Below are 139,116 nucleotides of genomic sequence, written 5' to 3'. Positions count from 1 at the left end.
GCTGAGGGAACTGGGGCTGTTCAGCCTGGAGAAAAGGAGCCTGAGGGGAGACCTTATCACTGTCTGTAACTGCCTGAAAGGAGGTTGTAGCATGGAGGGTGTTGGTCTCTTCTCCCAAGTAGAAGTGATAAGACAAGAGGAAATGGCCTCAAGTTGTGCCAGGGGAGATTTAGATTGGATATTAGGAAAATAATTATTCACAGAAAGGGTTGTCAGGCATTGGAACAGGCTGCCCAAGGAAGTGGTGGAGTCACCATCCCTGAAGGTGCTTAAAAGTTTCTTAGGGACATGGTTTAGTCCTAGAGTTGTGTTATGGTTGGACTCAATGATCTTGATGGTCTCTTTCGACCAAAATGATTCTGTGACCCTCCTGCCCCATCCACGATGATGTGCAGACTACAAACTCCATCATACATAGCTCTTCTCTCTCTTGTGTACATGATCTTGCCAGAAGCCTTCAGGGAGACCCTTATCACCCACACCTCCATCAAGGACCTCCCACCCACTGGTAAACCACCAGCTGGACTCAGGGCAGGCTCAGGTGATGCCTCAATGTGGCCTTCAGCAGCACCTACCATATCCCCAGGCGGGCAAAAAGCCCAAAACTTCCTGTACACACCCAGTCTGTCCTTTCCTGCCCAGGAAGGGCAGAGTGGGGCAGCCAGAAGAGCTCCTGATGCCCTCCTTACCCAGGCACTCCACAATGGACCGAATGCGGATCCAGTCATCTCTGATGTTCCTTCCAAGCCAAACATCTCTGTATACAGGTTTCCCACGACTGATGGACTGGGCTTCCCTTGCACATTTGACATGGGTGAAAGTTGGCTGGAAACCCTCAGGACAGCTCAGCATCACTTCTTCATTCTTCTTGTAATTCTCCTGGTCTGGTGACAGCCGGAGACCTGAGCTCCACCGGGGCCTTTGGCATGTTTCTGGCAGGGGTGAAAGTGGATGTTACTTGCAGTGGGAGGTGAGAAGACAGGGCAGAGAGAGGTGGTAGGAAAGATATCCCCAGCAATCTATCAAGCCCCTGAAGGGAGAGGAAAGGTGACATGTTCATCTGCCAGGATGTGACCTGTATGCAAGGTTCTCCTCGTGTAACCAAATTGTGAATGATCACTCATCCATAGACCTTTCCTACCTACACTTGTATCCAGGGTCACTCTGTTCCCTCCTCCACAGCAGGCAGCTTCCCAAGGCAATCACCCCTGCAGCAGGAGAGTCCCTCCTGCTGTTGTCATCACTTAAAAGAATGAATCCTATCTGCAATTGCTAACCTAAAGATATATAAATCCTTTCAGTTTTGGGTCAAAGATAAGAGTGACTTGCAGAACACCCAATTATGAACTATGGACACCACCGACCTTGCAGTTTTAGACCTTTTGAAGTCCACATGATTAGCTGAGTCTTTATGTAATGCAGTATATGAATGTGTAACCAATTGGTTCTTTAGGGTGTGAACATAGTGATAAGATTTTTTTATATAATGGCTGTTACTTTTCTTGCTGGCATGCTGGCTTTATTCCAGCAACCAGACTTGTGCAACTCTGTAATAAAACAGTATCTGGTCTCTGTGTGATAGATTTGGCTCATGTGTATACACGCCAGGTAAAGAACCCTGGTTTGGGGACAACACAGCCACTTGTTCCCTCATGTCACCGACCCCAGCTCAGGCTGCCCTTGAAGGGCCATGGCACCATGAACCCTGCTGGGCTGTGTGTCTCTCCAGCCATGGCTCAGCCCTCCCAGAGGGGTCAGAGATGGCCCTGTTACAATTATGAGGTCCTTGCTCTGGCTCAGTCAGTCCCTTGGCTACTGTCCTCTTGCACCATGCCACCGTGCAGTGGGACACTGGGATGAGTAATGCCTTCTCCATTCACATTCCCTGCTTTACCACAGACCCTGTCCCATTTTTCTGCTCCCTTCTCCAGATCCCATCCTCACCACATTTACCATCCTCTGGGCTGAGCAGGCACAGCCTGTCCCAGCATTTTGCTGAATGCTGTGGGCTGAGGCTTTGTGGCAATGATTCCTACAGGCAAGGATGCTGGCACATGGGAAGGAGCACTTCCCTGTTCCAGCCTCTGCAAGGGTCTATGGGAAGCCTCAAAGTGCTTAAAATACAACCTTCCTTCTCCCAAAGGGGCAGAAATTAATCTCACAAGGTTCAGACCATCTTCTAAACAGACATTAATATATACAGACATGCTGGTGAACAAGCCACTTGTGGTCAGGCTTTACTCCTCAGCAACCCTGATTGCAGAAGTCAAGAGATGCTCAGCTGAGCACTGCAACCAGCAGTTCTGTCCCACAGACACGCAGCTGTGACCCACCTCACATACAGATACCCTGTGCCCCAACACACACAGGCCCCTCCAGCTGGCAAAGCCACAGCAAATTCCCTTTTTGCTCTGCTCTCAGACCGTACAATGTTCCTTGAGCACACCTGGGGACAGGATGTATACAGAAAGTAGTAGCTCTGCCTCTGAAGACACTGATTCATGATGCATAAATTTATGAAACTTGATTCACAAGACCTGCAGCCTCCAGTGAACCACTGGCAAACTGGCTTGGTGCAGGGCATGGCCCATCCCCGACCATCCAACCCAATCCAGGCCTTTCCGCAGCACACCTGGTGCACCCACTCCACACCGTATCTCCTGTCTCTGGGGTGTCCCAGAGACTGCAGGCACCCCAGCTGGCACAGCCCTCAGGCGCCTGCCGGGGTTTCAGCCCAGGCCTGCAGGCAGTAAAGACGGGTATCAAACTTGCAGCAGGAGGAGCCCATAATCTCTCCAGGGAAGAAGAGGAACACTTCTTACCTGTTTCCTGGGGTAATCCTTGGACCTTGGGATCAGGTGCTTCCTGGCCCTGTGCTGCCAGCAGAGATACAAGCACTGGGAGAAACCTCAGAGACAACAACTGCAGGGCCATGCCAGCATCAAATCCCCAGGCAGAATTGAAATCTCAGCCCCACTTGCTGCATCTGAGCTCAGGCATTTGTAAACGACTGCAAGACTTGCAACCACAGGAAGGAAACAGAAGCATGGGGAAATCTCTTGAGATACAAGAGGCTTCCTCTTTGGGGAGGGAACCTCCCATCAGTGCTGTTGCCTTTTGCTGCCTTTTTTCCTCAGGGGCATCCAGACTCTGGTACTAAAGAACTCTGTCACCAAGATCTCAGAGTTTCCCCCAAAAACCCTTATAGTTGCCAGGGTGCATTCAATAAGCACTACTCCTCTTTCTGGGGCAACATCCATGTGCTTCCCAAGACTACTGCATGGGTTTTAGAGTTGCCATGAGTCACTGCACTTCCCCTCAATGATCACAGGAGATGGAGGACCTCTGAGAAAGCATATAAAGAACAGACAAGATAGGAGATAAGGATGTGAATCCCAAGGAGTACCTCAAGGTCTGAAACAGTCCTTGGCACTTCTGAAGGACACACTCAACCCACATTCTCTCTCGTCCTTCCCTGCTCCTCCGCCCACAGCTATCCCCTCCTGCTCCCCCTCACCCTGGCAACACTCTGTCCCCAAGTGTGCAGAACACCCTGCTCTTCAGTGCCAGCTGACTGCCTGAGGAAATCCTCAGAGCCACTAAACCAGCCCCTTTGGTCCTCAGCAGCTTCTGCTTTTCTCTTCCTCCAGGACCTCCCACAGGCCACCAGGCATGCCTCGGATCCCAGAGAACTGGGTGGTCAGACACAGGAGCCGCAGAGGAGTAGAAGACCATGCTTGTCCACACCACATGCTTAGCCCATGTCACATGCACAGGACACACTCCTCTCCAAGAAAAATGGCAGGGAGCACCACCACTCACCGGTTCTCAATGCACATTCCATCCAAATGCATGTCGGAGCTGCCCAACACAGTCCTGAAGGCCTGGGGAGGCTGTCCTGCTCATGGCCTCCTCTCAGCAAGGTGAACTCAGCTCAGCACCCCACAGGGGCAATGAGGGGAGCAAGAAGGAGCTCAGCGCGGGTGCAGGCAGCCCTCTCCAAACCAGTAGCCATCATTGGTTGTCCAGACAGAGCAGGCAGAGTCATGAGGCTGACACCCCAGGATCTGACTGTGTATGCAGATACAGAGTGGGTATCAGGAGAGCCCAGGCAGTGGCAAAAGCACAAATGAAACATCTGTTCCCCATATCTCAGCCCTGTGCATTCCCCTTTCTCAATCAGCAGCAGCCCCACAGCGTTCAGCTCCTTCCTCCCCTCTCTGCTCAGTACCTATCAAGAACAGCTCCATCAGGTGTGCAGATCACACAAATGAATGTCCATGGGAAGGAGATACTTTAGTGACATGGACCACTCACACCACTATGATGGTCAGACAACTCATATGAATGACTGTCAAAACTTGTCCTTACTGGCACATGCAGTTCATCCTAGAACTGGATAAGAGTGGTCGATTGTCCCATGTTCCAGCAGTGTGCTGCTCACCAAGGACAGCCCTCAGGCTGTCCCTCAGCATCCAGGCTGCATCAGGCACCGCATCCCTCAGTGCGGGAGAGGCAGTGGCTGCTGGAGCCTGAACCAGAGCAGCAGCAGCCAAGACCGAGCAGATCCTAAAGGCTGCAGGATGGACATTTCCCAACAGAGCCAGGGACAACTGCATCTCACAAAATGGGACACAAGCACCAAAATCCATGCGGGAGGCCACAGACTGACACAGAGGTCCAGCTAGGCCTGGTTGAGACCATGCTACCTGCAGGATGGGGAGGCGGCAAATTAGGAACCCAAGGTGTTGTGCTGGGAGCACATGGCTTCTCAGATGTGTTTCCTCAGGGCTGCTGGCGGCTGGAAAAGTCTAGTTCAAGCCCCTCTTTCATGGGAGGATGTCCTTCATTCACAGGGACAGGGCTTTCACACAAAATAAGGAAGAACCATGACCAGGTGGGAGCTGTAATGGGGCAGGCAGCCCCTGCAAGCAAGAACAATTTATGGGTTGTTTGGATACAGGAGAACAGCTGCAAGGGCAGCATGAGTGGGTCGACTTCGAGCAGGGGCCAGAGTCTTGATGGAGATGGGGATACGGAGTAGGGAGATAAGGTTTGGTACCCAATGACCTGCTTCAGTATCAGGGGACAGTTTCAGGCACCAGGATGCAGGCGAGATGGCTTTGCCAGACCACTGGAGGACATGTCCATGCATGGCAGAGAGGCAGGGCTCTTACCTGACTCCCCCAGGCATGGATTTGTACAGCATGTGGTAGCCCTGATTCCTGAAAGCTCTTGACCTGATTCATGAAACTTCATGATTCATGAGACCTGCATCCTCCAGGGAACTATTGGCAAAAAACCTCAGCGCAGGGCATGGCCCATCCTTCCAGCCCAATCCCATCCTTCCTACAGTACCCCCAGTGTACCCACACTACACTGCAACTCCTGTCCCTGGGGTCTCCCAGAAACAGCAGGCACCCCAGCTGGTATAGCCCTCAGAGGTCTGCCTGAACTCCAGCCCATGGCTCCCCAGGTCTTTGCTGAGCACCAGCACTCCCCTGCTCAGCAATGGGGACATGTCCTTGATGACTCCAGGAAGACCATGTGCTCAGGCTTTGTCTGAACACTGAGCAGCCAGGCAGACATCTCCTTCTCCCAGAGACACTTGACTGCTCCAGGGGGAAACGGTGCAGCCCCCAAGCTCACGGAACCTCTCCAAGCACATGGAGGCTTGCTGTCCTCCATCCCTCAAAAAAGTTCACCCCACCGCAAGCCTGGTACACACATCAGCTCCAATCCCTTGAGACAGCCACTGCACATGGTAAAAATTTGCATCAAACTTGACAGGAGGAGGAGCAGCAAAATTTCCTCATGAGGTGGAATCACTTCTTACCTGTTTCCCAGGAGACTTTTTGGAGTCTAAAATGAAGTTCTTCCTGTCCCGGTGCTGCAGGCAGAGGCACAAGCAGCAGGAGAAAGCTCAGAGCTGAGCACTGCAGGGCCATTCTAGCATGAAGTCCCCAGGCAGGATGGGCTTTTCTCAACACAGAGAAACACCAGGGCAGCAGTAAGACCCACCAGGCAGTTCTGGCAGGAGGCACTGAAGAGGACTGGGCGTTGACAGAGCAGTGATTTAAGGGTGGTGAAACAGAAACCAGCCCTCAGTCACTGAAGGAAGCTGCTCCAGCAGCAGCATGACCCGCAGTGGAGCAGCAGATCTGTGTGCGCAGGGAATTTCCCGAGGTAGGGAAGTGCCAGGGACACCCAACAGGAGCCAGTAGCTCTCTGAGGGGACAGTGATGAGGCCTTGGTGTTGACAGAGCAATGGTGGCCACCTTTCTATCCATGCCCTGTGAGGACACTGGGAAGAGCCAGTGACCAGGACCGGCAAACAGAGTGCAGAGCTTTGCACATTAGGGCACCTCTGCAAAGGAAGCTTTCTGCTGGCTGAGAGGGACACTCGGAGTACACATGACACATCAGCTGGGCACTATTCTGTGACCATCTGCACAGGTCAAGGGCATTCATCCTACCTGAGCCCCAAGGCAGAATGATGGCCACTCTTCTGAGAGCTCCAGCTGGGAGGTCTGCACCGTCTACCACAGTGGTGGCCGATGCCTCCATGCAGATGGAGCTGAAGGGAGAGGCTGCAGGGCAGAGCTCAGGCTTCAGGAAGCACCTGGATCTTTCTCCTGGGGCAGGGACAGGAGACAGATCTGCCTGCAAAAGGTGTGCCCAGATGGAAGATCTTCTGCAGCAGGTAGCTGAGCTCCAGGAGGTGGTGAGAAGGCTGCGAAGTATCACAGAGACTGAGAAGAATTAAGATAGCTGGTTTCAGTCACAGTCTACAGTGATTCCACAGCCCATGGCCAAACAGCCAAAGACTCCCTGACCAGTACACACAGAAGGGATGGGGGGCAATAAGGCAGAAGAGTGAAAGCTGTCAATGGCAAGGACCAGCAGGAGGAAGAGACATCCCCCAAAGCCTCAGGTGCCCTTGCAGAACCACTTCAGTGTTCTGCAGACTGAGGAGGAAAGACCTGTCATATCAGGAGTGTTGTGGGAGTTGAGTAAGGCAGCCTGAACTGCTCCCTGTATAACAACCAGAGCAACTAAGAAAAAGTGATGGGTGATAGTAGTTCACCAATGCATGCAGCATGGGTAACCAACAGGATGAGCTAGAAGCAATTGTGAAACAGAAAAACTATGATATAGTTACCATCATGGAAACACAGTGGGATGACTTGCACATCTGGAATTCTGCAATGCATGGCTATAAACTCTTCAGAAGGGAAAGATAAGGAAGAAGAGATGGTGGGGTAACCCTGTATGTTAGAAAGTGTTTTGACTGTCCAGAGTGTTTATGGGTAAGAACCAACAAGGTAGATATCCTGATGGGAGTCTGTTACAGACCACTCACTAGTTGAGCCAGCTGGGGAAGGCACCTTACTGGACCTGTTGTTTGTGAACAGAGAAGGACTCGTGGGTGATGTGATGTTTGGAGGCCATCTTGGACACAGTGATCATGAAATGATCGAGTTTTCAATTCTCGGAGAAGACTGGAGGGGAGTCAGCAGAACTGCTACATTGGACTTCCACAGGGCAGACTTTGGCCTGTTTAAGAGCCTGTTTGACAGAGTCCTCTGAGACACAGTCCTGAAGATGAAGAAGTCTAGGAAGTCTGGACATCTTCAAGAAGGAAATCTTAGAGGTGCAGAAGCAGGCACCTGGCTGAATATAGACTTTGGCTGCAACTCAGGAATGAAAGGAGAGTTTTTGGAAGAAGGGGCAGGCAACTCAGGAGGGCTACAAGGATATTGTGAGGTTATACAAGGAGAAAAATAGAAGAGCCAATGTCCAGCTGGAGCTTAATCTGACTGCTGCTGTAAAAGGCAACAAAAATGTTTTTATAAAGACATTCACAACAAAGAGAGGGCTAAAGAGAATCTTCATCCCTTAGTGGATACAGAGGAACGATGGTGACAGAAGACGAGGCAGAGGCTAAGGTACGTAATCAGTCTTTGTATCAGTCTTTAATAGTAAGACCGGTTGTGCTCTGGGTACCTAGCCTGCTGAGCTGTAAGGCAGGGATACAGAGCAGAATGAAGCCATAATCCATCGGGAAATGGTCAGTCACCTGCTGCACCACTTAGACATGAACAAGTCTATGGGGCTGGATGAAATCCATCCAAGGATTCTGAGTGAGCTGGCAGAGATGCCACATCTCCAAGTGACGGAGGAACCAATCAGGTGTCTCTGAGCCCAGGCATCCATAACTGACTACAAGTAAGCCACAGTAAACAGCCGCATGGGGAAATCACGTGAGATACGGGAGGCTTCCTCTCTGGGGAAGGAACTTTCCATCGGTGTCAGAGCTGCTGCCTTCTGTTTCACATGTCCAAGAGCACCCCAAGGAACAGGCCATGACCAGAAGAACCTGTGACCAAGATCCCAAAACTTCTCCTCAAATGCTCTTAGTTGCCAGAGTTCATTCAAGAAACACTGCTCCCATTTTTGAGACTATATCTACATGGTTTCTTGCAGTCAATACCTCTGGAGGTGTCATAAGATGTCGCCGTACTTCTTCTCAGTGATCACAGCAGTTTGAGGACTTCCAAGAACGTATGAAAAGAGCTGACAAGAGCCAGTGATATGAAAAAGAACTGCCGAGAATCTTTCCAGGTATAACACAGAAAACAGGCACTGAGGGGTCTTTATGCTGCACAGTCAATAACACAAGCAAATGCTGTGTGTCATCAGGATACTGAGAAAAAGATATCATTTTTCCAGAATGTGAAGACATGATGTACCTACACATGAGTGCTGTGTGCCATTCTGGTACTTGCAGCTCCAGGAGGACAGGCAGAAAAGGGCAAGCATCATAGGACTGAAGGAGTGGAGAAACTGATTTCCAACTGTGATATTCAAAAGTTGATACACCTGCCCAGCTTGGGAGAGGAAGGTGTGGTGGAGGGTTACAACATCCTGAAGGCTGGGTTCAGGATGGATGTGTAAGCACCGTTCCCCTAAACATCCTGGATTAGAACTAGGAGACTATCGCCCAAAATAGTGGGAGACCAACTTAAGACTGTAAAAGGAAAGTCAATCTTTATGCAGCAGAAAGCAAGCTGAAGCTGCAGGAGCTGACAGTATCAGCTAGGTGAAAGAGAGGTTTGACAAAGTCATGGACAATGGGTCCAACAAGGGATCACACAACGACTGGGCAGGATGTCACTCCAACATCCCAGTTCCTGCCACTCGGGGCACTGGGAGCTAGCTCATGGAAGGTGGGCACGTACTTTCTAGAGTGTATCTCCTCTTGTCACTGGTGGACACCAGACAGTGGGGTACTGGGACCACCACGCCTCCCAAAGTAACAGCTCTTACCCTATTCGGACCAACGAGCTGATCTCTGGTGTGGGACTAGAGGGCACAAGAAGGACAGTTCTCACCTGTGCAAGCAACTGGTTCTAAGATAAAAAAAAGCCATGGGAGAAAATGGTCTGTGTTTCTGAGGTCATGAGCAGATCTCATGGTAAGAGGAAGTGAATAGTTGTGCCTGTAAATGATGCAAACCCTGCCTGGTCTTAAAAACAAAAGCCAGCTGTGAAGAAATGTGATAGGACCTCATCAGACTGAACAAATGACAAACAGAACTACAGATAAAACTCTGCATTGAGAAACATGGAACAGTTGTTTCTCCACACCAGGAATGTTCTCCTCAGAGGCACAAGAGCACAAAATCTCAATTAGTACTGGTGGTCTGTCAAAGGCAGCTGAGGATACCCACTGCCCAATACAACATGCAGACACTAGGAAGAACAAGAAAAATGTAATAAAAGATAAATCCACAGGTCACCCATCTGCAGAACACTTGCATCCTGAACACAACATGGAATCCTGCACCTCCATTTCCAAAATGCTTTGAGAAATATGGGGGATCTTCAAAGAAAGGTGGTTTGGCAGAGGCCATGGATGGCTCCCATACAAGCAACAACAAATAAGCCACAAGTCTTTCTGCAGGAAAAAGGGAAATGGAGGCAGGATATGGAAGTTCTATAAAACGAGTGACTTGGTAGAGAAGGGAAAGAGAACATTGGCTTTTTGAATTTTCTCTATGGTACAATGTGAGAAGGAAGGGATGGGGCCAACATGAGGATGTCGAGGGTTTAGATTGTGGGGTGACAATAAAACCCTGGCAGATGTATTGTTAACCTCCTCTCCCCACCACTTCCCCCTTTTGCCCCTCTCTCTCCCCCCTTCCCACTCAGGACAGGCGATCGGGAGGGAAAGAAGGACAGAGAGAAGAGAGTTGGAAAAATTAACAATGTTTTACTAATGCTACTAATAAGAATAGAGAAAATAATACAAAATATACAAAACCAATCTTGAAAGTCTCAGCAGTTGCAGAGCCGGCACCTGGAGTCCTGGATTAGACTCTGCAGCCAACCGGAGCTGGATTCAGTCTCTCACTAGGCTTCAGTTCACAGGGACGACTAGCAAGGTCCTCTCCTAATGTCGGCCATAAGCAGAAGGGAAAAAGGGAAAAGGAAAAGGAAAAAGGGACAAGATCCTCGTGATCTCCCACTTTTATATGAAGTTTTCACGTGAATGGAATGTTATACACAGTTGGTCAGTTTCTTGGTCACTTGTTTCTCGTTGCCCCTCTCGTGACATGTGCATCCATGCTTATCAATAAGTTTGCATTCCATTGCTAGGTTTACCAAAACATCTGTCTGGTTCTCCAGGAAAATGTAGGTAATATGAAATCTTTAGCTGACAGGCAAATTCACTAGAAGATAAACTTGTTTTTAACAAAGCCAGGACAGAGGAGCATTTAAAAGGCAGTAGGTTAGTATCACAGAGGCACCCCAGAAGTCAATTTAGGTGGACAACTGAAGAGAAGCTGCTAGGTTAATGTATACTGTGATTAAATTATAAAAGACATACCCATCATTAACCATTTGACATGATAAATGTTTTCTAACCACCTGCAAAATGAGGGGATATTTTTCAAGTTTTAGATCTTTCTGCATGACAAGAGGGAGACAGAAGATTAAGTGATACATTTTTTAAAGCAGGGTGTTTAGCTTCTATTTAACGAATAATTAATAGATATATAGTAAGTAAGAAACTAAACAATGATAGCGAACATAATAGATTGTTTCTTTGTATAGATGTATTGTATGTCAAAATTTCAAAAAATTGTAACGATCATGCAATAATTGTGTGAATATAAGCAAGGCAAAAGCCTCCAGTCTTTGGAGCACTTATGAAGGACGATCTGCAGAGCTCCCCAGCACTGTCAATAAAGGATGCTGCTTAACAGTATAATTGACTCTGCTGTTAAGTTTATTTCTCAGTTTCTCAACAAGTTCCAAAACAGACTTTATTCTAGCTGTGAAAGTGTAGCAAATAAACTGGCTAGTAACAGGTTTTATACAATTATCAAGCACTGCAACAACATAAAATACAGGTTCAGATATCAGTTGAGGAGATTATTTGGGTGTGACAACATAAAAATAATTAGGATCCAGAACGTACACACGCACACACACAAGAAACAAAACCAGAGGCCTCGCACTCCAGGGTACCCACGAGAAATAATCACTTGCCTAGGTTAGGCAAGGACTCTCACTTGCCTGGGTTAGACAAGGACTCATTCAAGGATATATCCAGTAAAGAAAAATACACACTCACCCCAGCAGGAGGTGAGTTGTTCTCAATCTTGGGAAGCCTCCTTAGATGGTGTCCCAGTCTAAGGGAAGGGCTCCAGTTTACAGACCTGCTGCTCCAAGGAGACCACTCCAAGGGGGTCTTCAGCAAGGATCCTTCTCAGCTACTGTGGGGACATCCTTTGTTAAGGACCCTGTCAATTGACCAAGGGTCCCACCCCTCCTGTCCCCCCAGCTGGTGGAGGTGAAGTCAGCCTGCCCTGGGTAGGGGAGGATGTGACTGTCAGCACCTTGGTACCACCCTAGGTGTGTGTGTGGGGACAGGCACAGTGGGGCACAAAGGTGCTAAGGAGCCATCAACTGCCCTATAGAAGGCTCCAGGTCTCAGGTGGATGTGCAACTGCCACAGTTAGAAACAAAGCAACAAAAGTAGAACTTTATGCAATGTCAGGTTAAACCAGGGAACTCCTTGCCACTGCAGAGTGAGCATCCTAAGTTTGTTGTATTTTCCAAAAGCAATTAGACAAACTTGTTGAAGAAGAACCCATCAGGAGCCATTAAATGCAAATATAACACCTTTAATTGTGCAAATGCTTAAGCAGCAATAGCTAGACGTTGGGAATGTGTCACTGCAGGCTCAACTTTTTCTTAAACTTGTCCCTTGGTTTCCTATGACCTGTCCCTGCAGGGGGCCAGGGCCAGAGCCATGTGCCCAGGGAGCAGTATGCCACCCCATGTCCAGGGTCCTTGGGCTATCTTTTTTGCCAATTCTGTAAAATGCGTCAAGTTGCAAGCAGTAAGTTGGTCTCCTGTGCAAAACTGTTAAGCAAGGATGATGTGATGAGATCTCTGCAGCTCCCTGATTGGAGTGCCTAAGTTACCCCACTGCCTTCCAGACCTGCATTTCACTATTGCTCAAAGTCCTCTCTTTCAAATGTCAGCATTCCCCAGCTTTGGTACAAGAAAGACGGCATTCTCCACCCAACACTCCTATCTCTGTTCTACGCTGTATGCTCAAAGACACTTCTGCAACTAGAGAACAAGCCATAACAAAAGCCCAGAAGAGTCATCTGCTCCTGTGTATCAGAGTTACTGTGACAATGTGATGGCCTGTCTGAAATTGACTTAATTTTCCTTATGCAGTTAGAAACTTCTCTTTTTCATAGCTAGCACAGTCTTTTGTCTTGGATTTACTTTAAGAACAATGAGATAACATTGCTGTTCTCTGGGACAGAGATAATGTTCTTCTTTCAGAGTCTAGCTATGTTTTTCAATTAGTATGAAGATAATTTAAGAACCTACTAATATATTAGTGGTTGTCAGGGAAACCAAGAATGATTTTGGCCATCCAGCTCCAGGTGCACATTGGCAGGAGGGGGCCACAGGGATGACAATGCTTAGACTGACAATCAAAATTGATAATGAAATATTCCCTACCATTAACAACATGCTCAGTATATAACTGGAGTAGGCTTTTCTGGCTTGTTAGTTCTGTTCCATTCCATTTTCCAGCTTGCTAGTTCTGTTTGGGAGTTCCATTCCATTGGGAGTTCTGTGTTAGTTCAGCCTTTTGCCGTTCTGTCATTTCACAGTTGGCCTTTGAGCCTTTCTACCTTTTGCTTCTTTTCTCTCCCACTGCAATCAGCTGTTCGGGATCAGAGTCCTCTCCAAGACTAACTGTTTCATTGCAACTAGATTTCATGAGGGATTGAACTGAGTATAATTTATTTTATTTTAGTATTATTAGTAGTATATTCTTATTGTTGTCTTATTAAACTGTTTTTATCTCAACCCATGAGTTTCTCCCTTCCCTTTCGATTCTCTCCCCTGCTCGCAGTGTGAGAGGGACGGAGCAAGTGGCTATCACGGTTCTTAGTTGCCAGCTGGGTTAAACCATTATAGTCCTTTTTGCTGCCCAATGTGGAGCAAGAAGGGTTTGAGCAAATAACATATTAATTTGAGTGCATTAAGTGATTTATATCTGTTGGCATTTGTGGGTCACGATATTGATTCATCTGTTCTCAATATTAGTTTATTTGAACTGCACCATGCTCTTGTTTTTGCAGTATATACTAAAGATTGGTGTCAGCTTTTGCAGCTTGCTGTGTTCTGCAAGGATTAGTAATGTTTTGCCTGGGAAATTCGTGATGAAAACACTCACCTTGAGCTTTCAGTGGTCTTTGACCTTCATACTGAAGCCATTACTGTACTTCGGGCACCACCTCGTGGAAACAGTTAGTAATTCTCCTTCTACCTCTCACAAGCTTTTTATGGAGGAAATACAGAATAGCACCTTGGCTACCTTCTTCTGTGATGTCTCCTCCTTCACTGCAATAATTTGTCAGTACCTTGAACATCTTTGAGTAGTTTAAATGTTGCTATTGGTATCTTTTTGAAATATTGTTTCAGTTTTGCCTAAGGTTAGCAAGCAACTTAAGAATACCATCCAGACATCTGTCCAAAGCCTGGGTGGTTATGAGTGGCAGGGTATCTGGAATAGTATAAGCAAGTTCCTAAGACAGTGGGCACCTCCAGCGTTTTGGAGCTTCACCAAGTGCAGAATCCTGTAAAACTAGTAGAGTGTTTGGAAGAAGTGTGTTGTCACCCAGGTAAATCCAGGGTGACACAAATGACCGCAATGTGCCTATTGAGCCCTGCTTAACATTCTTTAGTATCCTGAAAGGGAAGAGAGGTTCTCTGGATCTGATGACAATGCAACAAGCACTGCAGCTACTCCAGTCCCCACAATGAGCACTGCAGTTACTCAAACCACAGCAATATGCACTGCGGCTACTCAGACTCCAAAAACAGACACTGCAGCTACTCAGACCATTGTGACAGGGACTGCAGATGGACCAGAGGACCGACTCATCCAGGTGTAGTGATAACGGAACAAGAACTGGCTTCAGCAATTAATGCTCAGCAAATTCCTCAAGATTGACACCTTCAACCTGCAGACCATGGGCATGGACTGCACAAGATACACCAGCTACCTGCTCCAGATGCAGCAGTGACCTGAGCTGCTTTGGTGCCGAGTAACTCCACACTATCTTTGCTGTCCTGAGTGAACAACATTAGAGATGGAGCCCAAAGTCATGGACATGAACTCAAAGGGCATTTTGTAGACATTTGTGGACATTTTACAGACATTTCATGGGGCTGGGGACCAAGGGAGTGAGATCTGTGTATTATATCAAAGGATGGGAAGGGTGGTAGTGGCTAATGAGAACGTATTGGGTAGTGTGAGACCTGAGCTTGACAGAAATTGTATAGAATAAAGGGTGGATACGGTCCTGGTTTTGGCTGAGACAGAGGTGTGGGCTTTTTTGTTTGTTTGTTTTGGGTTTTGTTGTTGTTGTTTTGGTTTTTTTGTTTTCTCCTAGTAGCTGTATTTTGGATATAATGTGAGAAGAATGCTGATAATAACATGGATGGTTTGGTTGTTTCAGGTAGTCAAGGACTTTACAGCTTTCCATGCTCTACCAAGCGCAGAAGAATCTTGCAGGGAGCAAAGCCAAGACAGCTGACTCAGGCTGCCCAAAGGGGTATTCCTTGTGCTGGGACGCGGTGCTCAGCATATAAGCTAGAAATGACTGGGAGGCAAATGCTGCTGCTTTGGAACAAGCAGGCTATTTGTGTCACAAGTGGTGAATAGTTATTAATTTCATTTCCTTTTATGTCCTATTAAACTGTTTTTATCATAGCCCATGACTTTTTTTTTTCACTTTCTGATTCTTCCCCTCCATCCCACTTGGGAGTTGGGGAATGAGCAAGTGGCTGCGTGGTCCTACTTACTGGCTGGGATTAAACCACAACAGTTCTAATAAAGGTACAGCACAAGCACCTGTCACTCAGCTCTTAATTTCAGGTGTCAGGAAGGGGACTTGTCTCCAGAACTCAGAAGACATGCAGGATATGCAGCCTTTTGGGATGGCAAATGTAAAAGCCACCACTTGCAGACTTTGGAGGTCTCTCATCAACCCAGGATGTTTCTGGCATTCCCAAGAAGAAAAGACAACAAGACAAAACCAGGTACCAAGGGAGCTGGCAGCTCTCCAGCTGCCACTTTCAATCCCTGGACACTCAGCAGATGTGCAAAGACCAGGACAATGCCTTGACCCTGCAATCGCAAAACTGTGTCGCATTGACTGCCAAGGCAGAATCAAGGTCTCACCCCACTGCATCTCAGCACACGTCTGTGTGAGTGCCTCCAAGAGGTGTAATCACAGAAACCAAACAGCCATGGCATCCAGCTCAAGAGGCTTCCTCGTTGGAGAAGGAACATCCATCAGTGTCAGAGATGCTGCTTCTCTGTTCTCAGTGCACAGAGATCTTGTGTTCAAGGTCCAAGGCTTCCTGGAATCCCCCAGGTGGAATAGCCCAGCCTGGTCCCTGTTGTCATAACCCTTCAAAGAAACATCCCCAGACTTCCCCTGGGGGAAGATTCCCCTGCTCCAAGATTTGCTAACTTTTTTCTCCTGCCCCACCGAGAGGCACTCCAGCAGGCTGTCCTTTCTTCTTCAGGCAGAAGAGCCTCACATGTGCAGTGATGCTGCATCTAAGAATCCCAAAACTGTGATTCCCAAAGGGACTCAAAGGTGCAGTGCCCCAGTAGCTGTGCCCTATGCTTCATACAGGACAGGGGTGAAAAGGCACTGAGGTCCTGGAGGATACTCAGGATCAGCACAAATATTAAGATTGATAGGAATCAACTATGAAAGACAGCAGCAGAAGAGTGAAAGGAGTTGCACACCATCACAGCTACAGAGCTTGAGTGGCTTCAGGCAAATGACCAGTTAGTAGGAAGAAAAAGAACAACTTGCAGCTCTTAGAAGGTGAAATACAGCACTGGAGTCTCAAAATTCGCAAGCCAAGAGAACAAATGTCATAAAATTTCACGCAATTAGCCAGAGTTTTGGTAGGCGAGACAGATGACACTGAAGCAAGAGATGACAATGAATCTGAGTTCAGGTTTATAAAAAGCACATCCCATAAGCAGCATGTCATATCCAAGCCCATGGAACTCAGGAATCTGAGTGCCCAAGGGCAACACAAGGAAATGAAATGTCTCAGGAGACACACAGAACCAGAGAAGAGAGTGGTCGATTGCCCCATGTAACAGCAGTGTGCTGCTCACCAAGGACAGCGTCTGGGCTGTCCCTCAGCATCCAGGCTGCATCAGGCACCACATCCCTCAGTGCGGGAGAGGCAGTGGCTGCTGGAGGCTGCACTGGGGCAGATCCCAAAGTCTGCAGAATGGACATTTCCCAACAGGGCCAGGGACAACTGCATCTCACAAAGTGGGACACAAGCACCAAAATCCATGCGGAAGGTCACAGACTGACACAGAGGTCCAGCTAGGCCTAGTTGAGACCATGCTACCTGCAGGATGGGGAGGAGGCAAAGTAGGAACCCAAGGTGTTGTGCTGGGAGCACATGGCTTCTCAGATGTGTTTCCTCAGGGCTGCTGGGGGCTGGAAAAGCCTAGTTCAGGCTCCTCTTTCAAGGGAGGATGTCCTTCATTCAGAGGGATAGGGCTTTCACACACAAAATAGGGAAGAACCAGGTGGGAGCTGTCATGGGGCAGGCAGCCCCTGCAAGCAAGAACAATTTATTGGTTGTCTGGATACGACAGAACAGCTGCAAGGGCAGCGCTGTTGGGCCAACTTCAACCAGAGGTCATCTACATCTACATGGAGATGGGAAAAGAAGAGCTTAGAACAAGAGAGCTGCTTCAGTCTCATGGGACAGTTTCAGACACCAGGATGCAGGTGAGATGGCTTTGCCACAGCACTGGAGGACTACCAGAATAAGGCCTTGCACTGCTCCTGCTCTGTATCAGAGGATGCTGAAGCATGATGAGGGAGAAAAGTTGAGGGAACCACAATAATACAGCACAAGCTATATCAGGTCTTGCTTCCAATGGTGGGGGACCAAGGCCTGAGAAGGGGCTATGGAAGTGTCATCAGCACTGAGCCTTGAACATCCGCTCCATCTTCTCCTTCCTCTGACTGTCCCGTGAGGACTCCAGGACAGGCAGGGGCTGGGGCAAAGGCTTTCCAGCCAGGCCACCTTTACCTGCAGAAACCAAGAACACCCTGGGCAGAGGCTGCTGCGTGCCCTCAGCAGCATGGGAAGCTCATGCCATCACCACTGCCCCTCTCCACCCTCGCCAGGCCATACATGGGAACTGGCTGTGCACTCCATTTCCTACCTGTATCTTCCTCTCCCAGCAGAGTTTCCTTGATCACACAGTAATTATCGAGGTTCTCGTAGGGCTGGAGCTCTGCAGGGACATGACAGAAAGAGCTTGAAGGACCCAGGGGCTGTAGGAGAAGTATCAGGGCAGACCCAGGCAGGCAGCAGCGCTGGGGGCTGCAGGACACCCTGGGACACATACCAGCAGGACAACAGGGCTGGGCAGAGCTGCTGGGTTCCCTGGGCACGGCAAGAATGAGGGGCAGCTCCCAGCCCTCTCTGGTACCAGGAGGTGACCCCAGGCAGGAGCCACTGAAAGGGGCAATTGGAGGGTGCTCTCAGCCGGAGACAGCACATGTGGGACACACTGCTCTGGTAGGTCAGCCAAGGCCAGCTGGGCTGCCTGCAGACACCACAGTTCAGCAAAAGGCCCTGCAGATATTCCTTCTGAGGGACAGGCCCTCCCAGTACAGACCTGCTCTCAACACAGCTCCAGCCCCAGCCCTACAGCTGTCTCTGTGATGGAGACACTACCTGTATAATGGTCTTCCTCAGCTTTCTTGGGCAAGGTCTTCTTTTTCCTAGGAAGGCAAAGGGCAGTCCTGAGTTAGGGGAGAGGCTGACACAGGCCAGCAGCTTACTGAACTCAGAGGCAGAGGCATGGAGGGCTCTGAATACCCTCCCCCGAGTGTCTCATGGGTACCCCAGAGAGACAGCAGCAGTGGCAGCAACAGAAAAACAGGGATGGGGTCTCTCAGCACACACAGTCTCTGCCCCCCCACCCCCCAAGGAATATGCTCATGAGCCCCAGTCAGACAATACAAAGTGAGACCAGCCAGGTGCATCCTTGGCACCCAGAGATAAGTGATCTTCTCCATCCCCATCCACCCCACAGCACAGAATGGCCTGAGGCAGAGCAGCTACTCCAAGTCTCCTGCCACTCACCTGGACAGCACAGCCCACAGGATCCCTGCAGACAGGAGGACCAACACCAACAGCACCACCACCACCGTGACCGCCATCCCTGGCCATAGACCCAGAGGCTCCCCTGTAACTAACGCACAGCGAGGAGTGAGTGCCACAGCCTGGACTGTGTGCCAGAAATGGCCCTGACCTTGACATTGGGTGTGTGCATGTGAGCAGACACATGTGTCCAGGCTCCGTTGTCCTGTTCGCTGCAGGAACAGGCAGTGAGGCACAGCCTTCCCTTGCCCTCACATGGGCTGTCTAGAGGAGGGCAGGGCAGAGAGAGGCTCTGGAGCACAGGGACTTGTCCCAGCTCCCATACACAACCGAAGGGCTGGGAAGCCCGCTCAACCACGCTGTGCACAGCAAGAGGACACACAGACCCAGGCTCAGCAGCCCTCCTGCTGTCGAACTATGAGACCCTGTGCACCCGAGAGCAGAGATGGGGATCATCTTCTTCTGTGAAAGAGCAGAGGCGCCCATTCTGCTCTTGCAGACACAGAGAGGGGCTGAAGTGAGACAGCGGCTCTGGGGACCAGGCCATGTACCCCCCCACAGCAGGACTCACCCAGCCCCACGGCCCCATTGCTGAGTTGGGCTGTCAGGCTGCCCACGCTCCCTGTCTCTCTCTTGAAGGGGACGGGGTGGGTGTACACACAGCTCTGGAAGCAGCTCCAGGCTCAGTGCTTGATCCCAAGGAGGCCACCACAGCCAGATCCATGGCAGAACAACCTTTACCTGAGAAGAAGCTTTGAAATTCCAGGACTGACACAGCCCCAGCACCAGCTGCTGTGAGGCCCTGCACTGTCACCAGGTATTTGCTTCCAGGTGCCTGATGAGGCGGTGCGTACTGAGTGACAGACTGGTTCACCAGCACCTGCGTGAACTCAAGGAAGCTGCCATCATGTGCTCTCCAGGATGTGATGTTCAGCTAGAGGAAGGACAGGGAGCTGTTGGGGAGCAGCACCAACCTCCCACTCCAGCACTGGGCAGCTCTGCAGAGAGGGGCTGCTACTGCTGGCTGGGGACAGGAGGGGACATGACCCCATCAGAAACACCAGCAGTGCAGAGCTGACGAGCCCTGCATGAGGAGGGCTCACCCCTCTCCCTCGGCTGCCTGCACAGAGCTCAGGCAGGGAGGTGCCTGGCAAGGTGAGGGGAACTGCAGGGAATCCGTGTTCCCCTGGTACCTGGTATCCAATGATCTCCCCTTTGCAGGAGGGCAGCGGCTTCCACCTGAGGAACCCTGTGCTGGGATCCAGCCACAGCTTCTCCAGTTTGTCTGGCACTGGAAGCAGAGCAGGATGAGATCGTGCATGGGGCCAGCAAGAAGGGGCTGATCATAGAGCAGGGTGCAGGCAGCTCCTAGCCCAGGGGACACACTGCAAAAGGCCTCCCGAGGCAGGGTTTGTCCCTCACAAAGGGTGCATGAGCCACAGCAGCAACAGGAGCAGCAACAGTATGGTGAGAAGGGGGAGAGAAGAGACATTTAACAGAGCACACTCCAAGGCCCTGCACAGCTCCTTTCCCTGAGCCCCGCACGTTCTGAGCAGCCTCAATCCCGGATCATCACTAGAGGTAGTGGATGATCAGGCTGAGCTGCCAGCTGAAGCACACCTTTACATTTCATGTAAGTGGACACATACCTGTTTCCTTTGTCGTGAAGTGTCGCGTGTACAGGATTGTGCGGGGAGGCAGTAAGATGGTGACAATGTAGACAGTGAAGGGCTGCAGAGGTGGACAGGTGAATGTTCCCTCCTGGCCCTGTAGTATCTCCTCTCCCTTCACCTCTTCAGCCTCACAGGGAGGGGAGGGAGGCACTGCCAAACTGCACATAGCCCTCATGTTCTGGCAGGCATCACGGAGCCTGCAAGTCCAGTTCAGTTTGATGCTGGTACTGGAAATCTCCGAGGTCCCAGGGACAACCTGGACGACCTCTGGGAACAAAGCATTGCAAGAGGATCAGTCCCTTCCCTCCCTCTCTGAGCTTTGCTCCAGTCTTTGCCATCCCCACTGTTCCCTCACTAGCCTGTCCCCAACACAGCACAGACGAGGCCAACCTGCCTTCTCCCAGACTACACTCAGCCACTGTCTGCACCTTCCTCTGGACCTGGAGCGTTCCCAGGGTACTCTGGGTGCTGCAGTGACTGTGGGAGGGTAAGAGCTAGCACTTGTGGCCTCTCTGCAGCTGCCACCCTGGAGCCAGCAACTGATCTGGTGACTGGTCCCTTTCACACCACCCATGACCTTGCCAACAATCAGGCAGCCAGAGTTGGTCCCTGCTCTCCTGCTCCTGAGCTATCATCCTTTCATCCAGGGAGACACACCTGGCTGTCCCAGGCACGCTGCCTGGGACCCCAGAACAGTGGAAAGGACTTGTCCCCCTTGGCACTGTGCAGGGTGCGCCAGCTGCCAACAGTGCAGACACAAACCTGGGATGTGTGAGCAGTAGGTGTCTCTGGAGTGAAAGCTCACGCAATGCCTGGACCACCCCAAGCACAGAGCACTAACGCTGTAGAACACATGCAGCACTGCCCCCTCTGCCTGCGGAGCACAGACTGAGAGCACTGGGAGAGTGGCTGGTTCGCTCACCCACACAGGTCATGTTCCCCTCTACAGGGTGCCAGCGGCCTGTGACATTCTTCACCAACCAGATGCTGCGAGAAGTCGTGGAGCCTTGTTTTGGGTTCAGCTTCACACATTTTATCTCTGTAGTAGAAGACCAGTATCCTTCGGGGCACTTCATCGTCACCTCTTCATTGACATCATAGAACACCTGGTCTTGCTCAAAGATAAACCTGGGGTCCCACTGGGGCTTATGGCATTTCTCTGCAACAACAAGATGGGAAGGTGTCAGCAGGGCAGAAGGTGGTCTTGCCAGGCATGCCAGGGCATGGAGCAGGGGATCTCCTTCCCTGGCACATCAGGGTGAGGGATGGAGCTGTGGGACACCACAAGGAGCCGCCCTCCTGTACCATGTCCCTGGCAAGAGAATGAGGGCGAAAAGGACCCCATGCTCATTCCCTCCAGGAGAGGCCAGGAGGGGCTGGAGCTTCAGACACCAGAGACACCATGCAGTGCTCCAAGCTGCACAGGGATGGAGAGCTCAACATTCAGCCTTGGGGACTCACAGGCCGCTCAGTTGAGCCTGGACACCTGCAACATTAAGGGCTGGCAACAGACTACGAGGAGACTGTACAGGACATCCTGAGAGCTCAGGCCATGCATGGGGCTGCCTCCAAGGGCCCTGCGCAAGGATCCACAGGAGAAGCGTCCTTTTCCCCTGCCACTCACATCCCCGCACTCTCCATGCTCACAGCTGTCTGCAGGAAATCAGCCCCGAGACATCTCATTATGGTCTGGCCTGAGGGGTCACGAACCATGTGGCAAGCCAGGCAGTGCCAGAGGACAGCTAATTCCTGACTTTAAGCATGTTTTACAGGGCTTTCCACACCAACACAAGTTCTCCCTGTCCTCCCTCTTAGAGGATCACAACACCCTAGGGCCTTCTGAGAAGACAATAAAGCCTGGACCCAAAAGCCATCTCCTCTAGTGGTAGAATGCAGCAGAGACCAGGAGGGGAGATGAGCACATGGAAATCAGAGCCCTGCAATCTGCAGTCCTCCTGCCAAAATCATGATGCCATGCAGACCACAAGTGCCACTACACATAGTTGTGCATTGCCCAGCACTTAAAATTCTCTCCCTTGTTCACATGCTGTTGCCAGATGCCCTCAGGGAGCCCCACGGCACCACACACCTCCATCATCAACCTTCTACCCACCTGTGAATCAGACAGGAGCCCTGCACACCCAGTGCTCTGCCCTGGCCTGGCATGGGCAGCTCTGGCCACTGTCCCAATCCTGATCCCACAGACCCTTCCTCGTGGGACCCTCAGGGACTGAACCTGACACCAGACACATCCCCACCAAGGCTCTGCTGGAGCCCTGGGACAAGCACAGGGCAGGGTCAGGGGATGCCTCAACATGGCCTTCAGCAGCACCTGCCATTTCCCCAGGCAGGCAGAGCACCCAAAACCCCCTGTGCACACACAGCCTGCTCTCCCCTGCTCAGGAAGGGCAGAGTGGGGCAGGCGGGAGAGCTCCTGATGCCCTTCTTACCGAGGCACTCCACGTCGGATTGAATGGAGATCCAGATACCTCTGCTGTCCTTCCCCAGCCATGGGCCTCTGTATACAGGTTGCCCGCGACTGACAGACTGGACTTTCTCCCCACATTTGACAAGGGTGAAGGGTGGCTGGAATCCCTCAGGGCAGCTCAGCGTGACTTCTTCATTCTTCTTGTAATTCTCCTTATCTGGTGCCAGCCAGAGCCTTGAGTCCCAGTGAGGTTTTTGGCAAATTTCTAGCAGAAGTGAAAGGGGATGTTAATTGGGATGGGAGGTGACAAAGCAGGGCAGGGGTGGGTGGTTCTGTATGAGAAATCATTCGGTTTGTGGTAGAGTGGGACAGTCAGGAGAGTTCCTGATGCTTCCCTTACCAAGGCACTCCACACTGGTCTGAATGTTGATCCAGCTACCTCTGCTGTCCCTTTCCTGCCATAGCTCTCTGTATACAGGATTCCAGTTGCTGATGGACTGGTCTTGTCCCAAACACCTGACATGGGTGAAGGATGGCTGGAAACCCTCAGGACAGCTTAGTACCACTTCTTCATTCTTCTTGTAATTCTCCTGGTCTGGTGACAGCTGGAGTCTTAGGTCCCACAAGGGCCTTTGACATGTTTCTGTCAGAGGTGAAAGTGGATGTTAGTTGGGCTGGGAGGTGGTGAGTTTGGGCAGGGACAGGTGGTGGGCTACCTGCAATCTGCAGCAACCCCTCTAGTCACTGAAGGGAGGGGGAAGGTGACACACTCATCTTCTGGGACATGACCCCTCAGCAAGGTTGTTGGGAGGGAACTATACTTGTGCACCCAAAGTAAAAACCATTACTGATCCATGAGCTTCCTCCATCCACCCCTGTGTCCAGGGAAATCCTTAGCTTTTCACTACACCCTGCAGCAGGGAGTTACCTGGGACAACCCCCTCTGCACCAGGAGACACCCTCCAGCCACTCATTAAGACCCACCAACATCCCTGTCTCAGGTTGCCCTTCACCTTGCTGTGGAATCAGAGAAACACTTGGGTGATAGGTCTCCAGAGGAGGCACCTCATAGAGTCATGGTCTCCACAATGCTGACACAGGGGAACGCCGTCCTGCATGAGGAGATACCTTCTTTCCTTCCTTTGGACTTGCCAACTTCCCTGCCACAGGTTTTGCAAAAGACCCTGAAACACTGCCTCAGATCTCTCCAGCCTCTAGGATCACAGAATCACAGAATGTCAGGGATTGGAAGAGACCTTGAAAGCTCATCCAGTCCAATCCCCCTGCCGGAGCAGGAACACCTAGATGAGGTTACACAGGAAGGCATCCAGGGGGGTTTGAATGTCTCCAGAGAAGGAGATTCCACAACCCGCCTGGGCAGCCTGTTCCACTGTTCTGTCACCCTCACTGAGATGTTCTGTCATCCTCACTGAGATATTCCCTCTTCAACCTCATCCATGCTAAAGAACTCTGGTGTCTTTCTCATTCCTTGAACAGAGGCTTATTCCATCATGGTGCATCCTTCCCAACTACCCTGTCAGAGCTGAGATGCAGGCAGCAGGCCAGCATGCATTTTTGCATGCTCAGACCAAGAGGGCACAGGCATCAAGCAGGGAAGTTCTCTCTCCGTGTCTGCCTCCCCTGAGCACTGGGCTGCAGACACGTCTGTAAGAATTGTAGAATCACAGAATGTCCTGAGTTGGAAGGGACCCACAAGGATCATCGAGTCCTACTCCTGTCCCTGCATTTGACAACCTCACAGTTCACACTATGTGTCTGAGGGTGTTGTCTAGTCTCTCCTTGAACACTGTCAGGCTTGGGGCCGTGAAATCTCCCTGGGGAGCCTGTTCCAGTGTCCAGCACCCTCTGGATGAAGAACTTTTTCCTGATGTCCCACCTGAACCTCCCCTGGCACATCTTCTTGCCATTCCCTCAGGTTCTGTCGTTGGTTACTAAAGAGACGAGTTCGGTGACTGTACTTCCTCCTCCCCTTTTGAGGAAGCTGTAGACTGTGATGAGGTCTCCTCTCAGTCTCCTCTTCTCCAGGCTGAACAAGCCAAGCCACTCCTTATATGGCTTTGTTCACCAACTTCGTAGCCTCTTCTGGACACTCTCCAGTAGCTTTATATCTTTTTTACCCTGTGTTGCCCAGACCTGCACACAGTGCTCCAGGTGAGGCCGCACCAGTGCAGAGCAGAGCCGGACAATCACCTCCCTGCCCAGCTGGCAATGCTGTGCTGGATGCACCCAGGACACAGCTGGCCCTCTTGGCTGCCTGGGCCACTGTTAGCTCATGTTCAACTTGTCATCAACCAGAACTCCCAGATCCTTCTCCATGGAGCTGCTTTCCAGCATCTCCTCCCCCAGTCTGGATGTATAGCCATGTTGCCGTGTCCCAGGTGCAAAATCTGGCACTTGCTCTTGTTGAACTTCATGTGGTTGGTGATTGCGCCGCTCTCCAAATTGCTCAGATCCCTCTGCAGGCCCTTTCTGCCCTCCAGAGTGTCAACAGCTACTCTCAATTCTATGTCGTCAGCAAACTTGCTAAGTAATCCCTCAAGTCCTGAGAGACATTGAAGAGTGCTGGCCCTAAGATGGTTCCCTGTGGAACCCACTAGTGACTCGTCACCAGCCCAACACAACCCCATTTACGAGAACCCTCTGAGCCTGGCCTGTCAGCCAGTTGTTCACCCACTGCACTGTGTGTTTATCCAGCTGGTGCTGGACATCTTGTCCAGGAAGACACTGTGAGAGACGGTATCAAAGGCTTTACTGAAATCCAAAAAGATCACGTCGATAGGCTTCCCTTGATCAGCTAAGTGGGTCACCTTATCATAGAATGAAATTAAGATTGTCAGGCAAGTCTTTCCCCTCATGAACCCGTGCTGGCTGGGACCAATGACTGCATTGTTGTTCAGATGTTTTTCAGTAACTCTCAGAACAATGTTCTCCATGATTTTGCCAGGAACAGAAATGAGACTGACCAGCCTGTAGTTGCCAGGGTCATACCTGTTGCCCTTCTTGTAGACTGGGACAATGTCTGCAAGCTTCCAGTGAACTGGGGCTTCTCCATATTCCCAAGAGCATTGAAAAATCATGCAGAGAGGTATCGCTGTGAGGTCAGCCAGCTCTTTAAGCACCCTTGGATGAATCCCATCAGGCCCCAGTGACTTGCAGAGATCCAGATGGAGTAGCAGACCCCGTACAAGTTCCAGATTGATTGGGAGTTTATTGTTCTTACAGTCACGGTTTTCCACCCCAAGGTTATGGTGGTCCCCAACATCGGTGTTGAAGACTGAGGTGAAGAAAGCATTAAACATCTCAGTTTTGTCTATGTCCCTGTTAATAAGATGACCATGCTCAACAACTAACGGGCCGATGTTACTTCTAGTATGCCTTTTGCCATTAATATATTTTAAAAAGCCTTTTTATTGTTCTTCACAGTATTGGCCAGCTTCAATGCTAGTTGAACTTTGGCAGCATTTATTTCCTCCCTACAATGGTGAACAGCATCTCTGTAGTCCTCCCATGATGCCTGACCTTGCTTCGACTGATCATGTAATTTCTTTTTTTGCCATATTTCAAGAAGAACCCTGCTCAACCAAGATGGTTTTTTTACCTCACCTGCTAGATTTTTGGCATTTTGGAATGGCTTGGTCCTGTGCTCTTAGTAGGTGACACTTAAAAAGCGACCAACACTGATGGACCCCAAAAGCTTCAAAAGCTTCTTCCCAGGGAATCCTACTAAGTATTCATCTGAGCAGCCTGAATTCTGCTCTCCTCATATTTACTGTTAAGGTCTTGCTGGCAATTTTCCTCAAATTAGCAAAGATTTTAAGACTGACTTCTTCATGGTCACTGTGGTCAAGGAAGCCACTGGTTATGACGTGTAAGCACAAGACCCTCTGTGTTAGTGAGAATCAAATCTAGAAAGGCACCTTTCCTAGTTGGATTGCTTAGTACCTGCAACAAGTTATTGTCCAGATGTTTCAAGAATCTTCTGGACCTGTTGGTGCCAGCTGTGTGATATTCTTAGTTGACATCTGGCATGTTGAAGTCCCCTGTAAGGACAAGGGCAGATGATTTGGAGATTTCACTTAGTTCGCTAAAGAATACCAATCCGTGTCATCATCCTGGCTGGCTGGCCTGTAGTAGACACCCACAATGACATCCACTTCGTTTTTCTGTTTCTTAATCCTCAGTCAGAGGCTCTCAGCTTTGCCATCACCAACTGCCAGCTCCACAAATTCCAGACCCTCCACTAGATACAGTGCCAGTCTCCACCTGCCCTGCCTGTCCCTTCTGAATAGCCTCTAGCCGTCCATCATGGCACACCAGTCACAGGATTCATTCTGACAGGTTTTGCTAATGCCAATTATATCATATCACTTGCATCAGGCCAAGGCTTCTAGCTCATCTTGCTTGTTCCTCATGCTGGGTACATTAGTGTAGAAGGAATTCAAGTGTGGTTGATTGCGCTCTTCACCTCGTGGCGCAGTCTGAGGAAACTCGTTGCCAAGCACCTCCTCAAGCTTTGGTGTAGAATTCCACTGCTCATTGCTGACCTGTCTGCTACCGCCCCCCTCCCCCTTCCAATGTAGTTTAAAGCCCTATCAGTTTTGCTAGCGCCTGAGCAAACACCTTTTTTCCCTTCTGTGAGAGGTGCATTCCATCAGATGTTAGGAGACCTGGAGAAGGAACGACTTTCCCATGAAGTTCCCTGAAGTTCCATTCATGATACCAGTTGCTTAGCCATGTGTTGATTTGCTGGCCTGCCTGTTCCATTCTATATTCCTGCCCCGCAACTGAAAAAGTGGAGGAAAAAATCACTTGAGCACCTGAGCCATTGAAGAGCCTCCTCAAAGCTCTGAAATCCTTTATGATTTGCTTCACACTACTTTCACCTACCTCTTTCCTGCCAACATTAAAAACCAATAGCGGGTAATAATCAGAGGGCCTTAACAGCCTGGGGAGTTGTAGAGCCACATCTCTTACTCTGGCCCCAGGGAGGCAGCAGACTTCCCTGTGGGTTGGGTCAGGTTGGGATATCGGGCCTTCTGTTGCCTTAAGAAGGGAATTGCCTATGACAATTACCTGTCTTTTTCTCTTTATATGTGGGGTTTTAATGGGTTTGCTGGGTTTCACGTGGGGTGTGGGTTGTCTAGAGGACCCCTCCTTCCCTAAAAGGTCTTCATCAGCAGCATCAGCTGCTTGCCCATCCAATTCCAGGGCCTTGTAACTGTTGTATACAGGCATCTGGGGAGGTGGGGCAGGCTGAGAGTGTGTTTGCCTGCTGCCCCGAGCAGTAACACATTTCCATTCTACCCCATCTTCTGGCTCACCCCTCACAGCCTGGTGGCAAGAGAGTAGCGGGTTCTTTGACTATGGTGCCATGGCTGGTTTCTGCTCCTGCATCAGGGATGGTAGACTGCAAGTCCACCAGTCAATCTCCTTTTCTGACTCATGCTACTCAGCCTGGACACCACCTCTCAAAGCTCTGTCAGCAGGCTGAGCAGCTCCTTTACTTGGGCACATCACCCACAGGTGAGTTCACTGCTGCCATCAGTCCCCAAGCAGAAACTCGGTCACACTCTGCAGCCTGGGACCTGGACAGCTACATCTTCTGTCCCAAGCTCAGTTTGGGTGGCTGCATCAGTTCTTGCAGTCAGAGGCACCATGAGGGACGCTGAAGGTACTGCTCTTCTCCGGGTGGATACCATGCCTCCTGCTGTACTCAGCTCCTTGCTAGTGGGTTGTAGCATATGTTTGAAGTGGCAGGGTCCTCCCCGCTCTCCCTTGCTGCTCACCCTTCTGTTCAAAGTGCTGCCATAACTGCCTCACCCGTTTGTTGGCCCTGTTCACTGCGTCTGTTTGCCTGCACTCCTGGTCACCTGCGCTCTTTAGGGACTGTTTAAATATCCTGGCAACGCCCCCACCGCATCAGCCTGTCCTGCATGATCAGTCGGTTTCTGGGTGGTCCCTCTGCCTGTCCACGGATTTGCCTGGTGCCAGGTCTGCCCCTCTTCTCTCCTTGATCTGTGCTCCGCAGCAGAACTTACTGCAACTGCCACTGTGCTCCTCGCCCACTTCTTGCTGACTGAGTGTTGCTCTCGGTTGTGCCAAGAATGAGTGTCCACACTCTGCTGCCCTGGCTGCTGCAGGGACAGGCAGTGAGACAAGGTGCTGAGATAAAAGGTGGCCCAGCACTGCCAGGACAGGGGGAAAGCTGAGGCATCCAGGCCCCCTGTTCCTGGACTGTCATCCAGGAGGTGCTGAGGAATGACAATGTCATGGAGGGTCTGATGTCAGCTCAGGACCCTGGGCCCAGGGTGACACGGGGCTGTGCTTACCCTTGCAGGTGGCTGTCTCGTTCCACAAGGTCTGCGTCCCACTGGAAATGCATCTGATCTGGGGGACTGATGGCACATACTCCCCAGCACAGCTCAGCTGCACCAAATCGTTCACGGCGTAGCTGCTCTGGTTTGGGGTAAACTGCAGCTTGGGGTCCCACTTGGAGGGAGCTTTACATCCACCTGTGTGCAAAGGCCATGAGGGAAAGCCTTGAGGATCGCTGGACTCTTGCAGCATCCTCAGGGGTGAGGAGGCCTCATCCAGAGGGGTCCTGGTCCTCCTCACTCAGAGGGGTGGCAGAGATGAGCACCTCCCAGGATGAGCCCCCAGGCCCCGGGTGCATTAACCCTCCTTGCAGCCTCAGGTGCGGTGCAGGAGGGTTTCCTGCAGTAACCCACATGGGTGGGGAGATCCCAGCCAGCAGGATCCAGCTGTCTGGAGGATGCTGCTCTTTCCTGCACTCTCTTCCATAAAGATAGGGGCTGTGGGAGTGCACCAGCCCCACAGAGTCCCATTGCACACCCTCCTGACTTGGTCCCATGAGGCACCTGGCAGTACCAACATCCTGGCCTCAAAGCTCACACCCTACTCTATGCACCCAGACTTTTCTGTGCACTTCACCCAAAATGAGCCTGCCTTCCCCTGGCCTGGTAGACATGTCACCCAGAATTGCTCATTCAGTGCAAACCAAGTCATGAGAAGACATCGGGGTAGGAGATGGCGTCTCCTCGATCAGGATGGAACACCTCTCTTCAGCTACATGCATCTCTACAACTGCCCACTTGATACTACCAGTGCTTCTGCGGTTGCACTCCCTTACACAGGAAAATGGGTATCATCACCACACTTCCCTTATCTGGTAGACGGTTTTCAAGCCATCTTCTCTACCCTGCACCCTGGCTTTCCACCACAAAGAACAGTGGCCACCACCCCCATTCTTTGAGACCACCTATGTTGTCCAGATAGGAGAAAACTTCTCCCAGAGGTGGATCCCTCTCAGTACCCTTAGACCATGCACCTCATGCGACAGCCTAAAGCCTTGACAAAACTGAAACCCTTGACTCAGTCTGTGCCTATTTAAGCATCCCCACCACACATCTTCCACCATCCCATTGTTAAATGCCCCTGAAGGAGCTCACACACCCTCATAGTCCTGCCCCAGGATGATATCCAGGATCCTTTCCTACCCAGATGTGTTGGGGCTACGCGCTCAGCACCAAGCATTTGACCAGGGACACCAGCCAGCAGGGGAAAAATGCCTCTGATGACAGAAAATGAACCACACTGCAAAGAATAGATTTCCACCTGTGGAATGGAACTTTTTTTCCTGCTGACATTTGTGAGGAAACAGATCCTAAAGGCTGGCTGTCCCTGAGATGCTCTACAGCCTCAAAGGACAGGCAGGAACCCCTTTACACAGAATGAGGACAGAGGATGCAGTAAGAGCACAGCCTAGCTCAGTCAGGAGGCTGACGATGACCTACAATGCAAGAGGACACAGTGACAGGCAGGCTGCACTCCTAAGGGAGTAGAAATCAACAAGAGCCCATGAGGAAACATCTGGCAAGGCCACAACACAAGAGGGGATGTAGCAAGTGTCAGCATGAAGCCGCCTCGTGCAGACCTCAGTGGGGAGCAGAAGGTGAGCGGAACTGGGCCACAGGCAGTGTCAGCAAGTAACAAGAGTCTTTGTTGTCTAGGTCTGGTCTAGAAAATGCATGTGGGTCATTCAGACTTTGATGGCGATCCTTGAATGGCAAGGACACAGGACATAAAGACAAAGTGAAAAAGGCACACGTCTACAGCAGAAACGATTCCTTGATGACATTTGAAGGGCACTGATTGCAGCTAAAGCCCTCTTTGCAGGGATTTGTCTTGTCATCAGGCATTGCTTCTTGCTGCAGGTGGAGGGAAGCTCTGCCCCTGCTTGTAGCTCTGCTGGGCTATCCATAATCCAGACCCCAAATTCTTCCTTCAGTGCTGCAGACACCAGCAGCACAGTCAAAGATACTGGTCAGCACTTCAATTCGGTGCCACACAGCTCTTCCTCAGACACAGACGCAAGAAATCTCCTGCAACTGCTCAAAGCTAACACCTCTACCATGCCCATGACAGCCTCCTCCAGCCGGGACTCCTCAGGCCAAGAAAGGGAGAGCTGTGAATAGAGGAAGGGGCAGGAGCTGCTGCTGAGTGAGGGAAACAGGGTCTATCCTGCCCTGGATAGCGGAAGGCTGCCCATTGCTGGAAGGGTAGCATCCCTCCAGTCACAAGAGATGGTTAGCATGACTCATGACCCATCCAAAGACTTGGGAACCCACTTCTGCTCCCGTTTCCCTGCAGAGGCAATGACTCACATCTCAGGCCCCCTAGCCCATGGTGCAAAGAGCAGCCGCTCCTGCTGTGCCCCATTGGGACCTCGACAGGCACTGTCAACGCCAGGGCACAGCACACAGTCTCTATAGGAAAACCCACATTCTCCATAGGAAGAGCCCAGCAGAGATCCAGGAGGTGCCCCCTCATCTGGCATGGAGAAAGAACAGTGTTGTTAAAGAATCCCACCAAACTACAGCTCCTCCAACCCCAGAGACTACAGGAGATAGCAGGAGCCCCAGCTGACACAGGGATCTTATAGCTCCTCATGTCTTTGCCGAACACCATTACCACCTTCCTCTGCAATAGGGACGCTGCCCAGATCACCCTAGGAACGCCACATACCCCAACTTCATTTGCTCACCATGGAACAAGAAAAGGCTACCTCCTGCACCCCGGAGGGACATTTCAGCTCCTGTGCTCATGGGAGTTTCCCCAGCACATCGAGGCTAGTTGCCCTTCATCCCCAAACAAACCTTCACCCCAACACAACCCAATGGATGCCCACATGTCTTGGGACTAATGCAGACTCCAGGCTCAGCCCTTCCCAACACAGCCACTGTATGCTGAATGGGCTAAAGGTGCACAGCAAATGTACAGGGAGAGAACAGCAAAACCTTTTCTGTAAGAGAGAGGTGCATCCCGCTCTTACCTGCTTCCATGGGTCCACCAGAGTCCTTGGGACCAAGGTCATTCTGTCCCCGTGCAAGCAGCAGAGGGGCAAGGACCAGGAGAAAGGCCAGAGCCAGCCCTCGCAGGACCATGCTGGCACGAAGTCTCCAGGTGGGACTCAGTCTGAGCCGGCTGGGAAAGGTCTCTGTGCAGCCCAGCTCAGGAGAGGTGCAGACAGAGAAATGAAACAGCCAGTAACAAAATCATACGTGGTGCAAGAAACTTCCTCTTTGGAAAGAAAGCATCCCACCAGCCACAGGGCTGCTCCTGGCCTATCTGCCTACAGGCAGCACGTCCAGGCTTGATGGGGTCTTCTGGGTGCCTTGGTCCAGCCTTTTCGCTGTCTGCCTCAGGCTCTTGTAGCCCTGCTCTCACAATCACCTCCAAAACCTTCTCAGTTGTGCCTCACTCCTCTCTCCCCCCAGATCAAGTGGTAGATCTTAAGCCCAGCAGTGGGCTACAAAGATGATGTGGGCTTTGAAGCACCTTTCTTATGAGGAGAGACTGAGAGAGCTGGGTCTTTTCAGCCTGGAGAAGAGAAGGCTGAGAGGGGATCTTATTAATACTGATAAATATCTCAAGGCTGGGTATCAAGAGGATGGGACCATACTCTTTTCAGTGGTGCCCAGTGATAGGATGAGAGGTGATAGGCACAAACTGAAGCGTAGGAGGGTCCATCTGAATACGAGGAGAAACTTCTTCACCTTGGGTGCCAGAGCCATGGAACAGGCTGTCCAGAGAGGTTGTGGAGTCTCTTTCTCTGGAGATATTAAAAATCTGCCTGGACACTTTACTGTGCAATCTGCTCTGGTGAACCTGCTTTAGCAGGTGAGTTGGATTAGATGATCTCCGGATGTCCCTTCCAACCCCAAACATTCTGTGATTTTGTGAAAATATCCCTGTTTCACCTGCCCAGGCCCATGCCAGAGTGCTCCCATCACACCCACAGATGAGCCACCCACAAAGCACATTGGACCTTGAGGTGGTGAAATGAGAAATCACTGCTCATTATTCAGCATGGGGAGTGAAGGCTGAGCTCAAAACACATCAGCTGCTCACGTCTTGGCATTGCCAGGGCAAGGCTGCCCTGCTGGTTGCGCTGGCCCTACACCAGTGTCTCATCAACACCTGCCTGCACCTACTCTCTCCCCAGGGATGTGGGGGGACACCCAAGGGGCAGTAGCAGGTCCTGATCAGCATCAGTGCCCATTGGTGCCCATCCCTCCTCAGGGTTCTCAGCAGGGTCTCTGTGAAGAGAGGCTGGGGCTGTCCCTGGCTGGTTATGCAGTAGCCCTCCCAACAGGGTACAGCCCGTCCTGTCAGCAACACTGTGGGTGCCTCTGGGGAAATGGGACCTGGCAGCAAGAAATTAAGAAAAAATTGTGAGAAAAGGCCCAGCAAGCACCCAGACAAGGGCAGGAGGAGGTCAGTACTGGGGCCAGTATTATTCAATATATTCATTAACGATTTAGACGAGGGAATAGAGTGTACTATCAGCAAGTTTGCTGATGACACTAAGCTGGGAGGAGTGGCTTACACGCCAGAAGGCTGTGCTGCCATCCAGCGGGATCTGGACAGGCTGGAGAGTTGGGCGGGGAATAACCTAATGAAATTTAACAAGGAAAAGTGTAGAGTCCTGCATCTGGGCAGGAACAACCCCAGATTCCAGTATCGGTTGGGAAATTACATATTAGAGAGCAGTGTAGGGGAAAGGGACCTGAGGATCCTGGTGGACAGCAGGATGACCATGAGCCACCACTGGGCCCTTGTGGCCAGGAAGGCCAATGGCATCCTGGGATGTATTAGAAGGGGGGTGGTTAGTAGATCAAGAGAGGTCCTCCTTCCCCTCTACTCTGCCCTGGTGAGACCACATCTGGAATATTGTGTCCAGTTCTGGGCCCCTCAGTTCAAGAAGGACAGGGAACTGCTGGAGAGGGTCCAGCGTAGGGCAACCAAGATGATTAAGGGAGTGGAGCACCTCCCTTATGAGGAAAGGCTGAGGGAGCTGGGTCTCTTTAGTTTGGAGAAGAGGAGACTGAGGGGTGACCTTATTAATGTTTATAAATATATAAAGGGTGAGTGCCATGAGGATGGAGCCAGGCTCTTCTCGTTGGCAAACAATGATAGGACAAGGGGCAATGGGATCAAGCTGGAACACAAGAGGTTCCACTTAAATTTGAGAAAAAACTTCTTCTCAGTGAGGGTGACAGACACTGGAACAGGCTGCCCAGGGGGATTGTGGAGTCTCCTTCTCTGGAGACATTCAAGACCCACCTGGACATGTTCCTGTGCAACTCACCTAGGTGTTCCTGCTCCAGCAGGGGGATTGGACTAGATGATCTTTTGAGGTCCCTTCCAATCCCAAACATACTGTGATACTGTGATACTGTGATACTGATGTCATCTATATGGACTTCTGTAAGGCCTTTGACAAAATATTCTCTCTAAATTGGAAAGAGATGTATTTGATATGTGGACTGTTTGGTGGATGAGGAATTGGATGGCTGGTCACATCTGGAGGGTAGCAGTCAATGGCACAATGTGGAAACCAGTAATGAGTGGTGTCTGTTAGGAGTCTGTACTGGGACCAATCCTATTTAATGTCGTTATCAACAACACGGATAGCAGGATCGAGTGCACCCTCAGCAAATTTGCAGATGACACCAAGCTGAGTGGTGTGGTTGATATGCCTGAGGGACGGGATGCCATCCAGAGGCATCTGAACAAGCTTGAAAAGTGGGCACCTCTGAACTTCACAAGGTTCAATAAGGCCAAGTCCAAGGTTCTGCACCTAGGTTGGGGCAACCCCTGGTATCAGTTCAGGCTGGGGGTTGAAGAGATGGTGAGCAGCCCTGCCAAGAAGGACTTGGGGGTACTGGTGGATGAAAGATTGGACATGAGCCGGCAATATGCACTTGCAGCCCAGAAGGCCAACCGTACCTTGGGTTGCATCAAAAGGACCATGACCAGCAGGTTGAGGGAGGTGATTCTGTCCCTCTGCTCCGCTCTGGTGAGACCCCACCTGGAGTCCTGCATCCAACTCTGGAGCCCTCAGCACAGGACAGACATGGACCTGTTGGAGAGAGTCCAGAGGAGGCCACTAAGGCGGTCAACCTCTCCTATGATGACAGGATGAGAGAGTTAGGGTTGTTCAGCCTGCAGAAGAGAAGGCTCTGGGGACACCTTTCAGTACTTAAAGGGGGCTAATAAAAAAGATGGGGACAGGCTTTTTACAATGAGGGTGGTGGCACACTGGCACAAGTTGCCCGGAGAGGTGGTCAATGCCCCATCCCTGGAAACTGTCAAGGTCAATTTAGGTGGGGCTCTGAGCACCTAGTTGAAGATTTCTTCAGTCATCGTAGGGACTTGGATTAGATGACCTATAAAGGTCCCTTCCAAACTATTCTATGATTCTGTGAGGAGGAAGGAGCAGCTGAGAAGAACCGTTATGGACTGACTGCAGCTGCCATCCCCTGTACTGCCTGGAGGGAGGAGGATGGGAGTCACGGGGTGAAGCTGAGCCAGGGAAAGGAAGGGAGGGAACTGTGTTAGCTTATCTTTTTTTTTTTTTTTCTTTTTTGTTCTCCAAATCTGTATAAATTGGAAATAAATTAAATTCCTTTTCCCCAGGTGAAGTCTGTTCTGCCCAGGACAGTGGCTGATCAGTGCTCTTCCTGTCTTTGTCTTGACCCATGAGCTTTTCCACCATTTTCCTCCCCCTGAGGAGGTGAATCAGAGACCGTCTGTCAGCGGGTCTGGCTGCAGTGCCAGGTCAGCTCACCACACCTGTGTTCAACCAGGACTTTACTGCTTTTTGTCAAAGCAATCAAAGAGTAAAAATGTGCTCTGTTCTTTTTTCTTAGCTACCCAGCTGGCCTCCAACTCTGTATCACTTTTGCCTTGAAATCTCTCTACTTATTACCTCATACTGGCCTAGATGCAACAATGCTGCTGTTGATCCCCAACAGTAGACCATCTAGATCTGACAAGCTCCTGAACTAGCCAGACGTCAGTGTTTTGCCTTCTCCTCCAAACTTTCCTGCTACCCTGCTCTGAGTTCTACTCTCTCAATGCCATCTAGGATGTGAAGCGCGTTCATATGGACAGTGCACCGAGCACTGAGGGTAAGAGGGTCTTGCTGGAGTTGGATGGAACAAACTTATCCCTGTCCCTGGCTAGGTCAGGAGGGGTCTTTAGGTATGGGAGGGAATTCCTTTGGCGCTCCTTGTTTTGGGTCGTAACCCTAAGACTGGATCGCTCACGCTCCCCCAGTCTCCTGTCCCTGAAGATGCCACCACCAAGCTCTTCTCTGAACCCATTTCTAGCTCACACACTGCTGCATGGCCTCGCGTTTCCGCGAGTCCTGGCTACCCATGCTGTTGCAGCTTTCCTGGGCTGCCCCTTTCACTCTATGGTTTACATGGCCGCTCTCTCTCTGTGTCCCTGGATAGAGAAGCATGTTCTGGATACATGTGCTGTCACCCAGGGTGCTCTTCACCGCCTGGCTGGGACCAGTTGGCCCAGAGTTCCATGGCAGATCCTTTCCCGGGAACCACAATCCTCAGCACCACAAGACAGTGCTTGGTGTGTCTTTCTGCATTGCCCTAGGAGAGCAGCAAGACTGAGGGATTTCTGGAAGCTAAAATCTGTTCAGGGCCATCAGCACATCAAGCCCAGCTGTCTCGCATACAGCTGAGATTAAGGGGGTAAAGTCTTGCAGCAAGAGGAGCAGCAGCACTAAGTCATGTCCTCCCTGTGTCCTTGGTTCCTTGGGCTTTGGGAACTAGGCATTTTTTTTTTGTCCCTATTCAGCCAACAAAGGTGCAAGCATTCAGGAGAATGGCCACAGCCAGCACTATCTGGGTAATGTCCTCACAAAATCCCAGCATTAGATGCAGACATTCTCACAGCCTCTCTTTGCTGCATGAAAGAAGCAAAAGGAGTGAAAAGAAATGCTATATGAAAGAAGCAAAACCAGCCAAGCTTTAAAAATGCACATGTGGTGCAAGACGCTTCCTATTGCAGCTGATGTGAGTATTTCTTTTCTTTTCTCCTTTCCTGAAATGTGCTGTGGTCTAGCAATCTGTTTGGCCTCTTCATCCTTAGAAATTTATAATTTTTTTGAGATCTATTGTCTTGGTGCATAGCATGCACTAGCAAAATGCTGACGAAATACTGAAAGCTAGCATGCTGTGTCATATACCTAGCTCTCACACAATTAACATTAGAGCTGCTAGTTCAGTTGATGATGCCTTGCTTCACAGGGAACCAGACAGCAGAGCTCAAATGAGAGAAGGTTTCCAAGGGACCGTCAATTCTGCCAGCAAGTCATGAATCCAAACTCAGCATGGCAGGATCAGCAGCAGGTAGTGAGCCCCAGCCTGATGAGACCACTCACTGCGCTTCCAAGAGCACATCACATGTGGACTGCGCATACTCTGCCTACACCACTCTAGCCCTTGCAGCACGACTAAGTCTCACAAAGCCATCTCACACATCTCAGATTCTTTCTAATACAAATTTCTTGCTATAGCATACAGCAGATGTATACATTATTGCACCTAATGAATACAGCCAGCCATTTACCATCCTCTCAATGGGTCTGAGGCCCCAAGGCAGTTGATTTCTTCATTGTAAACACAATCAATGAGCTGTTTCCTGAATGTCCAGTTTGATCATCAATGAACTAACAGAACACAGAACTTCAGAATGAAGAAAGAAATACCCAAACTACCTGCAGTTTACAATCAGTTTTACTTCTGATAGGGAAGAAGACTCAAAACTGAGAGTTCAAAACCATACACAAAACCACAAGGAAAGGAGAAGTAACTGTGGCTTTTGAGGATCAGGCTTTGTGGGAAGCACTGCTAACATATCCACGATGTTCCTCTGCAGTAAAGTCTATTCCTTTGTCAGAACTCACAAATAACAGAAATACATTTGTGGCCTTCCCCCATCCCTAACCCATACCTGTCCTCAAGGGACCCCAGTGTGAGGCATACCCATAGATTATCAGATATGGCCATGGTGATGAGGGTGTGCTGAGGCCAGGTTGGGATGTCATCCCACAGGTGATGGGTGAGGATCAGGCCTGGGGAGGGTAACCCAGTCAGATCCAGCCCCAGGATGGCCAGTGTCACGGAAGCACCCCGAGGTTAATTTAAGGGACAACAGGGTCCAAAACAACTTTCATTAAACCGGTGAGAAACAGGGTTTTAGCACTCCAAAAGTGACTTAAATAAAGGTTCGGGTATCAGTTGAGGAAAACTATTTAAGGGGCAGCAACTGATACAGCAGGCGGTCCACAGAGTGCATGCACGTGGCTTCACTCAAAACAATGCTGGAGTCGCCCCTGAGTCCCGTAGAAGTACACACTTGCCTAAACACGGTGCGGGATTATTTTAAAGAGATACACGTACTCGTAGTGAGTACGGGAAGTGTACACTCACGATTCTGCGAGGGTAAATTCACCTACATGTGCAACTGTGCACGGAATACCACACATGCTTATGGAAGCACGGGAGGAAAATACACTTGCGATTGTGCGAGGAAAATAATTTAAAGTACACGTGCAAATGTGCACGGACTAGTTACACGTGCAAATGTGCACAGAAAGTATAAATATACTCGCAATCCTGCGAGAAGTTTTACTCACATCCGTGGCGGCGAGGCAAGCGGAGACTCCATCCTGGGGAGCGGGGGGGGGGTCTGTGGCTCCTGGCGGCAGTGGCTAAGCTTGTGCTCTGAGAGACCCGCGACAAAATGGGCGGAGTCTCGACGAGAGTCCCGTTTTTGTTATGTGATCAGACCTGACTGTAGGCATTGTAGAAGCACCTCTGCACCCCCCACACTGGCTGTGGGTGCCTCCGAAGCCTCCTAAAAACATCCCCCACCCTGGGCGTAGGCGCCCAGCAGCTCACTGCTGCTTCGGCACTCCCTTCTAATGGCCCTGGCCAGGGTGCTCTGGGGCCAAACAAAAGAAGCTGTTAGCCTCAAGTAGCCGGGAGAGAGGGAGATGTGCCCACTCCTCCATATTGAAGTAGGAAGGGGGAGAGAGGGGGCGGAGAGGGGGAGAGAGGGGGGTTGCATTCTGCCACAGCCAGGTCTGCTTCTAGCACAGCACCAGCATCTGACCCTGTGCGATCTGGGGGCTTCCGCTCCAGGACACAGCATCTGCATCAGTCAGGGCTGCAGCCTTCACTGCCAGAGCACAGAGCCTCTTCTGGCAGGAAGAGCTGGAACATGTCCACAGGACCCCAGCTAGGCCCTGCTATGGGTCTCCCTCACCTCTCTACCCGCCTTGAACCTTCTTCCATGCAGGGATTTTGCCATGCCATCAGGGGGACAAAGGCCAGCGCACTGTGCCATGCAAAACTTAGGAGCCTTCCACTCCTTTCCCCAAAGTGACAATAAAACCCTGACATCCCGGTCCCCTACAGCACATCTCCCGCAGTGCTGAGGGAAGAACCCCGGACCTATGGAGAGAAGCAGGGTAAGGGGAGAGCTTCAGTTGTGCCAAGGTGCAAAGAGATTTCTCCAAGGTGACAGTCTGGTCGTGATGGGTTATCACAGTCTGCTTTGGGCCCAGCAAAATCTTTGGGAGGTCTGCAGAGAGCTGTGCTGGCCTAGCAGAGGGGTGGCATTGGGGCATCTTTGCTGTCACACAGTTGGCAGCAGCAGCAGGGGCAGAGACTCCCTCTTGTGGCACTTGCCATCCAAGGCTGTCATCTCTTCTCCCAAGGTGGATTGTGGAACAAACAGGTCTGCTTGTGGCGGGGCTGAGAGAAGGGGTTCGATGAGGGACAACCTGGCAGGGTGCAGGGCTCCTAGGAGGGCACTCCTGTGTGCTGGGCAGAGCTGTGGCAGGTCGCTGGGGCTGGACAACCATTCCTCCTTCCCCTCTGCTCTGAGCTAGAGCAAACTCTTTCCAGGGAAGCAAGCAGGACCTGCTGCCTGCTCTTCACAGCAATAATCTCCCCAACTTTCAGAGACCATCTGTGCATGCCCTCCTGCCATGCCCCCCTGCCATGACCCTCTCTCCAGAAGCATGGACCCAAGCCAAGGAAGACTCTCTTCCCTGTCATTGCTACCTTGATGCATGTCCTTCTGCAGTGACAGCCAGTCCACGACCCCCCACCCAGTCTGCCCAGGCACATCTGGCCTCTTGCTGTCACCTACACCTACCCCAAATACACTCACACACCCCTTCACTCTCAGGCTGCAACTCCCTCCCATCTGGCTGCTCACTTGCTGACCACCCAGAAAAGTATTTTTAGCACAGAAAATTGGACATAAGCAGTTTGCAGCTGGGAGCAGGGTGGAGTAAGGCTGGAAGGGTGTGGGATGCTGCATTTTGGTTTGAGGAAGATGTGCTCGGAAATGGGGTTTCCAGCTCTGACTCGGAGCAGCTCCACATCTGGTCCATCCATTCCTGCTCCTGTCCCTAGAGCCATCTTCAGCACATCCCACCCTGGTTCTTGGACAGAGAACCTGTCTAAACCCAGAAGGTGGGAATTGTAAGATTTAGAGCAGCATCTCAGGACAGACTAGCTTCTGCCAAACCCCTGCCTGCTGCCTGAGGGTGCCACTTTCAGAGCAGGTTCTCTGCACCAAGATCAATACTTCCAACCTGCTTTTTCTGCCCTATATTTCATACCCACATCCCCTCATCTGGCCGCTGGTAGGGGAAGCACATTGTGCCTGTGGTCTCTCTCTCTCTGTCTGCGTGGAGCAGCTCTCTGTCTCCTAGACAAACCCTTCACCCTGCACCTCCTTCATTGCACAAGCCTCTCTACATTGCTCCCATTCAAATGCTCCACCCAGCTCCATGTGCTAGCCCCACACGTCACAGCTCCCTTTCATAGGCAGCTGATGGTGTGCATGTGTTTGGTGGAGTCATGAGTGTCTCCTTTCATACACAGGTCTTAAATAAAGGGCTTGTCATTTCCCCTTTTCAGTTCTCAGCCTGTACAGTTTCCAGAGGAAAGCAAATCCTGAGGAACCGCCTGTGCCACCCGGGGTAGCTGGGAACAGAGAAGTCCCCAAAATATCCTGAGCCCGGAAGGAACCAGATGAATAGGGAACAAAAAGCCAACTAGCTGTTTCCCCAGTGAACTGGAACCAGTGGCCTGGTGGAGGGGGGAAGGTGGCACAGCTGATGGTGTTAGCTGATGTTCTGAGGGCTGCGCAGCCCCATTGTCATATTGGGCCTTGCACCAATGATGCCTTGGGAAAGCATCGCTACTGCTGGGGGGGACCCTGAGCTGGCACAGCTCCTGCCTGACCCACCCCAGGATGTCTGTCCATGTCCTTTCTGTGTGGTTCCCATCAGCAGAGCACTGTGCCTCTCCACAGCAGCTCACCTGACACATGGGGCACCAGAAAGCCAAAGTCTGGGATGGGCCCCTGCTCCCCACTTTCCTCAGTGTGTGGTCCTGCAGAGCCCCTTGAGAGCCTGCTGGCTTCTCCCAGCCTTCAGCCTCTGACCAAGGCTTGTCATGGCACGACACTGTTTCCCATAAAGGCTGGGCAAGTAGAGGAGAAGGAGGAAGGAGGGCACTGCACCCTGGTAAGTCCATGCGAGTGATGGATGTGGCACAATGCCCAGAGCCCAGGGAGCAGCTGCCCTTTGTTGTATAAATAGGTGCATAAAGTCATGTGCATTTCGAGGCCAGGATCAAACCAAGGGGAAGATCCTAAGCAGATCTACAGCAGTGTTACCGCTGACCTGGATGCAAAGGGAAGGTCTCATTTCATGCAACAGCCTCCCAAGGGGAGCCCAGACTTAGTGTGGCCTATTCCCCCTTGGCCAGCAGAAATCCTGTGGAGCTCAGGGCCATGGGGCAAGCAGGCTGGGGAGCCAGGTTTCCAGGTGAGAGTCAGTGAGGAGGGAGGGTGGATGCTGCTTCACCCCTGCCACAGAGGAAGTCAAGTGTCTGGCTGGCACTGGGAGGAGGATATCAGCCTCCCTCAGAGGAGCTCGGCAAGGTGATGCCTGTGATGGTCCTTCTCGTGAAAGCCCAGGCTACATGGCAACCACACAGATGCTCCTGAAAGTCCCGTAAGGAAGGATTCGCCATGAATCATGGCGTGACTTACATGCCAAGTGCTAGACTGGTGGTGACACACTTGGCTCACCTACAGCCTGCAGCACCGGGTCTCTCCTGGCTGTAATTACCCCAGGAGACCAGTTTGTCCAGTGCTGGCGCAATCAGCCACAGCAGAACAAGGGCTCAGTAGGGTGGGGTGACCAGCCACCCATGACACAGGTGGACAGAAATTAGGCCATAGTAATCAAAGGTATTAATGTGTTGTGGAGGCATGTAGGTGCTGCCTGGGAACAGGGCTCTAGCTTGCAGGGCACAGCAGGATCACAGCTCTGCCCGATTCATCTCAGCTCTACCTTTCGCTGAAGCCTGCAGAGACCCCAGGTTAAGGCAGCACTACCAAAACTTGTCCTGACTCAAGTATAATTTGCTTTTACTGTTACTAGCCTGGGACCATCAGCCACTAACACAGCTGAGTAGCACTAACTGTTCTTCCTCATTTTTTACCGTCCATGGGGTACAAGGCTGCTATGTGTGGACAGCCCTGCTCCCTCATCCTGTCGTGGTGTAGAGACATCCCCACATAGAACAACATGCACCTCATCAAATCATAGAGTACTTTAGGGTGGAAGGGACCTTTAAAGGTCATCTAGTCCAACCTCTCTTCAATGAGCAAGGAAATCTTCAACCAGATCAGGTTGCTCAGAGCCCCATCCAACTTGACCTTGAGTATTTCCAGGCGTGGGCATTGACCACTTCTCTGGGTAAACTGTTCCAGTGTGTCACCACCCACATTGCAAAAGCCTGTCCCCATCCTTCTTATAGACCCCTTTTAAGTATTGAAAGGCCACAATAAGGTCTCTCCAAAGCCTTCTCTTCTCCAGGCTGAACAACCCCAACTCTCTCAGCCTATCCTCATAGGAGAGGTGTTCCAGCCCTCTGATCATTTTTGTAGCCCTTCTCCTTGCCCTTGTGTTCATAGCAGACCCTGGCACACCTTGTCTGTGCCTGACCCATCCATGTACACCAAGGTGTGGGAAGATTTTTGGCCCAGGCCCCATGGAGGGTGGTAGTGCACCCTCTTGGAGGTCAGGGTGTCTTGAGTCACAAGAGAGGGCAGAAGATGAGAAAGGCTGGCAGCACTGCTCACAAAGCTTGCTAAGCCTAAGGAGATTTTCAATGACTGGGAGAAGCAATAAAGAGCTGTAGTTGAATCAGCTGCAAGAAGCAGCACAATGGTCACTTCCACGCTGAACACAGCACAGCTGCCTTCCCTCCCCATGCAGGCTGCCTCAGCGTGTCCTCCCTGGCCAGGGCCTGGGCAGGGAACAGGGACAAGGGAAGGGGTTATGAAGTGCCCCCAGTCACGGCGAGCTCATGGTCTTGTTTGTGCATGGAAAGCTAATGCTCAGCTTTTCAGCCCCTCTAACACCTGGACAGAGCATCACTGTCCACATATGGATGTGGCATTGGTCACCTCCAGGTGGGAGGCTCTGATGGACATTCAGAGCCCAGCACCTCCACCCTGCACCTCTGTTCCTCAGCACAGAGAGGGGAAGATGAAGGGAAAAGCAGCAGCCACAGGAGGCTGAACACATGGCTCCGCTCTCCTCTCTGTCTGGAGGTGGCCATGTCCATGTTTCCTCCTGGGAATGGCCCTGACCCATGACCTCCATTGACCCTATCCTATTTGGAACAAGCCAAAACCATGTCAGGGAACCAGCCTGGCAGCATGGACAATTATAGGGCCATGCTCAAACCGAGGACTTACTCAGAGACGTATAGCCTGAGTGACTTCTGGCTTGAGGGTGGGGAGCCCCTTGCAGCACCTACCTCTTTTTCAGACATCTAGGAGAATAAGCAGGGCTCCACAGTCTATACTTGGGGGAAGGAGTGCACAAGTATCTGGGGACATCTCTCCCACCCAAGCTGCTGTTGCCAGGGTGGGATAGGCCATTCCTGAATAGAAGGTCAGAGCTGGCAGGATAAGGGTTGTCCAGCCTGATGCATTGCTTCCTTCCAGAAGGTTTTCCTTTTGTCAGCTCTGGGATGGGTAAGGAATCCAGGGCAGGGCTAGTAATGTTGGTTTGCTACGTAGGGTCTCTGAGGTGGACTGTGCATGTGGGTTTGTCATGTGGGGTTTCTGGCAGGCACTGTGCTGAGTTATGCATGCCCTCACTGGCCTTTCCCTCCACATTGCTGTGCTGTTTCTGAGTTCCTCCCTGCAGCAATGGCAAGTTGTGCAGATCAAAGAGCAGCAATGAACCACAGGTGAAGGCTCTTCCCCAAAGCCATAGGCCAAGGCTCACTGAGCACTCTCAGCCCTGCTCCCTGCCCTGCTCTCCTGCAGCTGGTCACAGGGCTGCTCCCACCAGCTCAGCCGAGGCCAGTCCTGGACCTGCTCTGACGTGGTCCCACTCAGCCCACCAGTGCAGTCAGATCAGGTTCTTAGTGTCCTGTTCCTGGCTTACGTCTGGCAGAATCACAAGCACTTCAGGAACACTGCAGTGGCTGGGGAGTATTACTAATAGCCCAGCAAGGGGCAGGACATGGAACAGAGCTGGCACAGCCTCCTGGGATGAGTGTGGAGCTGCTGAGATGCCCATTGTCCAGGCCTAGGTCAAGAGGGCAAGAAGCAGCTCTGTTACCTGCTTGGCAGACTTGGAGGATGGTAGCATGGCACATATTGTCAGATAAGCTGTTCAGGCTGGTTCAGGAGCAGGGTGGGATATACTGGAGGTGACAGCATTACCCCTACCTGTTTGGCACAAGATGACCAGTTTCTGGTGAACAGTGAAGCTCCCTGCAGTGCTGGTTCCCTGCAAGAATATAGTTGTGCTCACATGACTGCATGTCATGTCACCATGGGTCACAGCTGGTGCAAGCACGGCCAGGGCTGTCCGAGCCTCCTTTTCATAGATGGTAGTTGGTTTTGGTTTGTTTTGTTTTGGTTTGGTTTTACCAGTGTTCTCAGTGTTTTCAAATTCACAGTCCACATGGCTTCCAGCAGGAAGGCACTCAGCTGCATTTAGGCATGAGCTGCTCAGTCCCCTGTCACCTTGTCATGCACCCTGGCAGGGGCATGGGGGCTTGTCTGAGGAAAAGCAGAGCAGGGTGCTGAAATCGTTGCCTGCTGCTAAGAGACAGAGATGGGATGTGGATGCTGCCTCCACAGATGTCACGGTACCAGCACCCAGGCATGAGAAACATCGACAGGAGATAACAGGAGGCAGTGAGCCAATGCTGCCAGGTGCTGTGCTGAGTCTGCTTGTGGAAAATTAATGACACAACAAATATTTGCAGCCCTTCCACTGCATGCAGCCCCATGTTAGTCTTGCAGCGGTAGTGCCGGGGAGGGAATGGGGTGGGAGGCAGCAATGTGCCTGCACAGCAGGGACCTTACCAGTCCCTGATGGCAGCTGGACATGGGCTGTGCAGATTGCAGCCATGGTGCTGGGTGTGGAGCAGGAATGGCCCTGTGCTCCCCAAGCTCAGCAGCATACAGCGTGCTGGGAAATGTAGTCCTGCTGCACCACCTGCACTGCATGCTGTTGGGCTTAATCAGGCTGCCCATGAACCACTGGGTCTGGTACCTTCTCCCACGTAGTCTAGGGTCTTTGCACTGACCAGGCCTCCTAGCAGGTTGCAACAGACCCTGATGTGCCCCCCTCTCCTGTTTCCTGTGGGGCAGAAGGGGGAGACGTTTGTCAGGAACCAGCCCTCTCATAAGCAGGAAGCTGGGGAACATGCAGGACAGTGGCAGGTGGGGAGGTCTTCTGGGTGATGTGTGGTAATATGGGAAAATACCAGAGGTTGTCAGGGGACAAGAGATGACACCTGGGACCGAGAGGCTACACCCACATTCTGGGAGAAAGTACCGAAGAGAGTTATTTGAGTCAGTCGATGCTCCTTGTACCTGCCTACCTCTGGGTCGCACAGTCCCTCCAGGCTGGAAAACTATCCTGCAACAAAGCATTGTGCCTGCTCTGTCACAGCTTCACTTACTCCCCACTGCCATCCCTGGACTCCTCACAGCAGCAGCCATTGATTTTCCTGAGTATTTGCAGAAAGGAAGCCTCAAGTCTGGATGGGCTCTCACACGTGGGTGCAGAGGAGGGACCTGCTCCAGTTCAGGTTCTGGGACTCTGAACCCAGCAAGCCTTTCATCAGGGTGGGTTACTGTTAGCTGATCCCAACCAGAGCTCTGATGAAGTGATCTGGTGCTGCAGGTTCTGATGTGGAATAACACCAGGCTTTCTGCGTGGAGCCCCCCACTGCATCCCTCACTGCCCTGCATGCAGCCTGGCCACCCCACAGCCATGGTGTGCCCTGATCCTCACAGAACAGCCCCTGACCCTGCACCTCTCCAGCACCAGCTTCCCTGGGCTGTTTGAAGGCTCTCATCCCTGCTCTGCAAGGGTGATGCACCATCCCCAGCAGGCAGGGAGGAGATGTTTGTTAATCCCTGCGCCTTCTCTATGTGAGAGGGATGTGGGTGAAAAGCCCAGACGGAGAAGGGTGAAAAGGGCAAATCTTGCCTTCTCTCTCCCGGCAGCTCCACAGGAGAAGAGCACAGCCAGGGAGACATCCTTCCTAGTCTTCCTCAACAGGGCTTGAGGAGCTTAATTCAGAGTTTACTGCAGGCTCAGACCAGCCTGGCTTTGCACCCAGCTGCCCAGAGTGTAGCTGCCTGCACCACAGGAGGGATTTGGGGCACTGGGGACCTTTAGCCATGTCTCAGCTTAGCGCTGCTGTGCCAGGCAGGAACAGAGCGTGGTGGAAATAGCACAGTAAAGTTACCAGCGCTGATGAGAGAAGGGACTGTAAATCCTGCAGCAGCAATTTCCACAGTCAGGGCTGTCTCTAGGGCTTTAATTTATCCGTTACAACTTAATTGGATGTAAACCCAGTCACTTGTAAGCAGCAGGAGCCCTGAACAGGCAATGGTCCTGAGCTTTTCTCTGCAAGATTCCTCACCAGGACTCCCGTATCTGCTGTGATGCCTTGACCATCAGGGGGCTACTGCTCAGGTGCACTCAAGGGAAAGGGAGACATGACGTTACCTCTCTTTCTGGCCCCAGCTGAGATGGCTTTGCTCCTCTGAGCAGCTCCCTACACCACCGAGGAGCTGGTCACTGGGTGCAGCAGGGTGCTCAGATTTTGGGTACCAGGGCTGAGCCTGGGCAGGCTGGAAAGGCACACGTTGCCATCTGAGCAGCTGCAGCTGGCCATGGTAGTGGAAAGGCAGAGCCTGCAGTCTCCCATCCCATGACGCGCAGATGCTGGTCTCTCATCTCCATGGCCAACACAGGTGGCCCGTGAAGCTGCTCCTGTCATTCAGGCTGTTGTCAGTGGAACAGACATGCGAGGCCTGGGAAGCTTGAGAATGTGGCGTGTTGCACAGCACGGTTCCCCATGGCTGTAGCAGCCTCCCTGGTACAAGCCATCAATCACCCTGGCAGGCAAAGACACCAGGCTGGAGCAGTACTGGTGAAGACAGGGATGGCTCAGACCCTGTGAGATAGATGGGGGCTGGCAGAGCCCTGTCCCCAGGCTGTGCCTTCCCACAGGCAGGAAACCTGCCCTGCACAGACCCAGTCCTTTACGTGAACCTGGAAGAGTGGAAATACCAGGCATTTCCAGGGGGCACAGGGAACTGCTCCCACTATAAAAAGGTCAGAGGCTCCGTTCAGCTGCTGTAGCATGCAGGCTTTTTCTACCTTCTGGCATAAGGAAGAGAATCCAAAGCTTCTGATCCATGGTGTCTACATTGTGTTTGGTGGCACATGGAGCCGAGCCCTGGCCAAAATACACCACACCAGGAGACACATCATGTGCCTGCTTTTCCCAGCAGGGAAGGCAGCTAGTGAGGTGCAGGGCACGGGGAGCAAGCCATACTGCACAGGGAAACAGCTGGACCAAAGCAGTCATGGGGTGGCTGCAGCAGCAGGGCAGCACCAGGGGGTTGTGGCAGCACTGGGAGAGGTGGCTGGGCCAGGGCTGGGCCAGCACAGGCAGGTGGATGCCAAAGGAGAGCAGCAGTGGAATGTGTGAGATGGAACAAGGGCAGATACAGTTGCAGGGAGTCCTTGCCTGGGAAGAACAGGACAGACAAGCCTCTGGGAAAAAGCCTTGGGGTGGGAGAGCAGCAAGCAGGAGGTAACTGGGTAGAAGTGGCAGAGCTCATGAAAGGAAGAAAAGCAAAAGGGTAAAACAAGCACTGACATTCCAAGCCTGCAATTCCATGTTCCTCCAGACAACAAACCCCCACAGGCCACAGGACACCATCCAGGCAGGGGTGGGTGCTCAAGAAGCAGAACCCCATATCTACAGTGTCCATCCAGCCTGGTGATGGCTGTGAGGAGACATCCAAGCCTGTACTGATGTTGCCCATCCTGACAACAGCTGCTTGTGTGGGAGAATTGGACCCATGACACTAACGGGGTTGGGGATGGATATATGGAAACCTCAGATCCCCATGCTGTTGGCTTATCCGCTCGGGGAGTGGGGGCTATGAAGAAAAAGAGAGTTTTGCATTTACAATGGGCATCCAGATGGGACCCAGGGGAGAGTGAGTCCCACGTCTACAAAGAACATCCAGGCAGGGCCCGGGGTAGGGGAGGACCAGGGCACTGTGTCCATGAGGTCTGCCCAAGCCGTGTAGCACGACCTCAGCTCCCCATAGCCCATGCAGGAGCGCAGAAAGGCGCCAGCTCGGCACGGGCGCTGGTGCTGGTTCACGCAGACACCAGGGCGTGCGGGATCCCCGCCCGCGCGGGTAGGGGGAGGGCTCCGTCCGGCAGGTCTCGGCGGTGGCGGCGGGTCCCAAGGAGTTAAGGGCTGTCCCCGCCCCTGCTCCGCCCCGCCGGTGCCCAGCGCTCGGGGCGGCGGAGGCGCAGCGCCGGGCCGCGGCGGGGTCGGGGCAGCGCCGCTCCGCTTGCGGGCCATGAGCGCCGTGCGCCCCGCCGCGCCGCCCGCCCCGCGCCGCCGCCGCCGCTGCCGCTGACATCGCCCCGGGCACCGGGACCCGAGGGGGCTGGGGAGGCGGCGGCGCCCCGGCCGCGGGGCTGCCCGGCCTCACCGCGCCCGGGCGGGGATGTGAATGGCGCTGGGGGTGCTCGGCGGGACCGACATGGAGTGGGAGAAGCTGCCGCGGCGGCCCGGTGAGGGCGAAGGGGAGGCGGCGGGGCCCTGGCCGGGCTGCGGGCGGCTGCGGCCCTCCTCGTACCGGGCGCTGCGCAGCGCCGTCTCCACCCTGGCGCGCATCGACGACTTCTACTGCGAGAAGATCGGGGCCGGCTTCTTCTCCGAGGTCTTCAAGGTGTGCAGGGCGGGAGCGGGGGTGGCGGTGTTCGGCGCATCCCCCCGTGTTTGGCCATCCCCCCGGGGAGCGCGGCTCCCACTCGGCACAGAGGTGCGGGGGGGCAGAGGGATCTGGCCCCCAACCCCGACAGCTGGGCGAGGTTGAGGGGTTTGTGCCGTGCGGCGGGGACCTGGGGTGCCGGGGAGCCCCATCCCCCCCGGAGTGTTGTTCCTCCGTCCCTGCGTGCAGTGGGAGGGGAGGGCGGCTCTGTTTACAACCCGAGAAGGCTGAGTTCTCCGAATCGCTGCGTGGTTCGCAGCGAGGCCGTGTCGGGGGGTCGGGGCACTGCTGGGGTGCTGAGCAGCCCAGCTCTGGGGACCGCTATCAGAAGCCTGGAGCCCGCACAGCTCCGGGCCCGGGGTGTGCCTGTGGCAGGGGATGCAGGCAGTGTTTGCAGACCAACCGTGGTGGTTTCTAGCGTTGCTGGGCCTGCTCCAGCCTGCACTGGGCAGGTAGATGTGTGGGGTGGGGTGCCCCACTGGAACCTCCCGAAGGTGCCCGAGTCTGGGAGAGGGGTGTGATGCTGCAGAGGCGCGCGGGGGAAAGTTCCCTGCTGGGAGCCCGGAGCTGCCTTTGTCCTTCGTCCTCTCTGGGCTTGCCAGCGTGGAGACACTCGTGTGTGGCCCACACCCTGGTTAGGGGTGTGTGGATGCTGGTGTGGAGCTCCAGGTCCCAAGAGTGTGGCAGAAGTGCCCGGTGATGGTACTTGGCCAGCCCACGCAGTGCTGCCAGAGCCGAGGGGCTGTGCCCTGCCCTGCTGCCACGGCCGCCTCTCCCCATCCGAACGGAGGAGTGTTCACGTGTTGTTTTCGTTCTTGGCATCACGCAAGGCGCCACGAGCTGTTGGGCAAGGACTGCCTATAAGAACAGCTTTGGTCTAGGCAAGACACCCACCACCTCCCACCGCTGAGGTCCCTGGCAGCCCTGTGCTGTGTCCCCTGCATGGAACCACACTCCAACATGCAGCGCACCTGGGTGGCCATGACCCAGCAGGATGCTGAGGTCCCCTCTCCAGCCCTGCTGCTCTTCCCTACTCATTGGGGAGACCCCAAGACCTGACTTCTTTGCAGCCACAAAAGAGGTACCCTTCAAGGGGTGCCTCTCCTCTGTGCTCCCTCTTGCCCTGTGGAGCTGTGGCCTCTCAGCTGGCCAGGTTCCTGCTATTGATCTCTGGCTTGGAGAGCACGGCAGCACCTTGGAGCAGAGGGAGGCATTTAATAATGTCCGGTGTGGATATGGCTCTTTAATAATGGATGCTCCTGTGTCTCAGCCAGGCCACGGTCTCTCCTTGCCTCACTGTTTCTATTTCCCCGGGCCCGGCAGGAGCCACAAAATGCCCCTTCTCCCACCCATTGGTCATGGTCTTGCAGGGCCACTTCTATGTAGGATTTGGGGGAACAGTGGAGGCTGGAAGATGAGAGCGGGATCAGGCTGCAGAAGCCAATGTATGTGTATGCTGTAGAGGAGGCAGGGGCAGGAGGGGGCCAGATGGGGCTTTGTGCTTTTGTGGTGGGTTGCATCCAAGATCTCAGCAGGACGTTGGGGCAGGCCCGGGATCTGAGCTGGGGCTTGGCTGCTTGAGCTTGCGAGAAGGATGGAGCTTGGCAGGGCAGCACAGGACCTGTTTTCCTCCCACCTCCCTTGTTCCTGCTGTTGATTTCCCTGGCTGTGGGCACTCGCTGCTCAGTCTCCCTCCTCCATGTTGCTGCTGGTTCCTGCTTCATTCCAGCCTCGGTGGGCGTGGGGGATGAGGAGGGGACCTGGACATCTCTGTTCCTATGCAGGTATCTCAGCCCTCTATGTAGCCAAGCCAGGACCAGACAGGGTGCTGGGGTACGGGCACAGGCGTCTGATGGTGTTCTCAGCATTAAAGCTAAAGTGCTCAGCACGTCTGAGCACTGGTGTCCCAAGCTCGCCCTGTGTTGAGCCTTATCCCGCTCCACCCACTTCTGTTGGAAAGGGCATCCAGAGTGGATGTGAGACACTGGCGATGGAAAGCTGCCCTTTTCCCTGGGGGTTGTTCCCTGCCGATCCCTTGCTGTGCTGCAGAGCTGGGCCATTTCTCTGTGGAACAGCTGGTTCCTATTGCCTTTCCCTGTGCGATTTCAGAGGCACCCGGCCCTATCGTTCTCTTCAGTACATGGACACTGCAGCGAGACATCTCTCCATCTCCAGTAGACTGAGCAGATTGAGCTGGGTGTGTTTGTGCCAGACGTTTTCTCCAGCCCTTAAACCACTGTTATATCTCATCCCCAAATCCCTCTCTTACTCTTCTGTGATCAGCCTGCAGCAGGAGCAGGGGCTTTGCTTTCCTGGGGCTGTATCCAGAGGTTTTCGGTCATCCTACTCTGCACGACATGCCATGCTGTCGTGCGTCCTCCACGAGACCCAGCTTTCCAGGCCATAGCCCTTCGGTGTGCTCGGCCTGGTGCCCTATTTCCACAGGGGGATTAGCATCTCTCAGTGTGGACAGAGCTCAGGATGGGGGCTTTGGTGCTGGAGCCACCTGCCCTTGTCTGCTCACTTCCCCGCCAACCTTCGAGATTTTGTATTTACTCCCAATTTACCACCATGACTAATGACACAGCTCCCTCTCTCTTATCTTCTGCCCTTCATCAGTGGACCTTGCCTTGTTTTACAAAGGAGGGTGGAGCAGTGTGACACAGATGGGGAAATTAAGGCAGGCGGGGAGGAAGTGAATTTGCCGAGGTCAGCCAGCCACGGCGACGCCGGGAGCAGCACTGACCCCGCTGTCGCCGCTTGGGAGCTCTGGGCACTGGAAACACATTTTGCTGACCAGCCAGGGAGCTGCCAGCACCTCTCCTGTGCTGTCAAGGGGTGTGATCCACGTTGCTGGTGAGGGCTGGTGATGCCCCGCCGCTGCGGTGCAACACCGGCGCTGCCCCAGCACCTGATGTGCCCATGGTGCTGTACCTGAGAACGTGGGACGTGAGGGCTGCGGGTGCTCAAGCATTCGTCGGAAGCAGGTGCTGCATGCCCTGCTTCTTCTGCTTCCCCACAGGAAGCCTGTCTTGACTGACTCTACGTTTTCCACATGATGAGCAAGTTTTCCAGTCCCCCCCAGTAAAAGACCTGTTGTACTACTGGAATTCCCACGAGTTCAGATGCAGCTGTCGCAGGTGGCTGTGGGATTACTGGCAGAATTGCTAGCTCCCGTACCTGCCCACCTGTCTCTCTCGGCTGGGTTCCCCGAGGCAAGGGATACGGGATGATGTCCCTGTGTGACTGTGCTTTGCCTGCGCCAGGCTGAGGCAAGGTCGTGGGCACTGAGCGGGATGATGTGCGAACCTGTCCCCAGTGTGGGGTGCAGGGGGGCTGGCTGCTGAGACCCCAGCATGGGGAGACTAGTGGGGAGGCTTCACCTCATGTCTAGACGGGAGTGCCAGCTGTAGGGAGGGAGCAGGCCGGCTGCTCGCTCTGATTAGCATGCTCTTTAAATAAGACTCTAATTTCCGCTGTTAAAAGAGCTCAGATCCCTTGTGCCCAGGCTGGGGCCGCAGCCAGCCCCATCCCATCCCCCAGGCCTGCACACTGGCAACAGATGGGATGGGGACCGATACAGAGCAGCACCTCGGCTTGGCCACAGTACCCCCATGAAGCACCCAGCAGAGGGGCCATGTAGGGTGCTGGGGGACATCGGTGAGGGCTTGCCTGGTTCCTGGGTGGGGGCCGGCAGCTTGTCCTCCCCCTCAAACCCCAGCACGGCTGCCCGGCTGAGCTCAGCTCTGGGGAATGCGCTGGGATTCCTGGGCGCCATGCCAGAGCACGGAGAGGCGAGGGGGGACGCCATCCTACCCAGGGAGGCTCAGCTGCCCGCTGCCTTCCCCAGACAGCAGTGGAAAAGCCCCTAGCAAGGGGCTGGAGCCCACCCGAGATCGTGGCTTGCTCCCTCCTCTGCTATGCCTGTTGCCAGGGCACTGGGCTGCTGCTAGCACCTGGCTGGACGGGGTAAACTGGGCAACGTGTGCGAGGCCATGGGAAGCACAAGGGATATAACCCTATCCCAGCCAGCCTGGGCAGCGACTGGCCCTGAGCTGCAGAGTGTGTAGTGGGGACAGCAAGACAGGGACTTACAAGCAAGCTCAGGATGGTGGATGCCCTCGAGGAGGTCACGTCCAGTGTGTGTGGGGCTGTTGCTGTCCTGGGAGGCCCTGGAGCCCTGCCTGCCCCTGGGGATGGAGTCCTGGAGCAGCGCTGTGCCGGCCGAGGCCTCCTGGGGTCCCTGGGAGAAAACCCAGGGAAGGGGCTTTCACTGGACCTTCCCTCCCCCAGGCTGCCTCTCCTCTTGGATTAAAGCATTAGATGCCATATGGCTGCACTCAGGCCTTACCCAGCCAATTGCAATGGCAGGAGGCTTATTAACAGGGAATTAAGCCATGGGCACGTCCCAGCTATGTGAGGCTGAGCCGGTGCCTGCCGGGGGCTGCACACTGATGCAGGAATGCTGCTGCTGACAGGGACCCGGCCAGCCCCACGGCGCGTGGTCACCGAGTGCCAGTGCTGTGCGTGCTGCCCGGCGTTCCCATCGTGGGCGCGTGGCACCGGAGCCTCGCCACCCGCAGCCGTCCCGGCGGGACCGCGCCTGCCTCCGCCGTCGAGCCAGGTCCTGGCGCCTGGCAGCTGCCGGTGCCAGCCAAACCGACTGAGCCAGTCCTGCCAGCCCCACACAGCGTGGGAAGGGAAGGCAGCACTGCCGCCGGGTGAGCTGGGTTAGGAGCACTGGGCTTTGCTGGGCAGCACCCAGTGCCGGAGACTTGGTGGAGCTGGGGGGTCCCACTGGCCTTGTCCCAGGCTCTGGTTCCCTTGGCCCCTGGTTCTTCAAGGAGCTTGAGGGGTGAAGGGACAGCCTGCCCACCCTGCTTTGGCCTGGCAGATCCCATCCTTAAAGCCCACACAGCTACCAAAGCTGGGCTAGGAGCCCCATTTCTGTGTCTGGCACTGCCTCCAGCTGCCTCGTGCATGGAGATAGGATGGGGGGAAGGCAGCGGTGGGGTTGGGGTGATGGTGCCTCTTGCTCTGCCTGCTGGTGCAAGTGTGGGCAGGGAGCCCCTGGGCATCAGGGTGGGACTGGCAGCAGTACCAGGTGCTGCAGGTGATGGGATGGGGTAGGCAGGATGGTGTCCACAGGGAGGATCTGGGGTGCCATTAGACGGGGAGCCCTGAGGGAGCACAGGGCTGGAGGAGCTGTGCTCCCCACAGCAGAGACTGCGCTGTCACCCTGGGATGGTCATTTTGTCTGCCGCTCAGCAAGGAGGAGGCATGGACGGCACCCATCCGCCCTTCTCCCCACAGCGTGGTAAGGGGCCAGGATGCAGAACTGCGGTGGCAGTTGTCTGGGTTGTCCCCTCCTCACTCACTCCAGGGTCCATCCTGATCTCTGCTGCCACATGGCCCCTGCCTGCGGGCCAGGGGTCCTGGCTGGCCGGAGCTGGCTAGAGGTCAGGCAGGTGTAACCAGAGCGGGGTGCCCATGGGCAGGCGGCTCCTGAATTATTCAGAGCTTCTCCATGTGAATACAATGAGCTAGTGGTGGCACAGCAGGGTCGGCTGTTGCCTCTCACTTCCACTCTGCTTGGGGCCGGTTTGGCCTTGGTGCACCCAGACATGCATTATAAAGCAATAATTTACACCCCAAACCCTTTGCTGCACATCCCCTGCATATTGGGTGCTGGATGAGTCCCCACCTCAGCGTGCACTCCAGGACAACTGCTCCCCAAAGCAATGCCAGCCATGGGGTGGGAACAGAGCCTCAGAGAGCTCAGCACACCAGCCTCCCCGCACTGTGATGAGGCTGGGGACTGAGCCGTGAGCAGGATGAGGGGCACTGGGGACCCTGCCTCCAGCCAGCCCCCCTCCATGTTTTGCCTGGGGAGGTAATCCCTGGGGCGAGGGGGATGTGGGACAGACCAGGGGCTGGCACCGACACAGCAGTCTCAACCAGCATTGACTAAAAAGGAGAAGAGCAGGGAGCTGACAGCAGCACTGAGGAATGCCAGCGCCTCTGTGCACAGCTCGGCGTGTGCCGGTGGACAACTGGGACCTGCTGGGGTGTCCCCACACTGCTGCTACTCCAAGGGGATCACATCACACCCCAGCACCCACTCAGGAGGGGACCCCAGCCCTGGTTTGGCTCCCCTAGTGTGGTGCTGAAGCAGAGAATCCCATGCTTGTCCCTCACCCTACACAGGTCAGGGGGGCTGCAGAAGGACGGGGGTGTCTGTGCTTGGCCACGCTCCCAGCTGCTGTTCCTGGCAGGGATCCAGGTCCCCAGCTCGCATGACAGCATTGGGCTGGGGACAGCTAAATATACAGCCTCATCCAAACGCCGTGCCCCACAGGGCTGGGATCGTGCACCGGGGCAGTGTCAGCCACCACCAGGGCTGGTCTGGGGCAACTTGCCCCTTCTGTCCTCCACCTCGTGCTGGTGGGGTCTGGCTGGGTGGTACTGATCCAAAAAAGCTCTCCATGGTGCACCCCAATTCTGCACCCACCTGTCCATGCAGCAGAGTTGGGGTCACAGCTTGCAGGAGCTGCACTTACCTCCTTGGAAGGCCTGGGCAGCGTAGCGTGGGACGGGGGCACGACAAGCCGGGTGCCCTAGTGAGAATGGGGTCATGCGTCATTGACACTGAGGGTAACTGGGGTGCTGCTGTGCCGGGAGAGGCCACCCCAAACCCTAATGGTCAGCAGGGTGCCCCATACGTCGAATGTGTGGGATGCTCAGCTCCTACATCTAGGGCTATGGTGGGCGCTGGGTGCAGGCTGACGTCTGGGGGGCTGTGGAGACACGTGGTGCTCAGCCTCCCTGCACCCCCCTGCAGGTGCGGCACCGCCAGTCAGGGCAGATCATGGTGCTGAAGATGAACAAGCTGACCAGCAACCGGGGCAACATGCTGCGGGAGGTGCAGCTGATGAACCGCCTCTCGCACCCCAACATCCTCAGGTAGGACCTGCTGCTCTGCTGCCGTTTGCGCTCAGAGCTGTTACTGGGGCTGGGCAAGCTCCTGGGGCTGGTCCCTGCCGCGGCCACCCTCATGTCCCCTCTATCTCACAGGTTCATGGGGGTGTGTGTGCACCAGGGACAGCTGCACGCGCTGACAGAGGTGAGAACGGGGCGACGGCTGGGAGTCTCGGGGTTCCTGCGGGACTGGGGAGGGGACAGCCATGGCTTGTGCGAGTGCAAGGACCTGCTCCTGGGTTTGGACATCCCCCAGCAGCAATGTAGGCTGGGGGATGAAGGGATTGAGAGCAGCCGCATGGAGAAGGACTTGCCTGCAATGTGCACTTGCAGCCCAGAAGGCAAATTGTATCCTGAGCTGCATCACAAGGAGCATGGGGAGCAGTTCAAGGGAGGCGATTCTGCCCCTCTGCTCCGCTCTGGTGAGACCCACCTGGAGTCCTGTGTCCAGCTCTGGAGCCCTCAGTACAGGACAGACATGGACATGTTGGAGAGGGGCCAGAGGACACGCTGAGAGAGTTGGGATTGTTCAGCATGGAGAAGGCTCCAGGTAGACCATATTGAGGCCTTTCAGTGCTTAAAAGAAAGATGAGGACAGACTTTTTAGCAGGGCCTGTTGTGATAGGACAAGGGGTGATGGTTTTAAACCAAAGGAGGGGAGATTCAGACTAAACACGAGGAAGAATTTTTTACAGTGAGGATGGTGAAACACTGGCCCAGGTTGCCCAGAGAGGTGGTGTATGTCCCATCCCTGTAGACATCCCAGGCCAGGCTGGATGGGGCTCTGAGCAACCTGATCTAGTTGAAGATGTCCCTGCTTATGGCAGCATGGTGGGACTAGATGACCTTTGAAGGTTCCTTCCAATTCAAACTATTCTATGATTCTGTGGGGACTCTTTCTCAGGCCATGGCACATGCGCAGGGCGTGGTCTGCTGGGTGGCTGTGCCGTGGGGGGGTTGGAGGATGCATTGGGATGAGAGGTGGGGTGAGCTTTATGGGGGGGAAGGGGAGCACAGCAACACAATGGCCTGGCTCTTCCCATCAGTACATCAATGGCGGGAACCTGGAGCAGCTGCTGGACAGCCCTGTGCCTCTCTCCTGGTCCATGCGCGTCAAGCTGGCCCTCGACATTGCCCGTGGCCTGCGCTACTTGCACTCCAAGGGCATCTTCCACCGTGACCTCACCTCCAAGGTACAGGATGCTCCAAAGCATCCCATTGCCCTAGTTCTATCCCACATTGCTGCCTGGGCACAGCCAGGCATGGAGCAGGAGGCTGCATTGTGCCAGGACATCCCGGGAGCAGTGTCTGACCAGGCAGGGCTGGTGAGGTTGCTGTGACGGGGTCCTCCTGTATCCCTAGAACTGCCTGGTGCGCTGCGAGGCCAACGGCTACACGGCTGTAGTGGGTGACTTTGGCTTGGCGGAGAAGATCCCCACCTACAGGTGTGTGGGCAGCATCCATCCCCATCCTTGGAGTGAGGGGTGTCCAGCCCACTCAGGGAGGGATGGACATTTGGGATGCAGCTAGAAGGGCAGAGATGGGAAAGCATGGGGGTGGTCCCCAGGGATGGGAATTCATGGGACACATGGACACATTTGGGGCTAGCTAGGAGGTGACAGAGAAGGGGATGGTGTGGATGGGGAGAGATGAGTTTGTGGGCTGCGTGGAGGAGGGTTAGCCCAGAAAGGGAGATGGAGATGGTGATTTGGGCTGCCCCGGAGGGAGAGTGGGAGGTCAGACAGGGACAGAGGACTGTGGGCAGCTCCTGATGTCCCTCCATGTCTCCCAGTGAGGGCAGCGAGAAGGAGCCGCTGGCTGTGGTGGGCTCCCCATACTGGATGGCACCTGAGGTGCTGCGAGGGGAAATCTACAATGAGAAGGTAAGTCTCTGTGGCTGCTGTGTGTGGGGCTTAATCCAGGCTTGTGCCACCAGCAGTTTGCAGAATTTGCAGCCCTGGCGGCATTTGGGCACACACAGGGAAGAATATGGGCATCCCTCAGGTGGCAAAGTGGCAGTGCCCGTAGTGTGGCTCTGCATGGAGGTGGGGGGATGAGGGTTCACAGAATGGTGGGCATGTCATCTTGGGGCTGCAGGGCCCCCCGTGACTCCCTGCTCTCTGCAGGCTGATGTGTTCGCGTACGGCATCATCCTGTGCGAGACCATCGCTCGCATCCCCGCCGACCCTGACTACCTGCCGCGCACCGAGGTGACTCCCTGGAACGGGGATGGAAGGGAGGGTGGTGGGCAGCAATACCAGGGCTGGGACTGCTTCACCAAATGAGGGGCACCATCCTTCTCTGCTAGCAGAGAATGCAAGAGCTGCCCAGCATCTTGGGGCAGGGGTGCCAAGTCCCAGCTGTTGCCTGGGAAGGGATGGTCTCTGCCAATAACCTGTCCTCAAAGACCGTAGTCAGCCCGGGTGTGAGCAGGGTCCCCAGCCTTGCCCCAACTTGGAATGACTGCAAGGGCCCCCCTTGCTCTGCCCCAGCTTGGGAGCTGTCAGGTCCACAGCCCTCGGCAGCATGCAGTCAGTGCAGGGAAGGAGAACCGAGCCATTCCTCGTCCTCCAGGCCCTGTGGTGCCCCAGGGCATCCGACCTCACTCTTTCTCCTCTCCCTGGCACAGGATTTTGGTCTGGACGTCACCACTTTCCAAACCATGGTGGGAATCGACTGCCCAGCAGCCTTCCTCCAGCTGGCTTTCCACTGCTGCAGTGTGAGCCCTTCATCTCTGCTGCCCTTCCCTGCGGGGGCAGCCAGGCAGGACAGACAGCCTTGCCTACAAAGAGGGAGAGGCAGGGAGCTGCCTTTGCTGGGCTGGGGTGCTTGGGGGGCCATAGACCTGATGGGGAACCCCTCCCGCCTGCAGATGCAGCCAACCTCCCGCCCCTCCTTCCTGGAAATCACGCAGTGCCTGGAGGGCATCCTGCAGCACCAGATGGATGCTGAGGGCTCCAGGACCACCCTCTTCAGTGTTGGGGAGAATGTGCCCACATCTGGGACAGCGGCCACACTCAACGGTATGTGAGCACTCCGGGAACATGCTATGGGGGGTGCAAAGAGGGGGGATGTGGGGTGTCCCATCCTACCCTAGCAGCTGGAGGGGAAGGAGTCGGGGGTTCTGTGAGGTCTGCAGGATGAAGCCGGTTGTTGTTTCCCCCTTGGGATGCGCCCCTGGGTTTTTGGGTGCCTAGCAGTCCACGGCACCTCACTCTTGGCAGCTAGTGACCCACTCCTGTGCCCATGCCCAGGGGTAGCCGGGAGGGCGGCCGGCCGCACCGAACAGTCACCCCTGCACGAGCTGGGGACACAGCACCTGCAGCCAGACCAGCACCTGTCCCGCAGCCAGTCCGACATGTTCCCCCCCAAGTCGCCCCCCCTGCTGCTGCCGCCGGAGCCTTACGGTGGGGCCAGGACCAAGGAGACGCCCCCCCGCGTCAACCCCTTCTCCCAGCGAGAGGACCTGAAGGGAGGGAAGATCAAGCTCTTTGACACACCGAGCAAGTCCGTCATCTCGCTCACCTTTGATCTGCCCCCGCCAGCCCCACTCCAGCTCAGCACCCCCGTGACACCTGAGCCCACCGTGGAGGTGCAGTGTGACTTCTCGGCCCCCACCGCCACCCCCCGCAAGTGCCGCTCACTGCCCTCCTCCCCCGAGTTGCCTCGCCGAGAGGGCCTGGCACTGGCTGCGGGGTCCCCCCATCACGCCGATGATGCCCAGCCCCCTGCCCTCCCTCCACCCCCAGATTGGGGAAAAGCCACTCCCCCCAGCCCTGGGGTGGAGGAGCAGATGGACTGCGGCTCTGACAGCCCGGAGCTGCCGCAGCCCCCACCACCACCCTCCAACAGCAACTTCATCCGCACAGCATCCTCAGATGCACAACCCTGGCAGCCAGAGCCGTCGGCCCACAACGGGCTCCTCTTCAACAACAACCATGTGGTGGTCAGCAAGCCCCTGGCTTGGGGCAGCGGGCTGGAGCACGGCTTCTCTGAGCTCAGCATCACCTGCACGGCGGCGCTGGAGCAGACAGAGTGCGTGGCCATGCTGCCCGAGAATGGCTCTGGCGGCGTGCTGGAGGAGGATGAGGTGCTGCCCTGCCCTGGCTGCTGCCTGGGTCCCTTCAGCTTCAGTTTCGCCTCTGTCTGCCACCGGCCAGCACCAAGCCCACCTCACTACCAGAACCTCAACTGTGAGGCCAAAAGCCTCCTCTACCACAACCAGGGTCACCACCAGAAATCCACGGGGCCGGTGCTGGCACAGCCCAGCCGGAAGCTGCCAGAGGCACAGTCCTAGTGCTGGGGATCCCCGGGGAGCAGGGCAGTGTCCCCTCGCCCCTCAGACCACCCCACAGCCGCAGTGCTGAGCAGACGCAGGGGTCCGCTGCGTTCCCATGGTCCATCCTCACTCGCTCAGTGTTTTGTGGCTGCTGGTGGCCACGGTGCCCCATGCCTTGGCCACCACAGTGCTGCCCCAGCACTTGGGTGCCTGTAGAGCCACGATCAGTCACAGGTGGCTGTGGGGAACCCTGGGGGCGAGCTGGGTCCCTGCCAGGGACTGAAGTGCAATAACACCCCTGCTCCGGGCACGCTCCAGCGCTGCCCTGGGCAGCAGGGCTGGTCCCCCACGGGGCCCCTGGGGATCAAACCCTGGGTGTGGGACCCTCTTTCCCCAAGGGCTCACCCCTCTGTGGGGTCTCGCAGAGGGGTATGCAGTGAGCCCACTCCCCCAGGAGAACTGGGAGCCTCCCACAGCCCCCAGGGTGAGGGATGAGCGGAGCTGGGCTGAGGGCAGAGGGGTCAGTGTGTGTATGTGTGTTTTTTTGGGGATATTTTGGGGCTGGTGGATATTGCCATGCTTCCCCACAGCATGGGCAACACAGCCAGTCCCTGACACGGGGAGAAGGTGTGTAGGGGGCCATAGGGCAGTGCACAGGGAGGATTGCCAGTGCTGGGCTTGCCCCTGGCCACCCAACACTGAGGGCTGGGTGCTGAGCCGGCACGTCACCCTATGTGCCCCCCGGCACACGAGGTGGGGAGCGGGGTGCTGGCAGAGGGGCTGGGGTTCCATCCTGGCACTGGGGGGAAGGGGCTGCCCGACCCCTGGCAAGGGTAGGAGCCGGCCTTCCTCCCTCCCGCACAATGCACTGGTGAATGCAGAACTCTCGTGTTTTTTTTATTATTAATAATAATAATTGCTAGTAATATATACCCAGCTTATTTAAAGTGTTCAATAAAAACTGAATGTCCCAGCAACTCAGGCTGCTGCTTCTGTCTCTTGGGTGCACATCAGACACAGAGGGGAGATCAGCCCCCAAAATTTGCATGGGCTTGCCTGGTGCTTCTGGGGAGCCCTTTGGGAGCCACAAGCCAGCCTGGCTCAGCCTAAGATCTCAGTGCCCTCAAAGAGGCCATCTCAGTTGAAATGGCTTCAGTCAAATTCCAGTTTATTATCGAGGTTCTTTGGGTTCATGCCCTTCAGTCCGTGTTTGTGGTGGTGCACAAGAAAGCAAAAAGCAGACAAGCTTTGTCTCTTTATTGCTACGAAGTGGGTTCAGCCAGCAGACAAGACAGAGAAGTGACACATGCCACCTCCAAAAAGCCTTCCTCTAGCACCCTTTTTCTCTTCAAGCAAGCTAATTCCCATAGCAATTAACCAACTATATATCATCTAAACATGGCCCACACAACCCCATCATAAAATAACAGTATCTTCGCCTGGTTGATCATGACTTCCTCTGCTCTTGCCTGGCTGCAATGTGACATCAGGGCTATTTTGCTTAATCTTTGCATGTGCGTGTGTTTAGTAACTATATTTAAAGTCCTGGTGACTTATCTCACAAAGCGTCAGTCTGCTGCAAGTGATAGAGTTGCTTTTGCTTTTGAGAGGCACCATCACATTGCACAATGCTAAAGGTCAATGCCCTGATTCCTAATTAGCAAAAATAACCCCAGCAGCCAGCACGGGTGCTGGTTGGTTCAGGTGCAGCTTCCCTCCTTGGGCACACTTGATGGGTTGCCTGAAAGCTGTGGCCAAGCTGCTCCTGGGATGGGGCCAAGCAAAAAGTCCCTGCCGTGGCTGACTGGGTGTGGGGCTGTGCCGTCCCCTGTTCCTGCATCCGTGCCAGCCAGCACCACGGCTGTCTCCGTGCTGGGGATGTCACATGGCTGCGGCACTGAGCATCGGGGCCGGCTCTGCTCTGTGGCTGGGTCTGGGCTCCCCATCGCGCACCAGCCCCCGTGCTCAGGAAGATTCAGCGTACCCACTGCAGGTGTGGGACTGGGCTGTGGGGCCTGTACTGCTCTGCTGAAGCACATCAGATGGGGGGAAACGGACACCACCACTGCCTCCCCCAGCCTGCATGACACCCGAGCATCACTGGGCATTGCTGGGCAGCCGATCTGTGAGAGGGAGGTGGGTTGTTCACAGGGATGGGACATCCTGGGCAGGGGTGTAGCCGGGCTGAAGCAGAGGTGATGCAGGGTGCAGGTGCTGCAAGGGAAGACAGAGGGTGAGATGCTGCCCACCACACACAGTGGGGCTGGAGAGGCACTTTGCAAAGGAGTTTCCCCCTTCTTGCCCCTTTGCTGCACCACAGCTTCAGGGGGGTCTCTTGAGCTGCCACAGACCAGGGGCTCCCATGGCAGCAAAGGGATGGAGGCAATCTCCATCCAGCACAGAGAGGGGCCTGCATCCCTCTCCATTTCCAAGGGAGGGGATCAACATGCCCCACGCAGAGGCCCAGGCTCCCCACTTCTCTTCATGTGTCCCAGAGCTCGGCAGAGCCTGGCATGGGCACACTCACCATGGCAAAGCTGGGCACAGCAGTTGTCATCCCATGAATGGGGAGCTTGGCCCTGCCGCCTTCTCGCAGATCCAGAAGTGCAGGTCATTGGAACCAGCACACTGGGCAGGTTTGATGTTCCCACGGCTTATTATAGCGCAGGACCCATTTGACTTGGACTGCCACAGCCTGGGTGGAGAAACAGCAAACACATTGGTGGGCTGCCACTCCCCTGCCCACCACCCCTGCTGAGGCAGCCAGGGCTGCTGATGGCTGTCTCTTGCACACTCGCATGGGAGGAGTTGAATGCTGAAAAGGGGTGATACTGCAGTTCTCCCCTACTGATTTCACAAGCTGAAGCCTCATTCCTTCTTTGGGCGGGCTGAGAATGACAGAATCACAGAACCACAGAATGGCTGGGGTTGGAAGGGACCTCTAGAGGTCATCAAGTCCAACACACCTGCTAAAGCAGGTTCACCACAGCAGATCACACAGAAATGTGTCTAGGTGGGTTTGAATGTCTCCAGAGAAGGAGACTCCACAGCCTCTCTGGGCAGCCTGTTCCAGTGCTCTGTCACCCCCAAAGTAAAGGATTCTCTCCTCATATTCAGAGGGAACCTCCTATGCTTCAATCTGTGCCCGTTGTCCCTCATCCTATCAATGGGCACCACTGAAAAGAGTCTGTTCCCATCCTCTTGACACCCAGCCTTGAGATGTTTGTCAGCATTTATAAGATGCCATCTCAGCCTTCTCTTCTGCAGGCTGAACAGACCCAGCTCTCTTAGTCTTTTCTCATAAAAAAAGAAGATAAATTCCTCTGCAAAAGGTTTGCATCACTTGCAACTCCCCTTAGCCTCCCCGCTGCCTGACTCTCAGCCTTGTTGCTGGGGGATATTTGGTCCCTGCAGTGCTGGGCAGTGGGGAGAGCCTGGTCCTCCCTGATGGCATGTGGATGGCCGGAAGATCTGCCCTGGGCTGTGGGGCACTGATGCGGTGCAGCCCCCTGTGGTGGGGCTGAGGATGGAGGAGCAGGCAGTGGACAAGGGCTGGGTACCCAGCACCCAGCCAGATGGGTCTGTTCCTCCCCACTGCTCTCAGACGCTGCAAGAGGAAGCGGTGACAAGCTGGGGATGGGGTGCACATGTCAGGGAGGAGCCCAGAACGCTCTGAAAGTGGGAAGGCTTGATTTCCCCTCGAGGAGGAACCAGAGAAGCACGTGTGTGACAGAGGCGATGCTTGAATGCTTTGTCTAGACCTCAAATAAAACTTGCAGTTTCTTTTGTCCCTTCTCACCGCTTCCTGTCTGCACAAGACTTGCACATGCCCCCTCCTCCAAGCGTTGGCTTTCCATTTGTATGACCTCTAAGCATCTCACCACAACACTGCACACACCTCTCCTCAGCCTCAGATGCCCCAATATTCTTTATTGCCCAGTGCTTATGCCTGGGACTGGGCACCGATGTGATTTAAAATGCTTCCTAAATTCATGCTGGAGGATTGAGGGCTTTCACAAGAGCCTGTGCTGCCCAGTACCTTTCATAACGAGAGCCGTCCACCCAAAACCAGGCATCTGAGAATCCCTCGCCATCTGGGTCCCCTTCCTCCAGCCAGCCATAGTCATACCAGGGGTAGCTGCTCTTCTGCAGCCCAATCCAGTATGGGATGTCTGCATTCTTCAAGAAGGCCTGTGGAAGGAGAAAAAGATAATTTTAGTTACTTTTCCATGGTACCGAACAAGATGAGGTGTTTGCAGGGGATGGTCATCTTCCCAAGGAGACCTTGGGGCTGGAGCTCTTTGGGGCAGGACACCTGAGCAGCTCTAGCGTATACAGCATCCAGGGGTGCCAGAGCCTCTCTGCCCCATGTCCAGCACCAGCCATGAGCTTCAGAGATCAGCCTTTCGCCCTCCAACCTTTGGCAGGGTAGGGGCCCCCAGACAAATGCTGGCCCACCTGGGGACCCCAGAGCTGGATGCACCAGCTCCTGCCCTCAGCTACCCCGCTGTCCTACCGGCACAGTCCAGCGACTCCAGGATTTGGTGACCAGGAGTTGAGAATATTTCTTCTCGCACTCGTCTTTGCTATCTTCCCATGTCTTCTTTTCCGATGAAACAAAGAGACACTTGCCCCTGTACAGCAGCCAGCCTGCAGGGCAGCAATCTGGGGGCAGGGATACAGTTCGATCAGACACAAATGGCAGCAGGGGGACTGCAAACAGCCCTCCATCTTCCCATAGCTTCAGCCTTAGGACCACACTGTCCCCATCACATGGCCAAAAAATCCAGTGGTCATGCCTCAGCACTGCACCTTATGAGGGTGCCAGTCCCCTGGGTCACCCCATCCCTGCTCCACCAACACCTTACCTATAGCCGTGCAGGAGCGTAGGATGGCCACCGTGCTCTCACTGTTGTTGAGCTTCACCTGCACCTCTTTCATCTCCCTCTCCATCTTCCCCATGGCACCCTTGATGCTCCACAGCTCAGCGTTCAGGCTCTCCAGCTCCAGCTGGCTGATGTTGCCCTCCCGCCACGCCTGCTGCAGCTCCTCTCTGGCCCACGCCAGCTCCAGCCGCGTCTGCTCCAGGCTCTGCTCCCGCGCACTCACCTCCTGCGAGAGGTGGCTCTGCTCGGCCGTGTGCTCCCGGGAGGTGTCCTGCAGCCTGCGGGTCACCTGCCAGTCTGGGGACAGGCTGGGTGAGCTGGGGCACAGGGATGGGACAGCCCAGGCAGGGGGACACGGGACTGACCCTGTTTAGGGGGTGCGATGTGCAGGGAAGGGCAGGGAGGTGTCCATGCTGGATGGGAGAGGATGGGAAAGACATGGCAGGAAAATGTATGGGCACGGGAGAGCAGGGTAAGGCAGGACAGGGTGCAGGGGCCGACACAACAGAGCAGGGACAGGGATAATGCAGCAATACAAGGCTGGCGGAAGGGAAGGGAAGGGAAGGGAAGGGAAGGGAAGGGAAGGGAAGGGAAGGGAAGGGAAGGGAAGGGAAGGGAAGGGAAGGGAAGGGAAGGGAAGGGAAGGGAAGGGAAGGGAAGGGAAGGGAAGGGAAGGGAAGGGAAGGGAAGGGAAGGGAAGGGAAGGGAAGGGAAGGGAAGGGAAGGAGGTGGGGAAGATGGGTGGTGGAAGACAAGGGAGGCACCCATGACATGCAAGGGATACAGGGCAGCTTGTGACAGACAGGGCAGAGGGACCCAGCCATGATCAGTGTGAGATACCACGCCTCTGTTCACCCTCCTCGTTCAGCCATGGCACCCACCCCAGCCCAGCTGTCTCCCTCTCCCTGTGCTGCCCAGCCACCGCCAGCCCCAGAACTTCCCACCCACCACAACTCACAGCAAGCCCCCAGGGCCACAGTGGCCACCAGCAGCACCAGGAAGGTTGCCAGCAGCCCCACACGGACACAGCACCACCGGGACCAGCCCTCTGCAAGACACAACCAGCCACAGGCATCCCCTGGTGAGACGGGGAACCCCTGGCAGCCCCCCCACCTCCTGCCCACTGGCAGCAGAGTGTCAACATGGTGGCACAGGCAGCATGGTGTGGGCACTTCCTCTTCAAGGATGGGAGTGGGAGCACCCCAAAACACCACTCAGTACCTGCACCGGGACCTCCCCAGCTCCCCTGGGCTCCAGCTGGTCCCTCACCTGGGCTGGGCTGGGCCCCACTCCCATCCTGCCCCGCTGGCACCGACTGCATATTCTCGTAGGGGCTCTCAGTGTCATCCATGCCAAGGGCTGTTGGAGAAAGGCAGGGGAGAACAGCTGAGTCCACAGGGCTGAGCATGGCAGGGACAGCGTGGAGTGTCCCACGGGTTCTTACCTGCCTCCAGCGCCTGGTTGGCCATGCTCCGGCCCCCCACCACCTTGGCAAACCTCAGGTCAGCATAAACCACGCTCTGGGCCATGTGGGCAAACACTGGGCAAGCCCTGTCTCCCACCCTGCTCTTGGGATGCCTTGCTGGGATGCCCTTGCTCGCCGGTGTTTGCGTCGTCTCTCGCGGGTGCAAAGGAGAAGAGTGGCCAGTGTCTGCAGAAACAGAAGTTGGCTCAGAGCTATAGCAGATGGGGTCAGTGAGGCATGGCTGCAGAGACCAGCACCTTCTCATTGGTCCCAGCATAACCAGCCTGTCCCCTCCCACACCCCGAAAGTGCTCACAGTCCCCCCAGGCACGTGGCAGGGCCAGGGCAGTGCAGCCGGAGGTCAGGGCAGTGGCAGAGAAAGGGTGGGAGTGGTAAAATACTGCCAGTTTCCCCAGAGAGGTGGTAGATGCCCCATCCCTGGAAACATTCAAGGCCAGGCTGGACGGGGCTCTGACCAACCCGATCTGGGTGAAGATGTTCCTGCTCATGGCAGGGGCGTTGGACTAGATGAGCTTTGAAGTTCCTTTCCAACCCAAACCTCTCTATGATGGACCCAAATGCCTGGGCCAGGGTAGAGCTTGGGAAGTCCAGGGCCAGCCTGGACACCGGAGCACATTGACCTGGGGACAGGCTTGTGGAGGGCCGGAGGTTCTCACAGATGCAGATTTCCCCTCCTGGCCCCTGGGGATGGGAGTTTCCCCATGATGCAGCTTGTGCTGCTGCCTCTCGTCCTTTCCCTGGTGCCCTCCGAGAAGACCCTGCCTTCAGTATCACTCCACACCCCCTCAGAGAGTTTCATAGACCAAAGACGCCTGCTTCACCTTCCCTTGTCCAGACCACAACACTATCACTTGCAGTATCTTCTCCTTGGTCCTAAACTTCAAGCCTCCCTGAATTTCAGAGGTCTTTACTGAACCACACTTGAGTGAAAGGCATGTTTTGGAGAGGGACACTGAGGTGGGACCAGCTGGGCATAGCTGGACACAACCATTTCCTGAGACAGGACTGGAGATGTGCAGGAGTGCTGGTGGAGCACAGTATTGCAAGGCCACTCTTCATCATCTCTGCAAGAGCATAAGTCCTTCCTCACCGTAGAAAAGTAAAAATCACAGCCAGCTCCAAATGGCACAGGAAGGAGGCTTGGAAAACTACAGGTTGAGCAACTTCCACGCAAACCACAGAAAGTAGACGGAGCACATCCTCCTGGACATGTGATGGTCCAGGCCTAGGGAGGACACGCTGGTGGATGGGGAAAGCCAGGCAGGATTTACCAAGGGCAAGTGATGCCTGTCTAACCCACCTGTCTGCTGTTGTGGGGGAACTGGGCTGCGGACAAGGGAAGAGCGATGGGTGCCGTTTATCATGAACCTTTGAGGTCTGGGACACAGTTTCCCATGGTCTCCTTGCTAGCAGAATGGGGAGATGTGCCCAGGAGGATGGGAGAAGAACATGAGCTCACTCTATAATGTGGTAACACGTTTTAGGCATCAGGGCAAACATTTCTGCACAGCAGCAATTCTCAAATCCCAGACCAGAGCACACATAGGGCCATGGATGGGGCCAGCTCCAGAGCCACATGTTCCCATGTGGAAGCCACCCCCACTCTCCCTTGCACGATGGATATGGGTAGACTCTCAATAGGATGAGACCTTCAGCTCTGCCCAGCACCCCAGCCCTGAGCTGCACCACCCCACCGTCATCTCAAGGGACCATGAGCAGTTTCGGGGCGTGGAAGGGGACAGGTTTTTGGCACTAGGGCCAATGGTGAGACACCAGTGAGCTTTCTTTCTCCTCATCTCACATCGAACTTCTGCTTCTGCAAAAACCACCTGCACTTCTCCTCTGCAGCCCCAAGAGAGGAGGCGACAGTGACGGAGCAGGGGTCATCATACTCATCAGAGAAGCCCAAGGTATGGCCGAAAGCGTGGTCTATGCTGACTTGAAGTTTGCAGTGGCCCTGCCTCCCACTGCCCCCACCTGCCCCAGAGCCCCTGATGAGGACGACAGCCCCTACGAGAACATGCCTCTGGGGACAGTGGCCCCAGCACCCAGCCCAGGTGAGAGTCTCGCCACAGCGACGGGCCCAGGGCTGCCCTGCCAGGGAGGGATGGTGGTGGGTGGCTGTGGGACCATGAGGGGACACCCAGGGACTCTCATCTCTTGCAGGGCACTGGCCCCGGTGTTGGCGTGTCCCTGCAGGGCTGCTGGCAGCCATCCTACTGCTGCTGCTGGTGGCCACCGTTGCCCTGGGGATTTGCTGTGAGTGTGGGCAAGGGCTGGGGGCCAGGGAGGGGGGGCACTGGAAGCAGTTTGGGGTTGGGTGAGGGCCGGGCTGCTGGGGGGGGTGTTGAGGCCAAGGTGTGCCGGGGGCTGGTGGTTCTTGCTTAGCTGCCCTGAGCTGCCTCCATCTGCCTACATCTGCTTGCACTGCCTGCACTGCTCACCACTGCCTTCCCCTGCCTCCCAGTGCCTCCCAATGCCGTCCCACTGCATTCCAGTGCCTCCCAATGCCATCCCACTGCATCCCACTGCCTCCCAGTGCCTCACAATGCCTTACCACTGCCTTACCCTGCCTCCCAGTGCCTCCCAATGCCATCCCACTGCCTTCCATTGTCTCACAGTGCCTTCCGTTACCTCTCACTGCCTGTCCACTGCTTCCCCATCATGTCCCACTGCCTTCCCCTTCCTTCCCATTGCCCTCCTGTTACCTCCCACATGCCTTCCCTCCCCTTGCCACCATGGGGCTTCCTTTCCCTGAGCTGCCTCCATCTGCCTACCTCTGCTTGCACTGCCTGCACTGCCCACCACTGCCTTCCACTGCCTCTCAGTGCCTCCCACTGTCTTTCCACTGTTTCCCCATTGCTTCTATTGCCTCCCAGTGCCTTCCATCATCTTCCCACTGCCTCCCACTCCCTCCATCTGCTGGCATCTGCCTCCCATTGCCACCCCACTGCCTTCTAGTGCCTCCCAATGCCTCCTATTGTCTTTCCTCTGCTTCTACATTGCTTCTATTACCTCCCACTGCCTTCCATCGTCTTTCCACTGACTCCCACTGCCTGCATCTGCCTCCCATTGCCTTTCCATTGTGTCCCACTGGCTTCCCAACGTATTCCAGTACCTCCCACTTCCTTACTGTTGCCTTCTCACTGTTTCTAACTGTCATCCCATTGCTTCTCATTGCCCTCCCTCTCTTGCCAGCCTCAGAGTTTCCATTCCCTTCCCACTGGCACCTCCAGAACAGTCCCTGCCCACAAACAGACATTCTTATCTCACTCTCCCTTGCAAGGGCCATGCCCTAAACAGGGTCAGTCCCATGTCCCCCTGCCTGGGCTGTCCCATCCCTGTGCCCCAGCTCACCCAGCCTGTCCCCAGACTGGCAGGTGACCCGCAGGCTGCAGGACACCTCCCGGGAGCACACGGCCGAGCAGAGCCGCCTCTCGCAGGAGGTGAGTGCGCGGGAGCAGAGCCTGGAGCAGACGCGGCTGGAGCTGGCGTGGGCCAGAGAGGAGCTGCAGGAAATGTGGCAGCAGCGCAACATCAGCCAGCTGGAGCTGGAGAGCCTGAATGCTGAGCTGGGGCACACCAGGCAGGAGCTGGAGGTGCTGCAGAAGGAGGTGCAGGAGGTGCAGGTGAAGCTCAACAACAGCGAGAGCACTGTGAGCAGCCTGCGTGCCTGTGTGAATACAGGTAGGGCTGTGGTGGGGAGGGGCAATGATGCTGCTGGGGAGATGTGGGGGCTGAGCATGGCCCCTTGAGCATCTCTAGGTGGGCCTAAGCCCTGTCCTTTCCCCCAGATTGCTGCCCCTTGGGCTGGGTGCTCTACAGGAGCAAGTGTCTCTTCATCTCAGTGGAGAAGAAGACGTGGCAGGACAGCAAGGCGGACTGCAGAAGCAAATTGGCTCAGCTGCTGGTCCCAGACAACTGGTCACCATGGACGGTGCCGGTACCGAGCAGGGGGGCTGCAGCATTCCCAGAGGGTGGGGGTGATGGCGAGGCTGGGCAGACCCCTGTGGGTTCAGCAGCAGAACATCTGCAGAAGTGCTGGGGTGACACTGTGAACCTCAGGTTCCCATGCCGGCAGGCTGCAGTGGGGAACACAGACAGCCCCGAGGCTCCTGGGCAGCAGCTGTGTGCTGGGTAGGGGGCACGTGGCTGACATCTTCTCTCCCCACAGCATTTTGTGAAGGCGAGTGGTGCCAGTTACTGGATTGGAGACTATCAACATTGCAGTTGTGAACTTGAGGGACCCTATGGGAATTCATATGGAAAGTAAGTTGTTCCATCCCGGCTACCTACACTGCTCCCACCTTCACCAGTCACAGGTAGAGGTGCTGGGCACTGCCTGGGTGTCTGTCCCAGCCATGGGACCGATGCTTGGGCATGGACAGTGCTGTGGCCTTCCTGCCCAGATTAAGGGGCTCTGGGGCTGCAGCTGCCTAGGGGCCAGCACTGGGCTGGCAGTGAGCTGGGGGCATGGTGGTAGCACCTCTCATATGCTCTTTCCCTTGTAGGAAATGTTCGACCTTGTACTGTTTAATAACTTCCTCTGGGAGTACAGACACTTACTACTCCTTATGGAAATTACCATGGATCTGTGAGAAGCCCCCAAATCTGAGCAGCCCATCCAAGACCCGCTTTCTTCTCCCGGCCAAGGGATGAACTCTGAGACCCTCTCTCTATCACAGGACTGAGGGACAGGAGCTGGGGGTGCACAGCAAAGACACCCTGTCCCTCCTGTACAGCTACACCCCTGCACACCATCACCTCAACCGCATTGCAAAGCTCAGGGGATATAGGTTGGGAAACAAGGTGTTTGCATTTTTAAAACAAGACTTATTATGGAGAGTGTACTTCTGTGTTCCAGACTCATGCCCACACCTCCATCCCCAGCCCCTGCCCTACAGCCCCGGCTCCTATGACCCCGGATGGGGACACTGGTGCTGAGCCCTGCTCGCCTTTGCTGCCTTCCACTGAGGCTGGTTTGGGATGTGCTTCTTGCACCCTGTGAGGCTTCCTTGGGGAGTCCTTTGGTTTGCCTGGCTGCCCCTCTCCTCTGCCACTGGCTCCTGTCCTGTCCTTTCTCTTTCCTCCATCACCTGCCTTCAGACACAGCCTGTCCCGGACCCGAGCTTTCTTCTCCCAGTTGAAAATGAGCTTTGATGCCAGTAAAAAATTGGAGCATGTCCTCCTGGGCATGTGATGGTCCAGGCCTAAGGAGGACATACTGTTGGATGGGGAAAGCCAGGCAGGATTTACCAAGGGCAAGTGATGCCTGTCTGATCTTCCTTCTTGCTGCTGTGAGGACACTGCACTCTGTACAAGGGAAGAGGAATAGGGGACATTTATAATGAACCTTTGAGGTCTGGGGCCTGATTTCCCATGGTCTCCTCACTGGCAGAGTGGTGAGATGTGACCAGGAGAAGAAGAGAAGAAGATGGGTGGAAATGTGAGGATGTGGAGCAAGGGCCCCCTACAACGTCACACAGAAAGAGGCAGTTGACTCCACACCTCAAGACTGTCTCTGATAAGAAAGAAAGAACGGTAATTGTAACAGGCAATTCCCTTCTGAGAGTGACAGAGGGCACTATATGCAGAGTTGACCCTCATCATAGGAAGTTTGTAGTCTACCTGGAGTCCAGATCAGGGACATCACAAGGGTGCCCCCCAGCCTGGTGCACCCAACAGACTACTGTAGTAGTCTGTAGTAACCCACTGCTGATCTTCCAGACAGATGGGGAGGAAGCTGCATCCCACAGTCTGAGGGGAATGAAGAAAGATTTCAAGGCCTTGGGATGGTTGTTGAAAGACCCTGGGGCACAAGTGATTTTCTCTTTCCTCCTTCCATTTTCGGGTGATGACATGGGGTGGAATAGAAAAATTCAGTCCATAAATGATTGGTTACAAGGCTTGTGCTACAGGCAGAGCTTTGGATTGTTTAATAACAGCTGGTTTTACGAGACACCAGTCTGGACAGTGATACATGGGAAAGGTTTATGTCACAGGGGCAAAAGGATGCTGGGACAGGAATTAGCAGGGCCCATTTGGAGAGCCTTAAACTTGACTTGAAGCGGGATGGGGTTGTGGCTGGGGCACCAGTGGGGCAGCACTCTAGAATTGATGAAGACTGGGAGGCCTCCCATCCCGCCAGGGTGAAATCGGTGTGCTCAGCTCGCTCTCTGAAATGCCTGCACACCAATGCACTCAGCATGGGGAACAAGCAGGAAGAGTTAGAAACCTGTGTTTGGTTGGGTGATTATGATCTGGTGGCAGTTACAGAGACATGGTGGGACAGCTCACATGACTGGAATGTGGTCATGGATGGCTATGTCCTTCTCAGGAAAGACAGGACAGCCAGGCGAGGTGGTGGAGTTGTTCTTTACGTGAGAGAGCACCTACAATGTATTGAGTACTGTCCAGGCATGGATGAGGGGTGAGATGAGAGTCTGTGGGTGAGAATCAAGGGGCAGGCTGGCAGGGGTGATACTGTTGTGGGTGTCTGTTACAGGCCACCAGATCAGAGTGGGGAAGTTGACGAGGCCTTCTACAGACAGCTGAGAGTGGCCTCACAGTCATAGGCCCTGGTTGTCGTGGGGGATTTTCGCTGATGTTTGCTGGAAGGACTGCTCAGCCAGCCACAGTCCAGGAGGCTTCTCCGGTGTATTGATAACTTTCTGATGCAGATGGTGGAGGAGCCGACTAGGAGAGGTGCACTGCTGGATCTCATCCTCACTAACAAGGAGGGTCTGGTTGAAGCAGTAAAGGTTGAGGGCTGCCTGGGTTGCAGTGACCATGAGATGGTGGAGTTCAGGACCTCATGTGGCAGGAAGAGAATACCAAGCAGAATTTCAACCCTGGACTTCAGCAGGGCGAACTTTGGCCTTTTCAAACAATTGCTAGGGGAAATCCCATGATCAAGGATACTTGAAGGAAAAGGGGCCCAAGATAGTTGTTTAGCATTCAGGGACTGCTTCTACCAAGCTCAGGATCAGAGCATCCCAACACATAGGAAGTCAAGGAAGGGAGCTAGGGGACCTGCGTGGTTAAACAGGGATCTGCTGGGTAAGCTCAAGTGGAAGAGGAGAGTTTACAGATCATGGAAGGAGGGGCTGGCCCCTTGGGAAGAATATAAGGCTGTTGTCAGAGGATGTAGGGAGGCAACTAGGAAAGCTAAGGCTTCCTTAGAATTAAACCTTGCGAGAGGGGTCAAGGACAACGGAAAGAGCTTCTTCAGATACATGGCAGATAAAACCAACACCAGAGGCAGTGTAGATCCCCTGATGAAAGAGGCGGGTGCCCTGGTGACAGGAGATACAGCAAAGGCAGAGTTACTGAATGCCTTCTTTGTCTCTTTCTACTCTGCCGGAGGCTGTCCTGAGGAGCCCTGTACCCCTGACATCCCAGAGGAAGTCAGGACAATGGAGGAGTTTGCCTTGGTTGCTGAGGACTGGCTTAGGGAGCAATTAAGCAATCTGGATATCCATAAATCCATGGGTCCAGATGGGATGCACCCACGGGTGCTGAGGGAGCTGGCTGAAGTCATTGCTGGACCGCTCTCCATCATCTTTGCCAAGTCTTGGGAAACGGGAGAGGTGCCTGAGGACTGGAGGAAAGTAAATGTCACTCCAGTCTTCAAAAAGGGCAAGAAGGAGGACCCAAGTAACTATAGACCAATCAGCCTCACCTCCATCCCTGGGAAAGTGATGGAACAACTTATCTTTTGTATCATCTCAAGGCATATCAAGGATAAGAGGATCATTAAGGGCAGTCAGCATGGCTTCACCAAGGGGAAGTCGTGCTTAACCAACCTCATAGCCTTTTATGGAGACACAATGAGGTGGATAGATATGGCAAAGCAGTGGATGTGATCTGTCTTGACTTCGGTAAAGCATTTGACAGTCTCCCATAGCATCCTCACAGCTAAACCGAGGGAGTGCAGTCTAGACAATCGGGTAGTGAGGTGGACTGTGAACTGGCTGAAGGAAAGAAGCCAGAGAGTTGTGGTCAATGGGGTGGAGTCTAGTTGGGGGTCTATATCTAGTGGTGTGCCTCAAGGGTCAGTACTGGGGCAGGTATTATTTAATATATCCATCAATGACTTGAGTGAGGGAATAGAGTGCACTGTCAGCAAGTTTGCTGATGACACCAAGCTGGGAGGAGTGGCTGACACACCAGAGGCTGTGCTGCCATCCAGAGACCTGGACAGGATGGAGAGTTGGGTGGGGAAAAATTTAATTAAATATAACAAGGGCAAGTGTAGAGTCTTGCATCTGGGCAGGAACAATGCCAGGTTCCAGTACAAGTTGGGGAATGACCAGAGAGCAGTGTAGGGGAAAGGGACCTGGGGGTGTGGCGCAGAATGACCTTACAACCCTTGAAGTTATAAGGAAGGTATGCATTTATTTATGACGCCAGACACACGGGGAATCATTTCACCTAATGCATGTGTAAAATTACAGTAGCTCTGAGTTTGGTTAAATGCAGTAAAGTGTTACATATTTATGAAAGTTTTAGGAACGCCTATACATATTCATAACCTGTCCCCAAGAAGGCAGTTCATATTACAATGAGTTCCGGGAGAACATTTCCATAGTCTCCACCTCTGGCTTCTCCTGGTTGCAGATGCGCAGTGATCGTGAACCCGGGTCCTCTTTCTCTGTACACGGTCACCTTTGGTCCATTGTGATGAGCTGGTTAGGTCTCAGACTGCTGAGTTGGTTAAAACTGGCATATCTCCTGTCCTGTGCCCAAGTTTCTGTAATCCAGTTCACCCAAGGATGCACCAAGGATTATTATTTTTGCAAGGCGTCAGTGAAGTCCTGGGTTTTGTACAATAAAGTTACATAGAGCTAAGCAAGTCTAGGCAATAGTGATGTGGGTTAAAGGGTTAGCTCTCTAAGTGTCTTTAGTGATGTGGGGTAGGGTTAGTTCTTTGTTAGTTATTAAGTGTTAATAAATTAGTTGTCAATTCCCTGTATCAGGAGTCCTGGTGGACAGCAGGATGATCATGAGCCAGCACTGGGCCCTTGTGGCCAGGAGGCCAATGGCATCCTGGGGTGTATTAGAAGAGGGGTGGTTAGTAGATTGAGAAAGGTTCTCCTTCCCCTCTACTCTGCCCTGGTGAGACCACATCTGGAATATTGTGTCCAGTTCTGGGCCCCTCAATTCAGGAAGGACAGGGAACTGCTGGAGAGAGTCCGGCACAGGGCAACAGAGATGATGAAGGGAGTGGAGCATCTCCCTTATGAGGAAAGGCTGAGGGAGCTGGGGCTCTTTAGTTTGGAGAAGAGGAGACTGAGGGGTGACCCCATTAATGTTTACAAAGTATATAAAGCATGAGTGTCACGAGGATGGAGCCAGGCTCTTCTGGGTGACAACCAATGATAGTACAAGGGGTAATGGGTACAAACGGGAACACAAGATGTTCCACTTAAATTTGAGAAGAAACAACTTCTCAGTAAGTGTAACAGACACTGGAACAGGCTGCCCAGGGAGGCTGGGAGTTTCCTTCTCTGGAGACATTCAAAACCCACCTGGACACATCCCTGTGTAATTTCATCTGGGTGTTCCTGCTCTGGCAGGGGGATTGGACTGGATGAGCTTTCAAGGTCCCTTCTAATCCCTGACATTCTGTGATTCTGTGATTCTGTGAAACCTGGATGGTGGAAGGGCTGCAAGGTGTGTCAGTGATGCTCTTTTCCAGCTGACAACATCCCTGTGGAGTCAATCCAGGGGCTGATGCTGCTTGAAGCCTTCACCGGTGGTCTGGATGATGGGATGTGGGTGGCCTCAGGCAGCTTGATGGCAATATCAAACTGAGCAGTAGTGGGTATACTGGAGGGCAGGACCGGTTTTTGGAAGGGTCTGGAGAAAATAGGTGATGGAAGCCTGCTGACATTGGATGTGGAAAAAGGTGAGTCCTGCAGCTGGAATGAAGGAAGGAAGGAAGGGAAGAAGGGAGTGGGGAAGGAAGGAAGGAAGGAAGGAAGGAAGGAAGGAAGGAAGGAAGGAAGGAAGGGAGGAAGGAAGGGAGGAAGGAAGGAGGGAGGGAAGGAGGGAGGGAGGGAGGGAGGGAGGGAGGGAGGGAAGGAAGGAAGGAAGGAAGGAAGGAAGGAAGGAAGGAAGGAAGGAAGGAGGAAGGGAAGGGAAGAGAAGGAGGGAGGGAGGGAGGGAGGGAGGGAGGGAGGGAGGGAAGGAAGGAAGGAAGGAAGGAAGGAAGGAAGGAAGGAAGGAGGGAAGGAAGGAGGGAGGGAAGGAAGGAAGGAAGGAGGGAGGGAAGAAGGAAGGAAGGAAGGAAGGAAGGAAGGAAGGAAGGAAGGAAGGAAAGAAAGAAGGAAGGAAGGAAGGAAGGAAGGAAGGAAGGAAGGAAGGGCGGGCACGTGTCAATGTCAAGCTGGGCAAGGAGGCAGCCGTACTGAACAGTCGTAGGATATCCACAAACCAGAGGCTGGACAGGAGTTAGTGGTGTGTCTCTGTGGTGGGCAGTGGTGGCTGGAGCTCAGGGCTCTGTGGACACCAGGGAGACCACGTCTGGGCTCCCCAGGATGAACCAGACACAGCAAGTCCTTGTTTCACATGTTGGCTGAGGTTGCAGGGGACCTCCTGCAATCCTGTTGCAGTCTCTCAATGTTGTGGGACGGTTTCACCAACCTCCTTCTACACATCATCTCCTAGGAGCTGCCCACATCCCCCTCTCTTCAGAAACTGAGTGAGACATGGAGGGTCAGTGCTGCCCATGGACACCCTCATCCCCGAACTGGGTCAGGGACAAGGCACCCTCATCACCCCCTGGCAGCTCAGGTCCCACCATGGTCTTAGGCACCTTTTCCTCATAGTGTCCGGGGTCTCCCCTTTCCCTCAAGTTCCCAAGCCTTCCCACTGCTCCCCCCTCTCTCCCTCTGTCAAAAGGCTCCTTGCTGCACCCCCATTTTCTCACATGACCTCAGGGCTCCCTCATTAGCCTTCCATGATCTCGGGGATCTTCGCTGCACCATTTCCCCCATGACCCCAGGGCTCCCTTATTCACGCTTCATGGTCTCACAGCTCTTCATTGCATCCTTTTCCCCACCATGGTTTCAGGGTTCCCTCATTCACCCTCCATGGTCTCAGGGCTCCCAAGCAGTTCCAGATATCCCAGGGCTTCCCAGCAGTTTCTCATGCTGATGGCAACACTGCCTGTACGCTAATTTCTCTAGGCCCTTCTGAACACCAGTCCTGCCCTCAAGTATACTTATTACTGCCCAGGTTGGTATTGGCCTAAAGCTGCCCGAGGCCACCCCCATCCCATCATCCAGAGCACCAGCTGCAGGCCTCAAGGAGCATCAGCTCCTGGATTGACCCCACAGGGATGTTGTCAGCTGGACAAGAGCATCACTGACACCCCTTGTAGCCCTTCTACCATTCAGGTTTCCACCCATCTTCTTCTCTTCTTCTCCTGGTCACATCTCACCACTCTGCCAGTGAGGAGACCATGGGAAACCAGGCCCCAGACCTCAAAGGTTCATTATAAATGTCCCCTATTCCTCTTCCCTTGTACAGAGTGCAGTGTCCTCACAGCAGCAAGAAGGAAGATCAGACAGGCATCACTTGCCCTTGGTAAATCCTTTTTACTGGCATCAAAGCTCATTTTCAACTGGGAGAAGAAAGCTCGGCTCTGGGACAGGCTGTGTCTGAAGGCAGGTGATGGAGGAAAGAGAAAGGACAGGACAGGAGCCAGTGGCAGAGGAGAGGGGCAGCCAGGCAAACCAAAGGACTCCCCAAGGAAGCCTCACAGGGTGCAAGAAGCACATCCCAAACCAGCCTCAGTGGAAGGCAGCAAAGGCGAGCAGGGCTCAGCACCAGTGTCCCCATCCGGGGTCATAGGAGCCGGGGCTGTAGGGCAGGGGCTGGGGATGGAGGTGTGGGCATGAGTCTGGAACACAGAAGTACACTCTCCATAATAAGTCTTGTTTTAAAAATGCAAACACCTTGTTTCCCAACCTATATCCCCTGAGCTTTGCAATGCGGTTGAGGTGATGGTGTGCAGGGGTGTAGCTGTACAGGAGGGACAGGGTGTCTTTGCTGTGCACCCCCAGCTCCTGTCCCTCAGTCCTGTGATAGAGAGAGGGTCTCAGAGTTCATCCCTTGGCCGGGAGAAGAAAGCGGGTCTTGGATGGGCTGCTCAGATTTGGGGGCTTCTCACAGATCCATGGTAATTTCCATAAGGAGTAGTAAGTGTCTGTACTCCCAGAGGAAGTTATTAAACAGTACAAGGTCGAACATTTCCTACAAGGGAAAGAGCATATGAGAGGTGCTACCACCATGCCCCCAGCTCACTGCCAGCCCAGTGCTGGCCCCTAGGCAGCTGCAGCCCCAGAGCCCCTTAATCTGGGCAGGAAGGCCACAGCACTGTCTATGCCCAAGCATCGGTCCCATGGCTGGGACAGACACCCAGGCAATGCCCAGCACCTCTACCTGTGACTGGTGAAGGTGGGAGCAGTGTAGGTAGCCAGGATGGAACAACTTACTTTCCATATGAATTCCCATAGTGTCCCTCAAGTTCACAACTGCAATGTTGATGGTCTCCAATCCAGTAACTGGCACCACTCGCCTTCACAAAATGCTGTGGGGAGAGAAGATGTCAGCCACGTGCCCCCTACCCAGCACACAGCTGCTGCCCAGGAGCCTCGGGGCTGTCTGTGTTCCCCACTGCAGCCTGCCGGCATGGGAACCTGAGGCTCACAGTGTCACCCCAGCACTTCTGCAGATGTTCTGCTGCTGAACCCACAGGGGTCTGCCCAGCCCCGCCATCACCCCCACCCTCTGGGAATGCTGCAGCCCCCCTGCTCAGTACCGGCACCGTCCATGGTGACCAGTTGTCTGGGACCAGCAGCTGAGCCAATTTGCTTCTGCAGTCCGCCTCGCTGCCCTGCCACGTCATCATCTTCACTGAGATGAAGAGACACTTGCTCCTGTAGAGCACCCAGCCCAAGGGGCAGCAATCTGGGGGAAAGGACAGGGCTTAGGCCCACCTAGAGATGCTCAAGGGGCCATGCTCAGCCCCCACATCTCCCCAGCAGCATCATTGCCCCTCCCCACCACAGCCCTACCTGTATTCACACAGGCACGCAGGCTGCTCACAGTGCTCTCGCTGTTGTTGAGCTTCACCTGCACCTCCTGCACCTCCTTCTGCAGCACCTCCAGCTCCTGCCTGGTGTGCCCCAGCTCAGCGTTCAGGCTCTCCAGCTCCAGCTGGCTGATGTTGCGCTGCTGCCACATTTCCTGCAGCTCCTCTCTGGCCCACGCCAGCTCCAGCCGCGTCTGCTCCAGGCTCTGCTCCCGCGCACTCACCTCCTGCGAGAGGCGGCTCTGCTCGGCCGTGTGCTCCCGGGAGGTGTCCTGCAGCCTGCGGGTCACCTGCCAGTCTGGGGACAGGCTGGGTGAGCTGGGGCACAGGGACGGGACAGCCCAGGCAGGGGGACATGGGACTGACCCTGCTCAGGGCATGGCCCTTGCAAGGGAGAGTGAGATAAGAATGTCTGTTTGTGGGCAGGGACTGTTCCGGGGGTGCCAGTGGGAAGGGAATGGAAACCCTGAGGCTGGCAAGAGAGGGAGGGCAATGAGAAGCAATGGGATGACAGTTAGAAACAGTGAGAAGGCAACAGTAAGGAAGTGGGAGGTACTGGAATACGTTAGGAAGCCAGTGGGACACAATGGAAAGGCAATGGGAGGCAGATGCAGGCAGTGGGAGTCAGTGGAAAGACGATGGAAGGCAGTGGGAGGTAATAGAAGCAATGTAGAAGCAGAGGAAAGACAATAGGAGGCACTGGGAGGCACTAGAAGGCAGTGGGGTGGCAATGGGAGGCAGATGCCAGCAGATGGAGGCAGTGGGAGGCAGTGGGAAGATGATGGAAGGCACTGGAAGGCAATAGAAGCAATGGGGAAACAGTGGGAAGACAGTGGGAGGCACTGAGAGGCAGTGGAAGGCAGTGGTGGGCAGTGCAGGCAGTGCAAGCAGAGGTAGGCAGATGGAGGCAGCTCAGGGCAGCCAAGCAAGAACCACCAGCCCCCGGCACACCTTGGCCTCAACAACCCCCCCAGCAGCCCGGCCCTCACTCAACCCCAAACTGCGTCCAGTGCCCCCCCTCCCTGGCCCCCGGCCCTTGCCCACACTCACAGCAAATCCCCAGGGCAACAGTGGCCACCAGCAGCAGCAGTAGGATGGCTGCCAGCAGCCCTGCAGGGACACGCCAACGCCGGGGCCAGTGCCCTGCAAGAGATGAGAGTCCCTGGGTGTCCCCTCATGGTCCCACAGCCACCCACCACCATCCCTCCCTGGCAGGGCAGCCCTGGGCCCGTCGCTGTGGCCAGGCTCTCACCTGGGCTGGGTGCTGGGGCCACTGTCCCCAGAGGCATGTTCTCGTAGGGGCTGTCGTCCTCATCAGGGGCTGTGGGGAAGGTGGGGGCCACGGCAAACTTCAGATCGGCATAGACCACACTCTGGTCCATGCAGGCGGGTGCTGTGCTCCAGGTGCTAGTAGTCCAGGGACTCAGTCCTGTCCTGCTCTGCCACGGTTGGATGACAAACTGTGTTGCTGACTACATGGGGTGGAGCCACTTCTTCATATGCGGAAAAGCGGAAGTAGTTTATTTGCACTTTATTTGCAAAAAAGTGGGTTTTGCACTTTATTTGCAAAAAGTGGTTTCATTTCTGAGGTCACTCTCGCTTTGGAGGCGGGCGGGCCATGAACAAGCTCCGTCTCGCATGCCCTGTATCCAGCTCCTCAGGTTGCAAGTAGGTGCTGCCCAGCCCGAACCCTCCATGGGACCGGGCTGTCAAAGGGTCACCTCTCAGCTGCCTTTCCCAAGAAGTATAAACCCTGGACAGCCACCAGGGACAGAAAGGCCAGAGCTCTGGGTGGAACCTGCTCCAGCCTGCACAGGAGCTGCTCCACATTGTCACGAAGCCATGAGGAAGCTTGGGTTGGTGCTGTTTTCCAGCCATCTCCTTCGGTGTGCAGCAGCTGCCATTTCCTACAGGACAGTGACATGACAGAGTCAGGGAGCTGGAGGATGCAGTTCCATACCACCACCCTCATCCCCCAAAACCAGGCACAGCATGCAAGTTTCAGAGTTTATTGGCAAAGTGCAGAGATCCAGGGGAGTAAAGAGGTCTGAGTGAAGGGGCAACAGCACCAGGTTGGGCAAGAAATAGGGCAGTGAGACAGGCTGGAGGTCCCCACAGTCGTCAGGGCGCCACACAGGTGTAGGTGGTGTTTCCCCAGAGGAAGGCAGGGGATGAGGACGGCAGCCACCGCAGGGTGGCTGCTCTCTGCTCACAGACCCAGCCGAGGCCATCCCCACACAGACCCCCTAACAGCCCTGAGCCTGACACTCTCCCACAGGGAAGGAAGGACCTGGCAGAGCACTGGTTTGGGAAGTGCCTGCAGGGAGAGAGCAGGCTGAGATGGGATGGGCAGGGAGAACTGGGGCTGTCCTATCAGCAGCCCCTCCAGCCAGGAACCAGAGGCTGCAGAGAGATGCTGTAGGGGAAAAGCTCTCCATCTCCATGGACCACTGGCCCCTGCCACCCTCCTCCCAATTAGGGTACATGATTTGTTGCCCCATAGACCCTACCCCTGCCTATTTGACATGCAGCCCAAGCCCCACCGTGCATACAGCACCCCCAGGTCCATCATGCATGCATGTAGCGCCAAGACATCCCTCCTGGCGGGGCTTGGCACCAGCTGCACCAAGCAAAGTCTGCAAACCTGCTTTTGGGGGATCCCTGCAACCCCTCACACAGGCAAGATACGGGCACCAGGGTCATGGCTCTTCATTCCTCCCTAAAATGTCTCTGCAGCCATGGGAAGACAACATGTGGCCAAAATGTAGAGTGCTTCCCTGCATGCCTGTGGGCTGTCTGTCTCCCTGTCACCTCCCCCAGCTCTGGTGCTGGACCCTAAGCAGTCCTGGCTGGGGACAAGCTGATCACCTCACCCCTTCAGTGTGGTTCCATCCAGCCACTTCCAGTCAGACCTGGAGCCATCCCACTTCAGCCCCACGTGGAAGACCTCCATGTTGGCTGTGTGCACCAGGAAAGCCCAGCTCAGGAGAGGACACACATCAGCTCCCCAGGGGAACACTCAGCTCCAGCCACACGATTAGTGGTCAAGACTGCACAGTAGAGGTGCAGCATCAATGGAGTTGAGATGATGCTGGTGATGGCTGCATGGCTGCTAAGGGACCTTGAGGTGGTCACCAAAGCAGCTCAGAGCCTGGTTGGAGAGGCCAGGCTGCATGCACTCACCGGGGTGGCGTTGGCTCGGATGGTGACCAACTGTGCCCCTCTGGAGCAGCAGTCCACTCTGCTCTGCACCCAGGTCTTCTTGGCAGAGGAGAAGTAGTAGCACTGCCCCGCATCCCAGAGCCAGCCAGCTGGGCAGAACTGGCATCGTCCTGTGCACTAGAAATGCAGCCTGCAGGAAGAGCTGGGATGGGGCAGCTGGCAGGGTCTGCCACCAGCCCCCAGGCCAGGGGACAGGAGGCTGACAAATGGCAGGTAGGGTGCCAGACAATGCAGCACACTCCCGTAGCTGCCCTTTGGAGAGGACTCTCCATCTGTCCTTACCCTGGAGCCCAGATCCCACATCCCAGCTCCAGCTCCACAGTGGGAGCCCCATGGGAGATGGGTTGGTTGCATGAAGGTGCTGGCACTGGGCAGGTGGGTCAGGGAGGGGAGCTCCTTGTTGGGGGAGGTGATACAAATACCATTCGCAAAGGCAGCTCCTGATGCCACCTGGCATGTGGATGCTCATGACAGCCATGAGTCTGGTGCTGGTGGCGTGCTCAGGCAATACTGAGCCATGCTGGGGTCAGCAGCACTACGGCAGCTCTCCATGCCATGAGCCAGGGAACAGGCAGCAAGGGTGAAGGAAGACTTGCATAGAGGTGTGTTCTGGAGTAGCAACAGATCCTGCCTCTTGAAAGGAGCAGCCAGGCTCCAAACCTCACTCAGGAGTCTGTTGGTCTCTCTTACCTGGAAGTGCCTGCACCCCATAGTTGAGGCTCTCCTCCATGCTCCAGGGACCATGGGTACAGCTCGCCTGTTGTGCTAAATCTACAGAAGAAAGGCACAGGAGTGTCCCTGCCAACTCTAGGTTCCTGCTCCCAGTATCACCCTGTGCTCTCTCCCATGGGACACCCCCATGGCTACAGCTGAGGGCATTTCCCCCTTTAGGTGAACTGCAAGCCAAGCCTGCCAAGGTCCTTGTGGCTTTTGCTGTGTTTGGGAGCCCATTACACAACAGACTTTCGGAGAAAGTGCTTCTGCCTTTCAGTTTCGATGTCACTGCTCTCCCTCCTGTCTTCATTTAGTTGCCATGTGATGGAGTGGGCTGTCTCACTGCCGTTCCCTGAGCCCACGCAGTTCCCCCACCTTCCCCTCCCAGGCATGCACATGAGGTCTTGCCTCACTAATTTTCTTGCTTGCCCCAGAAACCACAATGCCTTCAGCCACAAGCAGGAGAGCTCAGCTCCATGGGCAAGTTGCATGTCCCTCTTGTTGGTATACAGGCCCCATGGTGACAACACCAACCCCAAGACCTTGGCTGGAGATGTCCAGACACGAGCAGGTACTCACAGTGGAAGCTCAAGCCAACAAGGATGATTTGTGCCAGCAGGAGCAGGAGGTAGAAGAGAGCCAGGCTGAGGGCTGCCCAGCACCAGGGCAACTGCACCGGCTGCTGAGGAGCTGAGAAAGAGAGTTAATGTGGGCCCTGGGGGCTTGGTAGGAGTAGTGGGGACCCCCTAGCCAGCAAATGTCTGCAAGACCTGGGTAGGGTCTCAGAAGGCAGTAGGGGAGCCCAGGAAATCTGAGGGAGAGCTTGTTTGCACCACCTTGACCCTCCCAGCCAACAGCACTTGGCAGGCATTCGGGAGACCTGGGAAGCTGAGAGACTGTGTGTGCTGTGGCACTGGGCTGACCTTGAGCCTGTCTTGCCTTGCTGCCCGAGAGCAGTCTGAAACAGGGCTGGAGAGGAGCTGTTTGGAAGAGGACACCCGAAAGAAGCAAACCAGGGAAGCAAGGCTGGAGGAATGGCCCTGCAGAGGTCAAGGGGTTTCAGGAAGGCAGGAGACCCCCAGGAGAGCTGGGGTGCCAAGAGCAGGGAGTACCACGCCACTACCTGGTGTGGGGGCCAAGTGCAGATCAGCGTACGTGACCCCCTCATCCATCCCTCCCGCAGTCTCTCGTTCTGTGCCACACAGGAGAAGCGGCAAGCCCTTCCCAGCCCCCTATGGTAGCTGGGTGTGATGTGAAATGGAAAGTGTCACTTCCTTTTGGGGTCCCCAGAGACACCACCTGGGCCACAACCCTGGGGGTTCATGGCACTGCCAGTGACTGGGGCGAGGGGAAACCCCAGCAAAGCTGGCACCCAGGCATTCTTGGCATGAGGGAACCCTACACCCCTGGTTTCGGGGCAGTGAGCGATGGTGATGGCTGCTAGCTCAGACATGGGGCCAGGGCTGGGCTGGGCAGCCACATAGAGGGTGGCTTTCCCTGGCCTGACCCCTCGGTGCTCAGCAGATCTGTACTAGGAACTGTGTAGGAGACCTGGGCATCCCTGGGGAGCAGGACATGGGGCCCTGTCTGCACCCCCAGACTCAAAGCAGCAAGGCCACAAGGTGTTTGCTCAGATGTGGTTTCTGCTACCGTTTTTGCATACGGCTGCGGCTGCATCTCAGCCCCGGGCGGGCAGGGTGCTGGGGTGCTCCTACTTCTCCCCGAACCCCGTGGGCTGCTGCGCCCTCGGGATTAGGAGGCAGAATCCCCAAGTGGCCCCTGGGCTGGTTCTGTCCCGGTTCCCTTCCGCACCCCGAACTCCTGCAGCCGCGCAGTGCGGTCAGGGGCGGGGATGCCCGCGAGCAGACAGCGACCCCTCCGCCGGGCTGGCGGGTGACGCGGGGCTGGAGGGATGGGATCTGATGCGGCCAGGACTACGTTTCCCAGCGGCTCCTCCCCAGGCTGCACATGCTCCGTGCGGCTCCCGGCGACTCCCGGCAGCTCCCGGTGCGCCGCCCGGGGAAGTGCAGGGGCGCTCGGTGCTGCTCCTGGCGCCACCACCGGTGCGGCTCCCGGTGCGGCCCCCGGTGTGGCCCCCGGTGTGGCTCCCGGTGTGGCCCCCGGTGCGGCCCCCGGTGCGGCTCTCGGTGTAGCTCCCGTGTCTTCCTGGGAGGTTCCCGGTGCAGCTCCCGGCGTGGCTCCCGGTGCAGCTCCCGACACGGCAGACTCCCGGTGCGCCCTTGGGAGCGGACGGCCGAGCCCCGGGGCTGAGCCCTGCCCATCCCAGCCTCACCACCGGCCCGAGGCCGAGCTTTTCCCCCGGCACCCACCCTCGCCCCCAGCAGCATGCCCCGCGGGCGAGCCTGGACGCAGGCGGAGGTCAGCAGCCTCCTGGCGCTGGTGGAGGCTTCGGGGGAGGCCGCCCTGCTCATGGCCTCCACGTCGCGACCCAACGAGGCACTGTGGCAGGAGATCTCTCAGGGGCTGGTGGTGGCCGGCTACGTGCGCAGCGTGGCCCAATGCCGCTCCAAGTGGAAGGCGCTCAAGCAGGCTTTCCACTCGGAGCGGGAGACACGCCGGAGGGCAGGACACCACTCACCCCGGCTGCCTCCGCATTACCGAGCCATGAAGAGCATCTGGAAGGCGGCTGGGCGGCCCGTCTTCGGTGAGCGGAGGATGCCAGGTGAGTTCTCAGGGACGGACAGGTGGGCTGGGTGGGGTGGCTAGACCTGGAATACTGGGGAGCACTGGTGCTGCATGGCTACCCAGGGTCTGTTGTTTCTCCTCCTCTAGACCTGGTGAAGCTGCCCCCAAGAAAGCGCAGATCAACCTTTGCCACCCACTCTTCATCCTCACCAGAGTCACCAGGTACCTGTGAACTCAGGCAGCTGCGGTGGGGTTTGTCTTGGTTGTGGGGTGGCAGGCATGCCTTATCTTCCAGTTACTGAAGCTCTTTTCTGCACCCCTTCACCCTCCTTCTGCAGAGCACGATGTTAGTCTGGACACCCCAGCCATACTGTCCCCGCTACTGCAGTGTGCAAAGGATGAGCCAGAGAGCCGTAAGTACCGGTCTGCCCCGCTGCACCGGGCTGCACGGCCACGGCTCCAGCCCAAACCCATGCCAGCATGATTGGAATGGAGGACTTAGAAAGCCAGGAAACCCATCAGAAGTCCTTCAGCAGGGATGATCACCAATGGGGGTGTTGGGACTTCTGTCTCCAGAGGCTTCTGCTTCAAACCAGCCCAAGAGCATGAGGGAATTGGGATGGGGCAGGAGGGGATCCCCAGCTCTGACCCAGCCTGAGTCTATGGCAAGGCTGCTGGTTGCCCCATGGCAGGTTGTGGGGCTCTGGGGTTTTAAAGGATGGTGGCCTTGATCCAGCCCAAGAGGCTCTTGTGGCAATACAGCACTGCAGGGCATGTGACTCCCCTTCCTCTAGCAGGTTCTGGCTTCCCCCTTCCCCAGTAAAACCATAAAGCTTCAAATGAGTTAGGACTGGGTGTGAGGGCCAGAGGTGCTTGCAGCTCCCCTGCCCTGCAGCCCACCCAGGGACAGATCCTGAATCCCCTTCACTGTGTGCACTCCCAGGGATTTGGCACTGAGTTGATGCAGGATACATCCCTGGGTGTGATTTGCATGGGCACCCCAGCCAGTATCCCTCACTGGGTAATTACCTTCTGTCTCCGTAAATTCCCCAGCAGTTTCAAGTGGATGTGGGATTCTCCTTCACTTCCAGTCCTAATCTGTTGTATAGCGTTGCTGCGCGCTGCTGCGCCGCTGCTGCCTTCCAGCCCAGAGGTGGCTGCATTGCAGTGGTGGGTGAGTGACTCCTGCTTTTGTATCTAGCTCGTGAAATGCTTTGGGGTGCTGCAGGGTGCTGTGGAGCTGTGGCTAGGGCATGTCGGGCTGCGGGGCTGGCTGGGGCAAGCTGGGCAGACCCTGGGCTGGTGGTGATTCCCCAGCAGGTCTTGTCAGACAGTGCATCTCTCTCCTCTGCTCTCTCCCAACAGCTGGTGGGGATCACATCGCTGGAGTGCCACCCACTCCCTCCACGGTGCCACGTAAGGCTTTCCTTACCCTGCTCAGCCCAGTGAACCCCCTCAGACCCTCGAGCAGGGTCTGATATGGTTCTCATTGCAGACACCAGTCACTGCTTCCCTCCCCTTTCCCTCCTGGGTGACTAACCATGCCTAGGCCATGGTGCTTGTGTGCCCCGAAATAGGAGGTAGCTGCAGCTCACAGGCTGTGTCTGCTTCCTTTCCAGGCTGTCACACTGCCCTGAAGCAGGAAAGAGCTGAGCAAAAGGCTGGTAAGTGTCTGTGGTTTTGAGCAAGTCCCCCTGCTCCAGGCTTCACCTCTGTTCTGTCCTGTCCTGCTTGTGGGGCTAGAGGGCAGGGGCTCCTGCAGGCAGTGCCCGCCTTGGGCTTGGGTGGCTCCAGTATTCTGGTTGCTCCCTCCATGCCAAACCGTTGTGTTAGGTTTTCCTGGTGAGACGTCTCCAGGGATGGGGAGAGGAAACCAGGTGCTGCCAGGGGTCGTCACAGCCCTGGGCTCCCCTGGGACAGCTGCTATGAGCGAGCAGCCAGCAGTGGGTGAAGAGGCATCAGACATAAGCCCGCACGGTGGGTCCTCCCAGCAGCATCCCTGCAGCCTCACAGTGGGCTCTTGGAGCTGTGGTGAGAGTTTGCTGCAACCAGACCGCTCTCATTGCAGGCTCTGGCGTGGCTGGCTTGCTCCAGAGTGTCCAGCAGCTGCTGGTGCAGATCCTGCAGACATCACGGCAGCAGCAGGCGCTGCTGGAAAGCCTGGCCAGCGACACCGTCTCCCACCTCCACTTCCTCTCCCACAGTCTGGTGCAGGTGGGTGAGACCCTGCACCAGCTCCTGCTCCGGCCGCGGACCCACCCTAGGGCCCTTGGCCACTACATCCCCCACATGCCCCTTTATGAGGATGGCCTTGGGGTGCCCTGTTCCCCTGGTGCTCCCTTAACGTCTGTGGATCACAAAGAGGAGCCTCAGATATCCCCTGCCACCAGTTGCACCCCACCATGAGTGCCACCACCCCGGGCCCCAGAGGTGACAGCTTCACTACACAGCCATGGCACAAATCTTTATAGCAGAGTCCCCAGATATTTTGAAAGTTTATAGAAGAGAGACATTTTAATAGCATTAAAAATAGCTTTTTCCAGCAGTGACAATAATCGAGCAATTCTTTCCCCCTTTCTGGGGGATGTTCCCCTTCTCACTTTCGAGATGAGCAGAAGGGGAACTCAGCTATTTATAGCCTCCGAGAAACTCCCAGGCCACACACTGTGGGGTAGATGTACTTTCTCTGCCTCTGCCCACTCCCCAACAGCTTCCAGCTGCACCTGGGGCTGGCAAGCCCACAGCCTGGAGGACATGCTGTCATGTTGTGGAGGTGAGCAGGGCTACCGCTGGCACTCTGGAGGGCAGAGAGCCCAACTGGGGCACAGGCTGCATCCCTCTGTAAGGGAAGGGGCTGGGTTAGGTGATGCTGGGCAGTGCTGGGGCTTGGGAGGCAGTGCTTGCTGCGACTGTGGTCCCTCGATACCAGCTCCTCGTCAGATCCCTTCCAGTGGACAAGGTGAGGGCTCATAGCATGCTGTGCTGAGCCCTGTCCTGCTCCCAGGGCACAGGACATGAATCACCATCAGGTAACAGTAGTTGCAGATTTGCCATGGCCTGTTGTGCTTGGCAAAGCAGCTGCTGGCTCTTGCCCAGACCCCTGCCACATCCTCCATGGGGATGAGGCAGACATGCTGGCTGCCTCCAGAATATCTTGATGTAGCCAGTGCCACTGGCATAAAGCAGGTAGACATCAAGACAGTAGTCTTACCATGCCACATGCCACTTGCTGGAGGACTGGCAGGTGACCTACCACTTCTCCCAGGAAAAGAAGGACCTCATGTAGAGGCTGGTCTACTCCTGGTCATGCCCAGCCTGCAAGGTGGGCAAGCAGTCCATGTAGACGCAGTCATCATCCATCTTGAGGACACAGTGGGGTTGGCACTGCTCAGCTGCCATGTATGACCTTCAGGGTGAAGTTGCAGGACATGTCCCTGTAGCTCCCTAGCAAGATGTTCCCAAAATCCCCCAATTCCTGCTGCATGCCCCAGCCCACTGCTGCCCCGTATGCCTGCCCCACCAGAAACACCATCTGGCGGGGTTTTACAGGGCACCCCAAGCCTTCCAGATTATTTGCCAAGCCTTCGCATGGCCCACCACAGGTGCCACCAGAAAGAGCAGGACACACCAGCCAGCTGTAGCACCCAACCATGGGGAGGGGCCAGAGGCATGGCCTTCAGGGCCACCAGTGAGGTGGTGGGGGACAGCAGGTGCTACAGCACCAGTGAGCAGCAATGTCGGAGCCCAGCCGGCACCTGGTGGGGGAGAAGTGTGGGCGAGTGCTGCCAGGAAAGCCCGTTACCTCTCTCAGCACCGTCCCTCATCCCACGTGAGCTGCACAGTCTGGCTGTGCTGCAGAGGCACGCTGTCCCTGTGACACAGCAGGCGGGGAACCAGGGCCCCCAGGGGCTGCCAGGACCATGGCCAGCCTGCTGGGGACTGTGCTTCTACAGTCACACACAAACCCTCCTCTGTGCCCCCGAGGAGGCAGCAGAAAGTGTCTGGCTGCTGGCCAGCAGCTGTGGCCCAGGCCTCATGGCAAGGGGACCGCTGGTGCCGAGCAGCTCTGCCCTGCCTTTCCTACCTGGGGCTGACCAGGGCGGGTGAAGGTAGGAGAAAGGTGGGGTCTCCCTTCCTGAGCCCTGCTACTTCCCACAGTGAAGTTGAGATGAGAGGGCACCTTTGGGCTGTGGTTTGCCATGCTCCCTGCCACCCCACTGTGCTCCTCATCATCGTGCTGTGACCCCCATCATCCTGCTGTGCTCCCCACCACCCTGCTGTGCTCCTCATCATCGTGCTGTGATCCCCACCACCCTGATGTGCTCCCCATCATTCCATCACACTCCCCACCATGCTGCGTGGCTCCTGGCCACCTTCCTCCAGCCCTGGGACAACATGGCGCCCGTTCCGCAAGTCCTGAGTGTGCTGGTGCAGGCGGGGTCAGCTGTTCCCCCGCACAGGGGGGGCGCAGGTCCCTGTCAGGAGGTGAAGGGCAGTGAGGGGTGCTCTGGGATGAGGTGCAGCAGGGGCCTGGCTGCAGAGGAGGATGAGGTTACAGCAGGGCCTGCGGTGGGTTGCTCTGGGGGTTGCAGATCGAGGGTATGTGGGGTGACATTGGAGGTGCAGTGGGAGACAGGGGCGTGCAGCACCGGGAACTGGGGGGGTTAGACTCAGAGTGTAAGGGGCTGTGTGGGTGTGCAGCCGAGTGCGTGGGGGTGCAAGGGGGCGAAGCAGGTGCAATGGGGTGCGGTGCCAGCACACGGGTGTGCAGCAGGATGGCGGTGGGGCTGCAGAAGGGGTGCAGGAGGGCGGCAGCTGCGTACGACCGCTCCCACTGCCACCCCGGATCGCGGGGTGCAGCGCCGTGCGCCGGCCACGCGGGTAGAGCCTGGCTAGAGTGACAGCTCGGCAGCCAATAGGAGATCAGGGAGGTAGGAGAGGGACGCGGTCAGCTCCAGGCCCGCCTCACCTCCGGGGGCGTGGCCGAGGAGCTCGCTACCCAATCGCAGAGTCTGCGACGGAGTGACAGCGCCGCGGCCAATCACACAGCAGGGAGGGGCGGGGCGAGGGAAGGTGGTTCTTCCCGTGACGTCACGAGAAGGGGATTTCCCTCCCCTACCCCGCGCCCGGCTCAGAGGGGGTAGCCCGTGGCAAATCCCGGGGCGACCCCGGGGGCAATCCCGGGGCAACCCCGGGGCCCTGCGGGGTCTCGGCCTCCGGTCTGACCCAGCCTGTCCCACGGCAAGGAAACCGCCCGCTCCCCCAGGGTTGTCCCTCCAGAGCCAGGGGTCGCACTCTCAGCACAATAGGCGGTGGGACACCCTCACCCCGAGGTCTGCTTCACCCGCGCCCCCCGGCGCAGGGGTGCGTGGATTGGGCTGCTGTCCAGGTATGAGGGTGTCCTACACTGCACCCCTCAATAACACCCCATGCCACGTGGCTTGGGGGAGCCCCGCACCCCCAGCTTGGGCACAGGCAGGTGCCAGAGGGGCAGTGGGGCAGGGCCGGACCCCAGCCCCTTTCTCATGAGTGCCTGGGTTGCAGGCACCAGGCAGTTGCAGCAACGGGAACTGGGGCTGGAACCAAGGTGGCAGTGGTGTGAAAGGGCCTGGGACAGCCAAAGCCACTGCATATTCCTGGGGGTGTGTGCCTGAAATAACCCCTGTCAGGTCCCTCTGCCTCCAGGCACGGGAAATGTGCCGGTGCTGGCAGGGCTGGTGGTGCTGGTGGTGCCCAGGAGAGCATGGGACAAGCTTGGCAAAGGGGAAAGCAGGTTCCTTTTGGGACACATAAGGCCTGGTCCATGCTGGAAATACAGCTGAAAGCACCAACAGATCTCAGCAGGGTTTCAATGCTGCTGTCTGGTAGCCCAGGGACCACGAGGGTCCTGCTCTGACAGCCAAGATGTACAGCTCCACCCCAGGCAACAGCCTGCAATGGGGCAGACACCGCACACCAAGCAGCACCTCTGCACCCCAAAAGCCATGCAACCCCCAGAGTGACTGGAGCAGATCCCTGGGGTATTTGGTGTCTGGTAGAGGGGTTTTCCCCAGATTTATCCCATTCTGGAACAAGTCAAAGCTGCACCACTCTCCTGATCCTTTCTTTCCTGAACAGCCTGTCTGAGCCCAGGGCCTATATATAATGTCTGGAGGAAATGAAATTTTTAAAAAACCCTGTTTTTACTTGCTGTTGAAACCTGGCTCCGTCCCACAAAGCAGAAGCATCGATAGAGTGACCTAAATGACTACCCTGAAAGCAGCTTTGGACTGCATCCTGTGGTTGCCTGTGGTTTCCCCACTGCACTAACCTCTCCTCTGCCCTCTCCTGCCTCAGGGGGTGCCCCAAGCCCTGGGATGACCAGGTGAGGGGCACACAGACCCCCTGGCCACAGCTCACCCTGAAGCTCAGCTCTGATGGCTGCCCTGCTAAAGCTGCAGCAAAAGCATGGGATGTCAGCATAAGGAACAGTTCCCTGGCTCTTGAGCCTTGCAAAACCTTTCTCACAAGGTTTACCATGGGGTAAATTGGGGTGCAGTGTGAATCCAACAGGCACCCTGTGCACACACCACTAATTGGGAGGCATCCCAATTAGCCCTTGCATACTTCTCTATTGGCCTTTTGTCCAAAACTGTGATGTTTTTCAATGGAAATGGAGGCACTTTCACCAGCAAGTCCTGACTCTTCACAGGTGGGCCAGAAGGCAGTACCAGAGTATTTGTGTTCCTGTCCTGAAGGTCACCAGCACCCAGCATCTCCCCCTGCAGCCACCCAGCTGGGATACAGCACAGGACAGAGCAGAAAGTAGTATGACTGCAAAAGCCATAACTGAGTGAAGCAGGAGAGGGTGTCTAAGGACAAGGAGAGGAAGCTCCTTTGAAGTGTATCAGGATGTTTATCTTGATGTCAAAAACCCTAGCTCACTTTTTAATGAAGCAGCTCCCCGCTTTGAAGCAGATCCTCCTTGCACTGCACCTGGCTGTGGCTCAGGGGGATCCTGCACAGACTTCAGCCTCATCAGACATTAATTTTTCTCATGTGATTTGTCTGAAAAAAACAGCTCCTGATTGCAGTAGACAGGATGAGACATAAGTCAAAACCCAAGGATGAGAGCAGCCAAGCTGGTGGACCCTCTGGGAGGAGGATGGGGCTTCACAGAATCACAGAATATCAGGGATTGGAAGGGACTTCTAAAACTCATCTAGTCCAATCCCCCCACTGGAGCAGGAACACCCAGATGAGGTTACACAGAAAGGTATCCGGGCGGGTTTTGAATGTCTCCAGAGAAGGAGACTCCACAACCCCCCTGGGCAGCCTATTCCAGTGTCTGTCACCCTCACTGAGAAGTTGTTTCTTCTCGTATTTAAGTGGAACCTCTTGTGTTCCCATTTGTACCCATTACCCCTTGTCTTATCATTGGTTGTCACTGAGAAGAGCCTGGCTCCATCCTCCTGACACTCACCCTTTACATATTTATAAACATTAATGAGGTCACCCCTCAGTCTCCTCTTCTCCAAGCTAAAGAGCCCCAGCTCCCTCAGCCTTTCCTCATAAGGGAGATGCTTGACTCCCTTCATCATCTTTGTTGCCCTGTGCTGGACTCTCTTCAGCAGTTCCCTGTCCTTCTGGAACTGAGAAGCCCAGCACTGGACACAATATTCCAGGTGTGGTCTCACCAGGGCAGAGTAGAGGGGAAGGAGAACGTCTCTCCACCTACTAACCACCTCTCTTCTAATACACCCCAGGTACTGTTGGCCTTCCTGGCCACAAGGGCACAGTGCTGGCTCATGGTCATCCTGCTGTCCACACGGACCCCCAGGTCCCTTTCCCCTATGCTGCTCTCTAACAGATCGCTCCCCAACTTATATTGGTACCTGGAGTTGTTCTTGCCCAGATGCAAGACTCTACACTTGCCCTTGTTATATTTCATTAATTTTTTCCCTGCCCAACTCTCCAGCCTGTCCAGGTGTTGCTGGGTTTTTGAAGGCAACCCTGAAGGGAGCACGCCTGGGTCTGACACCGAATTTCAGTTGAAGCCAATGTTGTGTGGGCCAATGCTCAGTGTCTGGGAGCACTCAGCACCTCCCCACAGTGGGAACTGCAGCTCCATCCTCAGGGTGTACTAATGCTTATAGGGTCCCCTGAGAGGAGCTGGGTGCTGCTCCACATTCACCCACCCAAACAGGGAACAAGTCTCCAGCTCAGATTATCCATCTTCCCCACAGGACACACCTTCATTAGTTAATTAGAACAATCCTCATGGGCTCATCTGGGATTTGTAGCTGTGCTGGCAGGAGATTTGCTGACTGCAGGCAAGCCCTGGGGCAAAGCTCCATGGCAGCACTTGGCTCCCAGAGCCCCTGGGGATTTACCTCCTCTCCTGCAGAACCAGGAGCCTCCAGATTGCACTTGTTCTGAGTCCATTTAATTTTAGCCAAATACTTCTCCTTGAAAAGTGGAACCCTGGGTTTTAACCCCAGAGGTGGTCAACCATCTTTATATAATGTAGGAATAAACTAATATTCCCCTCAGTGTTGGCACCACTCGTACTCCAATAGGAAGATTCAATGTGATTTCTTTAATACTGCTTCCATTGAGAGCACTGTTCGTACATAACAACATGTTGCTTAGCACTTGTTTTCCTCGAGGGAAATTTTAGTGGTGATATTTGAGTGGGGGGAAATGTTTTCTATGAGAAAACTTTAATCTGCAAGCTGTAAAGGGAATGGTGGCTTTGCATCCCATGGAAAATATTCTCAGCCTCTGCTAACGTGGTTTTATCTTCCTCCGCAGGCTTGCTTCTTAAGATAAATTTATCCAGGATTACATTTGGTGTAACAGTTTGATTTCTGTTGGTGTGAAGCTGATTTCTCATGAGACTAACTGCCTTAATTTCCTACCACTTGACAGCAAGCACAGCTGCACTTTGTACTTGTAGACTTTGTTCTCGCAATCACAGCCCATGGGAGATCCTTCCCCTGCTTGCCTGCCACGATGCACTGAGGCTGCTCCTTCAGCAGCAACCCCTCATGTTGATATACGGGCATGGGATGTCTGCTCCAGGGCTAGAAACACTTAACTTTCTTGTCTTAACACAAAAGGCAAAGGCTTGCAGGACAAGCAGGTCCTACCCCAAGACTCATCCAAAGAACATAGGACCAGGTCAGCCCACTCCGGTGCACCCCTGGACACCCCCAAAGCCTCATTGCTACAGCAACACTTCAAAATGGGCATTGAAAAATTATTTGCAATTTTGCACTGCTGCCAAGTTCTTCCTCAAAGCCTTTTCGGGGGTTGTTTTGCTGTGGTTTTTCATGTAACTTCATCCCCTTTCCCATGGTCTTTGTTTTGACATTGCTGACGTCCTTGAGGGATGCCCTTTCCCATCCGTTTGCCTGCTCTACTCCACTGCTCGACCACGCTGGCCCTGCAAATCTCGTTAAAGGATGCATTCATTTACTGGAAGTCTCCAGCATGCTGCTCTGAGCAATTCTCGTGCTGCCTGCAGGCGCTCTGCCTTCCTGGCTGCTCTATTAAGTTCTTTTAGCAAGCTCCCTGATTTCGAAGCCATTCCCTTGATGAAGTTAAGCATGACTCAAGTGGCTTTTCCACTTGGCAGAGCAGCTCCTCAGCAGCCCTCTTCTGAATTGCCAGGGATAAAGTCCTGAGTCCATCCCCCCTGAGTGTTCCTCCACCAGCCTCTCCAAGAAACTCAATTACCAGCAGCTAAAAATCATGGTGCTTTGCATCATCAACCACACTTGCCTCCTCTCCCATGTCCCAATGTCCCTCTTCCTTGTCAACTGCTCTCCTCTGGCCATGTGACCATGTCAGCTGCTGTTTGTCCCTCAACACAGCCCTCCTGTGATCCTCTGGTCCCTACAAGTACATCTAACCCATGTGTGCCTCATCTCTGTGGCCTCTGCACCCATGCCCTCACATAAACCCAGGGACTCTGCCACCCTACTGCTTTCTCACACTTCCAGGTGTTGTGGCACAGTGTGCTACTGAGGCAATGCTGGTTCCTGATGCCCCATTGTCCATCTCTGAGCACCTTGTTTCTGCTCTGTACTGGCTTTTGTCATGCTCAGCTCTGTCCCAATTGGGTGGGACAGGTACCCATGTCTTGGGGCAGATGCCTGGAGAGATGCCCCATGGCAAGAGCAATGCAGGAGTATGCACTGGGGCTGGGCTTGCTCTGTTTGTAGCTATATCTCCCACTTGCAGGTGCATGGGTCCCACCAGGCCCTTGCCCAACACCCTGCAGATTGTGGCTGAAGCTTTGAGGGGTCCCTGGCACGGGATGAGGGCTGGGGATGGCAGTGGGAAGGTACGACACAGTGCTGGGGGATGGGGAAGAAGGAGGGGTGGGGAAGAAACCTCTGCATGCATTGGTCCAGGGGAAACAGGGTACCTTTGCATGCTCAGACCTGCTTCCCCCAGACTGGCCACCACGGGGTTGCTGTCTGTGGGGCTGCGGGACAGCCAGGGACAGAGCAAGGCAGGTGACTCCAGTGCCCGTGATCTGTGTGGTGGTGCCAGCCATGGGTGATGGATGGGTCTGTGTGGGGAGGGCGGTCAAGGCTTGCGACTCATCAGAAAATCATCAAGTGGCTGCAGGGTGCACTGGGAAAACTGCGAAAGAAGAGAGCAGCCAGGCCATTCTCCCAGCCTTTCATCATCCCCAGAGTGGCACGGTGACAGCCGTGCCCGGCCAGGGAGCAAGCTCTGGCTGCACCCACAGCGGGATTTATATTGATTGTGGTGGAAAGGCTTTGTCTCACTGGGACCCAGCATCAGAGTGAGGAGAAGGCGGATGAGAATCTCCCAGAGCAGCAGCAGGCGATCTGCTTCCTCTGGCCATGGGATTTCATGTGGATGAAGGCATCAAATGCTGAGGTGGGGACAGAGCAGCATTGCACATCCCTCCCTGTATACCTCTCGCTGCACCCTGCAGAGATAATGCCATCCTCAGGGACCACCAAACCCAGGCAACCAAGCTGGTGGCACCAACAGCCACTCTACCACCCGCACCTCACAGCCCCAGGGGCCAGCAAGGGTCACAGCACCCTCCTGCACCCAGAGAGACCCCAAAGGCTGGGACCTCTCACCAGCGCCCACCCGCTGCTGCCAACCTGCGTGGGCAGGGAGAAGAGGAGAGATGATGGGTCCTGCCTGCAAGCACACAACCCACTGCAGGGCTCAATAATTCAGGCCTGACACATTAAAGTTGCATGGCATGCAATTGCCGTGTGCAATGACAGACTGCGTCAGGGCTGCTGTCTGGCGAGTCTGGCCCGGCAGACACGGGCAGGCAGTGGCGGGAGGGCCCGGCAGCCCCGCAGGGAGGGCAGGCTGTGGGCAGCAGACAGAGCATCCCTGCAGCGGGAGTTAGAGGTGGGAGGAGGCTGTGGGAGTGAGTATGGTCCCAGCCGTCAGGTTACCCATTTCCAGGGCATGTGTGTTGGAGCAGGGAATGACGGCCCAAAGGCATTGACAGCCCAGCAGGCAGGATGCATCTGGGATGCAGGAGGATGAGCTGGGGCGATGCTGTCAGTGGGACCACCCCCTTCTCCCGCATTGCCTGTGTTCCCTTCAGCCTTGCTGGCAGGACAGAGGCTGTGAAGGCTTGTGCTGCCCCAGTCACCTGGCCAAAACCCTTCCCGGCTGCGCCTGCCCACGCATTCCTGCAGCCACCCACCCTGGTGGGACTCAAACCCCACCACATCTCTCCCCAGCACTGAGGAAGCGAAGCTCCTCACCGGCTGTTCAGGGATTCAGTTGCCATGGGGATGTCAGATGTACCTGGTTGTTATAGGGACACTGTTGCCATGGTTATGCGGTTGCTGTGCCTGGCGGAGGCAGGGATGGAGCATCAGATAGGCTGTTTACACTGAAGTGGGGGGAATCACAGCCATCCCAACTCTGAGCAAGGAGGGAAGGCAGATCCAACCTTCACCCCAAGCGCAACCACACAGGGTTCAAGATGGAGACCATGGGGAGTGCACTGGTAAAGCTCACCCAGCCCCAAAAGGATGGGCGGGCCAGTGCTCCCAGCTCTGTGTTGAAGGACAGGTGGCTGAGGGGATGCAGAGTCTCCCATGGTGTGTCCCAGCATGCTCACAATCAGGTTTGATGCGAGATACAGTGCTGCACGCTCTATGCTGGGTGTCCCATGGGAAAGAGCAGCTTCACCACTCTTCATGCCAGGAGCGCTGAGCGAAAAATCTTTCTGTTCTGCAAGATGGTCCTGCCTGTCCCATTCTTGCTCCCCACCCATATGTCCCTGAGACTGTGGCAGCCTCCTGGGCAGGAGGATGGGTTTCTGCCCCATTGGGGCTGGAGGTGAAGTGGGGAGGTGGATTCTCAGATCCCAGAGGGCAGCGCACGGGCCCCATGGGACAAGCTGAGCTTGCTGAGAGCACCTGGATCCCCTCCAGTGCTATTTGGCTGAACTTCCCCTCCAGCAGCATGCTCAGCCACTTGGCCTGTCCTTGAGATGAAAAATGCACTCATAGGTTTAATTAAAATGAGAGGGAGCACTGAGCCACCCCAGCAGCCTGGAGAAGCGGAGCCCAGCAGAGCTGGTGCGTGGCTTTTCCAGGCTTTACTGGGCTGCTCTGCCCCTGCCCACCTCTGCCAGGACCCCTCAGGGCTCCAGACCTGGAGGTACCACCCTGTGGGGTCTGCCATGGGGCAGGTCAGGGGCTGCACAGCTGCTTGCTAGTGAAATGCACATCCCACCACATGATTACTGGGCTCTCTTATTGTAGGGCCTACACAAACTTGGCAAGCAGCGAGTTTGCCCTTCAGCTGTACAGCGGTGAGGTGGGGGATCAGGGTGTGGTTAGGATGCTGCATGGAGCACTGACGTCTCCATGAAATTGGGGTGCATTTGTGCAGGTCCACCCTCCAGGCTGGTGTGCACACCAGCCCTGTTCTCGGTATGCACCGTACTCCCGCATGTCGCTGGTGTGAAAACTGAGCTTCTCATTCTCTGGGGGCTGCTACTTCTAGGGGGATGCAATTGGACTTGGTGAAGTGAGCCACATTTTTAATTAAAAATATTAATCCTTCATCAGTCGGCTAGCTGGACCAGACAGGGCATTTTGCATGGCAGAGAAACAGCTGGAGGGTGAACTCTCAGGCGAAGATGGGCAGAGGCACGTGTTCCCCAGCCCCTGTGCACAGTGACCAGGGCTCCTGCTCAGCCGCCCCATGCTGTCTAGGGCACCTCCACACCAGGCTGGTGCCCCACAGCCATCACCCCCACCAAAGGCCCAGAGATGCAGGCAGCAAAGCCCTGAACCCACCACCACTGCCGTGGCCCTTGACAGCTCAGCCCTCCTTCTGCTCCTGCCCACCCCACCCCTGAGGTCCCCTCCAGCTGCCCCTGAGCCCACCCTGCTGCAACCAGCTGGGGCCCAGCTCCCAGGCAGCAGGTTTAATTAGATTGCAATCCTATTACAGAGCTGCCTGCCCGCCCGCGGCTGCTAATCCTGTTAGGCATCCAGTAAAGCTCCCTGTGCCGGGCTTTGTCCCTGGGGCATGGGGAGGAGGGGCTGCTGATGGGTGGGCTCTGCTGAGCCAGGATGTTACTTCCAGGGTGCAGAGCTTTGCCTGGGGACTCCTGCCCAAAGACCCCTGAGGGTTTGGGAAGAGCCCAGGGGCTTGGAGCAGTCGCTGCAGGGATGAGAAGGGGCAATGGGGTTTCCCCTCTCCTCTCTGGTCCATCTTGCTTGCTCTCAACTGTGGGGACAGGGTGGAAATGCCTGATCCTTGAGCCATGTGCACAACCTGGGGATTTGACACTGCACTATGGTCATCAGGTGGGTGCTGAGCCCAAGGGTCTGACCACAGGGGAGGTGAGGAATAGGGGCTGAGACAAAGTTGGCGCAACCAGATGGGGGAGGTACAATCCATGCAATAACCCCCCCCCACACACAGTTGCTCAGTGCCTTGCAGAGACAGGGCAGCTGCTCATGGCTGGTGGTACCAACAGGGATGCAGCGTCACTGCTCTCCTGAGTGAATGCACCCATGTGTGTCACCGAGCGGGGCTGCTCTGGGCAGCAGGGTGACACCAATGAGGCTGTGGGCTTCTGGGGATGTGACGCTTGCAGGCAGTCCACTTTCAGACCTGCTCATCACCACAGCAGGCAGCACAGTGCCACTTCCCAGCGGCAGCTTTCCCCATGGCTGCAGGCTCCCCGTGGTCCTGCTGGCTTCTGGGGTCCCCAGCTGCCCTAGCACTGCACAGCTCCCTGTGGGTCAGGCATTAAAGCTGTTCTGTGAGAGCACAGTGCCACAGCAAAGTCCTTCCAGCTCTATAGCCTACCCTGCTGTGAGCAAAAAGGCTGCAGCCCCTGGCCCCAAACCTCTCACTGACTACCTGGCTCCACACTGGAGTCGCATCAGCCCCAGAGCAGCCCATGGCAGAGTATCAGACCTTGCTACGGAGCCCTGAGAGAAAGCCAGAGACCAGTGCCATTTGCCCCTCTGCACCCAACCACAATCCCTGGGCATCTCTGTGGCCCAGCAAAAAGAGGATCATGGCCTCAGCTCAGCCTCGACACCCCCCAGCTCTGCACCAAACTGAGCTGCAGCAACTCCCGGAGACAAGTTCAACCAGGTTGTAATTGCAAGAACAGGTTGGCACGGGCAGCTGTGTGTCCACCCAGAGGAGTCCTGGAGCTCCCGAGGATGCATGTCCAGCAAAGAGAGCAGCTGCCAGGCCCCACGGGGCTGCTGTCCGTGCCGGCAGTGTCCGAGCTGCTGTCGACATCAGCTGGTGCAAATGCTGTTGATGGAGGCCACAGCTGGGTCCACGAGCCCCAGCTCCTCCTGTTCGTTGACGCAGAGCTGGTACCCACAGCCTTTGCGCCGGGGCAGCGGCCCAAGGCGCCCACTGGACTTGGCACGGGGCGGCAGCAAGAAGCCAACGCTGCCGGCGATGAGCAGGTGCCAGATGCTGTGGATGTAGAAGTAGTTCTCCTCTGTCTCCACAAAGGCGTAGAGCAGCACGGCAGCCGCCGCAATCAGCGCTCCTGGGCACAGGTAAAAAGCCCAGCGCTTCCAGGTTGGCGGGTAGCAGTGGCGGCGACGGATAGTGCGAGCTGTCTGTGGTGGGGAAAAGGAGGGGGCTGGAAGAGGCAATCCTGGCAGGAATGGGCACAGCCCCTGTGCTGCAGTGCCACATCCCCCAGGAGCCAGGGAGGAGGGTTCATGGGGAACGGTGAGGCAGCAGAGTGGAGATGCTGGCAGGGGAGTGGGGCTAGATGACTGGGCAGGATGCTGAGCACACCTGGGATGGGGACGCACGAGGACAGGAATAGCAATTCCTTACCCAGGCAATGGCCATGATCCCTAAGGCAAAGAGGCTGGGCCCCAGCAGGTTCCAGAGCCCATGGCGGTCCATCTGCAGAGCCATGGAGAGCAGCATGGCCCCCAACAGGTACAGCACCTGTGGGGCAGCAGGGCACCATCAGGATGGATCCCCTCTGTGCCCACCCCACGTGCCCCCTCACCGCGCTTGCCTGCTTGACCACAGGCTGGAGCCGGGCCATGGCGATGACAGTGACCCAGACGGACATGAGAGAGCCCAGGAAGTCGCAGAACTGCAGCACGTCGTAGTCCATTATGCAGAACACCACAATGCCCGGCTGGTCACAGGCGTGGTAAAACTGGGATAAAGGAGAAAGGATGTTAGGGCCTCCCCATACAGCTCCAGCCCCTTGCCTGCTCCCCTCAGCCACCCCTATGCCAGGCTTACAGTGGAGAAGAACATGGTGAAGATATAGACAGCAGCTTCCAGGAGGTAGTGGCTGCGGACAGCGATGGCCACGGGGGGCACGAACATGACATTGCTGAGGCACAGCAGCAGTGTGGAGAGGAGCTGGAAGCCATAGGAGAAAGCCTCGGCATTGTCTGTGCAGCCCCAGCCGTTCCAGCCTGTGGATGGGGACAGCTGCCATCAACCCTGCAGCATTTGCAGGGGCTGGGCAGGGATCAGGGAAGACACTTTCTAATGCCTGGCAGTGAGCTGATGTGGGGGAACTAATGGGACGCACAACCCCTAGGGAGGAGGGGAGGATGCTGGGGGTGTCCCTGGGTGCAGTGGGCACCATGGGTGCCCAGGGAAGCTCTCACCAGCTTTGCACTCGCAGGCAGCATACAGGTAGTTGTTGGTGCGCAGCAGCTTGCACTGGCCATAGATGCCACAGTCGTTGATGCAGGGCGAGAGGTAGGCACGCAGGTACACCTCAGCCGTCACGTTGGTGCAGGGCTCAAACCTGCAGTGCGGGAGAAGGGGGTCAGCCCTTGCACTGCACCCCTCAAGCAGCTCCTGCCTCCACCAGAGGTGCCTGTTGCACCCAGATTTGGCAAGTGATGGGAGACCCAGGGCAAGGGCAAGCACGAAAACGACCTGTTTTGGTGCTACATATGGCAGCTGAGAGCTGGTCCCCAAGGATCTGGTGTGCTGCAATTGTCTGTGCCAGGCTGGGTGAGTGGGAGGAATGTGGTCGTGCTTAGACCCACTTTGCCTCTAGAAAAACACTCAGCTGGCTCCCAATTTGTCTGGGTTTTGCTGAGAAAACACCATGCCCTGCAATGCCTGCCTGTGACCATGTTGGGGAAGGACCGACTGCAACTGGCAGCTCAGCAGGAACTAGAATCTCAGCAGAGGGGTTGGAGGAGACACAGCACCCCTGCTGTCCATGCATGGGGCTCTGGGGACACCCAGCACCTCAGCAGCTCCAGCAGGCAGGAACACCGACAGGCCCACGTCCCAACAGCACGCACTAACTGCTGCCTGTGCACACACAGGCACACCAACATGCACAAACATGCACACAGCACCATCTGCACACGTGCACAGGGTGTGTGTCTGCTGTCCCTGCGTGTGCTCACACGGTCAAACACGGGCATGCATGCACACAGCATTGTCTGCACAGCACAGAGCCCCACATGGGCTCTTGTATGCACAAACACATGCACACAACAGTGTCTCTCCTCCACAGGGCTTTCAGGCAGACACGCACTCCAGAAGCAGAGCTGCAGACACAGGACCAGTCCCTCGAGGTGCTGAGCAGAGCAGGGGCACAGCAGCCTGCCCAGATCTGCCCCCTCATACACACAGCTAAGCCCTGTCCCTCGCAGTGACAGCCCAGTCCCCTCCCAGGCATGGGTACAGATGGGCGCTGCCGCAGAGACAGGCAGGCACCAACAGATGCACGGCGTTCATGAGCTGACAGGCGCTTCTGAACTGAGAGACAGAGGGAAGAGCCGCAGGGACCCACAGATGGTCAGACAGGCACAAGATAGAGCCATCCATGCCCACGCAAACACTCACAGGGTGACACACAGCCCGCAAAGCCACATGCACACACATGAGCGGTGACTGCGGCACAGAGGACAGGCACACGCATAGACCTCTGGTGCACATGGATGCAGGGCACAGTGGGGATATACCCTCTGAGTGTAGAGGGAGCAGACATCCCAAGGCTCTTACCCATGCTCTGTGGCACAGAGCGAGCGCAGGCTCAGGTACCAGCTGCCTGTCTGGGGGTAGGGGATTCGCAGGCGGCTGAGGGTGGCCGTGGCATTGACGGAGAGCAGGAAGCCTGCCAGGGACTCTGTGGACACAGAGAGCTCCGTGTGAGTAGGGCAGGGGACGGCCCCTTCTCCTGGGCAGAGCTGGGACAGGGACAGAGCACCCTGTGCCAGGCTCCAGGGACAGATGCCCCTGTGGTCTCTGCCGTCTCCCACCCAGCCTCTTGCCAGACATGTTCAGGGTGGACGTGCACAGCTCAGCCTACCTGTCTCGCAGGTGACTGATGCATTGTCACTGGATGTCAGCGGGACTTCGTGGTTCAGACACCCGAACACTGTCACATTCTCGCCACATAGGGAGCTCTGATGGAAGAGGAGATGGTCCTAAACCAGTGCCAGGAATGTGCCCTGCTCTGATAGCACCCAAATCACGGCATACCACCTAGCAGTGCCCTAACACACTGCTTAGAACCTTAAACCTTAGAACACACAAATCCAGGCCATCACCCTTGCCTTTAGAACATGCTAATCTCTGTTCCACTAAGCATGAACATCCCAAATCCACCCACACTCCAAAACCACGACCCGGCATCCCCAAGGCTGCCCCTCACCCTGCTGCAGTCCCAATGTCACCCATCTCCCAGTCCATGACTCCCAGTCTGCCCTGCCCCAGTCAGGGTTCAGCATGGGCATCTCACCACGTTCAGCCGCAGCTCCAGGTTGAGCACCCCACCACTGTCCAGCACTGGTAGGAGGTTGATGACAAAGACAGCAGGGTGGTCGGGTGGCACTGACACATTGGGCCCAAAGAAGATGTAGAAGTGGACGGAGAAGGTGTCCAGCTCATTGCGCAGCGTGGGGCGGACTGGCCAGCACCGCTCACTTGCGGGTGAGGAGGTGGAGATGGGGACCGGGTGCTTCGTGCCATTCGGGCTGGCAGGTGGAGGGCTGTCCCCCAGGGCCAGCCCACCCATGGAGCCGAAGGAGTGTGGCATGTTCATGGAGGCACTGGAGGGCAGGAAGGGTGGCCGGGCCAGGCTGGGTTGTGAGCAGTCTGGAGAACAGAGCCATCAGCCTGGGCACCACACAGACTCTCAAACCCAATTTTAGCTCCCATCTCCCCTTCTTGCCCATTGCTTACCCCCATCTGCAACCCAACGTCAACACCTACTGGTGACCCCATGGCCACAGGGTTGGGTATCATCCCACATCCAGATGGAGCCAGATCCTTCAGGCATCCTTTACCACCCCATCAGTCACCCAAGCAGAATCAAGACCGTGCCACCCACCCATACCTCTCCATGCGTCCTCACCTGTGACTTGCACGATGACCTGGAAGGAGACAGTGCCCGGCACCCCAGGGTGTTTCTCCACCAACACGTAGTACCAGTGCTGCCAGAAGGGCAGGTCCACTGCCAACTGGCAGGGAGTGTGGTCCCGGCAGTCCATCGCTGTGGAGTTGTGCAGTGGGGGAGCCTTGGCCCGCACACGCAGCCAGAGCGGGCAACCCTCAGCCCCATGGCACCGCAGCACCTCCACCAGCAATCGCGATGTGTAGCTGGGCACAAATACCCTGTGGGACAGCGGTGTCAGGTCCTGCCCCTCAGCACAGACCAATGGGGCTGGGGATGCAAGCAAGAGGGATGGGGCACGCTAAGCACTCCACCCTGGGATGCCTCCTCCTTAGAAGACTCTTTTTCACTCACTTGTAGAGGCAGGAGCGGTTGTGGGGGCCCATGCTCTGCTCGGTGACAAAACCAGGGTATAGCACGGCAATGTTCACCAGGCGCTGCACGATGAGCTGTGGCTGGAAAAGATACTGGCACTCCTCGTAGAGCCCCTGCACCAACAGGACAGTCAGCAAGGGGCAGGGGGCATGAAGCACTGTCCCATCTTGGGGCATCTGCCCCAGGCATTGCCAGCCCATGACACTCAGGCTCCAGCTGAGTGCAACAGTGATCCCTGCCACCCCACAGTCCCCACAAGCCCTTCACCTTGACAGAGATCTTCCCCTCATCCTTGGGCAGGTGGGCAGCCAGGAACCAGTCCCCAGGCAGTGGGCTGGTGACATTGAACACCCCAGTGGTGCGGTTGGGCAGGGTCCAGGTGAGCGTCAGTGCGAAGGAGCCAGGGACAGCAGTGTCCCTGGGGAAGTGCGTGTGCAAGGGGTTAATGACAGAGGGAGCCCCTGAGCGGAAGTACCTGCAGGAGAGACAGCAGTTAGCAGGGTGCAGGACAGGCCTTGTGGCAGGGCCAGCCTGCCCTACACGTGGGGATCTGTCCTCTATGCTACTAGGAAGCTCACAGACATCATATGAATCCACCTGTAAGGTGGGACCTTGCTGGAGACTGTGAGTTTCCTTGGGTGGGTGTTCAAGCAAAACTGTGAATGCATGAGATGCACAAAAGAGTGGAGCCTGCAATGGTCCTGGGAAGATGAATTATGGGCAGTGAGGATGCATGTATGTGTGTGTGCATGTATGTGCATATATGCATGTGTGTGCGTGCATCTGTGCACAAGTGTGTGTCTGCTTATGAGTGCATTTGTATGCATGAGTGCTCCTCTTTATGTACACATGTATGCACATATGTGCACATGCAAGCAAGAAGCAGACAGGAGCAAACAGGCTCCAAGGCAAGTTCAGGCAGAGGGCAGCAGGGGCAGACAGAGGCAGGCAGGAAGGAAACAGGCAGGGCAGGCTGCTTACTCACACAGTTATGCTACGGTCTGGACATTGATCCCCAAATGTGCCACCCTGCTCCTTGAAAGTGATGAGGTTCCAAACTGCAATGACTGTGTCCTCAGGGATATGGAAGTGGAAGAGCTCGATGCTGGCAAAGGAGCGGAAGGGGCTGAGCTTGCGTGGTGTGCGGGTGAAGTAGTCTGTCACAAAGAGCCCATCTGCAGAGAAGACCCAAAGGCGCTCTCAATGGGTTGGGTGACAGGGGAGGTGCAGCACTCCTCCCAGACCAGGCCCACTCCCCCAAGCTCTGAACATGCCCCCAAATGGGCAGCCTAAAGGCTGGAGGGGCTGGGGCTGTGCCACTTCAGTGTATCCCGAGGGCTGATGTCAGCTTTACTCATCTTTGCCTTCCAATCCTGCCACAGTCTGCATCATACCTGCTTCAGCATTGCTGCTAGCCCAGTTCCTGGAGCTGTGGGCACTCATTCTCTCGAGCCCCCAGAGCCCTCAGCCCTGGCTGCTCAGGCTCTGGCCATGTGCAGCCTATCTCTTTGAACTAATTGTTCTCTTCAGTGAGGACCTGCTCCCTGCATTTTACCTATAATAAAGGGACATTCCTTTAGGCTCCAGCTCTGCCCCAACAGGTAAGGTCCCACAGGGACATAGATTCCCTGCTTCTCTGCCTGCTGAGGAGACTCAGCACAGAACCCATCATAAACCACAGAGTCCTACAACAGAGTCATGAGAAGAAGCAGTGAGCAGTACACTTCCTGCACAGCTCTCCAGCTTTCTCATGATTTGCAGAGGAGGAATGGTTCACAAATGTGTGCACATATGTTCATGTGGGTGCAGTCTGCGTACACAGCAAAGTGGAGGCGTGCACACCCACATGCATGGGCGCACATGGCTGTGCACAGGCCCATGTCTGCAAGACACTTCCTGCAAGCCCACAGCATTCGCTGGGGTCACCTCTCTTTGCTCAACTGACAGCTTAATTTCCAGGGATTTTCAGGAGCCTCAGCAGCAGAAGGACAGCCACTTCCTTGGCACAATAGAGGCAAGGGAGACCTGGTCTCCAGACAGCAACTGTGACTTCCACCTACCATTGCCACACTTCCTCCATTCCAGCCTTGAAGACCCATTCATTATTCCCCAGAGATGTACCAAGGATGAGATGCACCTCCGCACAAGCTGCTAGCAAAAGGGATGCCAGCAGAGAATGGGCTAGGAGCAGGGCTGTACCCAGAAGGGCTCGTTTAGTGGCGAGTGGGAGAGCTGACTTGAAGGGTTGCTTTGCATGGCATGTGCCTGGCTGGAAGTGTGCGCATGTGCTTGTGTGCACATGTGTTTTTGCTGTGCGTGTGCAGCCCCAGCCGGCTGTACACTGACATGCATCTGCTCCCTTGCCTGGAACAAAGGCAGCTCCCCCTCCCTTTCACTGACAGTCGACACAAGCCAGACATGAAATACCTGTTTCAGTGCAAGAGCACCGGATTCCAGTTTCTCCACTGTGACCTATCAAGCTACTCCACAGCTCCCCTCCCCACGTAGAGACAGTGACCTGGCAAGGGACCCCAGGAAGGAGGGGATCTTGAACACAACTCCAGAAGGTGGCACGGGGGGAAGCACTTGGAGCTTCCCATTCCCAGCACGGTTCCCCATGCCCACTCACTCAGGGCAAGGCAGGGAGAGCCGGCTGCAGGGAGGGGGTCAGGCTGAAACCCCGTGGCAGTGTGGCCAGAGCATGGGGGGAAAGTGGTTGCTAGAAGATTTGCTATCGATGGGGAGGAGTGTGAAGGAGGAAAGCAAGTGTCCCTCTGCCCCAGGACAGCTTCCGGAGCCACGGGACCCTCAACCACAGGACTACAGCCCCAGGCCGTACCCGGCGGTCAGCACCGCGGACAGCTCCCGGTCCGGCGGTCAGCACCGCGGACAGTTCCCGGTCCGGCGGTCAGCACCGCGGACAGCTCCGCGATCCGCGGTCAGCACCGCGGACAGCTCCTGCGGCTGCATCACCGTTGCCCCATGGCAGCCCTCCCCACGACGACCTGTCCCCCTCCTCCAGCGATGTCTCCTCCACGCTCCCAGTACCTGTCCACATCCCTGTCACCAAGCCAGCTTCCCATGCCACACAGCATGCTCCTCGCCTGACATAGTCCTGCCGGTGTCCCCCACACGCACAACTAGATGCCTCGCTATGCACACGTTCCCCGTCTTCGCGGGCTGCCCATCCATACTGCCCCACTGTACGCACACAGCACCCTGCCTCCCATCTGCAGCCCCCCGTGCCCACTGCCTGTGTTCCACCGGCTGTGCACCATCTGTGTCTTCCTGGCACACACACATTTGTGCCCCGCTGCACATTTATCTCCATGCCCCACTGCATGGGTACCCCATGCTCCATGGCATGCTTATCATTATGCACCACTGCAGGCACATCTTTGTGCCCCATTGCATAGGCATTTGGTATCCCCTGCACATGCATCTCCATGCCCCATCATACAAGCAACCCATTGCACACGCACCTCTGTGTCCCATTGGACATGTACCTCATGCCCGATTGCACAGGCAACTCCTGCCCCATAGGACACACGCTCTGCTCCCAGCTGGGGACACCTCTGTGCCTTGTTGCATATGTGGCCCAAAATCCACTGGATGCACAACACATCCCTTGTTGCACAGAGTCACCATGTCCCATTGTACGTGCATCCTGCATCCCATAGCAAGCAAGCATTGCACCCCATAGCAAGCAAGCACTGCACCTCACTGTACACACTGCCCCGTGCCCCATTCTTACCCCACCACCACCTCATCGCATGCATACCCCACATGCCATTGCTTGTGTACCTCACACCCATCGGAAGCACAACACGAGCACCCTCCACCTCACAGCATGTGAACATCCCCTTCGCCTCACAGCATGCAAACCTCCTACCCACTGCACACACACCCCCGGCACACACACGCTGTGCCCCATTACATGCGTACCTCATTCCCATCGCACACACACCCCTCAATGTGCACCCCCACGGCACGCGCACCCCATGCACGCACCCTCCTGCTCCCCATCCCGTACTCGCCCCTCTGCCCCGCCGCGCGTGTGCCCCACACCCGTGGCACGCATTCCCCCGCGTCTCCCGGTCCCGCAGCACTCACCGGCGGGCGGCGGAGGGAGGAGGAGCGGCAGGAGCAGCAGGGGCAGGCGGAGGTGGGGGGCGAGAGGCCGCCGCTGCCCGCCGCCCCTGCCGCCCCCCCGGCCCATGCCGCCGCGCCGGCTGCCGTGGGGCGCGCGCCGCCAGCAGCTCCGCCGCGCACCGGCGCCCATGACGTCACCCGCCCCGCCCCCGAGGCCGCCCCCGCCCGACCATTGGCCTCCACGCGCGTCACTCGCCGGCAGCAGCGCCCCGCCCCCCCGCGTGACCCGATCTCCCCCGGGGTGGCCCCGCCGCTGCTCGGGGCACGGAGGGGCAGGGACAGGGATGGGGACGGGAATAGGGGGCTGAGGACAGGGACTGGGACACGGGGCTGGCGACAGGGACGCTGAGGACAGGGACAATGACTGGGGACAGGGATACAGGGATGGGGGACAAGGATACAGGACTGAGAACAGGGCTATAGGCTGGTGACGAGGATATGGAGCTTAGGGACAGGGACACAGACTGGGGACCTGCACTGGGGCTGGGGACAGGGATATGGGGTTGGGTACAGGGATATGGGTTGAGGACAGGGATACAGGACAGGGAGACAAGGGCCATGCAGCTGGGATGCAGCTGGCCGTGGGGCCAGGCTACAAAGGGTCCATGGGGCTGGGACACAGCAGCTGTGTAGGGGAACAAGAGAACTAAAATACCAGGGGCAAACAGGACGTCTGTGGAAAGCGGATGAGAGGCAGCCAAGGTTATCTATGGGGCCGAGGAGGGGCTATCTATGGGAGCTGTTTAATGGGGGTCTATTTATTATTATTTCCTATTTATCTTATGGAGGAGGTGTCCAGGAGAGGGGGTCTGCAGGGATGAGGGCATCCTGCAGGGATGAGGGCATCCCGACGGGAAACGATCTCATCATGCTTCCCCAAACTCCCCTGACATCATCCCCGGTCTCCCTGACATCATCCCCAGACTCACTTGATATCACCATCCCCCTTGGACACGGTGGAGGCAGGTGACTCGTGGGCACAGCCTCACTCCCGGGGATGATCTGTCCTCCTGTCATGGAGCACACCGGGAGATGCGGGGGGGGAACAGCCGCCCCCCACGGTCAGTCCCGAGTGCCCAGTGGTCGCTCCCTGGAGCGCAGCCCCCCTCCAGGCACGGCTGGGGGTCCCCTCCCCAACGCGGACCTGCCGGGGCACGGCTCCTGGGCCGGTGTCCCTGGCACAGCCACCATGCAAGGTCCCTGGTTCCTCCAGAAGCAACTTAGTTCCGCTGTCCTTGGAAAGGGGACAGGGCAGCCTGTCCGCCCGCAGGATACTCCCCAAAGGCTCCAGAGTCCCATCAGAGCTCTGAGGGACAAAGAACCGCCCCCCGTAGGAGTGGGCACCTGTGGGAGTGCTGGGCTAGGCGGGACCCTCATGGGGACGCTGCAGCCTCCCCGAGGGAGGAAAGGGCAGTGGAACCGGGGCAGGAGAGGGAGCCCCGGGATGGAGTCGCCGTGAGGTCACACGGTAAGGGCAGGGGCTTGAGGGAGATGGAATAGTTTTACATTCCCCAGCCCCCCCGGAGATGCCTTTTAGCCCCATGTCTCTCAGGTATTTGGGGCTGCCGCATGGCCTCACATCCCCCAGATACGTGGGTGTCCCACGAACATGCAGCAACAGGGCCAGGCCAGATGGCGAGGTGTGCCCACGGCAGGACCCGCGTGGGGGGGGGTCCCTCTGCTGTACTGGTGGGTGAGGAGCGGGGGGGCGATACCCGCACCATGCCCGTTCCCATGTGTGGTCCTGTTCCGACGGCTCCCCCAGCGTGCCCGTCCCGGTCCAGCCCGGTCCCCACCGCTCCAGCCCGGTCCCCACCGCTCCCACCGCTCCCCAGGCTCCCGCCGACTGAGGCGCATTTGCTCCCTCTGGCCGCCAGGGGGCAGTCGCGCTCCGCATTGCGAGGCCGCGGGCGCCGCTCTGGTCCCGCTCCATTCCCGGGCGCTGATTGGTGCGTGGTGCCTTGACAGCGCCACTTCCGGTGGCGGGGCCGTTCCCGCGTGGGCACCGAGCGGCGAGCGCACTCGGAACCGAGACCCCCCGGGACCCCCGGGACCCCCGGCCCCTGCGTCCCAGCCCGGTACCGGCGTCATGGAGTTCCCGGACACTCTCTTCCCCTCCTACTTCGGCGCCGGCCCGCTCCGGGAGGTGTGGGGCCCCGCTCCGGCCTCCGGTTGGGGCGAGCGCGGGCAGGTGCTGGAGGCTGGTCCCGGGCGCCGCCAGGTGAGGGCCCGGGTGGTCGGGCCGGGGGACCGCGGCGTGGGGCGGACAGGGGCCGCTCTCACCTCCCGCCTCCTCTCCGTGCAGTGTGGGACGGCGTTCGTGCCCCGCCGCGGGCGGACGGGCGAGAGCTGGGAACCCGCCGAGGCTGCCGCCGTGCCCGTGCTGCCTCCCAACGCCGGTGAGAGCTGCGGGGGCGGGAGGGGGGCGCACTGTCCCGGAGGCCGTCCCGTTTCACCTCCACACCTGCCCTGCGGCGCAGGAGCCCTGGCGGCTCTGCCGTGCTGGCACAGGGAGCTTTAGCCACTCTCCTCGGGAATGCTCACAGAGGAGGGAGCAGGGATGGACCAGCCGTTGCCGTGTGGGGCCGCCAGTGTTCTGGTATTTGTGCGGTGACAGCTGGTCCCTGCCTTCTCCCCACAGGCTGCTGGATCCCCATGCTCACACTGCAGGACATCCCCTGCCATGGCATTCTGCACAAGAAGCTCCGGGCAGGCAAGTTCAGAGCTGCCCTGGGCTTCACCAGACAGGTAGGGCTTGGGGTACCATGTCCCACAGAGGACCTGTAGGGATGACGTGGGATCCCTGCATGTCCTAACCCCTCCCTGTACTTCACACACAGCTGAGCCATTTCTTTGTGGATCACCCAGAAGATGTATTTGGCTCTCTGGGGCAGCTGCTGCACAAGAACTTCTTCTTGGGTGACTCCAGGCTGACGGTCAGTGTCTGTCTGGGGGTAACAATGGTATCCCCCACCCCTCTTCTTGCAGCTTCCAGCTCCAACCTCTGTCCCCTGTCCACCCCTCAGAGAAAAGCCCGGGACACCACCATCCGGATGACAGCCTTGATGAAGGATATTGAACGTCTGGAGGCCAGACGGTGAGTGTCCTCATGCCCCCTGCCCTGGAGAAAGCTGAGAGGGTTCCTGTTCTCTCTCCCCTCCGGACACTGGCTGTCTCACCACAGTGGCTGCACCCATGAGCACCTCGTTCCCCGCCTGCGCTGGTTCTCTCACATCTGTCGCGACTGGCTCTTTGAGGTGCCACTGGGAGTTCTGGGGGACTATGTGCATGAGGAGCTGCTACTGCAGTGTGCCGACCTGCTCTTCAATGACAGCCGTACTGGGGGGGCGCTAGCATGGCTGCCCCCTGAAGATGCAGGAGCATGCACAGGCCGGCTGGTGTACCCCGGAGGACAGGCCATGAACCACCTCTGTATCCTGCCCTGTGAGGTGTCCCTGGGGAGTGAAAGGGGGATCATGTTGCAGTGTCCTTAGCTAGCACCCCAGATTTCCAGGACGTGGTGCTGGAGGAGCTGCCCCGTGCCTGGGGCTCCCCGGCGCAGTTTGAGCTCAATGGGTGCATCCAGCAAGTAGCTGCTGCCCGAGTGGATGGGGAAGGTGAGCCAGCCCTGAGATCTGTGCCTCAGGTGGGACGAGGTGTGGGGTGGAGGGGGAGCAGGGGACCCCTGTGATGCTGCTATTTCACATGCCACCTCCTGTCCCCTTCCAGATTTTGTTGGCGTCCGCTCAGACTATCACTGTGGCGTTTGGAGGGTGCCAGGCAGGATAGGGGCAGCCCCCACCCCGCTGCAGGTCATCCGCACCAGCGTGCCTGCCTCCTGCCTCACCGTCAGGTAGGTGCTGGGGTAATGCATTTTGCAGGGAGCGGGCTCTGCTGTGCCTGCAGCCCTCTGTGCTGTGACAGGCACTCCAATCCCCACGGTGATGCTATGTTCCCTGTGCCACAGCCCTCACCTCCCTGGAGAGCTGTCTGTCTGCACCCAGAGTGGAGCCGTCTACCTCTGGAGCATCGAGACAGGGTGAGATGGGGCACTCAGGGATGGGAGGGTGCTCATGCACATCCCTAGCTCTTGGTGTTGGAGGAGTACCCAAGCGAGAGGGACAACTCTGCCCTACGCTGATGTGGTATTCTCCCCACAGGCTCCAGCGGCTCCGTCATGACCCCCAGACGATGTTTTTTCGGGATCATTCACCCTGGCGCTGGAGCGACTTCACTGCACACCCACGGGTGCTGAGCTGCGCTGACCGCACCGGCCTGCAGTGCCTGGATGCCCGGGTGAGCCTGGGAGGGTGGGCACGGGGACAGCGGTGGGTGGTGGAGAGGGTACCCCAACCCAGGGTGCTGACACCACCCCAATTTGCTGCTGCAGGCCCCTGAGAGATGCCACTTTGACTTGTTCAAGGTGGGCGAGGAAGCCGACTGCCAGCAGGGCGAGCGTGTCGTGCTGCCCATGTACCTGGGCAGGGCTCACCCCTCTCATCACCTCGTCACCACTCAGGTGAGTCTGACCACACGCCAGAGGCACAGCTGAGGGCTGGGGGGACACCCCGGCACGGCCTCCTCTCCAAGTGGCCATGGGGCAGGGGGATCATCCAGCTGAGGGGGGCTGCCACAGTATATCGAGGGGAGCCCTGCTGAACTGTGTTCCCCATCCTAGTTCTCCGTGTATGTGATGGATGAGCGGTTGCCGCTGGTACCCATGCTGAAGTGGGTGCACATGATGAAAGCCCCCCCTCTCTTTGCCCACCTGACACCAGGGGAGTCTGGGAGGAGCCATAAAGTTCTACTTGGTGCATCCAGCACCCAGGAACTGCTGCTGCTGCAATACCAAGGTGAGAGATGGGGCTTTGAGAGAACTGCAGGACTGGGTCTCCTCTGTGCCCCCTTTCCAGCCTCCTCAGTGCTGGCACAGGCTGCCACTACAGCTTTGGTGCTCACCAGACAATTTTTGATGTGTCCTTTTCCAGGGGGCAGCCAGTCAGCCTGCCAGCTGGTGGGGCCTCCACAGAAATTGCACAGCATCGCTGGCTGCCTGCAGCACCTGCCAACGCAGCTCCCACACCGCCACCACCTGCTCCAGCAGCGACTTGGTGCCCCGGCTGCTGGTGGGTACCCGCATCACTCTGGGGTGCAGGTCTGGCTAGGAGGGATGTGGGCTTGGAGGGAGGAGTGTAGCCTTTGCCATGCCCTGGGGTGGTGGTGGTTGAAAAAGCAAAGGCCTGAACAACCCTGTGTGCATGTAAGAGGTTAATGACCTGGAAAATTATATGAGGGGAGGGAGCCAGCAGTGAGTGTGCCCATGGTGAGGTGGAGGCAGCCCCCACTGCGGGCCAAGGCCCAGGAGGGGCCTCAGGGCTGGGACCCTGGTGGTAATGCCCCCCTATCCCCACAGGACTGGCTGCCACACTACAGGAGGACAGGCTGCAGGAGTCGTTGCTGGTTTTCCAGCTCTCCGAGGCTGGGGATGTCTTCTGCCAGAGACTGACCCACAAGATGGCACAGCCCCCTGTGCCCACCTCTGTGGATGAGACCGCAACAGCTCCCGGCTCTTCCCCTCTCTTTGAGGATCCAGCCAGCAGCTCACTGGGCTCGGGCAGTGAGGAAGAAGAAGAGAAAGAGGAAGAGCAAACCTTCTACTTGTCTGACTTGGAGGTGATTAGCAATGAGGAGGAGGAGGCTGCAGGCACACCAGCAGCTCCAGAGGAAGCTGAACTGCACCAGGAGCCCTGTGCCGGCCCACAGCCCTCTCTGTCAGTGCCCAGCCCGGGGGCAGTGCTGCGTTACCGCCGCTGGCTGAAGGCTCTTTTCAAGGTCTCTGGGGAGCCTCTCCGGCACTACTGGCTCCCCATCCTCAGCCAGAAGCGCCTCTTCATCCGCAAAGAGCTGCAAAGCCCAGTGGGCCCCACCACACTGCAAGGGCAGGTGCGCCAGCAGCTGTGTCAGGCCATGCGGGAAAAGGGACGCATCCAGCGCTGGAACATGCCAGACACCCTCACCCCTAGCCTGACACAGCACCCGGAGCTGGCAGAGGGGGCGGACACGCTGAGCACCCGTCTGACGGCAGCCTGGTCAGGAGACTGGGTCCAGTGGTGGGAGGAGAGGACGAGCTTCAGCATGGCGCAGAGGCGGCGGGCGCTGCGGGAGCGGCGGCGGCAGCAGAAGCAAGCCCGCAGCCGGCGCAGCCTTTCGGCCAGCTTCACCTCCTCTGTCACCTACCAGTCTGAGCTCTCGGAGCTGAGTGACGCAGCCCCCCTGCCACTCTCCCCCGGCCCTCCCCCTGTGCTGCCCCAGGAGGGCTCCCCGCTGCGCGGCAGCCCCCCGGCATCTCCAGCTCCCGACGAAGCCCTGCTCTCCTCGCAGAGCCTGCGCAGCCGCGGCATCCCCAAGGAGCGGCGGAAGACGCTGCGGGACTACCTGGCGGTGTGGGCCGAGAGCCCCACTGAGCCCCCAGAGTCCCCCGGGAGCCAGGCCAGCCAACTCTGCATCCCCTCCTCCCAGAGCCAGCACTGCATGCCTTCCTCCCAGAGCCAGCTCTCCTCCGCCTCCCAGCCGCGCCGCAAGCGCCCACGCATGGGCTTCTGAGCGCCCAATAAACCCGGCAAAGACCTGCTTCTGTCCCAGGGTCATTGCAGGGGGAGCAGGGCTGCGCTGCCATGCGTGGTCACGGCACCCACTCGCGGGGCTCCGCTCCGCAGAGGGCCCGGCGGTGTCGCCTGCGAGTCACGCGTGGGCGGGCCCTTTAAGGTGCTGGGGAAGGGGTGGGAGTGACAAGGGTGGGAGCCAATGGGGCGGCGGGGCGGGGCGTGGCGCGGCGGCCATGGCGGCGGTGCTGGCGCGGGGGCTGGCGCGTGGCTGGTTGGCGCGGCGCGCGGGGCAGGTGGGCGCGGGGCCACGCGTGGGGCGGGAGGGACGGGTCGGGGGGGAATGGCAGGATCTGCCGTGTGTTCCCTCTGCGCTGCGGTCGCCGCTGCTCCCGCTCCCGCCCGCGGGCAAAGTCCGCGGCGGGCGTGAGCGCCTGCGTGCGCACCCCCACGGCACGGGGCCTCGGAGCACCCGTGGGCATCCAGCCTCGTCCCCACGTGGACCTCTCTGACCCCCGTGTGCATTCCCGTGGTGCATCCTCGTCACCCCCACGGGCATCTCCCCCATCACCGCCATGTGCGTTGCCCCTGCGTGGCACCCCTGTATCCATCTCATCACACATCCTAGCACGCCTGTCCCCCTCGCATGCCTCTGCCACCTCAGCGTGCCAGTTCCCGGGTGGCCCAGGTCGTAAGGCCTCGTATGTCTCTGTCACAGCGGTGGGTGGCAGCGCCCGGCGGGCAGGACGGGGAGGTGGGCAAAGCGCAGCGGGCAGCGGCAGCCGGCGAGGAGGCGGGCGGGCAGCCCACCATCTTCAGCAAGATCATCGCCCGCAGTGTGCCTGCCACCATCCTCTATGAAGATGACAAGGTAGTGAGGACAGCAGGGCGCAGGGGACAATCGGGGGGGAGCACCCATGGGCACGTGGCTCACCTTATCCCCCTCCCCCCGGCAGTGCCTGGTTTTCCGCGACGTGGCCCCTCAAGCCCCCGTCCACTTCTTGGTGATCCCCAAGCGCCCCATCCCCCGGATCAGCCGTGTGGGTCCCCAGGACACTGAGGTGAGTCCAGGGTGGTCCCTGGGACACAAGCGGGGACACACATACAGAGGCTGCTGACTCTTGTGCCCCCCCTCTCCAGCTCCTGGGGCACTTGCTGGTGGTGGCAGCACGCACAGCCCAGGCAGAGGGTCTGGCTGATGGCTACCGCCTCGGTGAGTTGGTGTCCCCTGCCATGCCGTGGGGCAGGACCCTCGCTGGTGGCCCTGGGAGAGCAGGGCTGCGAGGGCTGGCCCAGTGTGGGGGTGGCCTGACCCTCCATCCTTCTCCTGGCAGTGATCAACGACGGGAAGCACGGCGCCCAATCTGTCTACCATCTGCATCTCCATGTGCTGGGAGGGCGGCAGCTGGGCTGGCCCCCTGGCTGAGCACCACCCCACAACCGCCGCCCCCCAATAAACATCTCCTTGGCGTTGGCTTCCGTGGATCTTTGTTGTGGCCAGCCTGGGACAGCAGTGGCTTTGAGTGTCACACAGCAGGGACACACCAGCAGGACTCGAGGCAGGGAGGCAGGTGGGACTTGGTGCCCTGCTTCTTGTGGAGGTGGCTGTGCTCCCCACATCACCGCCTTACCTGGGCTGGAGATCCTGTGGAGCCCCCCAGGTGGAGCAAGAGGTTTTTGGGGGGTGTCCACACCCCACAGGCAAAAGGCCCATGCTGGTGCTGGGGAGGGGGCGAACAGGCTGGGTGCTGAAAGGGTGTCCCCAAGTTGGGGTACATTCTGGGAGTGAGAGCAGCACCCAGCCCCAGTACCCCCATGTGTCCCCATCAAGTCCCTGCGTACCCTGCAAGCACCCCCCATACTGCTGCCAGAGCTCCATGCGGCATGCTGATGCTTCTTGGTGTTGCAAAAGCAAGCTAGTTGCACTAAATTGAACTAAACCTACTAATTGCGTGTTTACTGCTCCCCAGAGTGTCATCTCTGGGAGCTCCCATGTGGTTCATAAAGCTAAGGGCAGTGGCTACATGATGGGCATGCTGCCCCCTGCACACACATGCATGCCCCTGCACTGCTGTACACGGACGGCACTTGCCACACCGCCTGTGCATGCACTGCTGTGCCAAACTTGCTACATTGCACATTCTGACCCCCCTGTGTGTGCAAAACTCACTGCACTGCACACCCCAGGTCCTTTACACATTGCACTGTGTGCCCCAGCTCCCCATGGGTGCACTGCTGTGCAAAACACATCGCCCTGCCCACCGCCGACACCTTGCGCTTACACCACTGTGTAAATGTTACATTGCACACAGCAGACTCCACGAATGCACTGTAATGCAAAGTGCATTGCACTGCATGTCCCAGACCCCTTGTGCATGCACCACTGTGCGAAAGTGTTGCCCACACCAGACCACTGTGCCTGCATTGTGCCGCGCACCCCAGACTCCATGGGCGTGCACCACTGTGCAAAACACATTGTGCTGCACACCACATGCCACGCTGGGTGCACTGCACTGTGCCAAACACATTGCAGTGTGCGCCCCGGATGCTTGTTGTCTGCACCACTGTGAAAACATTGCATTGCACACAGCAGACCCCCATGAATGCACTACTATGAAAAACACATTGGCCTGTACATCCCAGCCCCCCTGTGCATGTACCACTGTGGAAAATTGTTGCACATGCCTGACCTCTGTGCCTGCATTGTTCTGCACACCCTAGGCCCCCTATGGAAAAGGGATTGTGTTGCACACTGCAGACCCCACTGTGTGTGAAAACCCCAGGCAGCGCTATGCACACAGCAGCGATCACACACGTTTATACACATGGACTGCCTGTACGTTGCCATGTCCACTCTGAGTGGGGTGCACACGCACTAGGGCTCACACGCACGCAGCCACGAGCACCAGGCCCCAGCCGTGCTCAGCAGCTGCTCACTCGCCAGCAGCGCGCAGCGCCTGCGCTCCCTGCCCCGTGCCTCCCGCTCCCACCGTGTGCCGGGCCACAGCCGGCCGCCGGGGCTATATTTAGCAGCGGGGGCCGGTGCTGGCGTGGCACACGGCCCACCTGGCACTGCTGGTGGGGCCGCCTGGGCCCTCGCCAGCCGCACAGGGGACCGCAGCCCGCCGTGGAGAATGGCGGCTCTGTTCAGCCTCCGGCTCGGTGGCGCTGGCGGCGGGGCTCCCCCGGGAGCAGCGTGGGGCTGTGGCAAAGCCTGGTTGCTTCGCCCCCCTCTACACACAGTAGAGCATAGGGAAGGTTTTTGGGGTGCAAATGAACCTTAAATCTGTTGGAAGCTGCTGCTTCCTGCTTCTCAAACCCACTCATGTCTCAGCATGGGCTGGGGCCACACTTGGACATGGGACAGCCCTGCGTCAGGACTGCGGACCCTGGGATCTCAAAGAGGGGCCAGGTATCCCCAGTGCAGCATCCCCCAGGGCTCTCCCCGAGCAGCCCTCCAGGGATGCCGTGCCCAGCAGAGGGCGAGCCCTGGCACGCGAGGTCAGGGGACAGACGCCTGTGAGTGTGTTTCCTCCGGTGCTGTGTTTATTTTGTCAGTCCCCAAGCAGCTTCAGGGCAGCACAGCGGTCACAGCCCCACAGGGCCAAGCCCCGGGGGAGAGGGTGGGTGGGGGCCAAGGGCTGTTTTCATTCCTCAGCCGAATACTATCACAAATGACGCAAGTTCCCAAAAGAGCAGGGCAGGGGGGCGGCGGGGGATGTGTCAGCCGGCAAGAAGCAGCCAGATGTGCTCCAGCAGCTCCAGGGCTGCTGCCCCACGGCAATATGGTCAGGGTGCAGCCCCACGGCAATGCCCTATGTGCAGCCCCAGAGTGGTTTGTCATACAGTGTGTTCACACCCCTGAGCTGGCATCACCAGGGTCCCTGTCCCACACTGTACCGCTGTGCCGTTGGTGTCCCCTGTGCTGCCCAGACAGGCTTTTGGCTGGCCTGGGGACAAGCCCACACATGTCTGGTGGGGAGGCAGGGGATGCTCATGGGAAGAAGCTGGGGTGTAAGCTGTGGCAGAGTGCCCAGGCTGCCATCTCCCCAGCAAGAGCTGGGGTATGGCTGCACCCCAGGGTCCAGCCCTGGGCCTGGGGCTGAGCCTGAGGGGCACAGTAAAGCAGCATTCACCCCAACATCCTCCCAGCACCTGAGCACCCAGCTCCAGTGGCAGCAGAACTGCTGCAACCCCAGCACGGGAGGGGGAGCCTTTGGCTGAGCCTGAGCTCTGGGGCACGTCTCTTCCTCTTCCCCGCAGCTGCGCAGCAGATGGGTTCGGACAAGCCCCTGCCTGGCATGGGGCCGAGCACCCGGAGGGAGGAGTGGTCCCCGCTGGGGGCCCCGGCTGGCTGAGGCCAAAGGGGCCAAGCACATCACCAGCCAGGAAAAACAAGAGGCCCCAACGCCGAGTGTGCCGTGCACACCGCAGAGGGCTGGAATAACAGCCCTAGCGCCCAAGCCCGCTGCCTGCTATCAAAGGGCCCTTCTTCTGCCAGGCTTCCGCAGGGACGGGAGCCGGGGGCCCGGTGAGGGCTGTTGGCGAGGGGAGCTCCTCCATGCCTGCCTGTGTCCAGCCAGGCGCCTCGGCCATCCCGCCCTGTCACCCCTGGCCAGTTCCTGGGGCAGATGGGTGCGACCCAGCCCCAGGCCAAAATAGCAGGGGGCATCATTTAGGTCAAGTCATGGGGAGCAGAATGTCCCCAGGTGCCTAGCACAGGCCATGTCCCTCCTGCTGCGCCAGTGGGGCTGAGCTGTCCCTGCCCGGGCACGGTGCCCACCTGTCCCCTCCCCAACACCATCCAGGCCATCCCTGCCCCCCAGATCATGCTCTTGAGCTCCGGCCAGGCCCAAGGCTCCTCCCTCCCCCGCCGGTGGCAGCTCCGAGACGCCACGGCAGCCGGGAGACACGGACCCGGGACGCTCGGAGCCAACCCGGGCCTGGACACGCCCATTTGCCACCGCCACGCCCCTCTCCACGCCCATTTGTCCCGGTCACGCCCTCTTCCCCTCGACACTCCAATCCTGCCGCATGGCCCCGCCCCCAAATGTACCCTAACCCCCCACCCTCCTTCAGGCTCTCCGCCAATGGGAGGTGCGCACACACCTAGCGCCACCAATGAGCTTGCGGCCACTGCCGGTGTTTACTGTCTCCATGGAGACGCAGCAGCCTCACCCTGCGCAGGCGCTATGGAGAGGGGAGCGCGGCGGCGGGGGCCCGAGACCCCCCGGGGGTGGGGCAGGGCGGGGCAGGGCAGGGCAGGGCCGGCGGCACCGGGGTGACATTAAGGGATGCAGGAGCTTGGGGTGATCCCTGAGGGGAACACTGCGGGGCAGGGGCCTGGGCGGGTTGGGGACACGGCCTAAAGAGCATTAAGGAGTCGGGGGGTCATTAGGAGATGGGGAGGTTGGGGGGCACGGCCTGGAGTGGGTCGTGCCTGTGGAGGATGATGTGGGGACTTGAGCCCAGGCAAGGGTTTGTGGAGGGTGCAGAGCCCCGGGAAGGGACACAGTGCAGGGAGGGCATTGGGAGGCATAACCTGGGCAGGGGACACTGGAGGGGGTGTTGCTGGGGGGGTGGGGCAAGGGAGCAGAGCAGAATTAGGGAGGGAGAGACTCCCGTGCAGCGCAGACCCAGCAGCAGGCCCTGCTTCTGCCCCACGAAGGGAGTAGAATACTTTGTCCCCCACCCTGGGGTGGGGTGACACTGTGGGGACTCAGGGTCCCCAGCCTCAGGCCCTGCTGATTCTGGTGGGGGCTGAGGACAGTGTGGTTAAGTGGGGGCTGAAGAATGTGCCCCACTGCCTTGCCTCAGAGACTATGTCCCGCCCCACAGGGTGGCTCTGACGGGCCACGTGCCTCCCATGCATGCTGGAGTGAGGCCACCATGCGTGGACAGGGGTGCCAGAACTGTCCTCCTGCCTGGGGTGTACATGGAGGAGCCCCTATTCTCCAGAGAGATGCCAACAGCCACAGACGAGGTGCCCCGGCAGATGTCATTGCCAATGACTGAGCTGCCCACCGAGACCCTGCCTGCCAAGCCCAACACGGTGCCACCTCCTGAGGCTGCGACAGATCCCAGTGAGGTCAAGCTGCCACCCTCCCCTGCAAAGCTGGGGACCTGCCCCAAGGAGGTGCCCTCGGTCATGGTGCCGGTGCAGCCTGTCTCCCTACAAACGCTGATGGAGCAGCCCAGACGGCCAGTGCCTCGAGGGAGCTGCTTGATCCGCAACTGGCAGGAGGAGGTGACCACCGGCTGGGGGACCATAAGGGGAAATGTCCCTCAAAACCCACCCCACCGCATCCCACCTGCTGATCTTGTGAAGGCCTCTGCTCTTAGGCAGCCCCCATCTCTTTAAATAGCTGCCCTTGGCCAAGCTGGAGCTTCCTGGACGACCTTGAGCTCAGCGGGATGGAAAAGGGATGAAATTCAATAGCACAAAAGGCAGAGAATCGGCAGCTTGCTGCTGGTTGTCACGGCCCATCATGGGGATGCAGGGACACCTGCTTGGGCAAACTATGCTGGGGGGACATGGGCCAAACTGTGCCACAGCCTGGACGCCCCACAGTTAGTTTGAGTGCCACAAGAGTGCTTGCCCAGCTGCAAGGGGAATTTTGGGCACTGAGGGGGTTGCGGGGGCTGTAGGAGCCTGTCTGACCCCTGGCAGGCAAGAGATCAGCCCTGGCCCCACACCAGGTTTCCTGCAGTGCCAGTTGGAAGGACCATCCCCCCATTTTTCAGTTCGTGCATCTGGGGCTGATCCCAAGGCTTGTGCTGGCCACCTGCCTGTGTGTCATGGACTTAGTTATGGAGCAGCACCCCCAGCTTGGGGATACTCAGCAGAAGGGGGTACTAACCCCAACCTCCCAAGCCAGCCGAGAGCCCCAGGGGACTGTTAAAAGCCTAAATGCCAGGAGCAGGTATGGGGCCCCACAGGGTGGGCTCCTGTCCCCTTCCTGCAGCCCCCACTGTCTGTCCCCAGAGAGCCACCAACCACCTGGATGCCATCCCAGAAGGCGAGCCAGCCAGCGAGGGCTTCACCTACCGGCATGGCCACCGCAGGCTGCTGGTCCACCAGCCTGTCTCCCAGCCCACCTACAGCACCACTACAAAGGACACCTACCGCCTGCCACACAGGGTCCTGATGCTGGGACGAGGTGAGGCTGAGCTCCCCACCCTTGAGCCACATGCCCCCAAAACCGCAGTGAGTGGGTCTCAGCTTCAGGGCTGATGGCACCTTTCCCCCTAGGGCTGCGAGAGGCCATGCTGGAGTCCACACTTTACCAGAAATTCAGGCAAGCCCGTGCCCTGATGTGCTACCCACCCCTGGAGCCATACCCTGAAATGTGGACCCTGCTGTGGATGCCTGCCCAGGGCATGGGGGACCCCAGAGCTGAGGGGTACAGCATCTGTTCTGCCAGCAGGAAGGAGTTCCTGGAGAAGATCTTTCCCCAACAGGTGCCCATGGAGTCAGACTCCACCACGCTCCAGGACCAGCAGGCTAGGGACTACCAGGCCAGAAGGGAGCCCACTAGCCAGGTACGGGCAGGGAACAGCCCCCCCACCCCACCCCAGCTTGTGGCACGAGACTGCTGTGTCCTCCCTGGGCATGCTGTCCCCCCTGTCCACTGTCACATCATTTCTACCTGCAGCCCCACAACTACTATGTGGATGAGCCCTACAGCTTCTGGGTGGACAAATATCCTGTGAGTCCTCCCTGGCACCCTGCCCTGTCAGCAGCTGGGGGACGTGGCTGCTGAGAGACCTCTCCACTTCCCTGCCCTCCAGGGTATCGATGGCATCAGCTGCAAGAGTCAGCGCTTTCGCAGGACCTCAGTCTTCTCCAGCCACCTCACTGAGGACCTCCACCAGTTCCCACGCTATGCCCCACTGAAGGTCCAGCTCAGGCCCAACAAGAAATAAAGACCTAGGCGGGGTCCAGGTGGCCCCAGAATCGTTGCCACACTGGAGTTGTCCTCAGGCTGGGTGTCTTGGGGGGAGCAGCGTGTCCCTGGCACACTGATCTCCATGAGGCCATGCAGTGCAGGTGTGGGGACACCCCCCAGCCCCTCTGCAAGTCACTCCTGCCCCAAAATACACTAATGCTGCAAGCCTTCCTCCTTGAGCACAGAAGGGAGAGCTCCTGGGATGTGTCCCGGCACCCACAGCAGATGACACGCAGCCCCGGTCCCTGAGCACAGGTGGGTTCCAGTAAGAGGCGGCGGTGGTGGCAGGGCCAGAACATGAGCTCAGAGGAACGCACTGCAGCCCTCATGCCAAAGCAAACCCCGTCGCGGCAGCTCTGCCTTCCCAGCACCGCCCTGAGCCCTCGCCAGCTGCTGCAGCCACCCTGCACCCCCACCCCTCATTTCAGCTGCACCCCAGGGTACGATGCTCTGGAAGACCACCACAGCCCAGGCTGAGCTCTGTGTTGGGGTTCCCTCCCGTTCCCCCAGGCCACTTGGGACTCCAGGGCAGAGTGAAGCAGAGGCTGAAGGATGGACGAGTTTGGGGGAGTTTGTATTTCAACAAAATAGTTTGCAGCGACTCCTATATTTACACCTGGGAGAGGGGAAGTATTTACATGACCTGGTGGGGATATATACAGGAAAGGGGGAGACCGGGGCTGGGGGGAGCCGCAGCATTGAAGCCTGCCCTGGCCAAGGGGTCAGTCCTGGCAGAAGTCCCCAGTTCCCCAACCCCCAGGAGAGGGGGCAATGGGGGAACAAATTCTGCCAGGGACCAGGTATTGAAAAGAGACGGCAAAATGCCCTGTGGGGCAGCCAGGCCCCAGGAGCAGCTCAGAGCCAGCTGAGCCGCGGGGGAAAGGATGGGGTGGGGGCTGGATCCCAGAGGGTAGGGGGTTATGGGGTCCTCCCTGGGCTGGCTCGGGGCCGGCTCCCCTCCTCCAGCAGAGGCTGTGTGGGGAGCTGGGCTTTGCTGGTGCCAATGGAGGGCGGCAGGTGTTGCCATGGCTGCTGGCCCCCCGTGCCTGAGCCCTGCTGAAGCAGGTGGGCTGTGGTTGTGGTAGGGGGCTGCAGTGATGGGGGGGAGGTTCCTGTGCATCCCAGGGGTCCAGGCATGGGGAAGCATTGGTGACCCCATCAGGGCTGCAGGCTCCAACACTGCCACCATGCTCAGATGACTTTGGGGTCTTTCCTCTCACCCAGCAGCCAGTATGTCCGCATCTTCCCCTTACCCTGAGGGGCAGAGGAGGCAGTGAGACCCTCCTCACATCAGTGCTGTTCCTTGGGTGCCATCCCCAGCAATAAGGAGGATGAGGTGTCTCAGCCCCAACCCAGCAACCCATCACACACCCCAGCAATCGGGAAGGGCTAGCACCCCACCAGGGTCCCCATGCCCTCACCTTCATCTCCACATCCCCACGCAGCTCCAGCTCAAAGCAGCCAAACTCATCCAGGACTTCCTTGGTGGTGGACGAGACATGGATCTTCAAGGCTGGGTGGCACAAAGGGGCAAAAGGGACATGGCTGGGTCCAGGAGCAGGGCATGACCCGTGGCACCAGAGCCCAGCTACCAGCCCCATGGCTCACCCTGGCCATTGGACTCCATGCGGGATGCGGTGTTCACCGTGTCCCCAAACAGGCAGTATCGTGGCATCTTCAGACCCACAACTCCGGCGCACACAGGACCTGCAAGCAGAGAGATGCCCGGGGCTGCTGCAGGGTGGGTGGGCGAGCAACCCCCAATCCTTGGTGCTGGCTGGCAGGGCGGCTCACCCGTGTGTATGCCGATGCGCAGGTGGAGCTGGTCATTAGGCCGGTGCCGGATCTTGAAGGTTTTGACAGCCTCGAGCAGGGCGAGAGCCATGCGGACAATCTCACGGGCATGCAGCTTCCCGTTGCGCACCGGCAGCCCTGACACCACCATGTAGGCATCCCCGATGGTCTCCACCTGGGGGGTCAGGGGGAGTGCGTGCATTCTGGGGTCCCTGCTGCCCACCTCATTTTGGGGGCCTGTGCTTGCTCACCCCTGCTCACCTTGTAAACATCAAAGTTATCAATGATGGCATCAAAACAAGTGTAGAGATCGTTCAGCAGCGTCACAACCTGGATGAAGCAAGGGTGCATGTGGGTTTGGGAGCATGCATGTCCTCCCAGCCCTAGTGATGGCACTGCCAGGGTATGAACCTCCCCATCAACCCCAGGCGGGGGCTGCCCCCAAGGTCTGCTCTCACCTGCATGGGGGTGCTCTCTGCCGAGAGGGCAGTGAAGCCCACAATGTCGCTGAAGTAGATGGTGACACTGTCGAAAGCCTCAGCCCGCACTGTCTCCCCACGCTTCAGCTGCTCCGCCACGGAGCTGGTGAGGACAAGGGGGAGAGCAGTGGGCTCCCATTCCAGTTCCCCTGGTCCCACTTACCCCTTGCTTTACACCAGTGGGGATGGCCAGCAAGGGACCCCATGCTTGCATAGCAGCAAGTCCATGCTGACCCTATGCCAACCCACTCTCCCGCTCTCACTGGGGCAGAATCTGGTAGAGGAGGTTCTCCGCCTTGCGCTTCTCCTCCAGGTAGGCCTGCGTCCGCTCCTCCACCAGCTTCTCCAGGTTGTTGGCATACTGCTCCATGCGTGACAGCAGGTTGTCCAGGATGCTGGTGCTGCCCTCCCTGCCGAGGTGCAGGCAGCTGGCACCGCGGGAAGAGGTGCCTCCCAACCACTGCCCCCATGGCTGTCCCTGCTCCCACCCAGGGCCACTTTTCCCGCTCATCAGCCACCCACTTGTTGAATCTACGGATGAAGATCTTGATCTGGCTGAAGTCGGGGCGCTCAGCTGGCTCCTGTGCCCAGCAGCGCTCCATCAGCACGGCCAGCTCTTCACTGTGCACCCCAGTGTCGATGGAGGGGCGGAAGAAGGGCTTCTGACTGTTACGCACCTTCTGCACAATCTCTGCCAGAGAGTGGCCGATGGTGAGCACTGGACCTCCTCAGTGGGGACAGGACCACCCCACACTTGCCCACCACCCTCACCTTTGGGGCTCAGGTCCATGCCCTCAATGTAGAAGGGACCATTGCGGAGGGCAACCTCCTGCACGATGATGCCGAAGCTGTAGACATCGGCTTTCTGCATGCCCGGGGTGGGCAGGCGTCCCTTCTGCAGCAGCTCTGGGGCTGTCCATAGCTTCTCTGGTGGGACACAGCCATGGTGTGGTGAGACAGGGCCACCCCATCCCGCTGGTCCCCCTGAGCAGGCACTCACTGGCGTAGAGGGCATGTGTGTCCTCGCCGTCGCAGGGTGTGCGGAAGCTGGCCAGCCCATAGTCGGTGATCTTCAGCACGAAGCGGCTGTCCACCACGCAGTTGGATGACTTAAGGCTGCCATGGTGGCCAATGATGCTGTTGTGCAGGAAGGCCATTCCCTGGGACAGACAGACATGGTGAAGCTGGCATCCCTTACACACTCCCACGCAGCCCCTGATGCCCCTTGCTTGGGTACCTTGACGATATCATTGATGAGGGAGTAGCGAAACATCCAGTCCAGGTTGATGCTCTCATTCTCCAGGACGTCCTGTGGCAGCACATTGAATGGACCCCACCAAGCACCCACGGGATGGTGGCACTGGTACCAGCCTCACCAAGCACCCAGTTGCGTGGGGGGTCTATGCAACATCCACCCCCTCCTCTCCACCAGCCTCTGATGCCCCTCTGGGCAGCTCTGCTGCAGGTCTTGTGGGACCTTGGTAGCCACAAGCATCTACAGCCCTGTCCTCAATGCCCAGCCTAGCCAAACCACCTGTAGTGTATAAGTATCACCCGCCCCCGGTGCCCTCCCACCTCCTACCTGCAGGCTGCCCCGTGGGCAGTACTCAGTGATGATGCAGATGTTTGGGGGGTCAATGCATGCCCCGATGAAGCGGGTCAGGTGGTTGAACTGGATGTCCCGCATCTGGACGTGGAAGCAGAGCTGAGACATGCTTGAGGTCGGACATGCTCCCACCAGCCTTCCTGCCACGGCCAAGACCAACCCTGCATCCCCAAGCAGGGTGCGCACCCCACCTCAGCCCTCAAACCTACGTGTTTCAGCTCGAAGAGCACCTGCCGTGTCAGCTCAATGCGCTTCTTGTTGATGTGCTTGATGGCCACCACGTTGCCCTGGGGCATCAGGGAGAGGGAAGAGGTCAGTGCCCACTGGGTGGATTTGGGGAGGGGAGGAAGGTGCCAGCATCCCATAGGGTGGGAGTGCAGCCAAGGAGGAGCATCCCAACTGGGGTTTTGAGGGGAGAGCTCAGTTTGCCACCTGCTAAACTGACCTTGAAGTGGCCGGTATTGGCGAAGATCTGGTACTTGCCATGGGTGGTCATCAGGGAGCCATAGCTGGAGCCACGCTACAGAGAAAGAGGGGGTTAAGGATGTGGACCCCAGGACAGGAGGTGACAGGCACCAATGGAGAAGGGCAGGGACACCTAGGGGTGTGCAGAAGATGGTGCAGGACCAGCTTTGAAGGGTCAGGACAAGCTCTGCATGCTCTGTAGGAAGGGTGAAGTCTATAGGATGAAATATGGTGTACTACGGGGGATGTTGGGGAGTATAGGGGATGGATGAGGTGTGGCTGTATAGGGAATGGAGACACGTAGGGGTCATGGTGCTCTGTGGGGATACAGACCTATGCATGGGATGGATCAAGCGTGACTCTGCAGTGGATGGGGGGTCATGTAGGGGATGGATGAAGTGTGGCTCTGTAGGGGATGGACAGCTGTGTAGGAAGGGAGGGCTCTGTAAGGGATAGATGCAATGGGGCTATGGCTCTGCAGGGGGTAGACGCAATGGGGCTGCAGCTCTGTAGGGGATGGATGCAATGAGGCTGCAGCTCTGTAGGAGACAGATGACCATATAGAGGATCAACTAGGGAGGAGTGTCATGCAGGGAGGGCAGCACAGGAGCAGGAGGTGGCTGGTGACCCAGGACTGGCAGCTCTCACCAGGGACAGGGTGAGCCGGCTACCCGCTGCCTTGTGGTACCGCTCAGGGCTTCCAAATTGCAGCTCATCCCAGCGGATCCTCCAGAGCATGCTGGCAAGCTCCTTCTCCAGCATCAGCTTCCTGGGGGGAACATGAGGGTCAGGCCCCTGTACTCTACTCCCTCCCACGCCCTGCCAGGCTGAGGGGCACCCAGTGCCCAAGCAGAGGCTCCCTCAGCCCTGACACACCTGAAGATGAGGAAGCTGGAGATGCCAAACATGACGAAGGTGAGGCCAGTGCCCAAAGCCACGATGGCCAACATGGAGAGGGGAGCTGCAGGCAGGAGAGGGTGTCAGCATGGCCTGGCTGGCCACGGGTGTCAGGTTCCCATGGCTCCACAAGGAACGGTGCTATGGACCAAGGGATGGAGTGATCTCATTTACCCACTTTTATCACAGGAGGGGTCATCCACGTCGAAGACGCAGGGTGGGTTGTCCAAGGGGGGAGCCCCCTTCACCCAGGGAATGGGTCGTCCGAGCCAGTGGATCTGCTTCTCCACACCTGAGTAGTGTCCCACCACCTACAGCAGAGAGAGCTAAGGCCCCCCCAACCCCAGCAACCCGTCCCACAGCCCCAGTTGTCGGCAGCATCCCAGTGCCGGCTCCCACCTCATACTGCCCACTCTTGAGGTCACCCATGGCCCACAGGTTGAAGTCAGTGTCCCGGTCATTGTTGCTGTCCATGCTCACCAGCCCTGTCACGCCTGCAGGAGAAGTGAGACCCGGGTGGGATGGGGACCAGGTCTCACTGCCCCCGTGGCACCCCCAGCTCAGCTGCCCCTCTCCCACCATTACCCTGGAACTTGCGATCCCGCATCTTCTCGATGATGTGGGTGGCATTTTTCTTGGAGCCGCCCTCCCGCAGGGTCTCGTTCAGCACCATGGCGTACAGCAGCATCCCATCATAGAAACATCCCGCCACCAGGTTCATCTGCAGCGGCAAACTTCAGCTCACCTGAGGTCATGTGCACAGGGGTACCCCAGCCCCAGAACCCCCACACTAGGGCCACACAGGTACCCCAGCCCCAGAACCCCCACGGTGGGGACATGCGCTGACCCTGTCGGGTTGACAGTGCCCATGGCTGTTCCCACCAGCAACAGCACCTCTGGTGTTGCCTGTGGCCATGTCCCACCCTCTGCATACTGGTGAGGTGCCACAGCCCAATGTGGAGGGTCCCCAGTGCCCCATCATGCAGGGAGATTCACTCACCAGGGAGTAGTTGAGCTGCACCCCAAATTTCTGCTTAGCTCGCAGAATGAGCTGGGTTTGGAAGTGCTGGTACTCAGGATTTTGGGGCTCATAGTAGGTGATCACCAGCACCATCTGCAAGCAAGCACAGCACCCTGGTTCACACACTGGGACCAGGCTGGGGAAGTCCCTGTCCCCATCCACAGGCAGGGGGCACAGCTCACCTGGAAAGCCTCACGCAGCCCCGAGTCCTGGCCTGGGCTTTGCTGCCAGGGCTTGAAGGGGTCATGGGCAGATTCACCCCGCAGGCTCTCCCCAAAGACATCCAGGTAGAAGAAGACGTAGTCACCATTGGTGAGGTTCTCCCTCTGAGCCAGCTGCATGATCTGCCGCAACATCTCCGGCGGCCCACAGAGATATACCACTGTCGGTGAGATGCATGGCATTAGTGGAGCAATGCCACCCCACCCCACACAGGGGACCCCCCCTCAGCCGTGGGGTGGGATCCTTTTCATTGGGATGATGAGGCAGAGCAATCCCAGGGGCACACTCAGTGGCAAGGAGAGGATGGCGCATTCAGATAGGGCAGCACTTGGCTCATTGCCTTCTCATGCCACGTGCCCCATGGCCACAGAGATAACTCAGCCCCACCACCCTCACTGACCCACTCTTGCCTCATCAGCCACCTTGGGCTGAAGGGGGAAAGGAGAAAAGGGGAACCCTTGCTCCAAAATATGAGGCAGACACCCCATGTGCAGACCCCTCACACACTGCTCCAGCGAAAGCCACTCCCCAGGGATGCCACCCCCAGCATCAGCTCCTTGTCTGCTCCTCACCAGACCCAGCCAGAGGACTGAGGGACTGGGAGAGGTGTCAGGGCCGTGTGCTGGAGGACCCTGGGGAGCCCAGGCTGGAACACGGGACAAACCCATGTTTGGGTTCGTGGCTGGCTGGCCGCGCGGCAGGAATGTGCAGGTTCCCGGATTCCAGCACCTTCGGCGGCTGACGGCGCTAATTGGAAACAGAGCATCTCACTGGTGTGACCCATACGGCAAGGGGGTGCCCGGGCCCCGGCTGACCGCCCCTTGAGCCCCCACCTGCTGCTGGAGGCTCAGCAAGCCCCCATGGGATGCCCACCCAGGTGCCACATGGGGACAGTGCGGAGCTGGCACAGGGCACCACAGGCTGTGGGGACAGGCACCCAAGAGTGTCTGAAACCCCCCCGAGCAGGGGCCCTCCTAGCCCTTGCTGAGGATCCTGCCACTGCCTCCTCCCTCCCCCCGGAAAACCAGGGCCCCTGCTCCAGCCAGCCTGGCTGGAAACCCAGGATTGAGCAACGCAATGGAGGAGGCGGCGGCGGCGGGCGCTGGAGGAATGTCACGCTCGGGCGCTGGCCCCTGGCCCCGGCACACAGCCCTGCTGCATGGGGCCCAGCGCCCCAGCACGATCCAGAGCACAGGGAGGGCTGGGGCCAGCATGGAAGCCCCGTGCCCTGGGATGGGGTCCCTGCGCTGCAGGATGGGGTCCCTGCGTCCTAGCATGAGGTCCCTGCTGATGGTGGGCTCCTGGCGGTGCAGACAGGAGGGGTGGCAAGAGATCACTTGCAGGGGCAGTGAGAGAGCCCATGGGTGGGAGAAAAAACCCAGTATAGCCACCCTGGGCATGGGGAACTGACAGCAATATGAAGAGCTGCTCCTGGGCAAGGAGGAGAAGGAACGCGCAGCAGCTTGGGCTATGCAAGAGCAAAAGCTCATTTCAGAGTCTGAAATGGTTTCCCTCTGAGTGCTGCAATGCCTCAAAAAACACTCTCGGCTTCCCCACTTTGCTGGTCCCGCATCCAGAAAGGTGCTCTCTCCCACTCCCCAAATCGCTCTGCTCGGATGGGTAACCCAGCATCTCCCTGGCATGCAGACACCGAGGGTCCCCCCGTGGGGACACAGCATGGGACTGACCATCCCTATTCCAGCGCAGGCGCCAGGAAAAGGCAGACCACGACACCGCGCAAGCTGGGGAACCACAACAGCTGGTGGCAGATGGTGGGACACCCCAGGCAGGCGGCCCCCATGGTGGCGGCAGCAAAAGCCTGCCTGGTCAAAGGCCACCGAGCAAGGGGATCGATGGCGCCTGGATGGCTCCCTGGGGACAGGATGCAGGAGCCATGCAGAAGGGAAGGGTCAACACTCTCCGTGACGCTGGCAGCTGCCTCCAGCTGGCAGCCTCCTGCCTGGCCAGCAGCATCCCCGCCTGCTCATGCATCCCCTTATGCACCCCCCCGGGACCGGCAAATAGCCAAAGGCAGCCTCAGCATGACTGAGGACAAGGGGAATATGGTTCTGCAAGGCTGGGGTGCATGCAGCCCCAGGCATTTATTTAGGGGTTGCCTCTGAAGCAGGAGGCAAAGTTTATAGCCCCAGAGGATGGGCAGAGCTCAAGCACACAGGCGGGGTGGCAGAATACTGCTTGACTCCTGCATGATGGAAGAAAATCTTAAAGTGAGGGAAAATCATGGTTTTGGGCAGCACATCATCACAAATCCCAGTTTCGGCCAGCCTCACCACTGCAGTGTGGAGTCCCCCAGCCAAGCAGCCATCCCATGCCCAGGGGGATCGTGAGGATGAGGACCAAATGCACACCCCTTCTGGCGGGAGCACCTGGCCATCTCCCCAGGCAGGGGACCTGGGCTTCACAGGCAGATGCTCTGGTAATTCCCTCAACCACAGCTCTAATTATATCAGTGCTTTTGCAAGTGGCAGGAGAGACATGGGCCCCTGCACGTCGCCCAGACACCAGCAAGAGGGGCAATGGTAAGTGCAAGGTGGACATACATTGTACAGGGTGATGCACACACATGACCCTGTGCCCACTCTTTAGAGCAGAAAATGTCTGGAATCGGCAGCTTTGGGGGCACAAAGTGGGGCAGAGCAGCAGCTTTTCCCAGGGAAGTTTCACCAGACTCCTGACCACCACCTGGGAGAAGGAATGTGATGCCAAGAGGGATAACATGGGTGTCATCGCAGGGCATGGACATGGATTTAGCTGTGCCCAAAGCTTCTGCTTCCCTCTGCATGCCATGCCACGCAGGGGTGGACATCCCTGCGGCATCCTTGCAGAGTCCTCACTCTCTGCCCCACACTCCCCCCAGCTTAGGAAAATATGGAATACCAGCATCGCAGCCCTGAGCACCCACCTCTGTACGGGTTGTCACTCAGCCCCACACCCTGGCCCCATCTCTAGGCTGTGGCCAGAGGAGCCCAGACACCCCCACATTTCTGGCTCAGAGGGCTCCCAGGTCTCTGCCCATTCCTGGCCTCCTCCTGTAGCAGCCACGACTCCCTGCCTTGCACCAGGAGAGATCAATTCCCACCGGGGTGATTTATGGCACCAAGCCGGAAACATTGATGGCAATCACTGATTTTAGCCTTCTTCCCTGCATGGTCCTTTGCCCCCGTCCCAAACAAAGCTCCACAGCCCACGCCTGGCGACAGCGCACACAGGGAACGTCCATCCTAGCCCCTCAGCCAAGCAAACAAGGGCAGGCACAAGCTGCTCAGTTCCCGTTCATGGGATGACCAGCCCTACAGACCCAGCCCCATGGACCCAGTCCTGGGACAACCCAGTCCAGCACCCCAAAGCACCCCAGCCACATGCCCCCAGCCTGGTCCTACGCAGCCTCAGCCATGCCTCCCACTGGCCCATCTGGCTCCACTTGTCCCGGCTCAATGTCCTTCTTAATGACACAGCATCTCAGCATCCATTAAGAAGCATCACGGAGCTGCTGGCTCCGGGATCAATACACCCCGCTCATCAATAATGGAAGAGCATCAGGCTGCCCTTGCTCTCCAGCTGCCTCTGTAAGCCCCTCCATTTCCTCCCGCTCCCGATATAGCTGCTCTCCTGGGCTGCTTACAAGGCATCAAATTGATTTATCCGTCCATCAGCAGGGTGGAGACGTCCCCAGCTCCATACTCAGGGTGCAGTGGGGACACGCACAGTCCGGGCACCCAGGTGTCAGGCTGGGGGGCTCTGCCCAAGCATGGCACAGCTGTCTCAGCATGTTGACATCAGGCTGCTCTGGGCACATAACCACGGCCGGCACTGCCCTTCAGACAGCCACGTCCACACTGTCCCCGCAGCCTCCAAGGAGGTGGCTGAGTCCCACCTGTCCCTGGGGATGTCCTGATCCTGCTAACGCAGAAAGCAGGGTGGCCCCAGTGCCCCTCACACCATGAATCCCACCAAGGTGAGGTTCTGCTCCAGCTCTCCCCCAGCACAAGGTGACTGGACTTGAGGGGAGGGAAGGAGATCCCATGGTCCCCCAGCCCTGCCTTGGACCCTCGCATTGGCACTGGAGGTGGTCCAGGGGTCCTTGGTCCTGCCTTGTCCCCTGTGCACACACCTCCCCGTGCAGGCCTCTCTGCTCTCCCACTGCTCTCTGTGCCCCACACAGGTCCTCAGGTCCTACTGAGCCCCCAGCCCCTCCCTGTGCCCCACACAGGTCCGACTATGCTGCTGGCCCCTTGCCATGCCCCACACAGGTCTCACTCTGCCCACCCTCTGCTGCACCTCACATGGGTCCCACTGTGCCCTAGGTCCCTTGCTGTGCCCCACATGGGTCCCACTGTGTCCTTGGCCCATCACTGTACCCCACACTGTACCTCCCCCTGTCCTCAGACCTTCACAGTGCCGCACAAAGGTGCCACTGTCTCCTTGGCCTGTTGCTCTGCCCGACACGGATACCACAGTGTTCTTGTCCCCTTGCTGTGCCCCACATGAATCTCCGTGGCCCCCTAGCCCCTTGCTGTGCCCCAGATAGGTCCCATGGCCCCCCTGACTCCTTGCTGTGCCCCACATGGGTCACACTGTGCTCCCTGACCCTCACTTTATCCTACACATGTCTCACTGTGTCCCTGTCCCCTCACTGCATCCCACACAGAGACCACTGCACCCCTAGCTCATTGCTGTACTCGACATGTGCCCCACTGCATCCTTGGCCCCTTGCTGTGCCCCATATTGGTCTCTCTGCACCTTCAACCCTTTGCTGTATGCTATATGCGCTTCACAGCACCCCTGTCCCCCTATTGCACCCCAAGCATGTACCACTGCACCCCCAGCCCCTTGCTGTACCCTGTGCATGTCCCATTGATCCTCTGTCTCCCTGCTTGTCCTCACAGAGGCCCCAGCGCACCCCTGTCCCTTCACTGTGCCCCGCACGGATGCCACCTCATCCTCAGCCCCTCGCTGAACCCCACGGAGGATTTTCTCTCCTCCTCTCCCTGAGCCCTGCGCGGTTCCCCCGCGGGGAGCCCCTCCACCGCCCCCCCCTTCCCCTGGAGCTCAGCCCTGCCCTGTGCAGGGTTCCCCCACGCCCTCCCCCTCCCCCCACGCCGCGCAGCCCCACGCACCGCGCCCGTTGGCTTTGATGAAGTGCACGGCCGTGTCGGGGCCGCCCTCGTCGGGGGAATAGATGTGGTGGCGCACGGTGAGGTTGCTGCCGTCCTGCAGCTCCTGGTAGACACCCTCGACGGTGAAGTAATAGGGTCGGTCGTCGGTCTTGCGGTCCACATAGAGAAGTACGGCGCGGCTGCTCCAGTTGAAGTGGGCATGGAGGTGGGAGACGAAGGCACCCAGTTTAGGGGCCGAGGGCCCGGTACGCACCGTCGTGCTGTAATGCTCCCGTTTGCGGCTGAAACCGGCTGCCACTGCCCCGCCGGTGATGAGCGGCAGCCGCCAGTGCGAGGCGAAGCGCCCCACGGAAGCGGCTGGGTAAACGCAGCCCGGCCCGAAAAGGACGTCGGGGTCGTGGTAGAGCTTCAGGTCCACGGCGTTGAGCGGTGCCACGTACTCGGAGCAAGCGCCCTCCAGCTCCGAGCTCATGAACTCGACGCGCACCGAGAAGGGCCGCGGCAAAAGTGGCGGTTCGCCCCGCTCCAGCGCTTCCAGCGCCAGGCTCAGCGCCGGCCCCACGCGTGGCCAAGCCCACGCGTAGCTCACGTTGCGCTCCGGCAGTACCACTGCCACCGTCAAGTTGGCGACCGCCCCGTCGGGGGTCACCGCCCGCCGCCCCCCTCCCGCCGCTGCCGCCGCCGGCACCAGCAGCGCCGCCGGCAGCAGCAGCAGCCCCAGCAGCGGCAGCCGCGGAGCCATGGGCCGCGCTGGCTCCTCCGCCCCGGCCGCCGCCCGCGGCTCCTGCGCCCCGCCGCGCCCCCGCCCCGGCCGCCTGCGCCCTCCCCCGGGCGGCACCGCCCCGGGCCGGCCAGCGCCCTCTGCCGCCGCTGCCTCTCGGCCGGACCGCACGGGGATGGGCGGCACCGACGGGCGCGGGGGGGGCGGTATCCCCAGAGAGGGGGCTAGCGGGATAAGGAGCAGTGCACTCGTTCTGGATGGCCCCGGTGGGAGTGTGAGGGGGTTGCTCGTCTTTTAGGCGTCCCGGCGGAGGGCTGCGGGAGCAGCTCTGGGATCCCCGGTTGGGGATCAAGGGATGGGACTCTCCAAGTCCTGCAGCCCACAGTTGTCTGGGAGTGGGGAATGGGTGCCTGGGTTCTGAGGGACACAGGTTGCGGAGGAGGCACTCGGATTTTGGGTGTTCCCAGTGCCAGGGCATGTGGATTTTACCTCTGTTCTAGGGGATGCAGTGGGGAGTAGTTGGGAGGAGACATCGAGGTTCTAGGAGGACTCACTGGCTGGGGATTTGCGCGGGCGGCCCTGTCCTAAGTGTCCCCATCAGAGGCTGGGGAAGGCCCTAGACAATGGAATACAGGGGATGGGTGTGATGGGGCCTTGGCAAAGAGGTGCCCAGGGAAAGTGTGTCCCCAGCAGGTGAGGCACATGGCTGTGGGGTGCAGCCAGCTGATAGAGGAGACATCCTCTGTGTGGGTTTTGGGAAGGTCTTGGACTGTGATTTACAGGGGCACTTGAACACTGCGGAGGGACTGCCTGGTATCTGGGTGTCTTCTTGGGGATATCCAGTGCCCTGGGTCTTGGTCTCTCCACTGGGGGTGGAGGATGAGGTTGGGGAAGTCCCTGGGGATTTGGGGTTCAGGGGGGTGATTGGAGAGTCAGCCTCTAGGAGGTGAGATGTCCTGGGGATCCAGATGTCCCTGACACCCAGGCTGTCTGCCCAGCAGTGGAGAGTGCCAGTGAGGAGCTGTGCCACAGGGATCTGGTGTCCCTGCTGCCCATCGCTGCCTTGTCACATGGCCTGGCTGGGGTGGGCTGGAGGGGAGGGAGGTGGCAGTCCTGAGGGGAGGGGATGTGGAGGGGCTGGAGGTAGCAGGCGTCTCACCACTGTGGGTTTTAAGGCTCCAGCCCCTGTGCTGTGGGGCACAGGCCTGTGGGGTGGTGGGGTAGGAGCATGGGGTGGCTTCCAGGAGAGCAGAGGACCCGGGAGCACAGGGGAGCACTCTGGAGGGAAGGGCTGGGTATGGAGCAGGGAGCCCTGTGCAACTCCCCGGGACGTGGTGGGGCTGGGGGTAACCTGGGCAGAGTGGGGCTGATGGTCCTCTCCGGGGGATTTGGGAAAGGACGCGGGAAGATGCCAGCCTCAGCTGCTGTGGGGAGTGTTGCCCCAGCCCGAAGGGACACAGAAGTGCCCTGTTATGTGCAAGGGGGCCCTCGGTGGGACAGGGGGGGCTCGGCGGGGGCAGCGTGCCTGCGGTGCATTCCTCGCATTCCCAGCCTGCTGCCTGCTCTCGTCGGGCGAGGCGGGGGCTGAATGCGGGGGTGTGTGTGTTGCCAGCCCCTGCCCCCCCGTTCAGCACTGGGGTGGGGACGTGTGTGTAGGACACTAAGGGGAGCGCAGGGGGAGCGCAGTGGCTACACATGGACCCGGTGGCTGTTGCTGGTTCTGCTGTCCCCCCAAAGTCCCGGGGGTTCAGATGTGTGAGGGATGCTGCACTGAGCAGTGGGCAGGGGATCCCTGTC

The 139,116-nt window shown here is 57.0% G+C and overlaps 10 protein-coding genes across 10 annotated transcripts; 5 read left to right on the top strand and 5 right to left on the bottom strand.

Moving 5' to 3' along the window:
- Positions 1-49,421: 49,421 nt before the first annotated feature.
- Positions 49,422-61,068, top strand: TESK1 (testis associated actin remodelling kinase 1; the record flags this gene model as incomplete). Its single annotated transcript, XM_080362133.1, has 10 exons — positions 49,422-49,640; positions 56,524-56,645; positions 56,757-56,805; positions 57,707-57,853; positions 58,023-58,105; positions 58,453-58,543; positions 58,787-58,870; positions 59,290-59,379; positions 59,533-59,683; positions 59,915-61,068. The coding sequence occupies 10 exons, from the start codon at positions 49,422-49,424 to the stop codon at positions 60,955-60,957; spliced, it is 2,079 nt and encodes a 692-aa protein (XP_080218259.1). The 3' UTR covers positions 60,958-61,068.
- A 2,424-nt stretch (positions 61,069-63,492) lies between these two features.
- Positions 63,493-67,354, bottom strand: LOC308051900 (B-cell differentiation antigen CD72-like; the record flags this gene model as incomplete). The annotated part of the gene is made up of 7 exons (XM_080362549.1): positions 63,493-63,634; positions 64,979-65,130; positions 65,456-65,604; positions 65,808-66,122; positions 66,784-66,873; positions 67,095-67,184; positions 67,270-67,354. 7 exons carry the CDS (start codon positions 67,352-67,354, stop codon positions 63,493-63,495), a joined length of 1,023 nt encoding a protein of 340 aa, XP_080218675.1.
- Positions 67,355-69,222: 1,868 nt separating this feature from the next.
- Positions 69,223-73,885, top strand: LOC308051899 (uncharacterized protein; the record flags this gene model as incomplete). The annotated part of the gene is made up of 6 exons (XM_080362548.1): positions 69,223-69,367; positions 69,477-69,569; positions 70,683-70,997; positions 71,105-71,253; positions 71,822-71,904; positions 73,816-73,885. 6 exons carry the CDS (start codon positions 69,223-69,225, stop codon positions 73,883-73,885), a joined length of 855 nt encoding a protein of 284 aa, XP_080218674.1.
- A 3,105-nt stretch (positions 73,886-76,990) lies between these two features.
- Positions 76,991-81,794, bottom strand: LOC308051898 (uncharacterized protein; the record flags this gene model as incomplete). Its single annotated transcript, XM_080362547.1, has 6 exons — positions 76,991-77,141; positions 79,489-79,571; positions 80,140-80,288; positions 80,396-80,710; positions 81,463-81,555; positions 81,665-81,794. 6 exons carry the CDS (start codon positions 81,792-81,794, stop codon positions 76,991-76,993), a joined length of 921 nt encoding a protein of 306 aa, XP_080218673.1.
- A 739-nt stretch (positions 81,795-82,533) lies between these two features.
- On the bottom strand, positions 82,534-85,520 carry LOC308051897 (killer cell lectin-like receptor subfamily B member 1B allele A; the record flags this gene model as incomplete). The annotated part of the gene is made up of 6 exons (XM_080362546.1): positions 82,534-82,729; positions 83,286-83,389; positions 83,596-83,744; positions 84,325-84,405; positions 84,928-85,038; positions 85,472-85,520. The coding sequence occupies 6 exons, from the start codon at positions 85,518-85,520 to the stop codon at positions 82,534-82,536; spliced, it is 690 nt and encodes a 229-aa protein (XP_080218672.1).
- A 740-nt stretch (positions 85,521-86,260) lies between these two features.
- LOC308051896 (uncharacterized protein) lies at positions 86,261-89,400 on the top strand (the record flags this gene model as incomplete). The annotated part of the gene is made up of 8 exons (XM_080362545.1): positions 86,261-86,355; positions 86,691-87,031; positions 87,142-87,216; positions 87,333-87,407; positions 88,360-88,410; positions 88,614-88,658; positions 88,828-88,971; positions 89,063-89,400. 8 exons carry the CDS (start codon positions 86,261-86,263, stop codon positions 89,398-89,400), a joined length of 1,164 nt encoding a protein of 387 aa, XP_080218671.1.
- A 12,377-nt stretch (positions 89,401-101,777) lies between these two features.
- On the bottom strand, positions 101,778-110,555 carry TMEM8B (transmembrane protein 8B; the record flags this gene model as incomplete). Its single annotated transcript, XM_080362544.1, has 13 exons — positions 101,778-102,113; positions 102,340-102,456; positions 102,530-102,676; positions 102,766-102,944; positions 103,143-103,285; positions 104,506-104,629; positions 104,813-104,909; positions 105,245-105,600; positions 105,860-106,119; positions 106,253-106,386; positions 106,541-106,748; positions 107,259-107,448; positions 110,387-110,555. 13 exons carry the CDS (start codon positions 110,553-110,555, stop codon positions 101,778-101,780), a joined length of 2,460 nt encoding a protein of 819 aa, XP_080218670.1.
- Positions 110,556-112,514: 1,959 nt separating this feature from the next.
- Positions 112,515-117,028, top strand: TAF1C (TATA-box binding protein associated factor, RNA polymerase I subunit C; the record flags this gene model as incomplete). Its single annotated transcript, XM_080362903.1, has 14 exons — positions 112,515-112,646; positions 112,731-112,824; positions 113,067-113,173; positions 113,266-113,361; positions 113,452-113,522; positions 113,610-113,857; positions 113,932-114,042; positions 114,155-114,278; positions 114,393-114,464; positions 114,586-114,721; positions 114,816-114,944; positions 115,104-115,278; positions 115,414-115,551; positions 115,839-117,028. 14 exons carry the CDS (start codon positions 112,515-112,517, stop codon positions 117,026-117,028), a joined length of 2,823 nt encoding a protein of 940 aa, XP_080219029.1.
- Positions 117,029-117,263: 235 nt separating this feature from the next.
- On the top strand, positions 117,264-118,453 carry HINT2 (histidine triad nucleotide binding protein 2; the record flags this gene model as incomplete). Its single annotated transcript, XM_080362797.1, has 5 exons — positions 117,264-117,323; positions 117,746-117,898; positions 117,984-118,088; positions 118,168-118,240; positions 118,362-118,453. 5 exons carry the CDS (start codon positions 117,264-117,266, stop codon positions 118,451-118,453), a joined length of 483 nt encoding a protein of 160 aa, XP_080218923.1.
- Positions 118,454-126,167: 7,714 nt separating this feature from the next.
- Positions 126,168-137,340, bottom strand: NPR2 (natriuretic peptide receptor 2; the record flags this gene model as incomplete). The annotated part of the gene is made up of 22 exons (XM_080362670.1): positions 126,168-126,230; positions 126,398-126,489; positions 126,585-126,683; positions 126,771-126,945; positions 127,032-127,100; positions 127,229-127,352; positions 127,513-127,659; positions 127,772-127,940; positions 128,021-128,176; positions 128,250-128,409; positions 128,487-128,558; positions 128,832-128,936; positions 129,065-129,142; positions 129,301-129,375; positions 129,969-130,089; positions 130,197-130,281; positions 130,396-130,528; positions 130,617-130,711; positions 130,803-130,938; positions 131,218-131,331; positions 131,421-131,620; positions 136,599-137,340. 22 exons carry the CDS (start codon positions 137,338-137,340, stop codon positions 126,168-126,170), a joined length of 3,210 nt encoding a protein of 1,069 aa, XP_080218796.1.
- Positions 137,341-139,116: the final 1,776 nt, after the last annotated feature.

Source organism: Nesoenas mayeri, assembly GCF_963082525.1.
Source record: "Nesoenas mayeri genome assembly, chromosome: Z".
Taxonomy (NCBI): domain Eukaryota; kingdom Metazoa; phylum Chordata; class Aves; order Columbiformes; family Columbidae; genus Nesoenas; species Nesoenas mayeri.
The sequence above is the reverse complement of the archived record's forward strand: the minus strand, read 5'-3'. Positions and strand labels throughout refer to the sequence as shown.